At 50.0% G+C, this 121,896-nt stretch overlaps 1 long non-coding RNA gene across 3 annotated transcripts; it reads right to left on the reverse strand.

Annotated features, from left to right (window-relative positions):
• Nucleotides 1-58,939: 58,939 nt before the first annotated feature.
• On the reverse strand, nt 58,940-108,888 carry LOC114111245 (uncharacterized). Of its 3 annotated transcripts, XR_009598853.1 has the most exons (8): nt 108,262-108,538; nt 102,243-103,485; nt 84,054-84,680; nt 83,659-83,755; nt 63,084-73,605; nt 62,513-62,704; nt 60,376-61,618; nt 58,940-59,631 (listed from the first exon to the last, which is right to left on the reverse strand). It is a non-coding gene; the product is annotated as an uncharacterized LOC114111245 (long non-coding RNA). The 3 variants fall into 3 exon arrangements; XR_009598852.1 differs by lacking the exons at nt 58,940-59,631; nt 60,376-61,618; nt 62,513-62,704; ... (2 more) ...; nt 84,054-84,680; nt 108,262-108,538 and adding exons at nt 95,821-101,477; nt 108,556-108,888 and having other exon boundaries at nt 102,243-102,392; nt 103,351-104,306; XR_003587324.3 differs by lacking the exons at nt 58,940-59,631; nt 60,376-61,618; nt 62,513-62,704; ... (1 more) ...; nt 83,659-83,755; nt 84,054-84,680 and adding an exon at nt 95,821-101,477 and having other exon boundaries at nt 102,243-102,392; nt 103,351-103,485; nt 108,262-108,888.
• Between the last annotated feature and the right edge of the window lie 13,008 nt (nt 108,889-121,896).

Here is a 121,896-nt window from a genome sequence, read left to right on the forward strand (position 1 = left end):
CAAAGTGCTGCCATCTTGATCCTGGACCTCACAAAGTGTAAGAAAATAAATTTCTGCTGTTTAAGCCACCTGGTGTGTGGCATATTGTTCCAGCAGCCCAAGCAGACTAAGACAAGAAGTAAGGAAAAGACAGAAATGGTCAGGGATAGGCAGTACCTGGCGCATCGAGGAATTCCTAGCCTTTATTCCCTGAGCTGCTTAAGATCCTTTTTGAGGTAGTTTTCATCAGATGGCATCCAGAGGCCTGCACCATCCCCACCCCTGCCTAACCAGTTCTCCCCCAACCTCCATTTCTCTTTTGTCTTTGCATGACTCTCCTCCCTGGAAATGCTTATATAAAACTGTGGCCTCTCTGGAACGATTTGCGAAGTCCTGAAATAGCCCTCCCTCCTTTCCACTGGCCATAAATAGCCTGAAAGTCTAAAGTCGGTGCTTCATTCCTTTGGTTAATCTATTATTTCCTATGAAAGTGCAAATTAAATGGCAAATGATGTAGCTCTGGTCCACCCAGAGTGGGTTGTGATGGGGAGGTCACGGGGCAGGGCCAGAGATGATGGCTGGGCAGGGGCTACCAAAGAGCCAGAGGCCAGAACCAGAGCACAGGAGGCCCAGGTAGGGATGCTACCAGCAGAAAGGTCCCTGAACACTGCTGGGCTCATCCTTCTTTGCTAAAAGGGGATGTGGAAAGGGGTTGGGGTCAGGATCCAATGTTTTCCCACGGAAGATGCAGTACTTCATCCACGCCATCTCAGCCTCTGATGAAACCACCTTCAGAGGTCGCTTTCCTGCACATCCACTCACTCACTTTCCCTCCCCCGCCGGTCAAGCTTTTTCACAGGAAGTGAACTGGTGGTTGAATTGGGATGTTCTACCTCCCCAACCCCACGCCTGCATGCCGTGATACTGGTTCCCTCACCGGGGATGCTACAGACATGGGGTCTCTGTCTCAGTCTTTGCTGTGTCCGACAGTTCTGTCTTCTCTCTTCCATCGGTTCACTGTACTGGTCTGATGGAGAACACCTGGAATAATTCATTCAGAAACTTCCCAAGTCCTTTTGTATCTGAAAACATCCTTCATTGGGACTTCCCTGGTGGTCCAGGGGTTAAGAATCTGCCTACCAATGCAAGAGAACTGGGTTTGATCCCCGGTCCGGGAAGATCCCACATGCTATGGAATGACTAAGCCTGTGCACCACAACTGCTGAGCCCAAGTTCTAGAGCCGGAGAGCCACAGCTACTGAGCCCGGGAGCCACAACTGCTGAGCCCACTCGCCTCAACTGCCGAAGCCCATGCACCCTAGAGTTCACGCTCCGCAACAAGAGAAGCCACCACAGTGAGAAGCTCATGAGCCACAACTAGAGAGTAGCCCCCTCCCTCTGCAGGTAGAGAAAAGCAATGAAGACCCAGCAGAGCCAAAAATAAATAAAGAATCCGCCTGCCAATGCAGGGGACACGGGTTCGATCCCTGCTCCGAGAAGATTCCACATGCTTCAGGGCAACTAAGCCCTTGCACCACAACTACTGAAGCCCAGGTGCTCTAGAACCCCTGCTCTGCAACAAGAGAAGCCACCTCAATGAGAAGCATGCAATGAAGATCAGCCCCCACTGGCCGCAATTAGAGAAAGACCAAGCAGCCGCGAAGACCCAGCACAGTCAAAAGAAAAAATCCTTCGTTTGCCACCCCTCCCCCACTCTAATACTTACTTGTCTCAGCCCTAAACCCGCCCTTTTAAATTTAGCTCCATACTCCTGGAGCTGGGAGCCTGCAAACAACATTTCCCAGCTGCCTTTCTGCTAGGTTCTGCCAATAGGAGGCACTGGCACGAGGTGAGAAGGCAGGAGAAAGGAAGGAACTTGACATTTCTGTCTCCAACAGGACGCAGCCCCTGGTTTCCCTTTCCCTGGTTGGACCCTGACTGATACAAGCATGGAATTCAAATCTCAAAATAATCTTCCCTCAGAACTTTGAAGACAATGCACCATTGTCTTCTAGGTTTCCAGCTGAGGTGTTTCACACTAGGGTACTATTTTTTATCTTTCTGGAAATTTTGGATTTCTTTTGTAATTACCCTTGGAGTTCACAATCGTGATGCCTTTAGGGACAGGTCTTTTATAAATCTTCCTGTTGGGTACTTGGTCGGCTCTCTCAAGATTGAAGTTTTTCTTCCGCCCAGGGAAAGTGTTTATTCTATTATTACTTTGATAATTTCTTCTCCCACAAGCTCTCTGTTCTTTGCTTCTGAAAATTCCTATTCGATCGATATGTGAATTTCAGGTCATGATCCATGTCTCTTAATTTTTCTCTGGTAGTTTTTTCTTTTTTAATCTGCTTGCCTTTTTATATTTGTTGAGGGAATCTTTCGGCCCAGGCATCAGCTCAGCCTCTGGCCATGGCTGGTCAGCCACTCCCTTCAATGAGCCTCTGATGTCAGCAACTGAGTTTTTTTCTTTCCAGAACTCTGATATATTCTTCTGACAGCAATCCGCTCTGTATTTATGGATAGCACTTTTACTTAATTGAAATCTCTCTCCATATCCTGGGAGAATTCTGTGGGGATTAGTTCTCTTGTTTGTTTAGTTTGGTGCCTCTCTTTCACAATGTTGGTTTTCCTCGAATACATTTGATAATTCTGTACTGTCTGTTCCTATTAGAGAAAAGTGAAAAATGCCCGCCCTCAGGACTGTGAAAGCCAGTCTGGTTAGGGAAGCCGGGACTCTCAGGACTGTTTTGGTGACAAAGGCCTTGGATCAAGCCACCTTTCCTTGTTAACATTTGCTGGCATGTTCTCCAAGCATGAGGATTCCCTTCCCTCCTGCCCACCACCTGAGGTGGTGTGCAGTTTCTCCAGCTACTGGGGTGTGGAGGGGGTTCCTGGGTGACAGGAGAATTGTCCTCGTGGCTTTAGCCTCGAGGCAAACATCTGGAGCCAGCTCTCTGACAACTGGGGTTGGGGACAGAGACTTTAACTCACCAATAACTCACCAGTAGTCCCACAGTTCCGCCTCCCCCCCTCCAGCCCTTACTGCCTCGGTCTTGGGATTCTTCCAGAGTTTTCCAGAAAACTCACCACTAACGGGGAGAGCCTCTTTCTCCTATGTAGAATTCTGGGATCTTCAGCACCACTGTGAGGATCCTATGTCCTTTACATCTTTCCCAAATTTCTGAACAACTAATAACACCTTTCCAGCTTACCCAGGTAGGCTTCATACATTTCATGGAAAACTTCATGTATGCACAAAAATGGATAAAAATATCTAGTGAACGTTATGCTAAGTGAAATCAGCCAGTTATAGAAGGACAAATACTGTAAGGTTCCACTTATATGAGATGCTTAGTAATCAAAATCATAGAGACAGAAGGTGGAAAGAAGGTGGTTGCCAGGGGCTTGGCAGGTGGGAAGAATGGGGTAGGGGTGGTGTTTAATGGGAAGAGAATTGAGAGTGAAAAGTTTTCAAGTTTTGCAAGGTGAATAGAGGTTCTGGGGGTTGGTTGTACAATAATATGACTATATACTGCTGAACTTGACACTTAAAAATGGTTAAAATTCTACATATACACAGTGGAACATTATTCGGCTATTAAAAAGAATGCATTTGAATCAGTTCTAATGAGGTGGATGAAACTGGAACCTATTATACAGAATGAAGTCAGAAAGAAAAACACCAATACAGTATATTAATGCATATATATGGAATTTAGAAAGATGGCAATGATGACTATATGCAAGATAGCAAAAGAGACATAGATGTAAAGAACTGACTTTTGCACTCTGTGGGAGAAGGCAAGGGTGGGATGATTTGAGAGAATAGCAGTGAAACATGTATATTACCATATGTGAAATAAATCGCCAGTCCAGGTTCGATGCATGAGACAGGGTGCTCAGGGCCAGTGCGCTGGGATGATCCTGCGGGATGGGGAGGAAGGTGGGAGGGGGGGTTCAAGATGGGGGACACATGTACACCCATGGCTGATTCATGTCAATTGCTACAATATTGTAAAGTAATTAGCCTCCAATTAAAATAAATAAAATTGTAAAAAAGAAAAAAATGATTAAGATGTTAATTTTATTTTTTGTGAATCTTACTACAATTAAATATTTTTAGTATTGTAATGAATCCCAGTGGACCCACCACCCAGCTTTAATGACTACAGATGGTGCATCAGTAGTCATACTTCCCCTCAGGACTTCCCAACATTTTTTTTTTTAATTTTTACTTTTCAATCATTTTGATGGAGTTTGAAGAAGGAAGACAAATGATAAAGTGGCAATCTTGAAACACAAGCTCATTTCTTCGTAACTACTGGAGGAAGGACTGCCCTGGTGGTCCAGTGGTTAAGACCCTGCGCTTCCACTGCAGGGGGCACAGGTTTGATCCCTGGTTGGGGAACTATGATCCCACATGCCGTGCAGCGAGGTCAGAAAAAAAAGTGCTGGAGGAGTTATTTAAGCTGGGTCATGGATACATGGAGGTTCGTTACATTCTTCTCTCTACTCTTGAGCATGTTTAAGAAACTCCATAATTAAAAGCTTCTGAAGAAAGTAAAAAAGTCAGTGTTTGAATCATAAATGCTAGTGAATAAAGTGTTTTCTCTAAGCTGTTCCTGAGGCAGTCTTCTAGCCCACTGAATCTCAGACAGCCGGACAGGGAGAGAGGCACCTTCCTTTCCCCTGTTTAAAAGAGTCACTGACAATCACGGTACTGCCTGAGACAATTTATGGGGCGAAGTGTTTTGTCCAGGTGAAGACAGCCGAAGCAGGGATGCGGGGTTGAAGAGCTGGCACTTCCCTCCAAGCCAGCCTTCAGCGGCTGCTGTGAACCCCAAGACACACTCCTTACTTGATAGAAAATTCAGTGCCTACTTACGGCATGTACACACATATATATATTTTTTTTAACTTAAAAATCATAATCACATAAGAGAAGCAAGTGGATAGGGCAAGACTGGCCATGAGTTGATGGTTGTTGGGGCTCATTATTCTCTTTAATCTACTTTCAGGTGTATTTTAAATTCTTCATTATAGAATAACTTTTTAAAAAATCACCTTATTTTTCTAAATACGTATTTTCCCCCATGGGATGAGGAAGGATTGAGATTGTTGTTTTTAATTGGAAGATAGGGAGGAAAGATCCTAATTCAATGCCCCCTACTTCTTTCTAGTCCAATGCAGGTAGTAGGTTTCCTAGCTATGTGCACTTCTTGGCTTAAAGAGTCCTCGAGACTTGCCTCGTTTCTTCTCTCATCTGCCCTCCACAGCCCCATGAAACAGGCCTCTATACTCAGGGATAATTGTTTTCACAAGGAGAAAGCTGTCCAGAGCTTCCATTAGCCACTACACATTTTTATTGATTTATGTCTGCCCTGTTCCAAAGATGTGTTTAAGGTTTGCAAAGATGCATACAATAGAACAGCATAAAATAAATTACAAGTAAATAAGAAACAAATAAGAACAGAGATAAAGGGAAAGCAAGGATAGAAAAGTAAGATGGAGCCAAGAGTGAGGTGACTATACAAAAATACTTGCCACAAAACTCACTGTACTCACTATAGAAGTAGAGGCTGAGTTCCCTAGCAACCCACGCAAAGAAGGAAGCCAAGTCACACTGTGGTTTACAGAACTAGTGATGTACAAACAAAGTCAACAGTCAGGAGGAGCACAGCTATTCCTAACATGCAGATCAAGGAGGCAAGTTTCCACCATGGACTATCATAAATACAATACCATGAATAAGAGTCTCATGTTACAGACAGCAACAGAACATAAGGCTTCCTACTCACATGTGCTCTGCTATACAACAGTGAAGGCGATCGAGGTACACCTCTACACAGCCATAGGGACTTTCTCAAAACTCCCTTTGAAATCAGCTGATGGAGAACTTCTGGATGCCATTCAAGGAAAAGCTTTCTATGAGGACCAAAAGGGGCCTTCACACTGGGGTGGCTTCCCATGGGACAGACTTCAGAAAACTCAAGGCAAAGATTCGTAGCCTAGAAGCCACACACCAGGATTCAGGGGGTTCAGGACTCCTTGGCACTATCAGCAAAAGGATGTGCATTTTTTTCCCAGGGAATGGGTCCATAGCTTTCATTAAATTCACAAAGGTGTCTGTCAGTGAATTTGAAGAAAGTGAAGAACACCCCCCCAAAAGAGGCAGCACTGGTTTCAAAACTTCTCTGTCAAGGATGTGGAGAAAAGAGAACCCTTCTACACGTTGGTGAGAATGTAAGGTATAGCCGCTTTGGAAAACAGTCTGGCGGTTCCTTAAAAAAACTGAAAATAGAATTACCATGTGATCCAGCTGCCGACTGAAAAAAAAATGCACAATGGGAGAGTTGTGAGTTAAGTTTTATTTGGGGTAAAATGAGGACAATAACCCAGGAGACAGTATTTCAGAGAGTTCTGAGAAACTGCTCCAAAGAGCAGGGGAGAAGGTCACTATTAATATTATGTATGATTTTAGTGAAGGGGTACGTGCAGTGTAGCACAGATTTTGGCAGAGGCTTGCTGCTACTCACAAGGAGCAGATGTCACCGTTAATGATTTCAGTGCTTTTCTAGATACAAAGAGATGCAAGAATTGGGCTCATAAAATCATCTTCTGAAAATATCTAACTATCTGAAGAGCTGTCCTGCCAGCTTTTCCCCTGAGCACAGAGTGCCTCATTTCTGCTCTCCACCCTGAACTCCTTTCAGGGGGTGTTGAAAGTCAGCAGCTACAACAGCTCATGATTTTAATCTTTGTAGAGGTAGACGGCAAGTGCCAATTTGTAGTTGGCACAGCAATCCTACTCCTGGGCATATATCTGGACAAATATTCGAAAAGATAACATGAACCCCAATGTTCGTGGAAGCACTATTTATAATAGTCAAGACATGGAAACAACCTCAATGTCCATTGACAGATGGATGGATAAAGAAGACAGCGGTACATATATACAATGGAATATTAATCAGTCATAAAAAAGAACAAAAGAATGCTCTTTCCAGCAACATAGATGAGCCTAGAGATTACCATACTGAGTGAAGCATATCAGGCAGAGAAAGACCAATATCACATGACATCTGTCCTATGTGGACTCTAAAATATGATACAAATGAATTTACAAAACAGAAACAGGACTTCCCTGGCAGTCCAGTGGTTAAGATTCCACGCTGCCACTGCTGGGGGCAAGGTTCAATCCCTGGTCAGGGAACTAAGATTCTATGTGCCTTGTGGTGCAGCAAAAAAAAAAATCAATAAATAAATGATAAATAAATAAAAGTACTTGATTCCTAAGGATTATTTTAAAAATTAAAAAAAAACACACAACAGACTAACAGACATAGAAGACAAACAAGGTTACCAAAGGGGAAGGACGGAGGATAAATCACAAGTTTAGGACTAGCAGATACAAACTAATATATATATAATTAGCAACAAAGCCCTACTGTATAGCACAAGGAACTATATTTAATATCTGGTAATAAACTATAATGAAAAGAACATGAGAAAATATACATATATGTATATGTATAATATGTACATGCATAATATATGTATATTTTCTCATATTCTTTCCATTATGGTTTATTACCAGATATTGAATATAGTTCCTTGTGCTCTAATGGAATATTTTGCTGTACACCAGAAACTACCACAACATTGTAAATCAACTATATTTTAATTTAAAAAAAAAAAAACAACTTCTTCATCAATGATTTCCTCAGGCTCCAGGCACGTAACTTCTCTGGTTGCTGGCGAGGGGTGGAAGTGTAGCTTTAACACTGAATGGTACTGTAGATAGAACTGGGATCCTCCTGTGAGACTGAGCTGATGAGAACCATTTCCAGCTAGAAGACCCCACCCACCCTTGCTCAGAGACTTGTGGGGGGATCCCCCAGGGGCAGGGTAACTTTGAGAGGACAGAGTAACCAAGGTGCCAGCATGCTTCCAGACCATCAAGCAGGGCTACAATGATCTCTACCAGGAGAACTTTTTTCTAATTTGAGACAATTATAACTGAACAACCACCTAAATCTTTTTTTTAAAGTCATTAATCTTTGCTGGTGTGACTTCCTAATGAATCCTCCAAGCTCAAATAGTGCCAAATGTGCTCCAACGTGACCTGGTGATGAGTGCCCCAGGTTATAAACCAAACACCAGGAACAAGCTGGAAAATCTCTGCCACAAAAAATGGCTTCAGATTCAGGACAATTAAACTAGAGCTGTTTCTGCCAATAATTAGATAGAAGTTTTCTATGAAAATCACTGCTGGATGGCGTTACTCACAACAACAATAGATAACATTTATTAAGCATGTGGGCTTCCCAGGTAGCTCAGTGGTAAAGAATCTGCCTGCCAATGCAGGAGACACAAGTTCCATCCCTGGGTCGGGAAGATCCCCTGAGGAGGAAATGCAACCCACTCCAGTATTCTTGCCTGGAGAATCCCATGCACAGAGGAGCTGGCAGGCTACAGTCCACGGGGTCGCAAAGAGTCAGACATGACTGAGGGAGCTCATTAAGCATTTATCATATGCCAGGCACTGTATGTTCTCATGCAAGCCTCACAATCTCACTCTAATTGGGTGGGGCCAGTCCATAATTTCCATTTTACAGATGGGTAAGCCAAGGCTGGAAGAGGTGCAGCAATTTGTAGAAAATCAAATAGAAGCCAAGATTTGTCTGACTGATCTGCCTTTGCCCTCAACCACTATGCTGTGACGTTTGTGACTGTGGGAAGTTCAGCTCACCCACAGTGGTATGGAATGGTTAAGGAGTGAGTTTCAAAGGTGGGGAGGGGGTGGTGGTAGGGGGAAGAAATCCCTGCTTGTTCCCCTGAAAATAATTGTCATGTCCATGAAGAGAACATTCTCCCTGTCTCAATGATCTCTTATTGTATCACAAACTACCCACAATGTGATGACATAAACCAAACAGTAATGATTGCAATCAGATGCTCCCCGGAGGTGGAGTCCTCTGGAGGCTCAACTGGGCCAGACATCCAAGGTGGCACACGCACAGGGCTAGCAGTGGATGCTGACTGTCATCTGGGAGGTCAACTGTCAACCAGAGTGCCTATATGTGGACTTGGGCTATGACATTTGAATATCAGTCATTTGTTCAATTAATTATTTGATTGTTCAATTGTTTAATGAATCAGTTTGTAATATATGTATATCCCATATCTGGGTCGGGAAGATCCCCTGGAGGAGGCCATGGCAACCCATTCCAGTATTCTTGCCTGGAGAATCCCACAGACAGAGGAGCCTGGGGGGCTGCAGTCCATAGGGTCGCAAAGAGTCAGACATGACTGAAGCGAGTGAGCACAGTGTGGCCCAGGACATACTGACACTAAAAAAGAGTAATTATTTCTCTGAAATTCAAAAAGAATATGTATTTATGCTTAAAAATATATTGGGAGTCTTATAATGACCTATAATGGAAAAGAATTTGAAAAAGAGTATATATAGATATATATTCAGTATATATATATTCAGTCTAACTGAATCACTGCTGTACAACTTAAACTAGCACAACATTGTAAATCAACTATACTTCAGCAAATATATATATATGTGTGTATATATATGCGTGCACTGGTACTCAGTCACGTCCGACTCTTTGCAACCCCATGGACTGTAGCCCACCAGGCTCCTCTGTCCATGGATTTTCCCAGGCAAGAGTACTGGAGTGGGTTACCATTTCCTACTCCTGTATATATATACACATATGTAATTTACCTGAAGTTCAAATTGACTGACAATCTTGTATTTGTATTTACCTGGCAACCCTACCCAGGAGACCACTCTACCTCCATTTTCGGCCACGTGTCTGGCATGGAGTCGGCTTTAACCCTGTTATTAGTCCTCTTTTGCTGCATCACGAAGTATTACAAACTTAGCAGCTGCAAATGCCACCTCTTTATTAGCTCACAGCTTCCATGGGTCAGAAATCCCAGCCCAAAGTGGTTCAGCCGGATTCTCTGCTTAGAAGGTCACAAGGCTGAAACCAAGATGTCGGCGAGACTTCGTTCCTTTCCGGAAACTCTGGGAAAGCATCCACTCCTAGCTCCTTCAGGTTGTTGACCGAACCTCGCTCCTCCTCAGATTTTCCACCCGGACCCCTCCATCTTCAGACCAGCCACGGCACGTCAAGTTCTTCTCCTATTTTCAATCTCTAGGATTTTTCCTTCTTTGGCTTCTGGCACCAGTCAGAGACAGTTCTCGGCTTTTGAGGGCTCATGTGATTAGATTAGGTCCATGGAATCATCTCCCTTTTCCAAGGTCAACCGGGCCACATCATGTAACAAAATCATGAGTGAAACCTCATTATACTTACAGCTTCTGAGCAGGCATGGGATCTTAAAGGGCCATTCTTAGAAATTCAATTCCCCACATGCCCAGACCCCGGGGGTAAGCCCTGAGAGTTTTGGGCCAGTGAATGTTTCTGATACCCAGCTTGAAATGCTTGCCCAGGATTTGGGGAAAGAACTTTTCCCTTCTACAGGATTGAGCACTATCTGAGTAGAGGTGTAGAGGTACCACCATGGAAAGCCACAAGGGGTGGGCTGGAAGCCAGCAAGGGCAATCACAGTGAGCTAGAGATGGAGCCTGCCCAAGGGAGGAAAGCCAAGAACTGGGGTGGTGGTAGCATCACAGCCCTGAATCAAGTCCTTTTGAAACCCCACTCTCCTTGTTAACTTTTACTCATGGGGGCCCAAGAAGTTTGGGTAGCTTTTTCCCATCAATTTCAATTGAAACCTTCTCTGATGCAGGAGACAACGTCACTAAGCTAGCTGGAGTAGTCTTAGCTGCTAGTAAACTGTGTTGAACCAGCTCCAGATGAGTCTTTCATTTACAAAAACAGGGCCCCAAACCCGTGCTTGACTACCAGCAATCCAGTGACAGGAAATACTCTCAATGTAGGGAGAGGATGAAGTAACTCTCAGAGAGCAGCGGGGCTCCTATAGATGCCAGAAGCCTGCTCCCCTAACTTGCCCAGTCCCTTCAGGGTGCAGTCAGGCTGACCCAAGGGTTATCATGCAGAAGAAAAGCAGCGTGCTTGGCTTGGCTCCCTGTCATTGGTCCTTTCTAGAACTTCCCCTGGTGTGTTACTCTGTGAGAAAGTTTAATGTCACTGGTCTTTGCTGTCAAGAAATATACAATCTACTAAGGAAGATGATTTGTGTGCCCAAAAGGAGTTGGAATTTGGAAAGTGTCTTTTTCAAGTGAGAAGGGAGTCTGAGGCATATGTGAGAAACTGAGGACAGAGCATTCTAACAGGGCAGGAGGCAAAAGGGATGGCAAGAGCAGAACCCAGAGGCAGGGGGATGATAGAGTTCACAGCGGGGAATAGATGATACAGAGAATGGGGTGCTAATCTCATCATTGGAAGGCTACTACAAGCCTGATGCGTGTGACTTGTAATCCTGAATGAAGGAAGGAACCCAGCCAGTGAAATTAGAGCTTCATCCCAGATGGGGGACCGTCTCCATGGCCCTGGCAGATGAAGTTTCCTCATTCTCCATTTTGTTCTCAAATGTTCACAAGATGGCACCACTTGAAAGTGGAGGACTCCCAAGTGACAGAGCCCATGAGGAGGCCAGTGAAAGTGAAAGTGAAGTTGCTCAATCGTGTCCGACTCTTTGCGACCCCATGGACTGTAACCCACCAGGCTCCTCAGTCCATGGAATTTTCCAGGCAAGAGTACTGGAGTGGGTTGCCATTTCCTTCTCCAGGGGATCTTCCCAACCCAGGGATCAAACCCAGGTCTCCTGCACTGCAGGCAGATGCTTTACCATCTGAGCCACCAGGGAAACCCATGAGGAGGCCATTTGCTGGCCAATTTGAAGAAGGGGCAATCTTCTGGGCTCTTTTTGGGCGGGGGGCGGGGGGGTACTTTTGTTATATTGCATTGATAAAAAAATTCTTCAGTTTGACCACTGTGAAGTATTGACCCAAAGAAGATCAATTTTGAAGGGAACTTCCTTCCAAAAGGAGCATGAAAGGCACTGGGAGAGAGAAAAAAAATGACAGTAGAAAAATTAGATTTTAATTCAAGTTGTACCCGTGACTAGAGGGAAAGGAGAAGGTGGTTTTATTTTATAGTTGAAAACACAAACCCAGGACTTCCTGAATGGTCTAATGGCTAAGATTCCACACTCCCAATGCAGGCAGCCTGAGTTCGATCCTTGGTCAGGGAACTAGATCCCACATGTTGCAGTTAAAGAGTTCGAATGCTGCAACAAAGGATCCTGCAAGCCGCAACAAAGACCCAGCACAGCCAAAGAAATAAATTAATGTTTAAAACAAACAAACAAACAAAAAAACCCTTTTGTGGCTGGAAACAAGAGTTAACACAAGACGAGAAGGATCCTGGCTGGGGCCTCCCGGACTGGTAAGAGGCCTCCTGCCTGAGTTCTAATTGGCTTAGGCCACAGTAGTGTGGGAACACAAATGGGAGTGGGGGAGGGTGCCATATATAAAAAGTTACGGGACAGTTCATCTACCTCAAGTGTCTTAGAGCGCACACCTCTTGAATTTTAACGACCAGAGTTACGACTGGGCAATTAACCCCATGTGCAGTAGCCCTCCACCCAAGACAGCTTGAGACAAAAGGCAGAGATGGGGGCCATTCAGTCAACAGGCCGGCCTCCACCCTCCTCCTCCTGGACAGAAGTGAATGGCTTTTCTTTTCACACCAGGATCTCCAAAAAAAAAGTAAGCACACAAGCAGGGGAAGTACTGTAGAACCTATTGTCTAAAAAAAAAAAATATATTGTTTCTTTCAAACGTACTATAATTCGAAATGTTTAGAGGACAAGTGGTAAAAATCCCTTTAAAAATACGAAAGGCCTGAAGCAGGTTTGAAGCTGTTGACTACTTAAAGATCATAATTAACTATTCAATGCAAAAAATCACTTTTCTCTCCAGGCTGGCACAACAGTGGGGGATGTGTGACTGAAAGAAGTTATGAACAGAGTTTCCAAGGAAATCCTTCTGCTTGCTCTGCAAGGCTGACTTCTGGAGGGTTTACGCGACATCGTGGGAAAGGGTAGCATTTTGCCAATTGTGCTTCACTGGTCCCAGCCCCACCCTCTTCTGACCAAGGCAGAAAAAATGGAGTGCGGACTGCCTGAAGCTGACAAAGCTGCTCTTTTAAAACATGGGTGCCCAGGGTGGGATGGAACTGAAGATGGTCTCATTTCAAATGGACTGGCTCCCCCAATACCCAAGCTGCCATGGAAGCAGTTCCAGAGACGGAAAGGTTAGGACCAATATGATCCCAGTGCTCTAGGGAGAAAAAATAAAAACAGATTTATTAAGTCATGACCTCAACTCCCATCAAGTCATGGACCACACGCTCTGGAGTCTTTATTCAAGGCCCTCCCTGATCTTGTCCCTCTTGGTTATACACTACCAGAGACTGCTATGGGGGGGTTCGTTAAATAATTTATGTGATTGTTTTAATGAAAAGTTCACTCTCTATAGGAAAATCAATAATGGCTACATCATGTCCTACTTTGGTCCAAGCGTGAGCTGAATCTATTCTCTTGGACTCCCACTGCCCAGGGGCAGTGTCCAACTGGCTGAGCTGCACTCTGACTTGGAGGCCAAATACTGAGGAGATATAGGTAACCCCTTTAAAAGCAAGTCTTGCCAAACTAAGCCTTTTGAGCAATAGTCATATCATCAGGCAGGGCAGGCTCCATTCCAGGTTGCAGAGGGCCCTGGGCTCATCCTGTGCTGGCGTTTAGTGCTCTGTGGTGGCCATCTTGAAATGCTGAACAGTTTCATCTTTGGATTTTTGTTTGCTAAATGAAGTCTAATAGGACAATAAAGCACGAATTGAGGACTTAGAACTTCAGCCCATGAGAGTCTCCCCCACTCTTTGCCCATCTACCCAGCAACCACTGTGGCTCTCCACCCCTAGTGGGAGGGCTCGCCCAGAACAGTAGGGAGGGGCATGGTGGAGGCCACGCCCACCTCAGACTGGTGGCACCACCACCACCACCACCATCCAAGTACTGAGCACATCCCAGCAGGGAGGCAGCTTAGGAAATTCCTGTGCGAAAAGAGGACACTGATTCCCCTACCCAAAGACCATGTAGGTCTGGCTGTAGAAGGGGGGAACCCGGCAGCCAGTGGGCCAAGGGTGCAAAACCATGAGTAGGGACCCCCAGGCCCCTGTGATGCTATACAGAGGTATCCCTGTATAGTCCCATATGTACAGGGGTATGCCCCAGGAGTATCCCCGTACCCAAGGAGACTCAACATTAAGTAGCAAATAAAAAACCTATCTGATTGAAAGAGACACCACAAAAGAAAGGAAAATGTTCATATATTAGTGCCTTTCACAGCACCTTTTTCCCTGCTTTTTGAATAAGGGGTCTTGAATTTTCATTTTATACCAGGTCCCCCAAATTATGTAGCTAGCCCTGTCCCCATGTTTTACCCATATTTTGGGTAATCTGAGTGCTGACACAGATTCTAGATTGCCCCTCACTGATTTCAATCAGTATTGGGTCCTCTGATCTGGGCCCTGACCCTCCCCTTTAGCAGCCATGCCTGGGTTCTCCAGTCAAGGTACCAGCCCAGTGGTGACCTGGGCCCAGCGGTGACCTGCTGATGATTAGCAAAGATTCTCCAGGAGTGATATCCCTGATTTGTAGCATGTGCCCACTTTGGTGACGTTAACACTCCCACCACAGGCAATTTAGAGAAGAGAAGCCCAGTGTCTGTTGTGCGTGCAGGTGGGCACTGCCTCCAGACTGCTGCTCACCCTCTGAATCCTCAAGGCATTAAACCAGGGCCCCAGGAAGCTCAGGGAGATAACAGAACAAAAGACCTTTCTTCTAGATGCAAAGTTTTCCATTTGGTCACACATCGGAATCACCCAGGGAGCTTTAAAAATGCATAGACCCAGATTACATCCCAGACCAATTACATCAGCATCCCTGGAAGTGGACCAGGCTGCCGTATTTTTTAAATCCCCAGGTGATTCCAGTGTGGTGCGAAGGTTGTAAACCGGGGTTGGTCAGTGGTTCTCAATCAGAATCCCCTGGAGGGCTTGTCAAAACATCCATTCCTGGGCTCCCGCCTGGTGCTTCTGATTCTGAGGCCTGGGGGTAGGGCCCAGGAATTGGCATTTCTAAGCAGTCCTAAGCACCATCTAAGTAATGCTGAGGCTACTGGTCCAGCGAGCACACTTTGAGATTCAGCGTTTTAGAAAAACCTGCCTGGCGTCAACCACCTGGGGTTCACCCTGATTAAGAAGGTGCAAGGCATAAAGCTTTTACTTAATTGAAGGCCCTGGAGTTGGGGTTTACAGAAAGCCTCCCTCCTGTGAAGAAGCTATTTGTTAGGAAGGAGAGGCCAGAGCCTGGTAGTGAAAGGCAACTGAGCTGTGACATGACACCTGCTTAATTAAAAATGCATTCATGGAGAGGGAGGCCAGGTTGATCAGCCCTAGGCAATCACCTTGAGGGATTTGCCACCAGGTGGGCAAGTGAGCAGAGGCTTCTCAACTCCCTTCGGAAGTTCTTTCCTGCGTGTGTCTATCTCAAATTCATCCTCATCTGCTTCTGCACTGCAGCCCCTTTCTAGGACTGAAATAGGGAACTGTGCTTGGCAAACAAACTCTGGTTATTAATAATCATATCAAATTTTTTTAAAGCTTCCGGACTGGAATTCTGTTGCCTTGTGTCTGGAAAATCGTCAGGTGTGACTGGGGAGGCATGTATGAGAAAACCCCTGGTTTATGAGCAGCTGTCCCACCTACCGCACTCATTCTTCATAGAATCCATCTTTTAAAAAGGTTAATTGGACTGGGGTGGGGGCAGGGACCTTCCCTGCTGGCTCAGTGGTAAAGAATCTGCCTGCCAATGCAGGAGATACAGGTTCGATCCCTGGGCCGGGAAGACCCTACATGCTGAAGAGCAACTAAGCCCATGCACCACAACTATTGAGCCTGTGTTTTAGAGCCTGGGAACAGCAATTACTGAGCCCGAGTGCCCTAGAGCCCATGCTCTGCAACGAGAGAAGCCACCACAATGAGAAGCCCACGAACCATAGGTAGGGAAAAGCCGTTGCAGCAATGAAGAACTGCTGCTGCTGCTAAGTCACTTCAGTCATGTCCGACTCTGTGCGACCCCATAGATGGCAGCCCATCAGGCTCCCCCGTCCCTGGGTTTCTCTAGGCAAGAACACTGGAGTGGGTTGCCATTTCCTTCTCCAATGCATGAAAGTGAAAACTGAAAGTGAAGTTGCTCAATCGTGTCTGACTCTTTGCAACCCAATGGACTGCAGCCTACCAGGCTCCTCCACCCATGGGATTTTCCAGGCAAGAGGACTGGAGTGGGGTGCCATTGCCTTCTCCAGTGAAGAACTAGCACAGCCTAAATAAATAAATTTTTATTTTTTAAAAAAAGGTAACTGGGGACTTCCCTGGCGGTCCACTGGTTAAGATGCTACACTTCAGTTCCTGGTCAGGGAACTAAGACCCCACGTGCCTCACAGCATGACCAAAAAAATACTAACTGGAACTAAAAGGAAATACACACAAATATTCTGACCCAGGAATTTCACTCCTAGGAGTACCCAAGACAAAGGAGTACACATACCCACACAAAGTCATGGATACGAACATGTATGGCAACTTTCTTCATAAGAACTAGAAAATGGAAACAATCCAAATTGCCATCAACAGGAGAATGGAGGGTATAAATTGTAGTATATTCATACAATGGAATACCACCTAGCAATGCGGGAGAAAGAGCACGGAACACAGGTAACAACATAGATGACTCTTATAGCCATTCGGACTGGAAAAAGCCACGCGTGGAAAAGTACCTACACTCTGATTCCATTTACATGAAGTTCTGGATCAGACAAAATTAATCAATGATGATAGAATTCCAGATGGTGGTTTAAAAGGTGGGGTAGCACCTGAGACTGAGAAGGGGCAAGAAGGAACTTTCTGGAATGCTGAAAATGTTCTGTATCTTGATCTGGGTGGTGACGACATGGATCCAGATATATGTAAAAATGTATTGAGTTGTACACTGAAGATTAGCACGCTTTATGATATATAAGTTAAAGTTTCCATTTAAAAAGATATTTTAGGCCTATGTGACCTCAGATGATAGTTTTTGATACCTGGGAACTCAGGGTTGAAAAAGCTTAACAAATTAGCAAAGATTTTTTTTTTCTTCTTCTTCTTGAATCAGCCAAGTTAACAAAATGGTTCTCGCCAACCCAAGACGCCACTGGCCAAGCACGCTGGTGTTTGGCCACTACTGCTAGTGTGTATTGAATGCTTACCCTGAACCAAGCCTCCACCAACACTACATGTGTGTGCTAGCCTTGTAACAGCCTGGAAATGTGGGGACAATTATTATCCTATTTCATGGACATGGAAGATGAGGTTCAGAGAACTAGAGAAACTGCGGAGAAGGAAACCCAGCCCTCCGGCCACCAAGGCTGAGCACTAAGCGTCACATCAGACTGACTCTACAGCAGGTGTCATGTGTGTTTTACAGACAGTGGTCCTTAAGAAGTGGCCAGACTCTCTTACAGAATGGACCTCTGAGGCATCCACGAGCTGGCGAAGCCTATGGACCCCTTTTCTGTATAATGCTTTAAACATATTCAATAAAACACCATGGATTGCAAAGCCAGCCAATTATACTGAAATAGGCATCCCAATGTTTTGTGATACAACCATATATGTGCTTATTTAACGCATTAAGTAGCAAGGCCAAATAACTGCTAGAATTTCAAAATACTGATGAGCGTAAATGATATTTGGAACTATCTGCAATAACTGTAATGTGATATGAAAATATCTGTGATTTCTGTTGGTGACACAATTACAGTGACTGCCAATCTCATCGTGGTCTCTCTCCTGCGCCCATTAAAGGCAGCGCGAGATTTCGGTTAGAGGTTAGTAAAAATAAAGATGTAAATTTTTTCCCCCATCCAAGTTCACGGCCCTTCTGGCGTCCATCAGTTTAATAATCCTGCCTTCCAGGAAGCAGCCGGCGGCCCTGGAAGGAGAAAGGGCAGCTGGGCTGGATTCAGGACCTGGCTCCATCGGGAGCTCACTGGGTGGCCTCTAGAACACACTTCCTCCCTCTGGCTCTGATCCCCTCCTTTGGGAAACAAAGGAGGGCGCACTTAGGCACTCTTCGCAGCCTCTGGGTGTGTGCTTGTCCCCAGAAGCGCCATGGCTGCCTCTGGGGCTGTCTTCAACCTATCAACACATGTTTAATAGGGGCTCACCCAGTGCTAGGAAGCTGGAAGTCCCAAAGGGGTGCCCCTCTGCTTCCTAAATGCAATCAGGTCTCCCCTTCTGAACCCAGGAGTCAGTGAGAAGCCCCAAATGCACGACTTCCTTCCTGGCCAGCTCTCTCCTCCAGGAGTTTGGCGTGACTCCCAAAACCCTTATTGCCTTCCAGTGGAATGATCCATGGGGGGCTCTCGAGGCCCCCAGACCACCTGGGAGGACCAGGACAGTTCTCCTCATTTCGTAACGCCCTTCATTCCCAAGCAGACCCATTTGCGGTTCAAAATCCTTCGTTGCATTGATTCTTCACCCAACGGAAACAGGGGGTTAAGTGAGCGGAGGGAGTATGCAACCCGGCTTCAAGTCAAAGCAGTAAACACCAGGGAATATAAATAATAGTGCAGGGTCAGATCAGGTCCAGGAGGGAGTGATTAATTACCCCACACCCATTTCCAAAAGCAAGCACATGGCGAGAGGTGGGAACAGACCCTGTATCCAGCAGCCTTCGCAAACGGAAGGGCCAGAGACGGGCCTTGAAAGCTGGCCAGATGTGAACTGGCCAAGGACAGTAGGTGCAGATCCAAGGCACCAGCTACATCCCTCCACACAGGTGCCCTCCCTGGGCCTCAGACCTGGTCACCCAGAAGGATCACCTAGGGTTTTTGTTTTGTTTCATTGTGTCTTTTTTAACCAGTGCTGCCTGAGTCCCATCCTCACAGTTTCGGATTTAATTTGAGTATGGTCCAGGCGCAGGGATTTTTTTTTAATGCTCCCCTCCCAGATGATTGGAAAACGGGGCCAAGGCTTTGGCCCCCGGCTGGCAGTGATGCCCCGAAGCAGTAGACTGGAAAATCAATTTTCCTCTTCCACCTGTGGGTGTAGGAGGGGCGCTACAAGGGCAGAAGAAGAAACCTGCAAGGAGGCAAGGGTCGGGCAAGGAAGATGAGAAGCAAATTTTAGGAATTCTTTGAAATCAGACTGCCCATCCCGCTTTGACCGGTATGGGCCAGTGTAGACATCTGCTGTTTTCTTTTCCCCTTTTACGCAACAAGAACAGAGCTAAAGTGTCTGTAAAGGCCCAAGCAGCTGGTCTAGGGCTTGCTGCTGCTGCTGCTGCTCCTGCTGCTCAGTCACTTCCGTCGTGTCTGACTCATGGGACCCCATAGATGGCCTCCCACCAGGTTCCCCCGTCCCTGGGATTCTCCTGGCAAGAACACTGGAGTGGGTTGCCATTTCCTTCTCCAATGCATGAAACTGAAAAGTGAAAGTGAAGTCGCCCAGTCGAGTCCGACTCTTAGCGACATATAAAAGGATCCACATGCATCTAACCTTACCTGCCAGCTTGCGTAAAGAAGCAGCCTTAGCAGCAACAGCAAAATGCCGTCGAGTCATTCCTCCACCCCACCTTTCAGCTGTGCCAGCCAAAGTTCCCCCGGGTATTTCCTGAAAGCCCCAGAGGGCCTTCCAGGAGCCCAGCATTGAGCTGTCTGCTTTACTGGGGTGGGGGGAGTGGGGGCTCCAGCCATGGTGGCAAGAGGGGTGGCCTTCATGACACCACTGCATACAGGATCCTCAGGGCACCTCATGGTAGCCAGGCAATGCCTTGTCGGTCAATGACATAGGGGTTGGCAACCTGGGTGTGGGGAGAGAATAGTCCTTTCGCCCCATCCAGCCCTACTTTATTACCCATGAGTCATTACAGTACTTGCCCCAAGCCCCACACATTCACATACTCAACAAAAATTTTGAACCTACTGTGTGCCAGGCACTGGATTAGATGCTGAAAATACAACGAGAGACAACAAAACAGCTTTTTTTATTTAAAAAATTCTTGTCCTCACGGAGGCTGGCTTTTTGGTGAGAATAAGGCCAGATAAGATAACCGAGGAAACAAAATAACCAAGTAAACTATATTGTGGTTCAGATGGTAATAAATGCCAAGGGGTCCAAGAAACAGGGAGGAGGGACACTATTAGGGTGGGGGCATGGGCGACAGCCAAGAAAATCCTCCCTGAGAAGCTGACATCTGCATCAAAACCTGAAGGGAGGGAGGGATCAACCAGCATCAGTGGGGAGAAGCTTCTGGGCAGAGGGAAGAGGAAGTGCAAAGGCCCTGAGGCAGGAGCCAGCCAGAGCAGCCTGCTTTGTTCCAGGCAGGGCAAAGTGGCCAGAGTAGAAACATCAAAGAAGAGGGCTAGCAAGATGAGGTCAGACGGTGGCGGCCTGGGTCGTGTAAGCCTTATGGACACCACCAAGGAACAATAGAATTGCCCTCAGCACTGCTCTCACCCTGAGTGAGATGGAAAACTTTGAACGGCTTTGAGCAGAGGAATGACATGACCTGACAGGGGCCCGCTGCTTCTTCATTGAAACTCGGCTGCAGGGGGCAGGAGTGAAGCTGAGAGGCCAGCGAGGCGACACAGCAGAGCAAGGATCAGGGCTCAGCCCAGACTGGTGCAGGCACCCATAAAAACAGGCTGGGGTGTTTGGGAAGTGAGGCCCACGGGGTTTACTAGGCAAGCAGATGTGGAATAGAAAAGAAAGCGAGGCAGGGGGACTCAAAGGGTTTGGGCCTTTGATGTCAGAGGAAGGGGTAGCTGTTTACTAAGATGGAGGGAAAGGTGCTAGGGAGGGGGGGTACCAGGACACGCTGGAGGGCCTTTCTGACATCTCCTTAGTGATGTCAGGGAAATTGGTGCCTGACTGGGCTTCCAGGCCCTGTTTCTGAGCTTTGGAACCTGAAATCACCTCCCATCCTGCGTTGGGGCATAGACAGCCCACATTCCTCCAGCCTCTGAAGCCTTTGCCCTCTCCCTCCACCAAAGAACAACAGAGCCCCCAGGCTCATCGGCTCCTGGAAATACTGGAGACCTTTGTCACCAGAAGACAGCCAACATGAGGCAAATTCACTTACTGTGAAACCACTTCACATAGAGATCAGTGTTAGCAAGGCCGTATGGGAAAATGTTTCAACTGGGACTTGATCTGGAAAATGACACTTGAGTCATAAAAATAAGTTATTTTATCTTTGATTTAATAAAATGGAGCTTCTAAGTACAACTGTGCACTATTTCTTAGCAGTAGCAAAGTGCTAACAAGTTTGGTTGGGAGTTCAAAGCTTTTCTCTTCCTCCCCCCTACCCACAGCCACCACCCCCGACACTGACTCCTACCAAAACATCTAGTGGCACAATGGCCTCCAATTCACCCTTGAATTTCACATGCCATCATAAAGAGGGCTGTTTGGCAAAAAGGTTCAAGGCCTCCATTAGTTAGTCCAAGTCTCTCTTGAGTCCTTTCTTCAAAGGGTCCTCTTTTGGAAATTCCCATCATGCTCTCTGTTTGTGAATAGTCTCTCCAGTTGAGAATCCAGCCAACTCGACCAGACCCCAATTAGTGGCTTCTTGTGTGATGAGAGCAATTCTCTAGCATGGTTTCCGTTGACTTCAGGAAATCCAGCAGCTATATTGACTTCACTTTACTATTCAGTGCACTGTATGGGGCTGAAGCCCACATCCTGGGGATTCAGGGATTTGGGAGGGACTTGACTGGTAAGCTTGAGTACAAACTGATTTCACATAGACAGTTCATTACTGACTATTTCTCTAATATGACAGTTTGTGCTTTCCTGTCCAATCACACAGCTGCAGTGATCCAGAAAGCAAACGCTTGGAGAATGAGGAGCCCGCGCATGTGGCCGAGGCCCTTCTACATACTGTACCTGCATGTGGGGACTTCCCCTGCGGTTCAGTGGTTAGGACTCAGCACTTCCACTGCATGGGTGGAACTAAGATCCCAACTGCTGCGTGGCATGGCCAAGAAGAAAAAAAAAAATTAACAGACCAGCATTTGTACCCCCATTCCAACTGCACTAAGGCACCTCCAACAGTTAACCATCTCGGACACAGAAAAACGCACGGAAGTTTCCCATCCGGCAGCTACAGAGTTTGCAACCCCAGAGTCTTTTGAAACCACAAGGCTGCATTTTCTCCTTTGTTTTGCTGTGTTTTTCTTCGCAACTCAAGAGGCAGGGTATTACCCGTGCAGCGCTCAGCGCCCACAAAGCCACGTTTATGTAATCATTCCAAAACTCACAACTCCTAAAAACTTTGAGGAATGTTATTAGGCCCCGTAGGCCAGAAGGGCCGTTTCCAGGGTAACAGCAGCTCCGCACTAAGGAAGCGAGGCCTTTCCTGTCCTGCTCGGAGTCCAGGCCGCTGTGGAGAAACACAGACCTGGAGCCCGAGGGACACTTCTCCCAGCCCTTGCGCCATGATGAGGACACATCGCCGGTCTGGGCGTGCTAGAAGCCACACCTCCGGCTCCCCATGCCTCTTCCTGTTGTCTTGCCATAAATCCACCCGTTCTTGTCCGTCAGCACGTCCCCATTTGTGGTCTGGAAAAGTCAGCAGAGATGTGAGAGGGACTCCGGTTCAGAGTTTGTTTTTCCACCGCGGCGCTCGAGGCCAGCCGCCTGGCTTTTGTTTGGAGCAAGGTGGAAATGAAAACCATGTCTCCAAGGGGAAAGAATGCTCTTTCCAGGTGCTTGAGCGACTCCAGGCCCAGAGAGTTCAACTGCACCCCTTTGACCTCGGCGCGAAGATAAAACGTCAGTGTCCTTCTTGCCTGAGCAAGACACATTTTCCCCCATCTGATAAGGAAACTTGGAAATGAAGAGGCAGGCCCACGGGCAAGCTCTGTGAATTGCTATCCATGTCAGGTTTTCTCCCCTATGGTTATCGGCTTTCTTTGCTGCCTAATCCAGCCCAGGTCTGGCCGGACAGCTGAAAGGGGGTGCGTTCAACAGGGTGATAGACACTCCCCCACCCCCATCACTCCCCCAACCCTCCCCGCCCCGTACGCCTCATGACCTCTCGCTAAGTCCAAGAACAGGGTGATAAAGCTCGTGGAGCCAAGGCAGGTCATGGTCGCTGGCTGTTCTACCCTTTCCGCCTTCCCGTCTTACTGCATCCTACCTTCCCTGCCCCCGTGGACACCAAACTTGGCTTTGGCCTTGCCTTGGCTTACAAGTTTCTTACTCAGGAGAAGTCTGAGCTATGGCTGGAAAAACAGATGTTTCTGCCGATGACACCAAACTTCCCTGATTCACAGGGAGTCAGACCTTCTGGTTCCTCGAAGGTGTAGAAGAGGTAACTAACAGGAAACCCTTGGGATTGGATTGTGGGCCGTCACCCCTGGGAATGGGCAAAGCTGAGTGGCTCCATTTAAATTCAATAACAATTCCAGAGCTTTCAGGTTAGGGCCGCTTGAGGGGGAGCCCCAGGCAGAGGTGGGAGTGCCCTTGGCCTGTGTGAGCAGAGAGATCAACCCACAGAAAAACGAGATTTGCTTCCTCCATTTAGAGGATTTTCTGATACAGACAGGAGCCACTCAACATTTACCAGGCATCTAATGAGTTTGAGAAAGCTCCGGGAGTTGGTGATGGACAGAGAAGCCTGGTGTGCTGCAGTCCACGGGGTCACAAAGAGTTGGACACGACTGAGCGACTGAACAACTATAATGTGACTGCCAGGCATCATGTTGGGACTTTCAGGGGATCCGAGGCTGGTTCAACAAGATCAGGACAGGGCAAACAAGGACCAAGGACCGGAACAAAGTGACATGTCATCTGAGTTTGGGTCCCCTGGTAGCTGCCACTGAAACAAAGACAAGTGGTTTATCTGGTAGGAGGCAAGGAATTGAAGGCAGCCAGAGAGCAGGTTATCCTGCTCAGCCCCAGTGGGGAAGCACAGGACAGTCACTCCAGAATGTTCCACCACAGGGGGGGGGAGCTGGAGGGTTTCGCCCAGACGTCATTGGTTGAGGGCTGCTCCCAGGGAGCATTGATCCCCTGGCACTTTCTGTCTAGAGACAGCCCCCAGGTGTGGGGACACAGTGCTGGCAGCTGAGAACAGAAACGGTGAGCACGGGGACTTCCCTGGGCTTCCCTGGTGGCTCAGCTGGTAAAGAATCCGACGGCAATGTGAGGGACCTGGGTTTGATCCCTGGCTTGGGAAGATCCTCCCTGGAAGAGGGCATGGCAACCCACTCCAGGATTCTTGCCTAGTGGTCCAGTGGTTAAGACTCCAAGCTTCCAATGCAGGGGGCATGGGTTAGATCCCTGATTGGGGAACTAAGATCCCACATCCCACATGCAGCATGCTGCGGCCAAAAAAAAAAAAACAAAAGAAATGGTGAGCACGAGGGGATGCTGCTGAGGTAAGCATAACATCTGCTGCACATGTGGTTGATATGGGGGGAAAACGACATGGACTTGTAGCCTCAGTAGAGACACCAGGACAGAAGTGGATTCCCAAAACAGTCCTCAAAAAGACCGTCCAGTGTCCAATGTGTGGATCGAGGTGGGTGGGGAAAAGCTGTATCATTTCACATAGATGGATCAGCATGAACAATGATAGGCAAGCAAGGCTCATGTCTGAGGGAGATGGAAAGGGACAACTTGGCTGAAGCCCAGAGGCTGGGAAGGTCAGAGGGGAGAACTGGGTCACTCCATGGAGAAGGCAAGGCCTTTGTGCCAGGCAACAGCTTTCTTCCTCATTCATAAGCAATGGGGAGTCACTCAAGGTGTTGGAGCAGGGGTGGCATTGAGCTGTGTTTGGGGAACATTAACCTGGCCAAAAAGCATGGGGATAACTCGGAGGTGGGACAACAAGGTAAAAAGTCCCCAAATGAACCATTTGTTAGCCACAGCGGCAATTATGTTGCCGGGGAGAGAGATGAAGGGGGCTCCCTGGGGCTCTAGCCCCAAAAGAAAGGCCCTGAGAAGAACCGTGTGGGAGTTGCTAAAAGGGAGACCAGCCCCTCAGCTGCCCAGCCTGATTGTTCCTTCTGGCAGAGATGTGGGCCCACTCATTTCTCTCCTATTTTCTTTCCTCCCCAAAATGCTTTTGGCCTCTGGTTGGCGAAAGCTTTGCTCCGTGAGTTTAAACAGCATCGCACAGCATGGCCGAGCAATAACAAATGGCGCCTGGTGGCTCGCCTGCTGCTGGCTTAAAAAACAATTGATGACTTTTAATCAGCTGAATGAGCATGGGACAAATGACAGCATGGCCTGAATGCGGCCCAGACGTCATCGGCTGACATCAGTGGGGAGGAGGGAGGTGTCCTTCTGGCGAGCTCGGGAACAAACAGGAGCAGATCCTGGCCCAGGGCCTGGCTCCAAGGGGAGCCCAGCCCACGCCCCAAAGCTGCAGCTTCTTTCACAGCTTTTGGGGAGACCGGGAGAACCAGCTTTGGGAAGGGTAAGCCTCCAGGAATTACAGAAACCTGTGCATGGTGTCGCAAGACCTGATGTGCAAAAGGCTGGGGCCCTGGAAGCCCCAGGCTCAGAGCCTCCAGCTGTCCTTTGTAACCTGCCCAAGTCAATTTCCCTCCAGACCTCAGTCTTCCCCTCTGGAAAATGCAGGCGATAAAGACAAGCTGGCTTCCACTGTCAGGTTGCCCCGTCGCTGTCAGGATGGCTTTGGAAGATGGCTGGATCTCTAAAGGACTTATTTAGGGGTCTGTGATTTCTGCCCCTCTCCCTCCTACTAATATTTCTGGACACACACCAACCCACACACCAAACATTTCTGATAAAGGGGTACAAAGTAAAGCAGATGAATCCAAAATGGCAGAACTGAAAATGAAGGTAACTATCGCGTTGTTTACCATATGGCAAGCCTCACGCTAAGCGTTTACAAGACATCTCCATTTTGCAGGAAACAGACTCTGTAGGGTTAAAGGTGTTTGCCCCTAGTTCCACAATATCTGCCATGCTGTAGCGTGAGGTATCCACACCTACCTACTTTCTAAGCCTCCCTTTCTCAGCTCACACCAGGCACAGCAGCCACCTAAGACAGAGGTCAAGGGACACGGGGCTCATTGTAGGAACATATAAACTATACCAAGAAGAGCCCAGAGTCTAACTAGGCAGCTAAAAGTAACACTTATGGGCCACACCTCTGTCAGAAGCACAGGAATGCAAGACCTTTATGCCATGAATCCTCAATGACCACCAAAAATTAAGGATCAAGAATCTGCTTCCCAGGATTGTCTTTTTTTCCCCTCTAACTGCACTGAAGACTTTCCTGCTCACTTCTGTGCCCACAGGCCCTTCCTAATCTTCCTTATGCCCATCCAAACACTCCCTCCCTCCTCTGAGCTTCCCGGGACCTACTGTCAATCTCTGTCACCAGCCCATCACAGACCCCGTCCCCATGCACTGGAGGAAATCCGGGTAAGGCGTTGCAGGGCAGAGAACTTGACCTACTGTGCAATGGCAACAAAGGCCTCAGCCGACCTCATGGAAAGTTCTGGTGCTGGGATGGCCCTTCAGAGATGTCTCGAATTAAGGCAAGGGGGTGAGCCCTTGTACCCCACTACCCAAATAGAAGTTAAATACAAATTGGCCCCCAGGGGAGGGGGGCCTTACATTGGGTAAGGCAGCTCAGCACCCATCAGCTAAGGGCAATTTTGAGTGGGCAGCGGTGCCCTCAAAACCCCCAAAGAGGGGATCTGAGGAGTACACCACCACATCCACTACCCCATCTTCACCAAATTCCGCACATCCTTCCATTAGCCGCCTGCCCCATCCTTGCCAGACTTGAGCTACTCTCTGGGTTCAGCCCTGCCTCAGAAAAGTCAGATAACTCCTTATTCTCTGTGTCTACAGAGTGAGAGGCAGGGATCACCTTTACTTTCTAAGGAGCCCCCTGAGCCTGGAGCATGGTTCTTGGCACACAGATGTCCCTCTCTAAGTTCTGAGTAGATGGTTATGGCATGGGAGATGCCGGCAGGTCCATGGGAATGTTCCAGCTTCCACGATTTCCACTCTGTCACTGCCTCAAAGTATCGACGTGGCTTCTGCCCATGATAGGCAGGCACAGAGAAAACTTGTTCCCACAGCCAACCTGGCAACCTTTCTTGGGCTCAGGCCAAGAGAGTCCTGTCCTTCTTTCCTTCCCTGTCCGGCATGTTTGCTGTGAGTCCACCTCCTAGCTAAGAAGACCCAGTGCATTTAGAGACCTCCGTGCCAGGGAAAGCCCAGTACCATTGCCAACTGCGCTACATTGCCGTTCTTCTGAAGGAAATTACTATTGATCCCACAGCTCTCCTCCCCATGCTGTTTGCCGGGGACAGCCAAGGATCCCTGTGCCAGCTGGGCTCCCACACGGTTCCACTGTTTCTGCACCAGATGGCCAGACCAACACCCTCTGGCTGCCGCACGCCCCCGGGAGACGAGGCTCTGACGTCTATCTGCCTGGCTTTTCATGCACAGAGGGCAGCAGGGTCAGAGATGACAGGGCCAACCACATTACAAGAAAAAAATCTCTGCAAAAGGAAAAGATTTCCAAATCCCAGCCGCTATCAATGGAATCAATGAACCAACTTTTTCTGTAGCCCTGACTTTCACGACTCTCTCAACAGATCCCAGTCGAAGGCTTACTCAGCCAGAGGCATGCCGTGACCAATAAGACAGCTCCTACCCTCAAGGAAGTTACAGTCCAGCAGCATATAGGGAGGGAGACTACACCATTTACTGTTCAAGCCAGGACACTTTGGAGACTATAAAAGGTGTGCGATTGATCATTAAACAAAGGTTGGTGGCTTAAGGCAGGACTTGAGCCAGGCAAACCAGGTCGCCCCAGATAGAGATCCAACATGACCAAAGTGGGGGAGTTCCGACAGTGGGGGTGTGGTAGTGTTAGGTTGTGCCACAAGGTGGCGCAATTGAAGTACTCGTAGGTAGCTTTTCTTTGTTTTTGTTTTCCATCGATGAAAATTAATTTTTCTCCCATTGCCACGGAGCAAATAGAAGCCTTCCATGGCGTGCTGGAGCTGGATAGTACCGGTTTGTGAGAGCTGATCATTAAATTTTCAGGAGTTTTGTAAGCCAATCATTAAACACAACCCCCAATACAAATGAAATTAAAATCACTAAAATTAAATTACAATTAAAATAATTAAAAACTGAGCATTGAATAAACCATATTAAACACAAAGGTGATAAATACTCAACACTCATGCCTTCCTGATGACTTTGCTGCCGTTTCTATTTTGTGTTTCAGAGATTAGCTAATCTGTAGTATCTGTGTGGGGGAAATGCTACTTAATGGTGTGCTATTGCACATAGCTCCCCAACTCCACAGTCAGAGTCGGCGCCTGAGTAGCTTGAGACCCGCTGGGGTTGGAGTATTTACATCATGGAAATCAACAGATGCTACAGATCAGGAAGGGAGGTGGGTAGGGCAGACAGTTGTTAAGCATTTACCGACACACTGCTGGAACTAGCATTTAAGTTCATAATTTATGTGGCTAATTTTCATGTACTTTGGACAGTTTTATCACATTCCCCCAAAATGATGATGGCGTCCCCCTCCCTCGAAAAAACAAACAGAGTGTTGGGAGAGGAAGGGCTCGTGTTCCTCCCATAACCTCATCTAGACACACAGGAATGGAGACCCCGCACAGATAGGCCAGTTCAGTGCTAAAAGCCATAACAGGGGTGACTCAGTGAGTGAGTGACAGTCGCTTAGTCATGTCCGACTCTTTGCGACTCCTGGACTGTAGCCCACCAGGCTCCACTGTCCATGGAATTCTCCAGGCAAGGATACTGGAGTGGGTTGTGATTTCAGGTAGTCCAAAATCAGGCTCTAGACTGCTATGAAAAGTTTACCCCCCAAGTAATTGACACGAAGCATTTGCGTATTCAAACTGACCAAAGGTACTCAAGCTATCTTGTCTGTGATTGGTGAGATGACTTTGAGACCGCCCACAGCACACGTCAGTCAGGGCCCCAGCAGGACCCCATGGCACACTCTACCAGACAGTTAACTGGAAAGTGTTTATCATCGAATGGGGCTATTTACAGAGGTGTGGGCAGATTACAGAAACCACAAGGGATAGGAAAGTGCCCTGGGACTAGCAACAGTGGGAAGCTGCTACCAGGCCCTGGGCTAAGGGGCTAGGTGTGAGGGCTGTTAGTAGAACAGCAGAGAGCAATGGGTGAAGGCTGCTGTGGGCATAGCACACCCCAAACTGCAGCCCAGCGACAGAAATAAATACTCCCACCTCTTGAGTCTTCCTGCCAGCCAGGAAGATGCATCTCATCGGCCAAACCTTAACCCAACTGGGGGTCAGTGGCCAAGGCCACCCAACTGATCTGGTCCATGGGGAGCAGCCTCCTGGGGTCCATGGACAGCAGATCTGGAAGGAAGAAATGGATCCACCCAACAATATGGCACTGCCCTCACCAGGATGTGGGCCCCCAAAAGACGTGCCAGAGACCACTCACCTGCATGAGGCCTGGCCCAGCAGAACAAACAGCAGGCTGGCCATGGCCAGGCAGAGCTATACTGAAGAGCCAAAGCAGCTCTGTCCAAGAACATGCACCTGGCCTACACGTAACAAATGAACATGTCTCCGCTACACGTATGCCTATAATTAAGCCTCTGCACGGGTGTGGACTTTACCTTGATGCTAATAAAACTTAATCGTCAGGCCACAAGACGGGGATTCTATTCCCACCACCCCCATCTGGAAGAGAAAGAGAGCTGGACCATAAAGAAGGCTGAGCACCCAAGAATTGATGCTCTCAAACTGTGATGCTGGAGAAGACTCTTGAGAGTCCCTTGGACTGCAAGGAAATCAAACCAGTCCATCCTAAAGGAAGTCAACCATGAATACTCATTGGAAGGAAGGACTGATGCTGAAACTGAAGCTCCAATACTGTGGCCACCTGCTGCGAAGAGCCGACTCATTAGAAAAGACCCTGATGCTGGGAAAAATTGAAGGCAGGAGGAGAAGGGGACAATAGATGATGAGATGGTTGGATGGCATCACCGACTCAATGGACATGAGTTTGGGCAGACTCCGGGAGATTGTGAAGGACAGAGAAACCTGGCCCGCTGCAGTCCATGGGGTCACTAAAGTGTCAGACATGACTGAGCAACTGAACAACAACCACCTAAGAAGTGGGCTCTAGGAGAGAAGGCCACAGCCCTCTGCAGCCGCAGCTGCTCTCAGAGGACCCTTTCCCAAACTCTCCCTTCTCACCCGGTTCAGGGAGAGGGTTAATAGATACAAGGGGGTAGGCGGAGGCCTTTTGTGGCCAAACACTCTGGAAAAGATTGGCAGTTTACCCCGCCCCGAAGATTCACAATGTACATTAGCATAGTAAAGGCGCCAGATAAAGACAACGTTTGGCTTTGTTTACCGTGGGGGTTGCCGGTACTTCTGGAGCTTAAGCTGAAAGCGAAAGGAAGGGTAGGAGTTAGATAAGAGTGTTTGAGGCTGAGGGCACGGCCCAAGTGAAGGCCCCGACAAGTCTGCAGAAGTGGATGAAGTTGAGTGCGGCTAGAGGAGCGGGCCTTTGACCTAGAGGGCCCTGGGCGACGATGCGCTCAGAGCTAACGCGCCGCAATCCGAGGCAGCTTGCCCAGCTCTCCGCAGGTTTGGCTGGCTGCCCCCTTGCATCCTTCCATCTGTAACCGACGTCTGGGGGACTGGCAGGAGTGGATGCAGACCACAGGATTAGCACGCCCTCTTGGAGTTTCTCCCCCATGGCCTCTGGGTCTCTTCACCCCACAACCAGGGAAAGCCACAGTGCCCGGGGGTCCCCTGACAGGGTTTGGAGATATCCCTTGACACCCAAACACCACCGCCCCTCTATGACCAAAGGTGCTGTCCCCAAGCCTTTGGCCATGGGGCTGCAGCCTGGCACCACCATGTACAGTCTGACTCCGGGAGAAAAACAAAACAAATAGCCTGCCTGCAGTGGGTGGCACTAGCTGTCTCCGAAGCTTTACAACCCAGGTCCCTGGGTGCCGGCCTTGGTTCCGCAAGACTTCAGAGCCGCCTGTGACAGCAGAAGTGAGAGTTCACAGGTGTATCCTCTTTAGAAAGGTGGAGGGATGGACAGAGGTGCTGGGGAAAGCTGGCAGGACAGGAGACTGTCCTTTCTTCTTGGGTAATAGCATCTGTGGACTGCCTCACCCAGACCAGAGAGTGCTTCCCGGCCTCAAATTTACCACCCTCCTTATGTCAAATATAACACATTCTCTGAGCTAATGACCTCTGACCCCGCCTTAAAAAAAAAAAAAAACAGCCCTCCACTTCATCTGTCTTTGGGCTGCTGACTGCCATTCTTGGAGCAGGCAGAGAGTCTAGCAGTTCTTTTGTTTTCCAATGATACTTTTTCTCCTGATTCCCTTCCTTTCAATCTGATTTTGCTCCATGTGTCTAAAGAACAAGGCTGCCCAGACTCCTGCTCACCCTGACATCAGGCGAAAGCCAGTTAGGTGAGCCTCTGATTTGATGTACAAATGTGCAGGGTTGGCATTTGACTATCGGATTCATGCTCAAAGTGGCCATTCAAAAAGAGTCCTGGGCCTCACTCAGAGTTCAGTCTGGCCTGAGGACTGACTTTCCAAGAGCTGCGAGCTGATGGGTAGAGCCAGCCTTTTTGGCAGTAGGGGCCCTGGGCAGAGATGAGTCCGACTGTACCCAGGAGCCTGGGAAGAATGAGTACAAGTCACAGGCAGCATGATCGCCCAAGTGTGGCAGCGTGCCACCTGGCCTTAGAGACGCGCGCGAGAGCTCTGATGCCTACAACAGTCTGCAACAGGGGCAAAGGTGTGACAGAGCTCTCAGCTCCACCCTTGACTCTCTGTGACCCTATGCACACAAGGGTTCCATCTGAAATGCTGGAGGGCACAAGAGTCTGAGTGCTCATCCCTGTGGCAGTTAGGGTCCTCTAGGTAGCAGATACCAAGATGGAATCAAGTTCAGGATATGTATTGGGAGTGATGTGCCAGAAGGGTCAGGAGGAGGGAGCAGGAGTAGGTGGGAGAGACTTCAGGCCAAGACGCAGGTCTGATCCCTGAGAAACCAGGGGAAAGGAAGGAAGATGGGATGAGAAGAACCTCAAACACAGTGCAGCTCTGAGAAAATCTCCATCAGGCTAATGGGGAGCCCCAGAGCAAAGACTGCCCATAAGAGACATCCCACGTCTGGCCCAGCTCTGGTGGCCCTCTCTGCTGTCCCCGGGTGGGGTCTGTGGCCCCCTCAGCTGCCGTGAATGCTGAAGGTGCCGCAGTTGGGGGCTGTCAGCTAACAGCACCCCTTCCAGAACCTTCTCCACCGAAGGGAAGCCTGGGTAGTGCCCTCCCATGGCTGCCAGAGTGCTTCTGTGCCAAGTCAAGAGGATATGTCAAGGATGGTACAGGGTTACAGCCCTGGCTCTAAGCCTGGTCTCCTGACCACAGACAAACTTTCCCCCCTTTTCATCTCAGTGTATGGACGAAGAGAATCAACCGTTATCTGTCCTGTCTCAAGTCTGAACACCCTTAGATTCTGGTTGTTTTCATCTTTGAGCTCCTCGAAGATAGACACGGAGTCAGAAAGGACTCGGCGACTGAGGGGCCTCTACCCCCGAGATAAATACATTCAAGTTGGAAAAGGTCCCAGTCGTATTTGCAAGTCCAGAAGGGAGGTGGGGTGAGCTGAGACCACGCAGCTACCCATTGATTTGATTATTCCTCAAAGGTGTACTAAGTACCTGCTCTGAGCAAGTAAGGACTATGTGCCCAAGAGAGGCTGCGAGTCTCCTGAGGACCAGAGAGGCTGCAGCAGGAAGATCTAGCCACCCATCCCCTACCCCCCAAGGTACCGAGATGAGGGGTTCAGAAGTTCTCTAAAATAGAGTGTAATCCAAACGACCCTCCACACACACACACTCCCCCTGCACTGCCAATTCACAAATATATGCGCACACACACACGCACAAAACACACACACACACAGAGCCATCTTTGGCATCATGAATAATTTATCTTTGTAGAACCCTGTACAGTTTACAAATATTAAAGCATTATCTCATCGTTTTAATCACAACCACCACTGTGGAGCAGCCTCATTCTTCCTGATAATGAAGTTGGGCTCAGATAAGATCTGAGCAAGGTGAAATGGCTCAGTAGGTGGTTCTTAACCTTTGGGGCAATCTCAGCTCCCTTTAACAACCCTCTTCTCAGAAAAAAAAAAATATATATATATATATATATATATGCTTACCACCTCAAAATTTCACCCAGGCTTTCACGGCATCACAGTTCCCTCCTCCAAACCCTCCAAAACGGGGGTGAACACCCCACCCACCCCTAGTGGTAGGAGACCAGGCTACAGTTTTGCGCGGCTGGAGCTGAGGTCCACCAGGCAGCCCCTGGATGGGCGAGGAATCTCCGTGCCATTACAGCAGGATAAGGGAATCTCCCACCCGAGATGGGCAGGGAAGGGTTAAAGGGAGGGGGGTAAGGGTTTTGTTTTTCACCTCGGAGGACTCTGTTCTGGGTCATTAAGAACACACAAGGCCGAGTGAGCATTCCATTCCCCGGGCCTGCCTCCAGCGCACAGCTCTGCTTTCCAACAAGATAAGTCCTGTGCGGAAGACCAGCCTGCTTCCCAGAGAGCCAGATGGGAACTCGCCCCAGATAAGGGCCGTCCAGTGCCAGTCACACGGGGCCTTACCGCTGCAAGAATGGCCAACCCCGAGGCTGCAGTTCTTGTAGGCTAAGGAGGGGGAAGCGTTTGTGTTGCTGTTCAGTCGCCAAGTGTGTCGACTCCTTGCGACCTCCTGGGCTGCGGCGGCCAGGCTCCTCTGTCCCTCACCGTCTGAGCGTTTCTGAGGGGCTCACTAACACAGTGCCGGCCTAGGCTGCTCTAGAGGAGGAACCCTCCCCCAGGCCCTGTTTGGTACCGGGCCAAAGCGGGGCTGCCCCGGGTTGTGGACAGTGGGGCCTCGGCATCTGTGCGCCCGCAATTTGGGGGCTGGGTGTGTTCCAGCGACGCCTCAACCACCTCCTGCTGAGCTCACAGACGGCTTAGCCATCCCACTCGGCTTAGCCATCCTACCCCAGCCTTGGAGCAATCCTATCCCCATCCACCACCCAGGTGGTACCTGGCCCCAGCGCAGGTAAGGAGAAAGGCCTGTGGAAAACACCATTACAGATAAGTAACAGCCGCTTTCAGGTTTAATGACACGTTGCATCCATCCTAAAGCTCTCAAAAAAAAAAAAAAAAAAAAAGGCCCTCTCGGGGGACAGCGCCTCGCGCCTGTAAGTAGGAGCGACAGGCCGGGGCGCGCGCGGGGGGAGGGCCCACGGCGCGGCTCGGGTGTGTAAATTAACTGGGGGCAGCAGAGTAAATACATTACACACGGCATTTATTATGCGTCCGGACCTCGGAGGGGTTCTCTGGCTCCCGGACGTGGCAAATCTTGTCCTGAGCGCCGCAGGCCGCGTGGCCGAGGGCGATGGTCGGGGCCCGGGGGTGGCAGAGGGAGCGGGGTGCGGGGGGAGGCTTTTGGTTCTGTGCCCAAGAGCCCCCGGGGAGCCCCCTCCCCACGGCTGAAGGTGGGGGTAAGGGCAGGGGCGGAGGAGACGTGGCCCCGGGCGCCTATCGGGCGAGGGGCCGGGCGGGGAGGGCGAAGGGGTGGGAACGGGCGGCGCGCCCAGCCCCTTAGCATTCCGCCGGCGCGCCCGCCATCGCCGCGTGCGCCCCCGCGCCCCGCTGTAATTACCCCGATTACCAAATGAATCTCGCGCTTTTGTGCTCGCCGGGCGGTGGGTGCGGGGAGGCAGTTCTAATAGTTGTCATTAGGGCCGGGGGAGGCGGGGCGCCGGGAGCTGGGGGTGGGGAGCTCGGGGGTGGGGGGAGGCCCGCCGTTCCCTCGCTCGCTCGCTCGCAGGCGGTCCCGGGCGGCGCACAGGCCGCTGCTGGCTGCTGAGTAATGATTTTTTTTCTAATTGGAGGCGAACAGCGGCCCTAATGGATGGAGCAGCTCTCGGCGCGCTCGCTGCACCCGCCCCTCGATCAATACTTCTCGCTGCGACCGCCTGGCCGAGCTCCCCCGCCCTTTGTGGTCCGAGATGCCGCGGGGGCCCCCAATCTCCCCCCGTCGCCGCGCCCCCCAAGAAGCCTCTGCGCGCCGCCCCGGGGGCTGCCCCCACCTCCCCGGACACCCTCCCGCCCCTCCCGGACTCTCCATCCCCTCCTAGCCTCACATCACCTGCAGCCTAGTCCCCGTGGCTTTCCAGCCAGGGCAGCTTGTCGGGCAGGCGCAAAGATGTAGGGGGAGGACAGACTCTGGATTGCCCCCTCCACCCTTCCTCCGAGACCATGCTTCCTCCGAGCTCCCCAGGCCCGGGGGAGAGCCAGGCACGGGCAGAGCCACCTCTGAGGGTTTGCACCCGCTGGTCCGGAAAGGGTTCGCTGAGTCAAATTAAACCCCGCGTTTTCTCCCTGAGCCCTTTCCAGCTCAAACCCGCTCCTCCTCGGCCCTTTCAGCTTCTTGTACTAAGAGAACCATGGCGGCTAGACACACCCCGGGGTTCCGTTCTCCAAGAAGCCCGGGGTCTGGACAGGGCGAAGAGTTCCCTGCGGTGTGCGGGATCAGACACGCCCCCAGTTTTGCCCGCCTGGTTCCTGCACTATTTCTAACTAGCTGGTGACCTTGGGTGAAGACTCAACACCTGGGGGCCCTTTTGTTACACCCTGCGGAAGTTTATCCGGCCCGGCCAGCTGGGTGACTGGGCTGTGTGTGTGCTCAGTCGTATCCCACTCTGAGACCCCATGGACTAACCCCCGCCAGATTTCTCTGCCCATGGGATTCTCCAGGCAAGAATACTGGAGTGCATTGCCATGCCTTCCTCTTGGGGCTTTTCCCCACCCGGGATCCAACCTGTGTCTCTTGTGTCTCCAGCATTGGCAGGTGAATTCTTCACCACTAGCCACCTGGGAAGCCAGACTGGGATACAGCATTCAAAGGAATGGCTAGAAACTATTGCTCCTCCCTGTAGTCTGCAGACCCTCCACCCTCTGGGGAAAATCTGAAAATCCAGGCTCCAACCTCTATCCTCCTTCCATTCTGCATTTTCCATTGCTGACCATCATTCATGCTTAGCATTGCCTGATATAGTAGGCTCCTGTTTGTTTATTATCAGTCTTCCCCACTACCATGTAATCTCCATAAGGACTGGAATTTTTGTCCATCTTGTATCCCCAGCATCTGAAACTGAGCCTGGAGTGAAGGAGGTGCTCAATAAATATTAGTTATATGAATGAATTGAAGGAATTTGAACTCGGTCCAACTTTTTCATCTCTCCCGGAAGCAGTGGCTTCTTACTCCTTGGGTTCTGTGGCATATCGTATTTTCCAAAAAATGGCAACAGCAATATTTCTGGTCTCACATGCCCTCCTAAAACCTTACCACTAGCTGCTTTTAAGGGTAGGAGTCTTCTTCCACTTGAACCAAGTCTAGCCTTTGTGACTACACCTCCATGAATAGAATGTGGCCCAAGTGATACTGCAGGCTTCCTAGTCTAGGTCATAGAAGGTGATATGACATCCATCTGACTCTGTTTCTCTCCTGGGATGGTCATCCTTGGAATCCAGCCACCATGTTGTAAGGAAGCCCAGGCCACATGAAGAGGCCAAGGTAGTATTCCAGCCAACAGTCTGATGTTCCAGCTAATGTCCCAGCTGACAGCCAGCACCAGCCACCAGTTACGTGAAAGAGTGAGCCTTCAAATGATTCCTTTGATCCACCCTAGTCCATGCCAAGTGGCATGACCCTTTAAGCTACCCAGCTGACACTGAGTGGAGCAGACAAGCTGTCCCTGCCAAGCACTGCCTAAGTAGCAGATTCATGAGCAAACTAAATGTTGATGTTGTAAGTCATTAAGTTTGGGGAGAGTTTGCTACCGAGTAGTAGTGAATAGATAGCTGGAGCTATAGATAATAGATAGTGGGCGCACTCAAGTGACTTCTCTTCAGCCCCCTATCTCCTGGGCACACCATGGAGCTGCTTGCCACAGTACACAGAATCACCCCCTCGGGGCTCCATCCGCTCAGCCCACCACTATTTTTGAGGGTCCTCAGTTCCTGTAGCCCATTGCCACAACTGCTTAGATACACATCAGCCCACTATGAGTCCAAGCTGGCCATTCTCTGGGCCAAGTCCCAAGACATGGCCCAGCTCAATGGGGAAAAAATCGCTCTGCTTTGCTGGTCTGCACCACCACACCTGCTAATCCTGTCGCATCTTCCTAACCAGCTCGCTCTCACCCTCCACACACCTACCCCTCTTTCCACTCAGCTCCAACTTCACGGAGACCTCGGGAGTCACAAATAAGAGCCCAGCCCCCACCCCAGCATCTCACCACTATATGTCTGTCTACACCACCCTGTCCATCTGCATTCCAGTGCCAAGGAAAGAGCGTCCTCTGGCTCATCTCATGGCTAATCCTGTCCTTGAACTCTGAGTCCCAGAGGCTCCAACTCTAGGGCAGAGATCTATGGTAGATCTTTTTCGCAGTGATGGAATTGTGCTATGCTTTCCTAGCCACTAGCCACATATGGCTCTTCAGCACTTAAAATGTGGCTAGTGTGACCAAAGAACTGGATAGTTTTATTTTAATTAATTGAGATAATTGAGCGTGGCTAGTAGCTACCGTATTGTACAGTGCAACTCTAGAGATTAATCCCCAGCCTAACCCTCCCCATCGGCAATTAACGTGTCCTCTTCTCCAACTCACATCTCAGGCCGTGGCCACCCAGCACCCACTCTGGCACCCCTCCATGCCCCAGGTCTGCACACACTGTCAACTCTGAGAATGCTGATTCTTTTTGAAGTCTCCACTGAAAAGTCTGGATGAAAGACAAGGCTTCCTTCCAGGAAGCCTTGCCTGACACCCCCATCCCCGAATAGGTTGGGGGTCCCTGCTGTATGCTGCCATGGTTCCCAGTTCCCTGGGATTGCATGAGTAATATTCCCTACAGACCGATTGGCTTACGGGGGTAGAGGCCAAGCTCCCTCACTCGACGTCACACCCCTGTGCCTGGACCAAGCCCATAACGGAGACTCGGGACATATGTGTGGAAGAAGTGCCTTGGGAAGAGGGGGACAAAAAGTCCCAGCCTGATGGGGGAGACTGATGGTCTGGCTCAGCATTCGTTCTTATATTTGCCTTCTAGAATTCAGGCCTTACATGGCTGGGTGCTCACTACATGCATAATTCAGAAGCATTTGCATGATTTGGTCCAGGCGTTTCTCAGGGAAGGCTGTGCACGGGCTTGGCCACTCTGGGCCATCGGGAGGTCGGGCAGGGGGGCTGCTGGTTAGACCCCTGGGGCTGGGAGAATTGGTCAGGGTCGAGTTGAGTTCCATGAGCAGCTCCTAAAGCAAAACTGGCAACAGGGCTCCCTGTCTACAGAGAGACGGCTCGGAGTAGGCCTGAGGCCATTGGAAGCTAAAGGCCACTGCCCGACTCACTTGCCCTCAGAGCATCTCCTCCAACTCCCATCCCCTCCTTGCCACTGCCTGAGTGACCCGAGACCCCCTTTTCTTTTTTTCTTCCTTCTTTTTGTGCACAAAGGGGAGGACAAGTCCTGCTCAGACCTGCTCCTCTCCAGGAATTGCTGGGAATTAGATGCAGTGACACCTGCCTGCGGCAGAGGACAGGGCTGGTTCCCGAAGCCCCGCGTGGGCACCTCTGATAACCACCACGGTGGCTGTTCTTCATGCCGCCGGCTCATTAGGCTTTCTGGGGCCAGGCCAAGAAATTGCCAAGGACAAGACAGGCGGCGTCTGCCGGCAAACTCTGCGGAGCCCACTCCCCTCCGAGGCCCTTCCTTCAGTGTGAGCGAGGGGGTGAGTTCCGCTGAGCTAGAACCGCGCCTGACAAGTGACACTTTGACGAGCGACGTGATGACGAGTCCCTGGGGAGGCTGTGGAGTCTGGTTCCTGCAGACACTGTCTCCCCTGAGGCAGTCTCCGTGCTTGAGTGCTGAGTCTGTGTGTGTGTGTATGTGTGTGTACGCACATCCTGCTTCTCTGAGGAAGATTCTCCAGATTCCACAGCCGACTTGACAGAGGCCCTCCTGAACACTCGTGGGGCCCACAGACGCAGAGAACAGATGTGACAAACCAGCCACTGGCTGCTGAATTGAGGTGATCCCTCCCAGAGTTGCCCCGTCCTCACCCCCTTGTTCCAAGCCGGTCCCCTCAGAACTGCAGCTCCTGCCCGGATGTGGTGAGTAAGTGCAGATTCAGCCTCCAGGCGTGTGATCTGCTTGCTAACTCCAAACCCCTGGATCAAGCCCAAGCCATCAGTCCTGTGCTAGGACAGAGGAGCCTGGTCGGCTACAGTCCACGGGGCCACAAACAGCTGGACATGACTGAGCACACCCCTGGAGAAGGAAATGGCAACCCACTCCAGTATTCTTCCTGGAATAGCCTATGGACAGAGGAGGCTGGTGGGCTACAGTTCATGAGGTTGTAAAGAGTTGGACACTGGGTGGATGCAGAAATAAATGAAACAGGATCCCTTTCTTAAGAGAACTTGCCTTCCAGATACTGTAGCTGGTAAAGGTCATAGATTCCAAAGAAGCCAAGGTCACATGAAAAGCTTTCAGAAAGAGGTGGCGTTTGAATTTGAAAAGCACCTAGGTGAAGGAAAGCCCCCGGAAATGGGATAGGGAGGAGGGCTGGCTCTGCCTTCCAGCAGGGACTTGTGATGGGGTGGCAAGAGTTCCCTGTGGGGGAAGCAGATGGAACGAATGTAAAGGAGAGCAAGGAACTGAAGAAGCTTCGCTCAGGACAGTGTGCCAGTTGTCTGGTCCCTGGGGTCCCCTTCCAGATGCCAACAAGCAAGCCTAGGCTTTCCCCTTGTGCCCTGTAGGGAATGCGCCAAGGTCTCACGTGGTCTAATTAGACAGTTCTCAGTGACTCAGAGTCCCCACCTCTATTGGGCCAAAAGGGGCTGCTCCCTTGCTGTGCTCCCAGGGGGCCTGCAAGGGACAATCTCACTCCCCTGCCACCAACAGCCCTTCAAATACACTTGGCCCCTGAATGACATGGGGGTTAAGAGTGCGGCACCCACACAGTCAAAAATCCACATGTACCTTGACCAGCAGCTCCCCGTTTCCACAGCTCTGCATCCGCAGATTCCACCAACCGTGGATTTTGTGGTATCGTAGCACGTGTTTACTGGAAAAACATCTGCATGTAAGTGGACACAGGTTCACAGTTCAAACTGCTATTGTCGGAGGGTCAGCTGTATTTGAAATAGCAGCATTTGAGTTATCTACTGCTGCCTGAGAAGCACCTGAAAACTCCGTGGCATAAAACAACTGACTTTTTCTCACAATTGATGGGTTGGTTTGGCTCAGTGGGCGGTTCTTCTGTTCCACATCGGTTGGAGTCATTCATGCAAGCACACTCAGCTGGGAGTTTGGCTGGGTCTGGGACATCATTCATGTCTTTGGCAGTCAGTGCCAGCTGTCGGCTGAGGTGGCTCTCTTCTCCACTCTGCCTGTCTTACCAACAGGGTAGCCCAAGCTCTTAACCTGGCAGTTCGGTTTGAGGGAACCAACACAGACGCTACCAGACTTCTTAAGGCCCTAGCTCAGAAGTCATATAACAGTGCTCCTGCTGAATTCTGTTGGCCCCAGCAGGTCACAATGCCAACCTAGATTCAAGGGGAGGAGATAACAGACTCACTGTTTCTTCTTTTGGATGGGAGGAACAGCGGGCACTCACAGGGCTGGGAGAAATCAGTGGTGGCCAATTTTGTTGAGTCTGCCATTATAGCCCCTGTATCGGAGCTCCTCAAGGCTACATATCCCATATCCCTTTCAAAGCTCCTGATAGGCCCCAGGTTCTTTCTTCAAAGCCATCTCTCCCCCTCTGAACCCACTCTGGGTTGGGTACATCCTTTATAGACCTGCCCTAGAACCTCCTCCAGTGGGTGGTGTACAGCGGGGTGAACAGCAGAATATTGAGGGCTTTCAGAGGAGATCTGGGGAGATGGCCAAAGCCAGAGCAGGCTCTCACTTCTGGGGCAGTCCCCAGATTGACTAGGGCCAGAGGATGGGGTGAGGGAGAGGGGCCTCTTGATGGAGAATGATTTAGAGCCCCCCGCTGCAGTCCATGGGGTTGCAAAGAGTCGGACACGACTGAACTGAACTGAACTGAACTTGTCCTAGAGACCCTTAGGAAAGAAAGCTTCCTGGCTGGTAAAGACTCTGAGAAACCTGTCACATAGCAGAACAAAGCGTTCTTTAAAAACCTTAAAGGCTCTCCCTATCCCAGCTGGTCACTTGGAGCAAACACTGCTGGTTAGGAAACTGACTTGGCAATTAATCACTTAAAGCCCTATGACGTCCTACATATTGTCTTGGGTTGTTATTTAACTCTGGCTGTGTTTATGCTGCCAGGGCTGGGTGGAGTCTCTTAGGACAGACTGCAGAGTGGCCCGGGGAACTTCTTCCTGGGAAGAAAATCTCTTCTCAATTTGTCTCTCTCAATGATAATTTTTATTTTCTTTTTTTATAGTCTTCTGTATTTTCCAAAGGTTTTCTATACCAAGTATATTGTACTTTCAAAACAAGAAATGTTAGCAAATTCAAGGAGCCCCTGACAAAGATGTTCATTGCAGTATTATTTATATTAACAAAAACTGAGAACAGCATCCATGTCTAGCAACAAGAAAATTGCTAATTAAGATGAATCCATGGGGTGCAAAAAAGCTATTTAAAATGATGCTCCAAACAGATTTGTGGTTGCCAAGGGTGGCGGTGGGGGCAGTGAAGAAGGGATGGATTGGGAGTTCTGGATTAGCCAATATAAGCTATTACAGATGGAATGGATAAACAACTAAGCCCTATTGTATAGCACAGGGAACTATATTCAACCTCCTGTGATAAACCATCATGGAGAAAAATGTATATGTATGTGTGTGTGTGTGTGTGTGTGTGTATAACTGAGTCATTCTGCTGTACAACAGAAATTAACATTGTAAATCAACTATGCTTCAATAAAATAAAGATAACAGTAAAAAACAAAATGATGCTCTTGAAGAGTTTTTGATGATACAGGAAAATGCTTATAGTAAAACATTCAGTGGTAGCAGTCAACGTTTTTTAAGGATTTGATCTAAATTGTGATATATGGAAATTGGCTGATAAGATGTAGCATTTATTGAGCACTTACTGTGTGCCAGCACTTACGGAATCATCTCATTCCATCCTTGCAACATCCCTCTAAGGTAAGTACTATTCATATCCCCATTTTAAAGATGAGAAAGCTGAGGCACAGAGAAGTTAAATACCTTATGCCAAAATGACACAGCTAATGTCACAGGGCACACATTTGAACCCAAAGAGCAAGATTCCTCTCCCATACTCTCAACCATTATGCTGTGTGTACATGTATAACAGGCTAGAAGGAGATCTGTTAAATGTTCACAGCCGTGATGTCTTGCTAGGGATTATAGGTGTTTTTTTGCGTCTTTGTTACACTTCTCCATAGGTTCCAAATTTTCCACAATAGGGCATGATTTATTTGATCACTGGGAAGAAATAATAATTATTTTAAAATAAGAATCAAAACAAATGAAACCAGCCGTCCTGGCTCCCACTGGTTCCCACTCTTGGCTCTCCCCCTTGGGAAGCACAGGGATACGGCCCCCTCCTGTTCTTGGCAGCTCTTCATCAGTATTTGACTGGACCTCGCAGGTCCTAAATGACTACGGAGAGGCAGCTGCTTCCCTTACACTAAGCCACTCCCCGATCCTTTCCACCACCCCATCACCCGCACACCCCCCTGGTTTCACAGCCCCAGCATCTGGCAGACACGTGTGTCTTATCCCCACTGCTCCCGGCGCAGACCGTGCCTTGCACATATCCTGCCGTCACCCGCAGCAGCTGACGTCTTGACATAGATAACCGCCTCCGAAAACACATCTCCCCGCTGGCTGCCCGACACTGACACCGGAAGCCCAGAAACACTTGGGCAGTGCAGACAGCTCGGAAGTTTATGGTGGGTGGGAGCACCGTGCCAGCCCCAGACATTCTCCCCAGGTGGGGGGAATCAAGGGCAAAGTATGTGTCTTGGACCAGACGTACCAGAACCACCAGATGGGCCAATTTGAGATAGAAAAAAAAAAGCAAGAAGGATCATCAGAAACTCCATTCCTGCCATAGCGCCTGGAGTGGCGGGGGGGGGGGGGGGGGGGGGGGGGGGGGGGGGGGGGGGGGGGGGGTGGGGGGGGGGGGGGGGGGGGGGGGGGTCTCTTGCCTGTACTCACAGCAAGGAGATCATTGTCAGACTCACTGACATTCAAGCCAAGCCCCAGTGGGATTTGCTTTGTCCCCCTGAATGTCAGCCTGTATTTATCAGTCAGTCAACAAATATTTATTGAGCCCAAAGCAGCAAGTAACAAGGTACTTGGGTTAGGGCAGGGGTTCATAGGAGGTGGACAGAGGGCCCCTCATCTTCCCTACTCACTCCCCACCACACACACACACACACACACACACACACACACACATTTTGGAACCACTAACATAGGAATTTGGGAGGTTGTTTCGGGTAGATTTCATGTAGTTTTAATGGCTGGTTTACAGGTTGCTGAAAAGAGCGGTCGATGGATCATTGTTCCCCCACTCCTCTCCCCTCCCTGCATTAACCCAAGTCACTTGACATGTGATTTTGCAGTTTTTCTCACTGTGCTTAGTCGCTCAGTCGTGCCTGACTTTGTGACCTCATGCACTGTAGCCCACCAGGCTCCTCTGTCCATGGGATTCTCCAGGCAAGAATACTGGAATGGGTTGCCATTTCCTACTCCAGGTTTCTCACTGAAAGTGGAGTCTATTTCCCCACTCCTTGACTTTGGCTTGGACCTGTGACTTGCTTTGGGCAGTGGGGTGCCTGAAACATTCCTACCCACACTCACCACCATAACACTCACTCGCTTCTGAGACCAGAGTCACCTGAGCTTCAGCCCAGGGCTGCCAGAAGCAACCTGTGGGACTGAGCATGCCCCTGGCCCCGTGACAGAGGTCCTGGCTGCCCTGGGGACTGGCCTCCCGGTGGGCCTCACTGCCCTCCCCGCCTCCCACACATGCACACAAACACACACTGGAACTGGAAACTTCAGTTCAGTTCAACTTAGTTGATCACTCGTGTCCAACTCCGTGGACTGCAGCACACCAGGCATCCCTGTCCATCACCAACTCCCAGAGCTTACTCAAACTCATGTCCATCGAGTTGGTGATGCCATCCAATCATCTCATCCTCTGTCATTCCCTTCTCCTCCTGCCCTCAATCTTTCCCAGCATCAGGATCTTTTCAAATGAATCAGCTCTTTGCATCAGGGGGCCAAAGGATTGGAGTTTCAGCTTCAACATCAGTCCTTCCAATGAATATTCAGGACTGATCTCCTTTAGAATGGACTGGTTGGATCTCATTGCAGTCCAAGGGACTCTCAAGAGGCTTCTCCAACACCACAGTTCAAAAGCATCAATTCTTCAACACTCACCTTTCTTTATGGTCCAACTCTCACATCCATACGTGACTACTGGAAAAACCATAGCTTTGACTAGACAGACCTTTGTTGGCAAAGTAATGTCTCTGCTTTTTAATATGCTTGTCTAGGTTGGTCATAGCTTTTCTTTACCTCAGGCAAAAAATAAAATCACCACCTTTCCACCTCCATCAGGGACAGGGCCTGAGGGTTTGGAGATAAGGGCCTAAGGATAAGGTCTTATCTCCAAACCCCGAGGCCCAACACACAAGTCTCCAACTAAGCCTGAGAGCACAAGTACAGTGTGTTGGTTTAAAGGAGGAGATCTTTTCCAGTCCATAGCCCCGGAAGGACAGGGCAGGAAGGTGGAAGTCCTGTCCACCACTTAGAAAAGGAGACTTTGAGTTGAACACTAATTCACACCGAGTCTGGAAGATGGCTAAACAGTCCTTCACTCTTTTTAAAGTTTCTTAAAAGTCCACACAGAGCAGGTCTCTGTGATTAATACATGGGTTAGTTCTGAGTAACGAAGGTCAAAAATAAGAGTGTCTTGAGATGGGAGGGAGGTTTAAGAGGGAGGGGACATATGTACACATAAGGCTGATTCATGTTGATGTTTGACAGAAAAGAACAAAATTCTGTAAAGCAGTTATCCTTCAATTAAAAAATAAGTACGATTTTTAAAAAAGAAAAAAAAAAGGTGTCTTAAGGAGTCAAAGTATATTTTTCAGTCAAATTCCAAGCTAGGCGGTTGGGGCTGGTATGGTGGCTTTCTCCTTGAAACTAAGGGAACTACGCAGGTGGTATTTTCCAGAAGTGACCACCACCATATCTCTCATCCCTCGTGCTCTTGTATGATGTGATCCTGACCCTCTTCCTATCAAGATGGGAAGTCTAATTCCCCTCCCCTTGACCCTGAGCAGACGTGACTGTTTTTGGCCAATAGAGTTGGCAGAACTAATGTTGAGAGATTTGGGGGAGTGGGTCATAAAACACCATGCAGTGTCCTCCTTGTTCACTGGAGTATTCCTGCTTGGGGCTCATGGAGGACACCCAACTACCCTGAGGATGCCAAGCCACACAGAGACGCCATGTGTAGATTCTCTGGTTGGCAGTCCTAGTCTTAGTCACCCATTTTGGGGCCCAGACATGCAAATGAAGCTGTGTTGGATCTTCCAGACTAGTCCGTCAACCCACTGAGTACCACTGAGTGACCTTAGTCAATACCACCAAGAGTGAAAGAATTTCCCAGACAAGCCCTGCCCACATTCCTGGCCCACATAATCTATGAGCACAGTAAAATGGCTCTTTTAAGCAGGAAGTCTGAGGTGTTACACACCAAAAGCAATGGGAGTTGGGGGCTCAGGTTCCATCCAGTTCATGGCTCTGCCATACCTGGGTGGGTGGCTGGGGGACGGCCTTGTCCTCATTGTTCAAAATGGTGTCTAGAGCTCCAACCATCACATCTGCATTCCAGACAGTAGGATGTTGAGAGTAATGAAGAAGAGCAAAGGGCATGATCCTATTAAGGAAGTAAATGAAGGGTGTTTCAGGACATGACACATCCTATTGGCTAATATTTAGTCATGTAGCCATACCTAGTAGTAAGAGAGGGTGGAAAACATCATTTTTTATTCTAGATGACTATGCAAAACTAAGAATCCAGAATTCTTAGAAATTGCCCAGCGGTCCAGTGGCTAAAACTCTGCACTTCCACTGCAGGGGGTATGGGTTTGATCCCTGGTTGGGGAACTGAGATCCCACGTGCCACACAGTGGGGCCAAGAAACAAACAAACAATCAGGAATTCTATTATTGAAGAAAATGAAGATTACAGGTCTGGCCCATAGCCAAAAGTTTTTTGCCCTCCTCCCTTTCCCCTCCCCCCACATTTATTTCTATACTCTCAGCCACCTGAACATCAAGGCTGAAAAAACTATAGATCTTCAGCCCGAACATCCAAAAGACAAATGAGTGCTTCTCCAGCCAGTACTGAAGGCGCCTCTCAAGGCATAATTTCTGATGCTGACAAAGTCCCTATCTCTCTTCTTTCTAAAGACCCATTTCCACAAAGGATGAGGAAAGATGGTAAGTTGGGGTGGGGGTGGAGGACCTGGCCTGCCACATATATTAACTGAGCACCTGCTAACACGTCCATCTAATCCTCACCCCGAGATACGGCACTGCCATTATTTTCACTTAACAGGTGAAAAAACTGAGGTTGGGAAAATGTAAGTGACTCAGAGTCACACAGCTCATCCCCTGAGCACAAGGTCAGGCGCTAAGCTGGGGGCGGTGACTCTGTAAACACCAGTCCCAGGGTGGCCCTCCCTGAGGTCATCAGAGGGCCTGCCTGTGTTTTGCAAGATCCTTCCACTATGAAGATGCCAAAGGTCTTTCTTCCTGCTTCTTCAGGATCCTCAATGAATGTGCCTGAGGCCTAGAGGTCAGTGTTGCTCTTAATCACCTACCACCTCTGCCGTTGACTCGTGTGAAGCAGGCAGGCTCCACAGTGGGGCTGTCCGAAGTCTTGAGCGGGCTGAGGATGGGGGTGGGGGTTGGCCAGAGCTGAAACACTAGGAGCCCCTTTTATTTCAACTCAGGCTGGGTCACGGTCCAGACCCCCATGCCCCAGCCTGAGCCTCCTGTCTGTCTCCCCTCAGAGGCGGACTCATTTCTGCAAGACAGTCAGGGAGGTGGGGGCAACCCCCACAGCATATAAATCAGTGAGCTTTTCTACGTAAAGAGCCATCACAAATGATGGGGACGGTGGCACAACGTGAAGGTATTTAATGCCACTCAACAATACACTTAAAAATGGTTCAAGTGGAGACTTCCCTGGCAGTCTGGTGGTTAAGACACCATGCTCGCACTGCAGGGGGCACAGGTTTGATCTCTGGTGGGGGAACTAAGAAACCACATGCCATGCAGTGAGGCCAAAAAAAAAAAGGTTCAAATGGCCAATTTTATGTAACATATATTTTACCCCAATAAAAGAAAATCCCTAAACTTAGTGGCTTAAAACAGCAACACTTTATCAGTTCATGAGCCTGTGAGTGTATAGCTTGGGCTGGGCAAAGCTGGGAAGTTCTACTGGACACACCCAGGTTCACTCATGTAGTCATAACCAGCCAGCAGGTTGCCTGGCACCGGCTGGCAGAGAGGGCTTCACTCCCGTCTGGTGGTTGGTGCTGGTTGTCGGCAGTCTGGGCCACATGCCTCCAGCTGCCTAATCCAGGCACGGGTTGCCATCACCAAGGTGTATTCACAGCTTAGCAGTTGTCGGGGGTCCCGAGAACACCAAGAGAGGGTAAGCCCCAGTGCACATTTTGCAAACCTCTGCTACTCGTGTCTGACAGTACCCTTTTGGCCAAAGCAAGTCACACTGCCAAGTCCAGAGTCGGTATGAGAGAAGACACCAGGGGATAAATATGAGGCAATGCGAGCACACTGAGGGCCACCAGCGCCACACGGCTTGTTCATGAATTACTGTTGTAACTACTACAACACACGTGTGTGATCACCCAGGCACATTTCAAACCAGAGAAGAGAGCTGGTTGCCCAAACCAGTAGCTACTTGAGTCATTAAAGGCACAAGATGCCTCCAGGCAGGAGTGTGGTTTCTAAAAACGCAGACCAGAGAGAGCAAGCATTCTGGCATGAAGTCTCCCCACGGAGATCGAGCACAGAGCCCACATCCTCAGCTCTTAGGGTTTTCTGCAAGTCTAGGGGAGCAAGCCAGGTGCCCCCAGCTCTTCCCCAGACAGTTTTGTGGCTGTGCCATCCTCTCCAACCCATTCGATCCTTACAGGCAAATGATGATTCCCAGGCTGTGTCCCCCATCAATACTGACATGCTAAAAATCAGGATTGGAAAGTAGTGAGAAGGCAGCAGAAAATGAGTCTTTCCACAGTTTTCCTTTCTGCCCTGCCCTGGGAAAGAGGAGCCAGAGAATGCCTGACTGTGCCCTTTCATAGGTGACCCCCTGTCCATCTGGGTGGAAGGGGGAGGGGGTTATCCTGCCCCAGTCACCTGTGGAAGGCCAGCCGCCACAGCTAAATGGGTGGTGAGAGAGGTGGCCGCACCCACAGTGCGAGTCTGCACAGGGGTGTGGAGGACCTGTGTCAGCCGCACCAACCACTGCTGACTGACCTTGGGCAAGTTAAGTTACTTAGTCTCATCCAATTGGTTTCCTCACCGACTCAATGGATATGAGTTTGAGCAAACTCTGGGAGATGGTGAAGGACAGGGAAGCACTGCGTGCTGCAGTCCATAGAATCACAAAGAGTCAGACACGACTAAGTAACTGAACAACAAGAATAAGCCCTCCTGTGGGGCCATCCGGAAGATTCTATGCCTGAACCCTTGCATGAAACAGACAATCCAGAGCACAAAGAAGATGTTTAACAACCACGGCTTGTCTTTCAAAATGGCTGTCTCCCCCAAGCCACCAGACAAGAAAGCTCCTGGGTAACAGAGCACAGATGTTGTGTTAAACTTTTGTTTCCGCAGCACATCTAGTTTGCCCTCAGCATGATTCCAGACAGCTCCCCTCCTCTGCCAGGACCCACCCCAAAAGTCTAAGGATATTCCAACAGTCCCTTGAAAGCCTATTTCTCATTCACGGTGGCAGGGATAGGGGAGACATCTGACGGGAAGGAGGTATCACCATGGTGATGATGGGGTTGGTGGGGGGGGGGGTCACAGGCCACTGTCATTGGGCACCCCAGCAGGTTCCAGAGATCAGGTCAACTCATGGCCCCATACACCACCTCTCCAAAGTCCAGAAGCTGTGTTATTGAAAGAATTTTATTTTTTTCCCTTCCGTAGACCTTCCCCTGTGCATGCGTGCTAAGTCGATTCAGTCATGTCCGACTCTTTGCGACCCCATGGACTATAACCCACCAGGCTCCTCTGTCCATGGGATTCTCCAGGCAAGAATACTGGAGTGGGTTTGCCATGCCCTCCTCCCGGGATCTTCCCGACCCAGGAATGGAATCTCTTATGTCTCCTGCATCGGTAGGCAGATTCTTTACCACTAGAGCCATCTGGGAAGCCCAGACCTTCCCCTCCACCCCACCAAATGCCAATCTCTGGGGTGGGGGCGTAGGGACGAGAGGGCATTCTTAATGACCTTATGTGATAGCAATGTCCTCCAGGATGGAGCATCCTTTGGGCGAAAAACAAATTAGTATTCTCATCAGCTGGAGAAATAATCTGACGCCAGGAAATGGTGTTCGGTGTTCTCTCATCCTATTCCGTGAGGCAGATAGCCTACCACCACGACCAAAGAGCCACCCCCTGCACACACACACAATTCACATCCCCTTGGCTCACCAGATTTACCACTGAGCATGTTCAGTCATCCAGAGCTGATCGTCAATGCACCCTAGATTACCCAGGTGCTGAAAACCAGGCTCCTTTTGCATGTTGAGTCATTAAACACTGCCCCCACCCGTTCAGTTGGTTTATTGCAAGTTTATTGGTCTCCCCACCCCCACTTAACTCTATCATACTCCATTATCTGTTTTAATTATTTCTCTATATCAGAAAACAATGTCTCCCTGCTCTTTCATGAGATAACCAAAAACGTCTCTACCTCCCAATTTTGAGTTAGAGCTGGAGGGAGGGAGACAAGTGATGTCAGCCTGGCACTGGGGGAGATGTGGAAGCCTCCTACGGTGGGCTGTCCCACAGAGGTGGAGAAGGATGAACTGCCATCTTTTCCTTAAGGTTCAGGCTAGCAAGGCTGCAGTCCTCCTGCTGTCCCCTGTGAGCTCCTGATCTCCTCATGCCTAGGGGCATCCGGCCATTGTTATATTGGGGAGGGGGCACCTAGGTACATATGGGGGGGGGGGGGCCGTGGAGGACACTGATCAATCCATCCTGCCTTTGAAGCTCTAAATAGGAGCTACCCCCTAGTCCTCCTTTCTCCAGGTTCAGAAACCTGGACAAATAACTCCCAGCCTCCCAGGGCCGATGCCCAGATCCGGATGGAGGGGGAGGAGAGAGTGGGCTGCAGGAGGGAGGGGCGGGAGTGCCGCACCGCCGCCGCCGCCGCCGCCGCCTCCCCCTGTGTATAAAACTCCCTTTGTATGCAGGTCGCCGGCTGCTCCCCATGCCAGGTGCAGCTGCCAGGATTCTCAATGCGGTTTGAACACAATTTGCCAGTGTTGGTTCAGCTCCGCTGGCTTCCAGTTGGGGGGCCATATGCTGCCTTTAATCTGCCTGTGCGATTCTCACCGATGTCAATAGGCGCGGGCGGGTGGGTGGCTCAAATGGCCCGAGAGCTGGGGCTGGGGTGGCGCTCCCACTGCTGCCAGGCGGGCCCGGCTCTCCACGCCGCTGAGGACCACCAGCGGGTCCTCGCGGGAGGTCGTGGCACTGGGCAGCGGGGACAAGCAGGACCGGCCGCTGGCAGCTGCCCCTATGTTTGGCTGTGGCGCGTGGGAGCCTCTCTGGTCGGCCATCCCCATAGCCATCATTGGCCTTCCCCTCCGCAGAGATTCCTGCCAAGGAAGTCGGCCAGAGAGGTGCCAGCACTCAGTCCAGACTTCACATTTCCCTCATTCTTTCTTTAATTGGATTTTTGGTCCTGCTGGGCAAAATAAGCTTTCCACTGGCACAGCACTCTTGCCTCTTCTGAACACACGATGGTGCCCGGCAGCTCTAGGGTGCTCTAGGCAGAGCGTCACCTTCCTCCCCCGCCAAAGCATTCATGGCTTCTCTCCAGGGACTCCAGAGCATGGTGTGCACACACGTGAATGCACACACACATATACTACGTGCACATACACCACAGGCACACATATAGCCCTTACCAAATGCACACACACATACCACAGGCACAACCTACATGCACACACATACCACATGCACTCTACCAGTGACAAACTCAGTCCCTCTCCAAGACCTTGATTCTGAGGCCTTCTTTGAAAACAGATTCTCACTAACCAGGTGAAGATCCCTGCTCCGAACGGCCTCGGCGGAACTGGGCACCGGTACTCTGAGCTGGGACCCAGAAGCCAGCAGCACCTTTTCAGCGGCTGCTCGGCCTCCTCTCTGCTAGTTTGACCCTCGCTCCCTGAAACCCCTCAAGTCCCAGCCACAGATCAAAGTGCCAAGAAAGCCACCTCCCATCCTTGCAGGGCTTAGCTGCAAGGGGCTGAGGAAGAAGAAAGCGGGCAGGCTGGAGTCTGAAGGAGAAGTGGCATTTCCCCAGCAACCCACGACAGAAGACGGTGGGTACTCTGAGACTTGGACTGAGCCTTAGGGAAGAGAGGGAGAGGAGAACGGTGGGGAGAAAAGGAAAGGGAGGAGAGAGAGGAAGAAGAGGGGAGGAAAATGTCACTCCCCACCCAACCCCATCCGTCTTTAAAGGAGGTTCAGGTTTAAATGCAGGCAGCTCCAGGGGCAGGACGTGCTAACCACCCCCCATCCACCTCCCCCCACACCCCCCCACTGCACCCCCCCTCCCCCCGCCGCCTGAGTTTAGCATATTAAGGAAATGCAGCCTATGGGATCCTCACTCCCGTGGCCTCCCAGAGCCCCTCATCTCCCTGCTGCCGGCCCTTCAAGACCAGCAAGGACACCGTTAAGCAGCCCTCGCCCCCCGGGGTGTGAAGGCGCCTATTAAAATACACTGTGCTCAGCCCCAACCACGGCCCCCCGCCCCAGGAAAGCTGCTGACCGTCAAATACATCACAATATTTCAGAGTCCCAGTTAACAAGCGCCCATTAAGATCTGACAACTAGGTAGTAGCGCAGAAAGCGCTCATTTTGAAAAAACTTGAGCGCTTTCTGCTGGTTCAGCAAGACAAAGCCGGTTTACCTGTCCCTGGCATTTTAAGCCCGGAGGAGCACGGAGGCCTTAGCTCCTGGGTGCTGCCTGGTTAATGGAATGCGGGGTGTTTATTTGCCAGGCCACATCTGAACCGGCTTGCTAATGAGCCTGCGGTGGTAAGCTCGCTGTCAGTCAGTCTGCCTTTTTTAATCAAAAGATGAAACAGTCTGTTATCAAGGATTAATGACTCTTACAGCATCCATATGAGGCTCATATTTATCTTTTAAAAGAAAACGGAAGGAAGAAAAATGATGAGATTTTGTTTCAGTAAGCAGTTTAAATCTGCTCTGGTAAGTTGAATTCATTCATTCATTAATTCAGTCATGTGTCTGGGAGAAGCCAGCGGGAGCCCCTTCCATCATAAGAACTTCTGACTGTGAAATAAACCCCGAGTAACCAGATTAACTATGAAGTATGTCTCCGTCAGGTTTTAGGCATTAGTTCAAGTGTCGTTTCTGGGCGTTTCAGCTTATTGTAGTAACTTGCCGATTCTGGGGTTCCAGGCAGCACTTCTGGAGGAGAAAGAGTCTCTGTTCCTCATCTCTGGCTTCAAAATAGAGTTCCTGTATGCAGTGACATGACTGCAATGCTGACTTCACTGGGAAAGAATATCAGTATTTTAAATAGATTCCCATATGATTCGTATATGCCTGCATACCATAAGAAGTGTAAATAGCTCTCCATGTCTGAACACACGGAGGCATATGTGCACACACAGGCACACACATGGGCACACATACACACACCTATATCACACATACATGCTTGTGACCATGCAGAGAAGATGGTTACCAAAATACTCCTTCGAACTGTTAGTGGGCTTTGTTTACAACAAATAGTAGGATACTAGGATCTCTTATTTAGTAACCCAAGACATATAACCCAACCCAAAGAGAAAGCTCTTGGCTTTGTTCTCATCCGGAGTGGGCCCGGCCATTTTCTAAGTTGGCTGTCTCGCTATCGGCCTCTTTCTTTGTATTCGCAGTCTTCTCTCTGAGTACCTATGTGCTCTGGGGGATGAAAGCAATAACTCACATGAGGATACTTGAAATCACAGCCAGAAATGTCAAGGTGCTCCTTCCCACATCATCAACAATGAGACACACTCAGGTTACAATGCCGACCATTTTGGAAATTAAATGATGTTTACGGCCCTGCCGCCCAGCATTCGATGGCTTCAAAGAAAGGTAAATACCGATTCTGGAGTTGGCTGGGGAATCACAGATAAATTCAGAAACCTCAATGAGGTCTGTCTACCGTGGTTTAATCTCACTGGGTCTCTGGCTCCTCTGTAATATGGTGATATTAACACCTGATCTACCAGCCAAGCTGGGGAGCCAGGAGAATTAGAGAAGAGAAGAGAAATTAAAGGAAGTGCCTAACGGGGATTATTTGAGGGTGGGGTAACTAATAGTTCAGTTCCCGTGGGAAAGGTGTCACCTGGTAGACCTGGAACTGACTGTTCTGCAGATTGATGTTCTGACCTCTGGTTTAGGAAAAGAGGTTGTTAGAGGGGGAGTGTACAGACAGTCCCGCAGACTTCCCTTAACCAAATGATGACTTCAACAAACCCCTCCCCCCCACACACACACAAAGCACTGAGAAGGACACAGCTCTGCTTCCGCCATCTTCTTGCCAGACATGCAGAACCTGAATGGAATCAGACGAACCCACGTCAAAGGACATTTTGCAAAATAGCTAGCCTGTCTGCTTTAAAAAGGTCAAGGTCAAGAAACTCAACGAAAGGCTGTGGACCTGTTCCAGATTAAAGGGAGACGAAAGAGACATGACAATGAAATGCAATATGCAACTCTGAATTGGATCTTGGAACAGAAATTTTTTTTCTTTGGCTGTACAGAAGAGTAGTGGGACAATTGAAGAAATATGAATGTCCGTAGATTAGATAACAGTATTATACCAATGTTAATTTCCTGATTTTCATCATTGCATTGTGGGAATGTAAGAGAATATCCTTGTTTCTCAAGAAAGCTATGCCTAAGTATCATAGGTAAAGGGTGATCATGTCTGTAGTTTATTCTCAAATAGTTCATAGATTTCTGTATCTACAGCTATCTATTTACCTACCTATATGCCTATCTATATCTGTCCAGAGAGAGACAAAGGGAGAGGATAAAGGAAATTGGTAAAACGCTTACTTTTGAAGAATCTGGGTGAAGAGTATATCAGAATTCTTTGTACTGTTTCTGCAACTTTTCGGTGAGCCTGAAATTTTCTTCAGCTATGGATTAATAAATATATAAAGGACTTTGGGTTTCTCTTTGAAGATGCAAGCAAAGAGGAAGTGAGGGAGGGGGCTGGAGCTCAACTTGGTGAGCACGAGGGTGGCCATGACCCAGCAGAGAAGAAACAAGACAGGGCACAGCACTAGCACTGACCTGAGCCAAGAGCTGCCTCTGGAACTTTCTGCCGCACGTACAGTGAAGCCAGCTGGGAAAGTGTTCTGTATGGCTCAGTACCTAGCATGGGGCTCACCGCTTAGTAGGTGATCACTCCAGTTCTGTTGCTAAATGAATGGACGAATGAATAAATATACTCCTCCCTAGGCATCACAGGACTGCGGGCTCTACAGGTCTGACCAGGGCGTTAAAGGAAGCCTGCTATTGCATTTAGTGGCCCCAGTTGGGTGAGATGTCTTGAGTGGCAGTGGGAGTCGGGACTCCCTGCATTCATCCGAATGCTTATTTGAGATTCATTATTTAAGCAACAGTACATCCCCCAAATAAACACGTGCGTCTTTGCAGCCTGCAGCCCAGGAGCACTATTAAACACACAGCGGCAAGAGGCCCAGGCCCTCGCTGCTGCGTGCAATTTCCAGCCGGCTCGCTATTCTTTTGTCACCGCCTTTTTATTGGTTTTCTCAAAGTGGTTACAATGCTGTTATTGTAAAACCCTCACACCAGAAGAGAGAGAGAGAGAGGGGAAGCAGTGACGGGGAATGGAGCGATTTCTGCCAGGAGAGCCTGCAGACCCCCGGTGAGGAAAGCTACCTATCAAAAGGGGTGGGGGTGGGGGAAATGGAGCCCTTTCTTTGCTCCGGTCCACTTGACCTGCTCGTAAATCCACTGGGAGCCAGGGCAGCCCTTGAATTCCCTGGAGGGTAAATGGCCTTGGCGCTTTCTGCCCCTAGGGAGGCCCCTGTAAAGAACCTCAGCCGCCCCTCCCCCTTCACAGTCTACCCCTGCTACTGGATGCTCCACGAGGCCTCACCCCAGATCGGTGGGAGGAGGGAAGCTGGAGGACTGAAGCCATGCTCTTGGGGACTGTGACTTCCCTACCATCGCCACTCCTCACCTGCAGGAAAGACTTAGTCTCATCCTACCCCATTATAAATATTGAGGTATAATTTACACACCATGAAATGTGCACATTTGGGGTCTGGACAACTCAGCGACTTTTCTACATCGCCTAGTTCAAGAAATAGAGCAGCGCTGTCCAACACAATGTCGTACAAAGTTGAAAATGTTCTGTATGTGTTACATGTGGCTACTGAGCCTTTGAACTGTCACTGTTGTGACTAAAAAGACAACTTTGCAATTGCATTTCATTTTAATGTACACAGCTGCATGTGGCTAAGGGCTACTACGTTAGCATGGATAGAGAACATTCCCATCAGCCCAGAAAGTTCCCTCGGGCCCTTTCCAGTCAGCACACCCCAAGAGGTAACAACTTTTCTGACATCTATCACCCAATACCGGGGCTACTGCACCTCAGATAGACATTTGGAGCCAGATAAATGTGGGACTGAGCTGGGCCCTGTAGAATGTTTAACAGATCCTTGACCTTGACTCATTAGGTACCAACAGCACTCACTCCCAGTCGTGACAGCCAAAAATGTCTCCAGATATAGCTAAATGTCCCCCACTGGGGGTGCTGCTGGGGGATGGAAGGGTGGAGATTGACTCCTGGTCCATAAACACTGTCCTGAATTAGTTTTGCTTGTTCTTGAACTTTAAATTGGGCTTCCCCGGTGGCTCAGTGCTAAGAATCCGCTTGACAATGCAGAAGATGCGGGTTCAGTCCCTGGATCGGGAAGATCCCCTGGAGGAGGAAATGGCAACCCACTCCAGTACTCTTGCCTAAGAAATCCCATTGGACAGAAAGAAGAGCCTGGCGGGCTACTGTCCATGGGGTCGCAAAGACTCGGACATGACTGAGCGACTGAGCACAAACTTTAAAGAAATGGAATCATACAGTGCATACTATGTGCCCCTGCTTCTTTTGTGAAAAAAAAAAAAAAAAAGGCAGCAGAAATGTGTTGTTCACAGTTCTGGAGGCTGGAAGTTGGAGATCAGGGTACCAGCCTGGTAGGGTGAGGGCCCCTTCCAGGTCTCAGACGTCTGTCACTTCACAGAAAGCCGATTCTTTTACTCGACGTAATGTCTGGGAGTCTCATCCAGGTTGTTGTGTGTGTCGGTGGTAACACATTCCTTTGTCTGGCTGAGTAGTCGTCCATTGCATGGCTATATGACGATTTGTTTATTGACAAACATCTAGGCTGTTCCCACTTTGGGGCTATTATGCACAAAGTGCTGTGAACATTTATATAGGGAATTTTGTGCAGATAGAGGCTGTCATTTCTTTCAGGTAAATGCCCAAGAGTGGAACTGCTCGTCACAGCTAGGTGTGTGTTTAACTTCATTGGGTGCTCTTTCCCGCAGCGGCTGTGCCATTCTACGCTCCCACCAGCAACCTACAAGGGTCCCGCTTGCTCCCTGCACCCTTGCCTTATGGCCTCACCCATCTTTCTCATTTTAGCCATTCTAGTGGGTGAGAGGGTGGCTTCCTAACAGCCACAAAGCTTGCCACAGGAGTCAAATGAAAACTGCCACCACAGCAACGACAGCATAAGAATTGGGAGGGGTCTCAGAGATCCCTGGCCTTAGTGAGCTCAGCGTCCAGGGTACCTGGTACAACAACCCCCCCCCCCAGTGGGGGTGTGACCAGTTGCTTCCCCACAGTGCTCTTTCTGCTCCTCAGCTTATAGGAGGGGAGAGGCCATGGCGGGGAGAGATGCCCTGGGACAGAGAAGACACAGACAAGGACGATAATTCCTGGGAAACAGTTTGCATCACAAATGAGAAGACCACATGAAATGTGATCAAGCCCTCCCTCCCTCAGGCCCACCCCATTTCCAACACATATGGGTGCACACACCCCTCCACTAGAGACACAGGACAGCTATTTGTTCTTTGAAGAGAGGAGGGGTGATGTTGAGGGTGGCGCTCGTGGTAAAGAACGCACCTCCCAGTGCAGGAGACAAAAGAGTCTCTAGTTCAATTCCTGGGTCAGGGAGATCCCCCAGAGAAGGGCATGGCAACACACTCCAGTATTCTTGCCTGGAGAGTCCCGTGGGCAGAGAGGAGCCTGGCGTGCCGCAGTCCACGGGGTCACAAAGAGTGGCACACGACTAAAGGGACTGAGCGTGCATGCACACACAGGGTGACGTTGATGAAGGGGAGCTAAGATGGGTGGCTTGGCTGCTACTTGGCGGTTCAAAATGTTGGGCCAAGGACATGCCTACTTTGGGAATATTATAAATTAGACACTAGAGAGTGAGAAATGCGTCCAAGAAATCAACCTTGATCCTCACCTCGGTGCAGCTTCTGGTCTAATTTTCGACGGAAAAGAAACAATGGAGATCATATAATGCCACCAGGACCTGGACACAGAACCCTGCCCCCATCAGGACTGACAAAGTGTGATAGGTGAAGCCAGAGGGTCTACCACCGTAAGTCGGGAATCTGAAGAGGAGCAGCTGGAATTAACCATAGGACAGAGGAAGCACCCTGACATCTGAACCAGAATCTGTGTCTCAGCACATTCTTTCATTTGGTGCTATTTCTGAGGGACTCATCAATTGCAATGCTCCCCTCAATTGTTATCTCAGGGAAATGCTATTCCCTGCCCACCCCCCTGCCAAAAATCCCAATAATCTCTTTAGAACCTTAAGTAAACTCCTGGTAATGAAGCAACCGACACCTTCTACTACAGAAAGTGTCAGTCTCTTGTGGGCCATCAAGAAAGGTCTCTGACAATATTATCTTTTAGAAGTCAAGGTGTGTGTATGTGGGGGGGGGGGGCAGGGGGGGTCACCTGGAGGTGGGATGGGAGGGGGGTCACCTGGAGACAGCCTCACCTGTTCTATCAGAGGCTCAGAAAAAAATTTGGCTGAAACTGGGAAGCAGCCCTTCTGACATTTGGAAGGTAGACCTTGGTCGACCTAGAGAGGGGACTCAGTCTGGTGTTTCGGGGCTGGAACATTCCTAAAGGCACCCTGCCATAGTAGGGCTCCAAGCTGACATCTGATCAGGGAGAGATGTTAGCCAGCCAAGAAATCCTAGGGTGAAGACATCAAGCTAAAGATGGTAAGTCAGATGCTCCAGGTTCGTGTTTGTATATTTTCTCTGTGCCTGCCTCCAAAATATTTATGAAAATATTAAAAATATTTTCATATTTAAAAATTAACTTTAATATTAGATGATATGTTCCGAGGGCATCATCTGTTTTGTTCACAGCCACATGAACAAGTATATATGTGCCCAGCACCTCGATCACTGATTATATGTGTTGAGCTGCTGAAGAGCAGATCCCTGATTCAATGCGGAGGCCTTGATTTAGCCAAGCAACTCAATCTGAGAAGGTTCAGTATTCGGGAGCAGAGAAGGCCCACTCAAGGCGCGGCAGAGAAACACGAAGCGCCTTGACAGCAGCATGACAGTCTCAGGGGTGACCAGCACCAGGATCCCAAGGGGAAGGTGATGTCTCTGAGGTTTCATTGTCCGGCTGTGTTCTCAGTCCCTTGGCGGTGGTTAAGCTTCCATTGCCAGTCTCCAGGGACAGTAGTTTTTATTTTACTCATCACTGCCCTTATGTGGCCTCTTTTCTTACACAGGCCCCTGAATCTTCAAGGTGTGAACACAAGCAAGTTTCTAGAAAGGAAAAGCTCCCGACAGACAGGGGTGGCTGGACTCTCAAACTTCCCTCCCAGAACAATTCTTCCTCTTGGGGTTTGCGCCTAGCAGCCGTGAGTAGGCTCCAGGAAAACTGACAGCACCCTGAAGGACAGAGTCCTTTTCTCTGTTTCACCTCACCGGAGCCGAGACCAGCAGACATTCTTAAAATGAGCTTTGCTAAACACTGAATGAAAAACAGAAGCATAAGTCATAAAAAATCACAGTGCTTTCCCAAGTCTAGACTCCAGGAGATAGGCATGCCTGGACACAGAGTGCACTCTGGGATCCACGCCTGCACTCTGGAACTAGATAAGGGAGCTGGAGTGACGTCAGCGGGTCTGGTTTTACCTAAGTCTCCCTGCTCCCAGCTTAGAAGAAGCCAAGGCCACATTCCTCCAAGAGGCAGACATAATCTCTGTCCCAGGACCCGTGAGGAGAAGTTTCCTAGTATTTCTGCCTCGGGGATGGCACCTCCCAACTCCCCTTCAGCTCTCCCCCATGGTGTGAGGGCACAGCTAGCCTGTGGATGATTTGCAGGACAGCCGAGCTTGGCAGCCAGCAAATAATAAAGCTCTCTGGGTCTCTGTTATCTAATCCACCTACCTCTGGAGCTTCCCTTGGCAATTCACTCAGGAAGCGCCCCTCCCCCCACACCATCTGGAAGTGGTTTTTGAAAAATCGACTCATTATTGTTAACGTAGGCTTTTGCAAGATACAGTTGCAAGTGCAGCCCCTAAACTGTAAGTTCCTGGAAGGTAAGGGATTTTAATTTGTGCTCCACTGTAGCATTATCACCACCACATAGTAGGAGCTTAATAAGCAATGGTGGAATGAATGAGGAATTAATAAACTTATGAAAGTGTGATCCAGTTATTTCTGCATAACAAATTATTGCAAAGTGTAGGAGCTTAACGACTATTTCACATACTTGCGGTTTCCACGGGTTGGGATTTTGGATCTAGTAGAGCAGTGATGCCTTGTCTCTGTGCCCCCACGATGCCTGAGGTCTCAGTTGAACAGAGGTGAAGGTTTGGGGGCTGGAGTCACCTGGAGAGTCCTTCGGGCATACATCTGGCACTTGGGCTGAAATAACTCAAAATCTGGACTCAGCTGGGACAGTCATTGTGAGCATGTGGCCTCTGTGTAGACTGTGCTTCCTCTCGGCATGGCCAACACAGGGCGATCAGAGTGCTTATGTGATAGTCACTCAGGGCTCCAAGGTGGAAGCTGCCTGGCCTTTCATGTCTCAAGCCCTGTCATACTCTTAGTTGAGGCCGTCATCAGATTCAAGGAAAGGAGAAACAGACCCCACTTCCCATTAGAAAAAGCGTCAAAAAATATTGGGGTTATGTTTTTAAACCACCACAAAGGCTAAAAGATTAAAAAGCCCCATCTCCTAATGATGTTGAATTCATTCCCTGCACAGAATTTACCTCGTATGTCTACTACATGTCAAGCCCCTGGGTTGGGTGATGCATAAAGATTTAAGGGAACAAACAAAATAGACATTGTCTCTGCCTTCATGTAGCCTGCATTCCACGAAAGAAGACAGACATTAAACAAAGAAACATGCAAACAAATGCATAGTTACAGATCATGATGAACACTATTAAGCCAGTGGAGGGAGGGGGGTGATCTGAGAAGGAAGAGGGAGACTTAATTTAGCTGGGAAGGGCTTCCCTGATGACTCAGTAGTAAAGAATCTGCCTGTCTTGCCAGTACAGGAGATAAGGGTTCGATCCCTGGTCTGAGAAGATCCCACATGCCTTGGAGCAGCTAAGCCTGTGCAACTATCAAGCCATTGCTCTAGAGCCCAGGAACCCCAACAAGAGAAGCCACCACAACAAGAAGCCCACCCATTGAAACTAGAGAGTAACCCCCATTCTCTGCAACTAGAGAGAAGCCCGTGCAGCAACAAAGACCCAGCGCAGTCAAAAATAAATGATTTTTTTAATTAAAAAAAAAAAACGTTTAATGGAAAATATTTTGCTCCTCTAGAAGCAAAATCTGATGCAAGGTTTTGACTGTAAGGAGTTTCTTTCAAGGCGATTCTTGGAAGTACCATAGGGCAATGGGGCATGAGAGAGAGCCGATAATCATAAGTAGGGTACCACGTGGGCAAATGCGTCACTGCCCGTTGACAGTGTAGAACACGCCTCAGACTATCCCACCTGAAGGACAAGAAACTGGGGCAGTGTTAGTAGCTCAGTCATGTCTGATGATTTGTGACCCCAGGGACTGTAGCTCATCAGGCTCCTCTGTCCATGGAATTATCCAGGAAGAATCATGGAGTAGCCATTCCCTTCTCCAGGGGATCTTCCCTACCCAGGTCTCCTGCATTGCAGGCAGATTCTTTACCATCTGAGCTACTAGGGAAGCCCTCTAGAAACTGGGGCATCTCCCCACCAAATCCCAGTAGTCATAGTTGGGGGCAATAGTGCAGGCTACCCTCCTGTGGGCACTGCCCATCCAGGCATCCAGTTAGAGCCCCAGGCAAAGGGCCCCACAAGTGCTGGCGGAAGGAGCTCTCACTTGACTCTGGAGCCAAGGGTCAAAGTGGTCCTCCCTGAGCAAGTGCTGTCTCAGAGAAGAAGTTCAAGCCTCAGGAACACAGGATTTGTAGACACTGTGGATTGTTTCTGTGTGTTGTTTGTGGATTTTCACTAAACAAGACCCCGGTGTCAGCACTTAGGACGTAGCCTTCCATAGCAATGCATTCAGGGTGTTCTTCCCAATGACTATGGGTTTGCAATGACTGGCCACACTGCCCACCCTAGCCCCCACCCACCCCTCCTCCTTTATGACTAATGGAAAAACATCGGCAAAATTGCCCACAGGCAGGCAAGGTGGAGCTGTTTGTGCCCAGGAGAGTTTTCCCTTTGTGTGAGGTTAACTGCCAGAAGTTGTGGGCACCACACCCTGTGACTGTGACCTCAGCTGAGCTTGCAACAGGGAGGCTGGCCCACCTGAAGTCACCACCTAGCAATTCACAGGGCTCATTCAAACCTAGTCAGTTCCCCCCAGGAGGGGAGGATGTGCATATGGTGAAATCTGGGAAGCCCCACCTTTGTTCAAGGGTGGTCACAGCAGAAGACCATGCTCTTGACACGTGCCCGATTCACAGTTGAGGCTAGCAGGTAGTTCTCCGGCTCTGGAGCCCTTGGTGAGTTTCCAAGAGAACACATGCAGTTCCTCCGAAAACCTTTGCCAGGCTCGGCTCCACCAAATCACAGGGCTGCCGCGGACCGGGCATGATGCTACAAAAACAGCATTTAATAAACTAGAGTAACAGAAGGAGAAAATAAGTGAGTAGCTGAAAAGAAAGGTATTTTTACTAAGACAGTGTAATACCCTTTTATTTTCAAATAGCTAAGTAGAATTTCTATAAAATTTTCAAAGCGTTTCTCTTAATGACCCTTTTAAAGCATCCTTTTCCAATTCCACTGCTACAGAATCTCAAATATACGCTATGCCCTGGGTTAAGCAATTTTTTTTAAGTTAAAAATTATAAAAATAACTGCTGAGGTAGTGAAGGCGCTTGGCAGGGTGGGTGAGTGAAGTCAGGAATGGAGCTCTTGCCACTTGTCAACACGTTTCCCTGCTGTGTGAGCACTACAGTCGTCACCTGCTGCTTACCTGAGAGGTGGCTTGCTTGGGGGCTCTTGAGTGCGTTCCCAGGCAGCGGTTCATCCCTGTATCTTGCCTGGGTCACTGCCATCCTAAGGACAGCCAAGCCAGGAAGGGGTGCAGGGAGAGGAAGAAGGAAGGAAAGGGAGTGAAGAGGGAGGAGGGAAAAAGGAAGCCAAGGTAAGGGAGAGGAGAGGAGGTGATGGGAGAGCAGACGAGGGGAGAGAATTCTACCCGGCTTGGAAAAGCCAGGAAGTCAAATTCCTAAGCCTGTGATAAATAGAATCCCAGCTGTACCAAGAACAGACCAGTGGTAAAATCATTCACACTTGGAATTCCTGACAGTGGAAAATAAACTCATCATTGCTGGCAAATGGAAACTTAGGTAGGGATGATGATGTCCGGGACTCCAGATCCCACATCCCAGGTCCTTTGGGCACAGACACTTTAGTGGGTTAAGAAAGCAGACTGGGGGCCTGCCTGATGTAGCTCCCCTGGAGGTCTTCAGGCCAAGTTGCCCGAAGTCCAGAAAGGCAGAGAAAAGAAGCCGGAAGGAGGCAGGGAAGAAGTTGGGAGTCCGAAGATGGGAAAGAAAGCAGGCTGGTCTGGAACAGGGAGGGGTAAGAAGCTGAAGCCGGAATGCAAGAAGCCGGGGCTGGGAGCGGGGCAGGCGTGACCTGAAGGAGAGGTCCAGGATGAGGAGTGAAAGGAAGGAAGAAGGCTGCTGGGCTGCGGGGAAACCCCAGGCCGCAGCAGCAACGATCAGAAGCCTCGCCTGTGGGGTGGACAAGACTTAGTCACTGGCATCCTGAGTCTGCCCACCCCCATGCCCAGTGGCAGGGTGTCCCCGAAGGTTGGGCTTGGTCAGAAGCTCCTTAGGCTTTGGCCTCCTCTGCATCCGGCAACCCTTCCATCTGACATGTGGGGCGAGGCCTGGGCAGTGCCTCGCCTCCTGACTCCAACCATCTTCCCAGTCCCTGACATCGGTCTCATCCATGGAGGGTGGCTGGCCTCTGGGTCCGTTTTTGAATATAAGCGCCCTCCCCTCCACCTCTGACAGCCTGCACCTGGGACTTCTCTGCAGGCCGCCCTCAGCTCCTGACACAGCTCATCCAGTTTGTAACCTCACTCCCAGGGCCGCCCTGAGCAGCTGACAATGCCACGTGAGGGAGTGTGACAGCTCACTTCTCTTGCCTGGAGTCAGGACAGACTGTGAGGTGTGACTTACCCTCCAGAGCCCCCCCACCCAAGGAATCACTTCCCCACAAATCTTGTCTCAGGGTGTGCTTCTGGGAAGTTCTAGGGCCCATGTGCAGGACCTGAACAACAGTTACCGTGAGTAGACACGATACCAATGGTGCTTCATTCAGTCCTCAGAACCGACGGCCCCGCTCGTACTAAGCACGCCACCCCAAAGAGGAAGCGGAAACTCCGTGATCAGAAAGGGACTCTCCCAGGGTGGCACAGCTGGTGAGCAGAGCAGCCGAGATTAAAGCCAGCTGCTGCCAGCTCTGAAGCCAGTATTTAGTCCTTGATATCCCACTGAAATGATGTGGGGGCTGCTGGCTCTCCTGAGCACAGCCTGGCTGCTTCAGAAGGGAGCTAACATCTCTGAGGCCAGCCAGGTGCTTAGGACAGGTGACCAAGGAGAGAGCAAAAGCTCCATTCAAGCCCTTAGTGTAGCGATCGACGTGTCTGCCTTTACCGGTTCACCTGGACCCAGGTCCTCAAATTCCTGCTGGATTTGCCTGTGCACCCAGAGGTCTTCGGCTAGGGGCCAGCTGGCTCATCAACCCTCCCCCATTCTCCATGAGTGTGGCTTTTTTTTCTTCAAGACAAACCCCCCAAAGCCAGCACTTATTAGGAAGAGGGCAAAAGCTGCCCCAAACGCCCCATGAATAAATGTTCAGGGTTCCATCCACAGTGGCTGATGAGTCATTAGATGACCAGCTGTCAGCACAGAGTGTTATATATAGAAGGAGAAAGCCAGCGGGGTGTCTAGGACCTAAAGCAAAGAAGAGGAACAGGCACCTAGGAGGTGAAGCCCCAGCTAGGGGGTGAGTCTATAGGGCACCTGGAAACTGTGCCCCCCAGCTCCCCCAGATAAAGGAATCCAGATCAGCGGTGCCCCAGCACAGCATGCTGCTTGATCAGGAAAGAGACAGGGCCGGACGCGGGCGATGCCAGCAAGCTGACGATGATTACTGCTAATGATGCTAATGGTAGAATAATCGCTCGGAGAACTTCCCGCTCATCACCTAGTGTTCTTCCCATCAAACGCACAGACGGAGGATGTACTAACAGCGCTGCCACTTAGGCAGCCCAAATTGAGTTTCCGAACCCCAGGCTTGGTTAGGCTAGGCCTGCGCTATCCAATACAATGGCCACGAGCCACGTGTGGCTATGGAACACTTGAAATGTGGTCAGTCCAAAGAGTGGAATGCCGTAAGCATAAAAACACACCGGATTTTGAAGGTTTAGTCCCCCCAAAACAATGTAAATGATCTCATTAATTTTTTTTTTCTTGACGACATGTTGAAATGATAATATTTTGGATACAGTGGGTTAGATGGGATATGTTATTCAAATTAGTTTCACCTGTTTCTTTCTACCTTTTTCATGTGGCCACTAGAACATTCCAAAAGGGGTATGCGGCTCACATTTGTGGCTTGCATTATATTTCTATTGGACAGCACTGGGTTATAGGCTAGAGGCCAGAACCTTCAGGAAATCCTGGCTATGCCCTCTCCTGACAAATAAAGCCTGCTTCCTGGTTCAAGGCTGAGGGAGGCCAAGGCTGCTCTCCAGACAATGCCAGTGGCCAGCAGCAGCTCCACACCCTGGCTACAGCTGGCCCAGGTGGCACCCAAAAGCCCCTAGGTATCTTGCCCTTCACATCTTCAGAAAATTCCCAGCCTTCTTGGGAAGGCTGATGAATCCATTCTGGCTCTGTCTTCCCCCCGCCCCCACTTCACCCCCAAGAAAGTTCAACTTGAGGCTGTGTGATTACAAAGAAGAGACTCATAAAATGAGGCCACTTCATAAATGAAGTACCCTTTCCCTCGCATATGCAAACAGCAGAGTCAATCAAAGGAAAGAAGGGAAATGAGAAACAGAAAGAGGAATGCAGATGAGAGTTATCACAGTTCTCACCCAGAGGGAGAAACTGTATCCCTGCACAAATGTCACACCCTCTGCTCACAGAGACCTGGGGGGAAGGGGAACACGTGCATGCCAGCGTGTATGTGTGGGTACACCATGCATATGTTTCCTGAGCACAAGAGAGCACCAGAGAACGGTTTGAGAACGAGGCAGACAGACAGAAACCAAACAAGGAAGAGAAACACAGGAGGAGGCAAAGCCAAACAGAGGCTCAGTGTGAGTGTGTGTGTGTGTGTGTATGTGTCTCTCTGTGTGGTAGGGGGAGAGTTGACAGCATCCCCTTTGTGGCAAGGGCCGCCCTTCCTTTCTGTGTCAGTTTAAATTATTCACGTCAGGACAATGGAAAGAATATAGCAAAATAAAAAATGCATCGGGGCCAGGCGGGCCCTGGATTGCTGAGTGGTGGAAACATCCCGGGGGAGGAAGGCTGCCCGCCTTGCACCCAGGAGTGGGCTGGGCTTCAGGTGGATTCAGTGGGTGGGGGGTGCCCTTCTGCTGGTTCCCATACCTCCGGTGTTGGCAGTGCCAGGGCTGCATGTGCTGCCCCAGGGGCCAAGCTGGAGGGTCCCTGCAGACCCCAACCCCTCGTGCTGCCTGCCGTCTCCTTCCCACAACTGGCTGATGCTTTGTACCAGCCTCCTGCCTGCCCTCAGCTGACCCCTCACTGGTGAGTCCAGAGACCCTAGATGGCTACCAGTTAATCCAATCAAAGCAGCTTTATGCTTTTTACTCCAGGGCCCCCACTCCTCTCAGGTAATACATCCAGGGATAGGCCTTCTGGGAACCTGTACCCGCCTTGGCCACCTCGCTGGAAGAGGGCTTTTCTAAAGGAGGATACAGGAAGAACATGTTCTTCTGTTCAGGCTGCCATAACAAATTATTAGATATTTAAGACCAGGGTGGCTTAAACAACAGAAAGTTATTTGTCACAGTTCTGGAGGCTGAAAGTCCAAGATCAAGGTGTCAGCAGGGTTGGTTTTTCCTAAGGCCTCTCTCCTTGGCTTACAGACAACCGCCTTCTTGCTATGTCCTCACGTGATCTTTCCTCTGTGCAAGCAGGTCCTTGGTGTCTCTTCCTCCTCTTATAAAGATACACAGTCTCACTGGATTAGGGCTGCACCCTTGTAACCACATTTAATCTTAATTACCTCCTTAAAGGGGGCTTCCCCACTGGCTCAGTGGTAAAGAATCTGCCTGGAATGCAGGAGATGCAGGAGACTCAGACTTAACCCCTGGGTCGTGAAGATCCCCTGAAGGAGGGCAGGGCAACCCACCCCAGAATTCTTGTCTGGAAAATCCCAGGGACAGAGGAGCCTGGCAGACTGTGACCCATAGGGTCACAAAGAATCGGAGACTGAAGTGATTTAGCACGCATGCACACACCTCCCTAAAGGCCCTATTTCCAAACACAGTCACATTGCATGGTACGGGGAGTTGGGATTTCACCATATGACTTTGGGGAGACACGATTCAGCCTGTAACAACAAAGAACAGAGAAGGATAAGGCCAAGCCAGCACAAGGACAGGGGCAGAAAGTGGGCACAGTTCAGGGTGAACCACTCCCTCTACCTGCCTTTTTAGGGCCGTCTCCATGTTTGATTTCTGGGTGGGGAAGATCCCTGGAGAAGGCAATGGCACCCCACTCCAGTATTCTTGCCTGGAAAATCCCATGGACAGAGGAGCCTGTCGGGCTACAGTCCATGGGTTCTCAAGAGTTGGACACGACTGAGCGACTAAACCACCACTACTAATGTACATTTGAAAAAACTGAAGAAGATAATTCTCTGGTGTAGGTGTTTGGGGGAATTTTCTCCTTGCAGCTGATAGTTGCTGTTTTCTCCTGGGACCAGGAATTTTGTATCCCCAATTCCACCTCAGTGTCTGGCTCCTAGCAGGGAAGCTATGATGGGGACAGAACAGAGGCTATTGAGCAAGTCTCTGGGTCCCTAGTCATTTAGCATCTTTTTATTTATTTACTTATCAACGTAACTTATTTATTCACTTTCGGTTGTGCTGGGCCTTCGTTGCTGCACACTCTTTCCTCCAGTTGCAGCAAGCGGGAGCTACTCTCTAGTCACAGTGTGCGGGCTTCTCATTGTGGTGGCTTCTGTTGTTGCAGGTCCCAGGCTCCCACAGGCTCAACAGTTGTGGTGCACAGGCTTAGTTGCTCCACAGCATGTGGGGTCTTCCTGGACCAGGGATAGAACCCGTGTCTCCTATGTTGGGAGGTGGATTCTTCGCCACTGAGCCACCAAGGAAGCCCTCATTTAGCATTTGGTCACTAATGGAAGGGACTCCAAAATGAATCTCGACTTCATTCACAGAGGCTCTTACAAGGTTCTTTTAAAAATTAAAGAGAAAAAGTATAATGGCAGATTGCATTTTCCAAGATGGCCACAACAAGATTTCCCATGCCACAAGCCCATTTTACAATCTCATGTCATTCTTCCCATCAGGAGCTGGGGTCTATGGCCCCTCCCCTTGACTCTGTCCGGATTTGTGACAGTGGTAGAAGTGTCACTATGTGACCTCTAAGGCCTCCACTCTCAGGATACTTGCTCTTCCAGACTAGCCGCTATGCTGTGGGGAAGTCCAGACTATACAGAGAGGCCTCATGGCGATGTTCCAGCTGAGATCCCTGCTAACCGCCAGCATCAGTGACCAGATATGTGAGCGAGGAAGGAAGCCTTCCTTAGGACCTCAGCCCCAGGCGTTGTCTGATGCAGTGGCACCAGACAGACACAGAGACAGAGAGAGAACTGTCTAGCTGAGGACAGACAACTCCCAGAACAGCAGGAGATAATAATGAAATGATAGTTGTTTTATTTTTTTTTAAGTCACTAAGTTTTAGTGTGATTCATTATATAGCAATAGATAACTGGAATACAGGCCCAAAATACACACACACACACACACACGTGCAGAAAAACCCCACTTCACAGAACCTGTTTAGGGTCCCTGGGTGCTCGCTGCATAGGTCCTGTGGACAGGATGCCAGGATCAAGTCACTTTTCCAGCGCTTCTGGTCTACTACCTTGGACAAGCGAATTCACACACCTCGGCCTCAGTTTCCTCATTTCCGAACAGAACAGGATGGATATGACGGCAAAATCTGATAACCCACATCAAGTGCTCAGATCGGTGCCAGGCATGCAGTAAGCACTCAATAACTGCTTGCAGTGATGATCTTAGTCAACATCGCTCTTTCCGCTTCCTAACAGGTGGGCTGAGAAACATGCCATTTCTGGCAGATGCTCTGCTGACTGTCTTTTTCCGTCACACTGAGGTCACTAGCTCTGCCCCACACTTATTTGTTTTGTAAAAATGTCAGCAGCTGGGCCCGTCCCTTCCCCCAGCCCTTGTGGGAAGTCAGCTCCCCTCCCCCTGCGGTATTTGAGCTCTGCTCCCTGCCACTGTCATCTGTCTCCTTTGCCTTGCAAACCATTGATTGGCAGAAGACAAAACACTAGCTAACAGCCGACCTGAGACCTTTTTACAGTCCCTGGGCCCAGCCCAGCAACCGAACTGTGGGACTCGGTATGGGCCGGCGGTGGATGACGACAGGACAACGGTTGGCTAGACAGGCCTCACCCTCTTGTCTCCCCTTTTGTGGAGTGACTTAACATTACAGCCTGGGGATGCCCACTTCCTCTACACGCTGCTGGCAGGGGGACCCACCTCCCGGGGGGTGGCTCCCGGAGCCTGCAGGGGACCAGGCCAGTAGAGGTTAGTTCCTGCTGGGGGGATGGTGGGAATCCTCGGGGTAACCACAGAGGCAGAGGCCCTGCCCCTTAAGAACTGGAGAAGCTGAGAGCAGAGCAGGAGGAAGTCAGCAGCAGGGGCCCTTTTCTGTCCAGCTGAGGCAAGGGCCCCGTCTACCTTTTTCTGAGGCAACCCCTTGATTCTGCCCCACCTGAAATCCCTTGTCTGGGGCACACCCCTGCCTCCTCTGACTTTGGAGCGAGGAGGGGGCCCACCCTCACAGTGAACTACTCACACAGTCTTCCTTCTCACTCTCCGTTGGCGTTGGCGGTAACTGGCTTCCCTAAATAGCACCAGCCCCTCCCCCCACACCTCTCCCCCTAGACCTCCTGCCACATGCCTCCAAGTGGCCAGTGGGTCCTCAGGCCTCTCCCAGGCCTCCTTTCTTTGCAGCTACCAGCTCCGTCAATGGGACAATCCTCCCCAGGGCAAGATGTTAAGTGTCCTTGTCCCCCCTCCCTGGTCCCTAAATGTCAGTAGCAGCCCCTAGTCATTGCGACAACTAAAAATGTGCCCCTGTTTCCAAATCAACCCCCTAGAGTAGGGAGATGGTTCCTGAACAGGGAAGCACTGTTCATCTCTGGATAAAATTATTTTGACTCTGCAACCATCACGGAGCTGCACCTGCCCGCAGGATCGGTTATGCATTGGCCCTCCTTCCGCTGCTCCCACTCTCGCCTGTGCACCCTGAAAGCTGGGGCTCTGAGCCCCCTAGCTCGATTCCCCTTTACTAAGGCTTAAGTTTGGGTTGCCCCTGATAGATGAGTCTCGGCCTAGTATTCACTGCGACATCCTTGGTAGAATTTCGCACCTCCCCTTCCATCACTGGCATCACTTTAAAAACTAAATAAATAAATAAAAGCCACCATTGTGGGAAGTATTCCCTGGGAGTTGTTTGTTCTTCAAGGTCTATTGAGTCAAAATTCCCAGTTTAACTTTGAATGCTCGGCTCCGCTGTCTCTACTGTGAGGTTGGCGTCCGTACCTTAAAAAGAGAAGGGAAATCTAGTCATCTAAAGAAAGAGAAAAGGGGATAAAACAATTCCCCCTCAACAGTGTCTACTGGATGCATCCACTTTTCAATATAACGTGGGGATGCTGGCCCCTTTCATCTGTTTCCTTTGAGCTACATTTTTACCAAAACCCATAGCCGGCTTGGCATAAAGTATCCATACTTGGATCGACCAGGAGGGAAAGCATCTATTTTCAGAGGGACATAGCTTTGACCCTCCTGCTGACAGTGAAGCAGGTCTGTGGGTCTAGCTGAAGTAGGTCCAGACACCTTGGGCAGTTTTCCTTCTTGGAAAAACTGCTCCTAACGCCAGTGGGTTCTTGCTGATGTCTTAGATTCCCAATCTTATAGTCACGGCCTAGGCCTCACAGTGATAGGGGTTTTGTCTTTGGGGGTCCACTTTAACCTACAGCCTCTCTTCCCAGAACAGGTCATGTATGTGTACATGTGGGCTGTGCCCATCCCCGGTCCCACAGAACTTTTGCACACAAGCACAAAGCTCCCGGAAGCTTGTCCAAAGGCGGTGGATTGAGAATGAAGCCTTCTTTTATTCCAACAGGAAGTCTGATGTCAAAACAGCTCTGGTGACACAGAGAGATAGGATATGCTTCCAGCAAGTAAGGAGATCGACTTGGTAGTGATTCTTCCTGAAACGAGCTGAGAGCCTCATAAAGATGAGAGCACCACTGGTTTGCAAATACAGCCAGAGACAGAGAAAGCTTCTTGAACCTACTGTTGCTCCTAAGCACACCAAATATATGTGGATTACTAAGGAGGGAGGCCATAAAACAAAATAACCTTGAAAAACTCAAAACCCATTGCCCCCAAAATGAAACAGTTCATCCTGATGGCAGTTCCTGGAGCTAATGATACTGCATTGCTTCCACTTGGATGAGACTTTGCACAGTCCGTGTTGCTTTCACGGGCGTTACTCCATCAATCTCTCAACCATTCCGTGAGGAAGCCAGGACCAATATTCTCACCCCCATTAACAGGTTATGACAAAAAGGAAGGTTCAAAGAGCTGCAGCGGTGCCTGAAAGGACATGTTGATGGGTAGTGGTAAGGCTGGAAGCTGACCCCCAAGTTCAACAGTCATAGGAACCAGAGGGGGTATTACACCATCATGGAGTAATCAGCTGATAATAAATATAATAACCACAATTCGCTCTTGTAAGCCAGGTCCCTAATCTTCTACCCCCAGTGCTTTAGCAGCCCCATTGGGTTGTGAAAAGGAATAACTCTAAATGTTCTTTTCTGAAATTTAAACTCCTGCCTCTGTTTCCAAAGATTTTCCTGTCCCTTCCTTCTTTCAACCTGGACTCAGAGGATGCTGGAGTTGAAACAGCCAGGAAAAAGCAAAAAGAAAGGAAGGAAAGACAAAGGAAAACTCAATGAAAGATAAAAGAGTCACACTGATGCTAGTAACGAAACGATGGGATCTGTAAGCAGAAAGTGGGGCTGGGCGCACTGGGCAGCAGGAAGCTACGTGGATGGGGAAGGCCACAGTGGCAATGCTGTGCGCCCCTTCCACCTCCCACCCCGCCCCCGGCCAGCAAGACTCAGTCCCAGCTTTAGCAAATGTTTAGCCACTGCCAAACGTGTGTCACTATCTTTCTGTTCTCTTTGCCATCTGCCACCCAACCCTTAGCCAAGACCTCATATTTTAGAGCTTTTGTTATAGCTGAATCCCACTTCTGGTACCAACTTCTATATAGGCTAGGTTATCCTGCAGTAACAATCAGCGCCCAAAATCGCATTCCTTAGTCCCCTCAAATCTTTTTTTTTTTTTTTTTTGGCAGCACTGCACCTACCAGGGCTCAAACCCATGCCCCTTGTGGGGTGAGTGCAGAGCCGTAACCACTGAACTGCCAGGGAAGCCCCACTTTTTAAAATTTTTTTCTTTTTTTACCCCCAGCCCCTCAAACCTGAACCATTCTCTCTGTAGTCTTCTCATCTCAAGGAGGCTAGACCAAGGCTTCTTCATATGGTGAAGGCAACAGGTCAAGCAGACAGGCCTCAGAGCCCAAGCACTTGTATCATGCTTCTTCATGTCCCATTGGCCAAAATAAGTCATGTGGCTAAACCTAGGGTCAATATGAGAGAGGCCTACCTACGGATGTGGATACTGGCAGGTATGATCCATTGGGGGCCATATTTATAACAATCCCCCACTCACATGAGCAAAATATCTCCCCACCCACATGGTGCCTGAAATGTCATCATTTAAGTTTTAGCCTTTCAGTCTAAGCATTGCCGTCTTTTGGCTTACTCTAAAAATCAAGCATGGTTTCATTGCATATCCTATGACCCAGCAATTTCATTTTAAGGCCTATATCCAAGAGAAACAAGTGCTTATGTTCGCCTAGCCCTACAAATGCACAGAGCAGTTTTATTCAGCACAGCCTCAAATTGGAAATTATCCAAATGCCCATCAACAGGAGAATAGATAAACTGACCATGATGTAATCATGCAAAGGGACGTGACACAGCACTGGAAAAAGAACAAATGATTGCTCCCTGCGATCACATGGACGGATGGACGGATGGACGGATGGATGGATGTCCTGGGCGATGTTGAGTGGATGGAGCCAGACCTGTATGAATATATATTGCATGATTCTAGTTAATGGGAGTTCTCAAACAAGTCTGTATTGTTAGAAGACAAAATAGGTACCTTTCGGGCATGTCAAAATGTCAGCTGCCAGGGGCATAAGGAACTTCTGGGCGAGTATTGATAATGTCCTGTATCTTTATGTATTGCAGTATAGTTGAGTCACAATGTTATATTAGTTTCAGGTATATAGTAAAGTGAGTCTGTTATATATACAATATATACCGTTTTTCAGATTATTTTCCATTATAGGTTATTACAAGATATTAAGTTCCCTGTGCTATACAGTAGGATCTTGTTGTTTATCTGTTTTGTATATAGAAGTGTGTATCTATAAATCCCAAAGTCCTAGCTTACCCCTCACCCCCATCTATGTCCTGTGCTTTGATCTGGGTGATCATGAATCTATACTTATATAAAAAGCCATAGACCTGTACATTTAAGATTGGTGGACTTTACCGAATATGTTTTAAATCTTAATTGTTTTCAAAGTACAAGAGTAGAAGTAAGAATAGGTTTCTTAGCTTGGTGGCTCTGAATGTGGGGGGTGGGGAGAAGGCAGAGCCTGAGGAGTTGGGAGTGGGAGCACCTGACCCAGTTCTGCTCCACCTTTGAAACCAGCAGGGGAGAGACCTTGCTGGGAGGCGCAGAAGTGTTCCCCATCTCCAGCCCTGGGTGGGGGTACTTGGGGCTGGGGCCCAGTGCTGGTGGCTCTGTGGGCCCCTGTGGGGAGGGAAATGCTTTGATGAGCCTTTGTTCCGGGAATTGATCTAGGAAACGAGCTGGTAATGAACAGCAGAAATAACAATAATTAATAATGGGTAGAATAAAAATGGATTTCAAATCCTGCAGCTAATTTGCCAGGAGACTTATTTCTGTGGCAGTTAGCCGCTCTCCCCTCCTCAGACTGCTGTAAACCAGGAAGTGGCAGGACCAGGGCAGCCAGTTCTTGTGTGTGGGGGGGGCGGATTGGAGAGAGAATAAGGGAGGTGGGGAGGAGGGTCAAGGCAGCGCAGTAACTGTAGGGAGCCTGGACTCTGGGTCCTGAGCCGGGGCATGGGCTCTGCACTCTGCTAGAAAGGGTAGGGGACCTCAACTTTCAAGGATATGTCTCAGAGGCCAAGCAGCCCTTCCTGCCCCCACGATGGCTGCCAAGCCCAGGGAACCACCCCTTGAACCCTTGACATATACCCCCCCACCACCAGTTCTATCCCCTCCCAGGAGCCAAGGTTGAAGGGGGAGGGGAGCAAGACCACACAACAATGGAAGGAAACCCTTTGTCAGAGAAGAAAGATTCTAACTGGAGCCCTAAATGCTCCAGAAAGATTATCTTTCCGGTTCCCATTGCACAGAGAGCAACTAACAGTCACCCTGCCTGCTAACCCTCACCGTCCTTTTCCACCCCCCTACCCCCACAAACAGGCTGACTTGTATAGCTTTAAATCACCCCAATAAAAAGTAAGTCCTCAGAGATCCTTCCAGCTTCTCCCCAGGATGGGCAAAACGCAGGCCAGGCCTGTTTTGTTGGTTTTTAGTGCCAGATCTTTGGAGGGAGATGGTCAGTGCTTGCAAGGGTGACCATCTATTGGGTTGAGTCTAAGACCTGTTTGCACCAAGCTGCACTTAGGTACTCTTTCCACTAGGGCCCAGGCTGTTGCCCATAGCATCTACCCTTCTAAGCCCTGTCCCCCGCTTTTTTCCAGGACCAGCTTATCAGGTGCAGGGGGAAGCCCAAATCTATGGGTGCAGCGCTGTCTTTGACCAGAGTCCTTGGAAGTAGAATGTCTTAATCCCAAGACCGGTGGATGAACTGCTTGAGCGGCTGCCTACATTGACAAACGGGTCTCTCCCATTTCAACTTCAGCAAAGTGGATTCTTCTTGCTAAAGGCTAAGTACTCGCTGAGTTGCAAGTTTTAGAAAATGAGGCCATTGTGGGGCTATTTCTGAGGGAAAGAAAGGCCAGCGGTGCCAGCGCCAGCCCCATCCACCTCCCACAAGAATTGGGCACCATTATTTCTACATCGGGGAAAATTCCATCTCCCGTTTCAGAAAACAGCTGAATCTGGCTTCATCTTCTGCAAAAATACGCATGGCAGGGACAGGGCGAGCATTTAACATTAAGGACAGTTCAGAGCAGGTGACCAAAAGGAAGCTCAGAATAACCGTGACTAGGAAGGCTTGACTGGCAAAGCCCCTGCAGCGAGGGTGTCAGCTGTGGAGTGAAGGGAGTCGGAGAAAGACCCCAGGAGGGCAGAGAGCTGACAGCAAGGCTCCAGGCAAAGAAGCCAGGCCCCCAGGAAGGAGCCAGGAGAGGTGGGGCTCCCCATAGTATTTGAAACCAGTGATATTAGTTGGCTCAGGCTGTCGTAACGAAGAACCACAGGCTGGGTGGTTTCAACAACCGAGTTTTACTGTCTCACAGCTGTAGAGGCTGGAAGTCAGAGATTAACGTATCAGCAGGGTTGGTTTCATTCTGAGTCCTCTCTCCTTGGCTTGGAGACGGCTGTCTTCTCCCTGTGTCTTCATACCATCTTCCCTCTGTGTGGGTCTGGGTCCTAATCTCTTCTTACAAGGACACCCATCACATTGGATTAGGGCCCACCCACGTGACCACCTTTTAACTTAATTACCTTTCAAAAGACCCTATTTTCAAATACAGTCACATTCTAAGATACACTGGGAGGAAGGGCTTCAACATATGAATTTTAGGGGAGACGCAATTTACCCATGACACCAGGATAGAATTTCTCTCTTGCTTCCATAATCATGACCTGTTCCCACTCCAATCAACGTAGTTGCTGGGTTGGAAGGAGGTGCAGGGCTGTGGACCCTACCTACACAAGGGGGTCCTTATCTGCCCACTCCCCAGGCTCCTTCCTATGCAAATTCTCCTCAGCAGCCAAGTCCTGCCTCTTTCAAGAAGCCCTCCCTGACTGCCAAGCTCACATGGAGGTTTCCTTTTGCCAAACATCACCGCACTGTGGGAAGGGTCATTAGGGTTCAGCTCTGTGACCTGAGTATAAATCTGCTTTCTTAAGTAAGACCTTTGAGGATACCCTGATGCTGGGAAAGACTGAGGGCAGGAGGAAAAGGGCACGACAGAGGAAGAGATGGATGGATGGCATCACCGACTCCATGGCCATGAGTTTGAGCAAACTCCAGGAGATACTGAAGGAGAGGAAAGCCTGGCATGCTGCAGTCCGTGGGGTCACAAAGAGTGGGACCTGACTGAGAGACTGAACAACCCCAAAGCCCTCCCTCCCCTGCAACACACACACTGCCAGTATCTTTTTCCTCCCTTTCCCAGCCAGACAGTTAGACGAGTTGGGGCTGTCTACCCCCAGCTCCAGGGATCAGCCTGATTGGTTTAATTAGAGGACATACATGACCGCATTGGTCCAATCAGAGTGAACATCAGGACTTGGGCTGGGAATGCTGGGTCTCTCTCCTAGGCTGGGTTTGGTTAAGGGAGAATGCCAGGCTTAGAATACACAGCTGCAACAAAGGTGGGGGAGATGGGGTGTGGCAGGGTGCTAGATGATCCAGGGATTTGGGTGGGACAGGGCAGGGCACAAACACTATATGCAGCCACTGAAGCTTATCCAGAGGAAACAAAGCAAATAATGGGTGCTAGAGTGATATCTAAGCCCTAGATCAAGCCATACCTGAAGCAGGGTACCCCTGGATCATTCAGTAACATAAAGCCATACATTTGTCCTTTCACTAACATTGGTTTGAGCTGAGTTTATAATGGAAAGATCACTAACTGATACAATTTCCTCAGATCCTCCAAAGAGCTTAACCCCATGATAACAAAGACACGCAATAAATATTGAGTTGGCCAAAAAGTTCATTCAGGTTTTTTTGTAAGATGGTATGGGAAACCCAGAATGAACTTTTTGGGCAACCCAGTACTGCATGCATGCTAAATCACTTCAGCCATGTTCGACTCTTTGCGACCCCATGGACTGTAGCCCATCAGGCTCCTCTGCCCATGGGATTCTCCAGGCAAGAAGACTGGAGTGGGTTGCCATGCCCTCCTCCAGTGGATCTTCCTGACCCAGGGATCGAACCCACGTCTCTTAAGTCTCCTGCATTGGCAGATGGGTTCTCGACCACTAGAGAGAAGCCACCTGGGAAGCCCCAACCCAATACTACAGAATCGCAACATGTGAAGACTCTGTAGATGAGGAAACTGGGACCAGAATTAAAGGGATTTGCTGAGTCTAGTGGCAAGTGAGTGGCAGAGCCTGGATGAGAGCCTAGGCCTCAGCCAAGGGCCTCTCCCACTGCAGGGACAAAGGCCACTGTTTCTCCTGCCCTGCCCCCCAAACCTTGTCCCTGGGGGGAGAGGGAGGGGCTGGAGAAAGCCAGTGCGAAGCCGCAGCACCCTCAGCACCCCAAACAGGAAGACTCGGTTGCAAGCCAGGAGGCCAGAGGTGAGGTGAGGCAGGAAATTGAGTGGCTCTGTATCAACCACATGTGCCACGCCACCTGGAGACTGTGAGCAAGAAGCCGGTGCAGAGATGGGGAGCAGCTGCCAATGTGGGCAGCAGGCAGGTCCATGTCTCCAGGACCTCGGGGGGCCCCATCCCATGCTTCAAAGAGCTCTCTGCCCTCAGGAAGGCTGTCCTCAAGTGGAACGGTGGGGCTGGGAAAGCTCCAATAGGGGCAGAAATATATGGTCCCTGGAACAGAACAGTCAGACATTTGTGACAGACAAGTGCTTATGGCCATCTGCATAGCAATCGGATGCCTTGGATTTTCAGACCAGTTGGCATTTCAGTCAACGAATGTTAAGCTCCAGAAGCCACCTTGGGCCATGAAGTGACTTTAGGAGAAAGAGCTGAACCAGTTGTTTACTGCTATGTAACAAATCACCCCAAAGCCTAGTGGCTTAAAAGAACATCATATGATGGTCTTGTTTTGTTTTCTCATGGTCCGGGGGTTGACTGGCCTCAGCTCAGTGGTTCCTGCTCTTTTATGTGTTTGTGGGCACGTGGTGGCTGGGGTTAAATCAACTCCTTGCAATGCAGGAGACCAGGGTTCGATCCCTGGGTCAGGAAAATCCCCTGGAGGAGGGCACAGCAACCTACTCCAGTACTCTTGCCTGGAGAATCCCATGGACAGAGGAGCCTGGAAGGCTACAGTCCATGGGGTCACAAAGAGTCAGACATGACTGAGCGCTCAAACACACACACACACACACACACACACACACACCCCTCATGCATCTGTCTCCAATTAGGATTTTCCCTCATAGTCTAGTAGCTAAGATTCTGTGCTCTCAATGCAGGGACTCCAGGTTCGATCCCTGGTCAGGGAACTAGATCCCCACATATTGCAACTAAGACCTAGTGCAGCCAAATTATATATGTGTGTGTGTGTGTGTGTGTGTGTGTGTGTGTGTGTGTGTATTTTAAAGAAGAGTCTGGCCCATATACAAAGAGAGAGGACTTAAACTCCGCCCAGTTGGAAGGACCACTGAAGGATGTTCGGACATGGTTTTCAACCACCATAGAAGCCATACTTGGCAAAGCAACAAGGTCAAGGGGCCTGGGTCTCAGCAATGCTGGAGCTGCCTGGATTGCCTAAACCTGAACTTCTTAAACCAGAGAGAGAAATCGAACTCTGTTCTGAACATGCCGCTGTCAAGTGGGGTTTTTCGGTGACCCTCAGCCCAACTTGACCCTAATGAACAGAGAGTAAAAACTGCCATGTCGGGTTCTTGGCACGGAGCAAGCTCTCAAAGGGAGGGAAGTCAGGGGGTGTGTGGCAGGGACAAGCAGGCCATCAGAGCTCGAATATTCCCCTGTCCCCTAAGTTCATGTCCACTATGTCCCCATATTGATTTGTTAAAATGAGAAAACACACAAAGGAAAGCTAAGGAAGTAGAGTGCAAACAGTAAGTGCCTATCAACGGAATCAATGAATGAATAAGTACAGAGGCTTAATGGACAAGGGAAGGTCTCCAAAGCAAAGGCTCTCACATGTGGCTGAGGGGCCCAGGGTGGCTGAAGATCACGTTATGAAAAAGTCCTTTGTCTCAGGATTTGTCTCTGTTCCTCTCCTCCTCCTTCTCTTTCTTCTTTCCCTTCATTTTCTCCTCCGCTTCTCGCCCTCTCCCTCTCCCTCCCTTTCAGGTTCTCCTCCTCCTCCTTCTCCCCCCAGTGGCTTCGGTCTCTCTTCCCACACCCACCTAGCTCCTATTCTTCCCAAGGAAACCAGGAATGTTCTGATGCCCTGGACAGAGGAAAGAGAAAAATCAATCCCTTCATTGATCCCATCTCTTTGGCAGGCCTGGCGGATGTGGTCCCAGCCTCCATCCACCCTCTCCTCCCCTTCCCTCACCACTTCCACCCACGCGCTCCAGTCACCTCACCACATTCCTCCCCGCTTCGTGCCTTTGCGCAAGCTGTCCTCTCTGCAGAGATGTCTGCCTCATCTCCCCTTTCTGTTCCAGCAACACCTACTTGTCAATCACCACCCAGCTCAGATGTCACCTTCAGTGGGAAAGGCCCCAATCTGAGCCCTGGGGGAAGGCTCCTGTCCCTTGTGTGCCCAGAAGCTGGTGCTTGCGTGGTCGGAACACTTGTTCCACTGGGTTGGTGCAGTTTGTCTTGGTCTTGCATTGCAGACCCTCTGAGAGTACACTTTCCAGAACATTTGCAATGCCAGCTCTAATGACTTCCTGGATCACAGCAAAGACTAACCCAGAAGAGGGTGTCTCCTGTGTTCCGACACCTGGAATGAACGTCTTCTTGGCATCTCTCAGATCAAGGCAGGGGGCAGCCCTTATATTGTGTCTGGACCCTGGGTGTTCCTTGGACTGGCTCCCTGAAATCTGAGTTTTTAACATGTTTGAGTGATGTCTTACCCACTTACTCCCTGGACACTTCTGTTATGATCAACTGTATTTTTCAAATACATCACAGCAATATTTCCAGTCCCATAGGTTCTTCCAGAATCTTGCCACTCCCATCAAGAGGTGGTGTCTTTTTGAACCTGGGTGGGTGTAAGTGATGCTGTGTGACTCCATGCTAGGTCATAAAATGCAAACAGCTTCACCTGTCTCTCTCTCTTTTGGGACCCCCACTCTTGGAACTCAGTTGCCATGCTGTGAGGAAGCCCAAGCCACCTGGAGAGGTCACGTGTAGATTTTTGGCCAACAGTCCCAACTCAGCTGACAGCCAGAATCAATTGCCAGACATGTGAGCAAGCCAGCCTCCTTCCTGGATGAGCACGCTTGCCTGGCAAGCAGGCTCCCCCAGTATCTGCAGCAACAGAGAAGCCCCTGGCAGAAAACACAAGGCACAGATGCGAGGTTCGCACTTTGGGTGAGAGGCTGTCAGGGTGAGTTGAGTGGAAGCCCTCATGGAACTGTCAGCCGCAGCCACAGCTGGAAATGGAGGTCAGGCTGCCGGGAAGTGAGTCTGGGCACCAGAGACAAAAAAAAAATAAAAAATCCTAGCAACTTCTTTAACCCCTCGGTCTCAGTTTCCTCATATGCAAACTGGCAATCCTCACAGAGCAGTGTGAGGATTACACTAGGTGACCCATGCAAAGCGAGGGCCATGTCGGAAGGGCTCAATGAATCTTAGTCTGCTGGGAAGGAAAAGCTTCAGGGTCTCAGGAAGACTTTCGTAAATCTGTAGCAGATCAGCTGCTCTCGAGAGCCATGAATTCCCGATGCAAGCATCCAGGGCTCGGGACAAAAGTGAATGTTCTGTAATTCTGAAAACCTACCTTCTTAGATGCCTGGGATTTAATGTTCATTCTATACCATAACATGGAGAACAGGGAGGCATGAGAGCAGCTTTCCTGCCACAGGGAAAGGGAATAAAGGTTCCACCAGTTTGAGAGGTTGGTTAACTGGTAGAAAGGTCTCCAGGTCAAGTGAAGCCTGGGACAGGCCTGAGGCTCTTACAATACACAGACAGGAGAGGCACGGAAAGCCCAGAGAGATTGATCAGCGTGGAGAGGAGAGAGGGGCCTGGGCCTTGCTCTGCAGCAGCCCGTCGAGACAACTGCACACCCTAGAGAATCCCATGGACACAGGAGCCTGGTGGGCTACAGTCCATGGGGTCACAAAGGGTCAGACAGGACTGAGTGAGCACACACACACGCAGAGGTAAAGGGGCCGTGAGTGCGTGAGGGGCCTTGGCAGTGGTCCCGAGGTTGGCGCAGGCCCTGCGCACTCCAGCACAGTGGGGGGAACAGCCAAGAGCACCCACGTACCCACAGTCCGCCTAAGGGTTAACTGAAACCTCCCCCACCCACCCCGGGGCATGTAAGGAAACAGCATGCCAGGCCCCTGGACCCAAGGCTGCCAAGGACATCAGGCTCTGTGTTCTGGCCTAGGAAGGACAAACGCAACTCATCCAAGGTCAGCGAGCCCAGGGGAGGGAGGGGGAGCAGGGTAGCACGAGGACCACAAAGAACTCCCTCCCTCCCTCCCCAACCCAGCCTTCCCCAACCCAACCCTGAAACTCAGACCAGGGCAGAAAGGGCAAGGAGACTCAGCCCCAAAGTGACCATGATCTCAACCCAAATGAGTTGTGCCTGGACTTGCCAAGTTCAAGCTGCCCGCCACCAGCAGAAACAGGGTATCAAGAGCCCCGCTAAGCCTTCAGTTTGGGAAAAATAGGGGAAAGCACACCTAAGGGTCAGAACTCTAGAACTTCACCCCCTGCATGTCTTCTCTCAAGGCTTGGAAACCACAGCAGGGAATGAAGTCAGAAGGTAGAATCTGCTTGACAAGCTGGGACGTGCTCTCTGGGGGTCCATGCCCCCATGGGGGCACAGCCACCAGGTGGGAGCAGGCAGAGGGGGAGGGGCAAGATATCAGGAGTCTTTCAGACAAAAAACGTGTGAGTCTCCTTTTTGGATCCTGCTGGCTCTCTCAACAACTCTTAATTACCAGCAATCAGCTCTTAATTACCTACAACAAGAGAGACCGGGAAAACACAGATAAATGAAATCCATAGATAATCCCCAAACCCCAATTTGGTCGATAATATCATCTAGCTTCCCCAAGCAACCTCTCACCAGGACTGGTGATCTTCCGACAGGTCGTGGTGTGGAATGACCCCCAGTTCCCCAGCTGGCCTGACCTTTACCCCTGGTACAGGGGGAGAAGCCCGCGGGCCCCAAATAATGCCCACCTCCCTACTATGCTCTTTCCTGCCAGCCCAGGGTGGAGGTGGGGGGCGGCTACCAGGCTGCAAGCCTCCGGCACTGGACTGTTTTCACTGTGTGTTTGCCCAGCAAACAGGAATGCTGGCTGCAAAGTCACACCGCCTTGGAGGGTAGGAAGGAAGACAACAGGCCCCAGGGCAAGGGCCGCTGGGACCACAATGGTCCAAGGGCTCCTGGGGGCCACCGCGTATCCCACAGACCCAGAGGTGTCTTTGTCTACACCCCCCGGCGTAGGATGGCCACCCAGAGCAGGGGACCCAACTAAGGCAGGTGAGAGCCTTGAGAAAGAGCAGGAATGGGAGCAAGATGGTGCATCCCAGGGGTTCCCAGTTTCCTGACTTTCCACACTCAAGGATTCTCAAGTGTTCCCTCCTCTTGAGTGGGCAGGCGGGGCAGACACCTCATGCCCCATGTCAGGGCCAGCAGAACCCTGGGAAAGCTGTCTGTACTGCAGAAAAAGAATGTCTTGTGGTCATCACTTGGCCAAAAAATGTCCACTTGTGACCCAAGAGCACCAAAAATGGTGCCCAGCATTAATTCAAATGGTGTAGGAACTGGCAACCCACTCCAGCATTCTGGCCTGGAGAATCCCATGGACAGAGGAGCCTGGCAGGCTAGGGTCCCTGGGGTCACAAAGAGTCGGACACGACTAAAGTGACTTAGCACACATGCATTAATTCGAAAGAAAAAAATAGAAGACAGGGGGATGCAGAGAATGAGCAACAGACCCCTCAACCCCCGCCAGCCCCTTTCTTCCCCCTGCACCCCACACCCCCAGTGGCAGCCAAGGCAGAGGTCAGCAGGAGTCCAGAGGAATAGTGAAAGTTGAACACAAACCCGAATGCTGCTGTTTTCTGACTTTTCCTTTTTTCCTCCAGTCCAGTTAACACAGTGGACAAGCCAATCCTCATTCCCGCCGGCCTCGTTAATAAACCTGCAGTAGCAAATGTGCCTTGTTATTGCTCGGAGCCTGGAAGCAGCACGCTCCCCACCGATGTGCAGATACCACACAGAAGGGCCCCCCTCCCTTCCCCCGTCCCTGGCTGGGCCCCCACCTCTCCAGGAGCTGTTCTGGAGGCTTAATGCCGGCAGCTGGGTCCCCTGAGCACCACTCCCCACCACCCCCATCCCACCCATGGCCCTTACCCATCCCCCCTCCCAGATTTCTCCCAAAATCTGGAAATCTGACAAGGGGGTGGCACACAGGGAGCCCCAGGGAGGAGGCTACCCACCTGAGGAAGGACAGGACGCAAAGCTAGCACTTCGCCCACGCTCAGACCTGCTCCCCCGCCTGCAAATGTGCAAATCAGGGCCAGACAGTGCATTGAAAGGGGACCACTGGGCCCAGGTTGCAAAGGAGACTAAGGGATGCTAAGAGCTATGAAGCCACAGTTGGGGGGGCATCCCCCCACCCTCCCAGCCCGGCCCTGACCCGGTCGCGGTCCCTTCCGCACTCTAAGTGGGCATTAATGTGGCCAGCGCTAACTCGATTTCATCACAGGGAGACAGGGATCATTTGTCTCCCGTCCTCTGCTTCTGCTCCGTCTCCCTCCTCTGATGGGGACACTTGGCTCTACCTCATGAGGTCAGATTTGCAGGGGTTTTGGCCTTTTCTTGCTCGCATAATAACAACCTGGGTAAAGGAGAGGCCAAGAGAGAGAGATGGAGAAAAACACAGGCTCCGGGCACAGAGGACTTGCCTGCAATCCAAAGCCGACATGTTTCTGGGGGGTCGTTCTGCGTCTCTCCCTCACCTGGTGACCCGGGACGCCCGGGGGCCACGTGGCACAGCAGGCGAGATATGCCAAGAGCCCGTCTCGCCAAATGGATGGGAAATCAAACAATGCAGGGAAGTGTTTCTAGAAGGGAAAAGAAGGAAGACAACATTTGATTTCCCCCCGCTGAGGAGGCTGACATCACTCTCTGCCAAGCAGAAAGTGCTGCCTTTCTCCAAGCCAGCATTCTGGAGCTGTTTTCTGATTATTTCAATCAGCCTAATAACATGTACATTTGAGACAGCTGCCTTGGCGATTTGGAGAGTTTGGCTCTTCTGCTGGCTCCTGCAGAAGCATAATTTTTGCTCCCCGAAGTTCACATGCAGCTAGGGAAAAAGGGTTTGGATGGATTTCCTGACCCCCAAAATAGAGCCTTCCTGGAGTTAGATTCTAGGTCCAGAAGTCTTTGCACGTTGACTGGTCAACTTAGAGACTCCACCACCAAATCCCCATTGGAGCATTTATTAATACATTCTCAGCTGCTTTCCTTCCCCCACAGTAGGAACTAGGTAGTCTGGGGTTCCGTTTCATTCCTGTTTGCAATCCACCGGCCTCAGAGCCCCATGGGAGTGTGCTGGGGATGATGGTTCCCCTCGTGGCTTGTTACTTCATGCCAGGCACATGTAGAGCCATCCGCCACGTGCAAAGGAGCCCAGAGAAATGGATGCAACTCATTGGACTGCGCTTAACTCAAGGTGGCTCTCTGGGCAAGCAAGGTTAGACTCAGGCTCCTCTTGGGCGGAAACAAAAACATTCAGAATGGCATCAGAGAAAGTTAACCAAGGTATTCTATAGAACTCCATCTATTAGAATAACAACACTCACATTTTGAGCGCCTGCTCTGAGCCTTGCATACGTTACCTTATTATAATCCTCAGGACAGGGAAGGCAGATATTACAATCACCATTTTCATTTCCAAAATCTGGAAAACCTTCCTGGGAGTTCATTTTTCTTCTGCAACTACAAAAGCTCCCTTCTCTGGGCCTATGTGTTTCCTAAACAGACACAATCCGAAATCAACCTTAAAAGATCATGGTGTTCAGAAAACAATGCAAGAAGTGGTCTCCTGATGGGAGGGGGAGATGGAAGGGCACCCGTCTCCTTGCTGTTCAGGGGAAGTCTGCTCTTTTATCCTTTTTCTTTTTTTCTTTTTCTGGCTACTCTGTCCCTGATTGGAACTTGCTTTCTGACACCACTGCACACATGCACAAGTCGGTTCATATCTTTCCTCTTGGTTGCAAAGTGTGAACAGCAGCCTAACTGTCCTAAATATTTCCTGATGCCCATCATCCTGCAGGTTTTCAGAACATGAGGAGGAAGTTGTCACAGACCCTGGAAAAGCTGATGTCCACTGCCCAGTGCAGGGGGAGAACCTCAGTCAAACAAGGTGTTCATGGAACAAATCTGCCCTGGGCTCCCCCAGAACTCACAAAAGCCCCCACCTGAGCAGGAAACCGTCCTGCCATCCCTGAGCAAAGCAGAGCCTTCTCAGGAGAAGTCACTAACAGGGAAGTGTGAGAGATCCAGAAAACTAACGAGCGCCCTAAAGGGTACCCCAGCGCACAGACACCCGAAGGTGTCTCCCTCACCACTGACACCTGACGAGGCCGCAGGTTTACTTTGATCAAGCAGTCATCACTCACAACCTCGAGAAACTCCACTTTTAGAATCACTGCCAGAGGTAGTTGCCAGACCACATGAAAAATTTCGTTACATTGCATTAAGCTTAGCCTCGTACTGGCCCCCTCCCCAAAAGTATTATTTCCCACACATACGGGTAATCTCTTTGGGAGGTGATCCCAGAAAATACAATGGAGAGGGTGGTGAGATAAGAAAGAGGGGAAAGGCAAAAAGGGGATGTTAGAGACTTCCCTGGTGGTCCAGTGGTCAAGAGTCCGGCTTGCCATGCAGAGGACTTGCATAGCAGGTTTGATCCCTGGTCAAGGAACTAAGATGCCACAAGCCTCGGAGCAACTAAACCCACCCACTGCAACTACTGAGCCTGCGTGCTCTGGAGCCTGTGTGCCGCAGCTAGAGTCCTTCATCAGGCTCCGAACGATGCAATGAAGATCCCATGTGCCGTCATTAAGATCCGATGCAACCAAATCAATTCTTTTAAAAGGGTGCGTTAATAAGTAGATTCGCCCTGTGGTGGGACCCTCCGGGAGACCGTAGACTTGTCCCATGGTACAGTGATGAAACAGAGATATTGATGCATTACCTCCTCTGCCTCACTGGTTAATAGTCGCTCCAAGGGTGTTCATTCCCCAATGCTTGCAGAGCCATTATCCCGCCCATAAGCCACTTGGAAGGGCCGTCACTCCTTCCAAGGCAAGACAGAACCTTCTGGCAGCGACATGCAGGACACCATCTGCAGGTACGAGAATGGTCAGCAGGGGCCTCTGGGCTGGGCAGAGGGCACACCAGTGCCAACAGCACCTGCTACAGATCTTGATAACTTCCAAACCATCAGCAAGAAATCCAATCCACCTTCACAAGGTAAAGATTGCTATCAGCAGAGATGTTTATGGGAGTAATAATAATAGCTGGAGTTTATTGAGTGCTTATTGCGTGCCAGCTGCTGTTGTAAGCACTTTATATGCACTAAGTCTTTTAGTTCTCACACATCTGTATAAAAGAGGCACCATTATTATAGCCTGTTGACAGATAAGGACATGGATGTACCACAAACTCCATAGGCAGTTAGTTTCACAGACCACTTGGAGCAGTGAACCTATCATTGGAATGAACTGTCATGCAAGGGATAGTTTTAAAGAAGGAGATAAGTAGATTTGTGTGTGTGTATAATAAATATATGCATATGCAAATGAATTTAGGTATGTTTGTGAAAAGCAAAAATAGTCTTATTCTTTATACATGAACCAATGAATAACCAATTGAATTTTGACCACCTTTCAGGAAACAGGAAGTACCTATGCTGGGAATATCAAGAAAATCTTTATAGGAATGATAGGCCTAGACCTGTGGTTAAAAGGTGAGAAATTAGCACGAAGTAAGTCCTAGAAGCCGGATGGAAGAGAGCATGGAGGGACTAGCTTATCTAGAATATTAGTCAAGATGGCAACCTACTGTTCACCAGATATTTCCGACTCTCTGCTTCCCTGGCATATAGTAGAATGACATTGTCTTGCCCTTCTTTGAAGTTCAATGTGGCCATTTGCTTGATTTGGCCAATGAAATGTTAGGGGAACTTACTTGTGAAACTTACTTAGAGTGAAAGTTTAAAGAGCCAGAGCACTATTCGCCATGTTTCTCCCCCCTCGGGGGTAATCACAGAGCACCCTCCTGGCTACCTGAGTGACTGTGACAGGAAGAGCCTCTTCTCCTGCTGACCTACACAAAACACGTAGCGTGAGCAGGAAGTAAAGCTTTGTTGTTGTCTTGTAAGCCAATGAGATTTGGAGTTGTTGCTACAGCATAACTCCACCTATTTGACCAACACGTTTGACTCGTGCTATCATAACAAACAACTCCCAGATCTCAGTGGCTCAACCAATGGACTTCATGCCCTTGCAAGGTTCACTGCAAGGCAATGGATGAAAGGGGAAAGGTGTTCTGTTCCATACAGATCACTCGGGGACCTAGGCTAATGAGGGCTCCACCCTCGGGAACACGTCCACTACTCCCCCAGCAAGACTAGGAAGAAGTTGGAGAGTCCTACAGGGTCTTCCCATTGCCTCAATATAATGTATCATACATCACATCCATATGTATTAATATTTCATTGACCAGAACTGGGCACTGCCTCTACCTAACTGCAAAGGGACTGTAAGAGTCATCGACCCATGCTGGAGACAGGCTATTGGTGAACACTAATAACATCCACCACACCCGGCTCCAGAGTACCGGGAAGTAGTGGGTAGTTGGAGAGCGTGGGCTCAGGTGAAGAAGGCTTTTGAAAGCTGGAACATGACCCATGAGGCATCAGGGAGCCACTGTAAGTGTGTAAGCAGGACAGGGACATGAGAAAGGCTGATTTCAGTATCACTGGACTAGTCTAATGTTGGATAGATGGGTATTCAGGGGGCCAATGGAGGTGGCATGGGGCCTGTATGCCTATGTTCAAGGAGGTTTGTTAGGAGGTTGTTGTATTATCAACATCTATAGTGATGAGGCGGAGAAGGCAATGACACCCTACTCCAATGTTCTTGCCTGGAGAATCCCAGGGACGGGGGAGCCTGGTAGGTCTATGGGGTCGCACAGAGTCAGACACAACTGAAGCGACTTAGCAGCAGCAGCAGCAGCATAGTGATGAGGGCTTGGTAGCCACTGTTGTCAGAGGAAGAGATGAGGAGTGAATCCTGTGATAACTTAAGGACAGACGAAGTATGGTGTATTGAGAGCCCAGGCTTCAACATCAGACAAACCAGGATTCAAATTCTACCTCTAACACCTACTAGCTTTTTGATCTTGGACAAAATACAGTAACTTCTCAAAACCTCAGTGTTCTTCCCTGCAAAATGTGAATAATAATATTACTTACCTTGTGCAGCTACTGTGAGGATTGAAAGACTAGTGATTATGTTTGTAAATTGGCAGTAAAAAGGCGGAAAAGGTGCTGGTGGTGGTGACGACGATGATGGTGGTGGTCGTTAGTGATGGTAATGGAGACAGATGGTGGTGGAGATGGTGGGAATGGTAGCGGTGCTAGTGAATCATAAAAGGGCTAAGATTGAAGCTTAGGGGGATAAAGTATCTAGAATTATGGGCAAGGCGAGGAAGAGGCTCCCACTATGCAAAACATAGAAGTCATAGTCAGAATACAGAAAGTGAACCATGAAATCTAGGATCCTAGAAACCAAAGGGGAAAAGAGTTTCATTAAGAAGGCTTAAGGACACTTTAGGACACAGAAGATAGGAACAACAGCCATTAGATTTTATTACAATAAAATGACCATGACCTGGTGAAGGGGTAAATTGGTGGCAAGGGATAAAGAGGGACTAGGGATCTGAAAGTGGGTGCCCAGAGGGTGGAGACCTACCTCATAAGGAGCTTCCAGTGGAAGGAAGAACCATAAAAGGATCGATATCAGTCAGAAATGTTTTGGATGCAAGTAGCAGTACTTTTGATTAAAAAAGAAGTCCGTGGAAAGAAAAAGAGGAGAAATATTTGTTTAAATGCTTTGCTTTCACAGAGTTGAAAAGATAAGCCCTAGCTAGAGAAGGGAAAAAATATCAATAGCTAAAATTTAAAGTGGGGCTTCCCAGGTGGCACGGTGATAAAGAATCTGCCTGCCAATGCAGGAGACAAGAGACACTGATTTGATCCCTGGGTCAGGAAGATCCCTGGAGGAGGAAACGGCAAGCCACTCTAGTATCCTTGCTTGGAAAATCCCATGGACAGAGGAGACTGGCGGGCTACAGTCCATAGGGTCGCCAAGAGTCAGACCGGACTGAGCATGCAAACACACAAAATTTGAAGTAAGGCTCTATTTAATCTATAGCTCCTTTCTTATCTTAACAGATATCTATAGAGCATTCTCATTGAAGAATCCCAATATTTGGATGACATTGAGCCATTTTTAAAAAATATTTCTTTATTTTGGCTGTGCCAGGTCTTAGTTGCAGCATGTGGGATCTAGTTCCCTGACCAGGAGTTGAACCCAGGCCCCCTGCATTGGGAGTTCTGAGTCTTAGCCACTGAAGCACCAGGGAAATCTGAGCCATTTTTCATAGTCTTTGAACTTGTCCCTCAACATCTCCTCTCTCCTAGTTCCCTAGGAGAAAGACTCCATTTCCCGGCTAGGTGTGGTCACGTGACTAAGTTCTGGCCAATGTCCCATAAGTGGATGCATGATCTATAAGCTTCCAGGAATCTTCCTGAAAAGACAGCAGGGCCTTTCCATCCCCTTCTTCTCTCTCCTGTTGCCTTAACACATGAGTGTCATAGTTACCATCTTGGACCACAGGACTAAAAGTCCCATTCTGAGGGCAGAGCATTGAGCTTGGGGATCCTAGATCTGTGAAAACTTCATGGTACAGAGGAGTCATTCCGGCTTTGGACTCAAGCCAAAGCCCATCCTCCCAGACACACTCCTCAGGGAGGGGACAAATGGCCTGGATACCTACTGGGGTGGCCTCTGAGATTCACCCAGGGAGACCAGCCCTCTCTCTAGGGGTAGCAGTCTCACAGACGGCTGCCCCTGTTTCCTAGGTACCACTTTGTAGGAAGGAGCAGTAACATCCACACTGTCCTCTGCCTCCTCCTCAGGCTGGAGAAATCTTAGAAGGAAGGTGCCCGAACAGCCCTTCAGCGCAGCTTGTGAGGCCCTGGGCCTCGGCGCTGGCTGGCTGGCTGGCTGGCTGGCAGGAGGACAGATTCTGATTTCAGTTGTGCATTGCTAACAAGCGGTGACTTCACATTGGCGAAGAGAGCCGATTTGAGTGCTTTCAAGGACAAAATGTGTCCTGCTATCTGGAGGTGAAAATCAGAACCCCGTCTCACCACCTTGCTATTTCTAGAGGCAAAGGAAAAGCTTTTAGAGGCTGATCCCACCCCTGCTCTGAAATGAAGGCCGCCCCTCAGTCACGCCAGCCCCTAGCCCCATAGAGTTTCTGCGTCATTTCCCCTTATGATTCACCCAGTACATCCCACCGACTGCTTGGTTCTGTGGTCATCTCTTGGGCAGGGTCATCTCTCCCATGACCTCGTTATGAACTCCAGGGGAACAAGGAAGGTGATTTATTCGTTTTTGTAACCTCATGACATAGCACTGTGCCTGGCACGCAGCAAATGCTCGAAAAAGATTTCTGATTAATCATTCCTGCATTTCATTTGGGGATCTTTGCCTGCAAATGAGAGGCAACTCATCTGTGCTGATCCCCTGACGCCAGGCCAGCCAAATAAAGCCACATCTAGCCCATGCTGAAAACCTACCTCTCGGAACCCCTGAAGTTTCAGAGAGAACAGTCACCAGCCCACCTTGGTAAAAGGTAGTGATAGTGGTTTTCTGGTGACTAGCCTAAATGTCTCCTGTCGCAGTTAAGAACCACTCCATCTGCTCTGCACGTCAGTGTGACAGCCCAGCTGCTCACTGCCACCTACAACCTGGGCTGACATTCAGCTGCAATGCACAGCTACGACAGCTGGACAGGTTGTTAAAATATTGAAATGCTTCTGTACCGTATAGTAAATAGCCCCTGTCCTCAGCTCCTGAGTGTCCTCATCTGCCACCCTAGCCAACCTCAGCTACTCCCCTGTGATCCCCAGATTCCACTCCAGAGCACAGAAGACCTCCAGAAATGGTGATCGGTGCCCACCGGATCTCGCCCAGCTGTAGCAACTCACCCTTCTCCTCCCGAACTGAGTCCGGCAGCCCATCCCCTCCCCTTGGGCATCACCATCCTATGACAGCAGCCCCTGGCAGACATGTAGGCAGATGTGCCAGTCGCAGTCTGGGAAGGGATACTGTCAGCTATCTACAACGGAAGGAGAGGTGAAGTCACTCACCAGAGACAGGTGGGGATCGAATGCCCAGAGGGAGGACAGAGGGGTCAAAGCCTGGTCTATGAAGCCATCAAAAGCCACAGTGAGGCTGGGCTTGATTCAGTGGGAGTTAGACCTGAGCAGGATGCCTGGCAGACACCGGGTTCTGGGACAAGGGTAAGGTCAAGACCAGCCAGACAAGAGACAGGCTTATCTAAGCCACGTGCTCCCTCTCCCAACCCTGGAAATGCCCATGAAATGAGAAGGTACCCTGTATTCCAGAAGGCAGCCAAGACCCAGTGAGAAACTCTAGGAGAGCCTTGAAGTGGTATCTGTCAGGATGGTGGGTGGCCAGCGCAGAAACGAAGGAACACGTAAAGAAGAAGCTTTTGAACTTTGGCTTTTGCATCATCTCATCTGCCCAAGACTTTGGAACTGTTATTTCCTGCCCTCAACCCATGGCAGAAATTGGTGGCACCAGCTCATAGCCGCCAATGGCAGGATCGTGGGGGTACAATCAGGTGACACAAGCCCACTGGATGAAGAACTGATGGAAAAAGGCGCTGGGCGGAGCAGTAGCCCCCAAGACCGATAGGCTAGAATCCAGCAAGGCTGCTCCCAACTCTGCTGTGGACATTGGAGAGTTGAAAGGAAAACCACCATCTGGAAGATATACCTGGTGACGTGGCTGTACACTCGGGTGACCGACACTGGTTCTGTGGTGCCTGGCTTTCAGCCCTACCTCATGGCACGTGACCCCGCAGAGCAAAGCCACGAGGCCCCTGAGGAGAACGCCCAGCACACCAGAAAGCCCTGGAACTGGACGTCAGGGCCAGCAGCAGCAGGCAGGCATGACTGGCACTGAAGGCCCAAGCGTTTAAAATAAGCACGAGGAGGGACTTTCCTGGCGGTCCAGTGGTTAAGATCCTAGGTGCTGCCAATGCAGGGGGCGCAGGTTCTATCCCTGGTTGGAAAACTAAAATCCCACATGCTGCAGTGAAAAGATAAAAAAAAGAAATTAAAATCAGGACGAGGACTCTCTTGAAAGAGGTAACAGGAGATAAGAGCAACTTCAGAGAAGAACACAGGATCGTTGAAACAGCGAATGGAAATCAACAGAAAGAAGAGATGAAATTGAGACCATGCTGGTTGGGATAACTACCAGCACGGAGATAATTAAGAGACCAAATTGGAGAGTCCATTCTTTGTAAGTCACCCATGTCCCATGCGTATCCCTCAGGTCCCTTTCACATTTCTGTGCATGCCCAGAAGCCAGAGCCAGTGTCCCTTGGCCAGAGGACCCTCCTCAGGCTGCCGGACTCGCTTGATGTGAATTCAGCCCTGAACCACTCATCGGAGGGAGAGTTAGTAAAATTCTGGCCCCTCATCCCAGACCAGGGCCAACTTTGAGGTGTGACCTGCCCCGTCTCCCAGTTCTCTGTGAGACTGAGTCCAAGTGACCTCCATGGGACTCTGCATGGCAGCATACTCTGGCCTGGCCCCCTCCCCTCCCCATCCCAGTTCCCCACTCCCCAGTTTGTTTTCCCCAAAAGCAGGTTCTAACAAATCACTTTCACATACTGCCCTGGCTTGGGGGCTTGCTTCTGGGGTACCCACCCTAAGACACAGAGCAGTCTTTCTCAGTGAATACCACTGCCGTCTCTCCAACTGCCCAAGCCCCAAACCATGGAAGCAACTTGCACCCCATCCTTTCACCCCCACATCCGATCCACCAGATATCCTTGGCTCTAGCCCCTCAGTGACTCTAGAATCTTCTCTCTCTCATAGTCACGTCCTGCATGGACTACTAAAACAGCTCCTAACAGCCCATCTCTTCCTGTCTTGGCCCCTCCGATCCTTCCTCCAGGAGGTGGGCCCCAAAGGGGCTCTCTGTGACCCTCAAGCTAACACCCAGTCTTACTCATGCTTGCAGGGGCTCTGCTGCCCCGGCCCCTTGCCCTCATTCAGCCTCGTCTCTCACCACCCACCACCTCCCAGCCTCACTAAATGCATCACCTCCGGGTCTCACACAGGCTGTTCCTTCTGCCTCCAACAGCTATCTCCCCGGCAGCCTGCTCTCTCAGCTTGCCCTATTTCAGCTTTCCATCTAAACACCCCTGTCTTTGAACACCTGCCCCCCGACCCCCAGCCTGGGCCAATGTCCCTACCATTCTGGAATGGACACTTCATGTATTATCTGCCCCTTTTCCACAAGTGGCCGCCTTCCCATTCACTCGGTTTCCATGGACAGAATCGTACTAATCGCTCATAGCCCTGTCCCTTCACAGAAGTGATTGGTTTAGAGCTGGGCACCTGACCAAGCAGAGCCAGTGAAAACCTGCCCCAGAAATCTTGGACCTGGAATGGAGAAAGGCGAATAAATCTGACTGGGTGGCTAAAGCTTCCCGGAGATAATACTCCAAAGCATCAGACATATTCTCTGTCACGTGAAGAAAATCAGTCTTTGTGAGAGAGAAGAGAGCCACTAAAGAGCAGCAAGGAGATGGAAAGAAGAGGTTCCTGGGTTCCTAGTGTCCTGAGCCCAGACACATTATGGCCTTGAGTTCTCTGAGATGCCCGTTTCCCTGGAAATCATGGCGGAACTTGAACTCCATTTTCCTTGAAGCTAGTGTGAATTGAGTTTTGTCCCTTGCAACAAACAAGATGTAACTATTAAGCTAATGTCAGACTTTACTGTAAGCATCTGTTTAGTTGGCTCTCTTCTAGTCGGCAAGCTTCTGTCCCCATCTTCTTCCCTATAGAATCAGAGGACCAAGTGCCGTGCTTGGGTCACGGTAGGTGCTCGGCGTGCGTGAGGTGGCAGCGAGTGTGGCAGCTGCTCATGGCTGCAGAACAGGTGCAGGCACAGACTGGTCATCTCATCTCTCCAAAGGCTGCCCAATCTGGCAGCTCCTGCATCCCTTCTTGTGCCCTGCGGGCGGGCAGCAGGGGAGGAAGAGGCATGCGCACTGTGACTCAGTCTAATTCTGAGCTTTAGGAGTTTGAAAAGGGCTACCGAGGGGAACAGCAACCCACTTCAGTCTTCTTGCCTGGAGAATTCCATGGACAGAGGAGCCTGGCAGGCTGCAGTCCATGGGGTCGCAAAGAGTCAGACACGGCTGAGCGACTAACACACATACACACATACACACACATTGACAGCTTGAGCGACGCTTCTAAGTAGCTTCGGTCCTGGTGCAGGTTGAGTTATGCCCCTGCAGGCGTCTGGCTGACCTCGACCACAGGCTCAGGAGTGAATCTGCTGTTATTGCCAGACCCTGATGAGGAGGACGACATAACCACACGGAAACCCATTACCACATGGCTCCAGACACGTTCAGAGAAATGGGATCCTATTCTCACAGACCAGCACATTGACATTCAAAGAGCCAAGGAACACATCCCAGCTCAAAGTCAGCCCCAAACGTGTCTGGAAAATGCCTGTGGCATCCTTTAGAAATGTCAGTGCCTGGTCATAAGCGAGGGTGGGGAATGTTCTGTCAGTCCTCAGGGACAGCACACCCCAGAAGCGGAAACACCTGCCCTTTCACCTTTAGAGAGAGGGTGTTTCCCAAAACAGATTCACAAAGGGCAAAGCAGGTTAGGTACCAAGGTTTAAATTGGGAATAATTACTCAGCCTCCCCATTGCAGGCTTGTCTTTTTTTTTTTAGATCTATGAAGACTTCTAAAAGCCAAGCAAGCCTGTGACTTTCCCTTTCTTTGCTCCCCACACTATTCATTTCTTATTTCTCTTTCCAGAGTTAATTTATACAAATACAAGCAAACACAAATACATATATTCTTATTTCTCTCCTCTATTTACATAAAAGGTAGCATACTATCCATACCACCCCGCACATGGCTTTTTTCACTTCAGCTACCTTCAGGATTTTTCCATTCGTGCACAGGGGGATTCTTCATCCTTTCTTCAGCTGCAAATGATGCCAGCTCGTGGATGCCATAGTTTATTTAGTCCGTCTTCTACTGATGGCCATTTTGGTTGATTCTATCACAAGCAATGCTATAGTGAGTAACCATGCACAAATGTCATCGCACACACGTGGAGGACTGAACACATATGTCGTTGCATTGATGATCCCAAGCCTTTAGCTCTTCCTGTGTCCCTGCCCTTTGACCCTTGACTTTGCTGCTTCTCTCACTAAAAAGGCACAGTGCCTTTCCTTGACCCCTTAAATCTGGACTTTACCATGTAACTTGTTCAGCAGACTTGATGTAAACAGAAACTTTAAAACATACTTGAGGTTTTAATTTCTTCTTTCATTTCTCTGAAATTGCCATGCAACATGCCCAGGCCAGCCGAGAACAAGCTCAGGCTAGCATGCTGGAGTATGAGAGCATGTAGGGTATAGGGCCCGGTGGCCCAGCTGAGGCTGTCCTAGACAAGCCAGCTCTTAGCCAATCTGCCAGCTGACCACAGATACAGAAGTGAACTTAGCCAAGATTAGCTGCTGCTGCTGCTGCTGCTAGGTCACATCAGTTGTGTCCGACTCTGTGTGACCCCATAGACGGCGGCCCACCAGGCTCCCGTCCCTGGGATTCTCCAGGCAAGAATAATGGAGTGAGTCTACCTTAAATCAGCAGAAACACCCCCCAACAACCACGTAGTGAGAAATAATTGAGTTGTGGTTTTAACATACTAAAATGTAGGGTGGTTTGTTATGCAGCAATGACTAACTGATACATCATACAATATAAAGGCAAGTAAGATAAAGTCCCATAAGTGGAATTGCCAGATCAAAGGATATGACATTTGAAATTTTGATAGATATTGCCAATGTCTCTGCATAAAGACTGGACTAGTTTACACTCCCACAACAAGGCATAAGAGCACTTGTTTGTAAACAGTATGTTATCCGTTTTTTGTCAGTCTGGTAGATGAAAAAGAATACCTCTGTGTAGTTTTGTTTGCATTTTCTTATCATAAGCATGAATACTTCATATGTTTACAAACCATTTCGACCTCCTTTTCAGTAAACTGTGTGTTCGTCTTTGTGACCCATTTTTCCTACTGGATCACTATTTTTCTTACTGATTTCTAAGAACTCTTTATATATTAGAAAGATAGCCCTTTGCCTATGATCACCATTCCATGAAAACATACACTCCAGATGAGAAGCTTAATGGTAGGCAAAGGGGGTAAACAAAGCAGAGCTCTAGCAGAAGGTAACTTTTCCTCAATCAGCAACTATGTCTTGAGTACCTCTTTTGGTTCAGGGTTCTGGGTTAAGCATCCCAGCATACTCAGAAAAAAATTGACATGGTACATAAGGAATGGCTATGGTTAAATCCCCACATATATCTACCCATAGTCCCTGCCTAAAGAGTGGGCAAGGGGAACATATACATTCCTCATGGCTCAACTTCCCTGGCCACTGCTGATTGATCACAGCAATATGCTTGATCAAGGGCAAAACCAATTCGATTCTCTTTTGAGACTTTGAACTCAGAGACATAAAATCAATCCGAGAATGGTGGGCCCTGAAGGTATCAGATCACTTTGCAGAGGTGGTGCTACCATTTGGTGCAGCCCCACAGAGCCATGCACAAGCAGGCAGATGAACTGAGGAAGAGCCAGGGTGCAGACAGAACGCAGCAGTCACTCAGACACCGGCAGGGAGGAGCAGACACAGGCCCCAGGCTGAGGGAGAGACAGACAGACTGCCCCCTCATTTCCAGCTCTTCCAGACTCAGCTCCTGCCCCCTTGCCCCCCCGACCAGCAGTTTCTTTCTAGCTGAGTTCTGTAAGAGCCCTTTGAATCCTATTACTAAACCTCCTTGTACTAATTTAAGGAGTGTTCTTATTCTTGGTATCAAGAGTGTCTTAAGACAAGGAATTTTCATATCAGCTGAAAAAAAGAATAGAGCCTTTTCATCTCGTATGGCATAGTTTTGATTTTAAAAGTTTCCTAGTTGCTATCACTTCTCATTTTATAGTGGGAGAACCTGGGGGATTAGCCAAGGTCACTTTGACCACAAATGGCAGAGCTCAGCCATGAGGGGAGGGGTTTGTTGCCAAATGGCCTTTCCCCTCAACCCCACTTTGCTGCCTCCAGGCCAAAGCATTGTATAAGTGCAGTGCTTAATCATGAGACTAAGACTCTAGGTGCTGAACAGCTCCCAGGAGAGGGTGATCAATATAGACTAGCATCGCCAGGGCATCTATCTACCCACAGTCTGTGGGAGGTAGGGAGGCTGTGGCCAGGCCCTGAGGACCTCTCAGGTTCCCACTACACCCCCCACCCCAGGACACTCAGGGACACTTCCCACGCTCACCAGTGCTTATTTATGTGTATGGCACCCTGCCTGGGAGGAGGGCTGGTTCTCTAAAAGAAAATCCCCCAAAGAGATATGCTGGCTGTTTAATGGCCCATACCTCCCACTCCACCCCCACCCCGCCCCCATCCCACCCTGGAAGGAACTTGCAGACCCCCTTCTGTGGGGGCAAAGAGGTCCCCTGAAAGGAGTCCTCATTGTCCCATTGTCGACAGACACATCAGAGAAAAGAGTGAGTTCACCCAGTCTTTCCTAAGCACCCACTGCATACAAGACATCCGGCAGGGCACTGGCATTGCTTCTGGAACCTTCTGGGTGCATTCTCTAAGTGGGGGAGGGGACAGGGCTGGGGCCCAGGGGAAGGGGGAGCAGGAAATTAACCTCCTGCCAAGTAGAACGGAAATTGAATTTCTTCCCCTCCCCCTTCTTCTGCCTCTCTCACCACCCCTCCCCGACAACTTACTTTTTATCTCTCTCCAATTACAGTTTTAAACATTTAGGGTGCTGCTGTTTTAGTTTTAAAATTTGTTAGGCTCAATTTATGCCACTTAGTAAAACCTCTTTTCCAAATGAAGCCAAATTAGAACTAAAACACTGCAAGCCATAAAATGTGGGCATTTCATTTGGGCTGGGTTGGCTTTTTGATTGTTTGTGTAAATGAAGCAGAGAGGAGCATTCAGGAGTCTGTCTCAGGTCTGAGTGAGGGGAGATCCCCCTGGTTCCCCCGGAGGTCTGCCGGTGGCCTGGGCCAGCCTGTCCCCTGGCCCTCAGTTTGACCCTCTCGTGCCCCTGGGTGACTAGCAAGCCTTGAAACAGGTCACTCCATACTTTGGCAATGCCCTCCCATCCCTAAGTTCTGTAACAATGGGGATCACTTCCTGGGAGCCAATGACACCCACTGCCACCAAACAGTGTACAATAAATCCATGGCAAATTCAATCCAACTGGCTTTGACTGGGGGTGGGAGCTGGGGGCGCAGTCTGGAAATATCTCCTCTCACACCTTTGCAGTGCAATGTCTAAAAAAAACCCCCAGTCTCAGTGACCTTCGACTGGAGGGAAAGGTGAGCCCCATCCCTCTCCTGGTGGAAGAAAGGAGCCGGGAAAGGCGAGAGGCGAAGGGGGGCGAGGGAGGACATCCTGAGCCACTAATTAGGCTTCTGGTGTTGGCTGCCAAGAAGGTCAGAGAAGTTGCTGGCTGATGAGCTGCGCCTCCCAGGGGCCCTCAAGAGGTGACATCTGGGGTTCCCAGGCTGGCCCTGTCTGTGCCAGGGGAAGCGGGCAGCAAACACCACCAGGACTGAGAGCCCAGGAGGGGAGACAGAGGCAGCAGCGATGGCCACAGTGATGAGACGGTGACTAAGGGCCGGTGTGGACCTTGCCAAGTGATTTGGCTTGTCCCCATGCCAACAATAAAGGCCCAGTGTCTGGCAGAGGACGGGGTTTTGTGTGCCGAGGGACACCTTATGACTGACCCTGGCAGAAAGCCACAACCATCAGGAACCAGCCCAAGAAGAGAGCAGACAGGAGTGGGCAGAGGAGTTCTTTATGGGAGCAGGGGCTGGACTCGGGTTGCGGGCAGGGTGTCTGAGGAGGAAGGGCAGAGGGCAGGGTGAGAGGGAGTGAAAAAACATTCATGCTGAGGACCCGTGGGGGAGTTGCCCTAACGAAGGAGACGATTGTGTTTGGAATAATCTGTGAAAGCAAGTGGAGATAAAACCCAGTCAGCGGAGGAAACTTTGGAAACCGTTTAAAGGAAACGGGACAAAGCCCCCAGAATAAAATGCCATCTGGAGTCCTACTGGTCCCTAGGATGGAATCCATGATCCAACGTGTAGGTGACCCTCTGTCACAGGCTGGGTTCCCCGGAAGCAGATGCTGAGATGGAGCTGGGGGGCAGAGGCGTGTTTGGGAGGAATCAATCCCTCTGAAAGGAAGGGGGTGGAGGGGAGCAGGACTGGGCAGAGCGGGGAGTCTAGTTGAAAAGCAAGCCTGACAGACTCAGCCGACCTGGAGGAGAGAGCTGGGGCGTGAGGTGTGTCCAGGACAGTGTCCTGCCTGGAGCCAAAATGGCCAGGTCTTTATAAAGGCTTTCCTGGTGGCTCAGAGGGTTAAAAAAAGAAAAATCTGCCTGTAATGCAGGAGACCTGGGTTCAATCCCTGGGTAGGAAAGATTCCCTGGAGAAGGAAATGGCAAACCACTCCAGGATTTTTGCCTGGAAAATTCCATGGACAGAGGAGCCTGGCGGGCTACAGTCCGGGGGTGAGGGGGTGGGGTCTCAAAGAGTTGGACACAACTGACCAACTAACACTTTATAATGGCCCCACCCCACACCAGCTCAACCACCAGATGGGGGTCTCCCAGGAGAGGGGCCTCTGGGTAAGGTGTTCTCAGCTGCTGAGGCTGAGCCTGAATGGGCAGCAAATCCTTCCTAGAGGGGGGCTCTGCTCCTCCATGTCTGTCACATCCTCCCCCTCCCTTAAGGAGCTTAAATCCCTCTTTTCCTCTGGGCCTGGTTGCCCCCTCCCTGTTCTTCAGGCTGCTGGATGTGTGTCTGGAACCTGGTCTGACCCTAGCCCAGCCCAGTGTTTTCGATTTGCTCCATTCTCCCAGGCCTGCGGAGGAGAATTCTGGTCTTTTTCTCCATCATGATTTCCTCCTCCACTCAGGCCCTGCGTCCTGGTAACCAGCAGCCATCACAGCTGTCGACTTGCAGGGGGCCTAACGCTCATGGCTTGTTTGGGGCTCAGCCTCGGTCCTGCAGTGCTAGTCATTAAGCTTCATTGTGCTGCCCGCCAGGGCACTGGCCGGCCCAGGATAAGCCTCAGATGAACTCAGCCTCGCTTATTAACTAGGACAAACCAAGCCGGACCACAAAACATCCACTGCTTGAGCCATCAGCTGCGGCAGACGTGGTCCTCTGCAGCCTCCAGCTCAGCCCCCTTCTGTCTGTGGCTTGCCAGCAACCAGCTGTTACTCAGCCCCATAGCTTCACGTCCACAGAATCCAGAGCACCAGTTCCACTTTAGAGCCTCGTTAGTGGAATCACTGGCACGTTCTCCAGATATAAGCCCGTTTCCTGATTTGCCCAGGCTGTTCAGAAGCGCATTTTCTCTCTCTGGACTCATGGGGAGGATCCTGCAGAGAGAGGGGGACAAGTCTGGGGATGCGTAGGAAAGGAGCTAAACATTCAGGCCTGTTTTCTCTTCCTGACTTCTGTTCTAACCTCTGCAGCCCCTGAAGCCCATCCAGGATGACACAAGTTATAGCACAAAATGATCACTGTTGGAGGGCTAAGTGAAGGCAGAGGCAGCTGCCGGCTTCCTTCCGTGGTGGTGGGAAAGGAAGGCCAGGAGCCCTAACCTCTGATGAACTGGGGGAGCCACCAGGGGGAGGGCACGGCACACCCAGCATACATGTGCACAGAGACGGAACCAGTTAAGCCCAGCTCTACCAGTCTGCCGGCTTTGCCGGGCCCACCCCATGGCCCCAGGCCCCTGCCAGGAGGGAAGTCTTGCTTGGAGGTGCCCAGCCCACTCTCACTTGTAACTCGGGTCAGCAAGAAGCTGTGGGCTTCTGAGGGTGGGATCCTGCAAGAGGCCTCCTACAGGCCTACTTAACCCCCATTACATTCGTTCCCTAATATACTTTTCACCTTCAGCAAATAGTGCAAATTTGAATTTTTACTCACTGATCAAATATTTACCCTGTGAGCTGCCAATCTGGCTGAGCTCGGTTTCTCCAATTCTCCACGTTTGTATTAGATGAATTAGCATTTTATTGTTGGTCCACTGGTTTGGGACTCAAAGGTAAGACAGGGAAAACCAGAGGAAGCCACTCAAGAGATTCTCCACGAAGAATGGGTTCAGTTTAGCCTTGTGTCAGGGCTCCCAAACAACTTACCAGATACGCAAAAACAGTTATTTTGGAAGCAACAGGCAATCGTGGCTTCTGAAGAACAACTACTTTCTGTACTTCTTATCTGCACGACATACATCTTTGAAATCTGTTATCCAGGAAGGTGGGTTCAAGGTTCATCTCATGGTTTATTTGCTGTAGAAAAGCAGACAAATCAGGTCATCTCTCAGTCTTGGTTGCCTTATCAGCATAGTGGGTACAATAACATTACCCCAGTCGGAAGGTTGTTGCAAAAGTCAAAAGAAATATTGGAGGTGACAACACCATAAAATGGAAGGCACTAAATGGAGAGTTGTATAAGTTAGGAAACTGAAGCTGTTTCAAAATATAGCCCCCCAATTCTCTGACACTCCTCACGCCAAGAATTGTGGGGTCTGTGCCCCTCCCATTGAATTGGAGTGGGCTTCTGACTCCTCCAGTGGCTAGGGTATGGAACGTGTAACATTGTGTGACTATCCAGGCTGGATCAGAAAAAACCATGTAGCTCCCCACGTGAGTCTCTTTCGACTGTTACCGTGGAGGAAGCCAGTAGCCATATAGGAAGTTAATCACCCCAAAACTGCCCTGCTGGGGGGCAGATGTAGATACTCCAGGCAACAGACATAGGAGAGAAGCATCTAGACCCATCACTGGGCAGCCTGAGTAGATGCTACAAGGAGCAAAAGAACCACTCAGTTGAGCCCTGTCTGAATTCTGACCCCCAGATCTGTGAGCATAATACAGTGTTTGTTATGTCGCTAAATCTGGAGTTGTTTGTTACACAGCAGTAGTAACTGGAACCCAAACAATTCATCTACGAATTTCCTAAATCGGCTAAGAGATCAAAACCCCTCATCGCTTGTTTTCTCTCCTTGTCCCTATTTGACTCTAAGCATCAGGGTGAGGTAGGATTTCTTATGACCCAGCTTTGTGGATACAGGACCACAACATGTCCAAGAGTCCACGGAATCATGGAAGGCTTGAACCCAGGGGTCCTGCTTCTTGGACGCTGGCCTCTTCCACAGAGGACAGAACAGCAGAAACCTCAAAAGGAAAGGCTATCCTCATGGGTTGTGACCTCATGAAAAAGAAAAATGAAGAAATTCCCAATTACCAAACAGTAAAACAATAGGGTACCACAGAACGCCCTCAACAGCCCATCATCCACAGTTAATTTCTTCTGGACTTGGGAATGCTGGGGAGGTTGTCGTTGAAGCAGATTGTCTTCCCACTTATGTTTGGGCTCCTTCTAAAATGCAAGGGGAAAAAAAAAAAAAAAAGGAAAGAGAGAGAGAAAAAAAAAAAAAAAAAGGCTGGCCTTCCCAGAACCTCCTCTACACTGCCTGGAAGGAGCTTGGTGTGGCCCAGCAGGGCGTGATAAGCGTGCCGGCAGTGGCCTGCCAGGGATCTTAAAAATACCCTGCCTCAGACAATCCGGAAAGTGAGCAACCCACACCTGGAAAGCAGGTTGCTGGCTACACAGAGGTTTCCAAGTATGGATTCCGTTTACACTTGCCGGAGCGCAGCCTTCTAATTCCAGCCGCTCATGAAAAGGCACGTAGGTCCTCCTTGACGTCAAATCGCTCTTTCCACTGAGCATAATTTCTTTCAATGATGGGCTTGGAGGGGTTTCAGCGACGGTGGGTCTTTTTTTTTTTTTTTTTAATGAATCATAGACATGCAGATCAGATTTAGTGTTATGACTGTGGTGCACAGAGCGTCACTGTTAATTCTTGCTAAGCGCTGACAGCAGGATCAACCCCCAAACAGCACAGGCAAATACACCACCCCAGCCCCGGGGGCTTAGAGACTGCATAATTACAGACGACTGCACGGTACTCATTACCGCCACCGGAACATCTCAGCCCAGGCACAGCAACCCCCCACCCGGATCCAGAGAGCCCCCTGGCGCGCCTGCCAGCTCGGGTCCTCTGAGCTCACTCCCCTTCTCCAGACAGGAACGTGGTCACCAAAAACGAGCTGGGCTGAGCTACAGCAACCCTTTCTCCTGTCCTGAAGGTTGTGGTCCACGGTGGTTGAAGCTTGCTCTGAAATGCCTCTGAGTTTGAGCTGGAAGGGAAGGGGTGCAAGGCTTGCTAAATGCTGAACAGCTGAACAAGTCCCCAGGGCTGAGGAAAGAGCGTTCTCCTTCCTTGTGAGCCAGTCGCTGGCTCTCCGTGTTTCTCATCAAAGGACAGGGATGGGGGAGGTGGAGGGAGGCAGAAGTCAGAGCGCTCGCCTGGGGCCCTGTCACTGTGAGCTGTCCCGGGATGGCCCGGGGTCGGGGTGGGGTGGGGTGGGGGGGTGCAGTGGGAGTCACCAGTCCTCGGCTGTGTTCACACCGCTCAATCAGGGCATTAAAAAAAAAATCCGCATCTGGAGTTTTTGCTCCATCTTTCCTCCAAAAGGTTTAAAGGGAAAACCAAACTCCTGGGGTCTGTTGAACTCGGCAGGGTTCTCCCTGCTCCTTGTCTGTCGACCTGCAAATATTTAATGAGCCTCAACCACGTGCAAGTGATGGAGTTGGGCTAAGAAGGCTGAAAAGAAAATAGGCAGCCACCAGACCTGGAGGATGGGGAAGTGATTTGATATCTTTCAGTTCAATGTTTTCTGGCGCAGGAAGGCCAGCAATCATGCTTTAGCACCTGCTCTGTGTTCTTAGCTTCATGGACCCCGGCTCACTTGGCCCCCACAAACTCACTGGAACATGGGTATCACCACCATCCACTCATCAGATAGGGAAACTGAGACTCCACTTCCACTGTCTACTTAAAAGGCACACAGCACATGAGGCTCTGAGTTTGAATGGAATTCTGTTCCAGGTCAGACCCTGGAGATAGGTGGTCCTGACTCGAGGGTCTCACACTAGAGTCCTTAGAGAGATTTCAAAAACCCCCCATGCCCAGGCCATGCTCCAGACCAACTGAGTCTGAATTCTGGGGGCTGACATGCAGACATCAGTACTTTTTAAAGCCTCTTGCGTGCGTGCTAAATCACTTCAGTCGTGTTTAACTCTGTGACCCCATGGACTATAGCCCGCCAGACTCCTCTGTCCATGGAATTCTCCAGGCAAGAATACTGGAGTGGGCTGCCATTTCCTCTTCCAGGGGATCCTCCTGACCCAGGGATCGAACCCAGGTTTCCTGCTTTGGAGGCAGATTCTTTACCATCTGAGCCACCTGGGAAGCTCCATTGAGTGCTTGCTGGGCACTAGATGCTCAATAAATGAGCTCCCTTCCTTGAAAGCAGTGGTTCTTCAGCACACGTGTCTTCATGTCCCACAAACAATCCCTAAGAGTGATGAGGGATGACCAGACATGAGTGGGCTTGCTAGAGTGGCCTGAGTAGAGGCAGAAAACGGGGTGCAGACTCAGGACCCTCAAGGGCCCTGATCAGTGGTCCTCTGGCTCTGCTCAGAGACTCCAGGAAGGAGATAAGGGGGGGGGGGGGGGGATATGGCGTTGCTCACTCCAAGCTTGGAAATTTTATTCCTCAAGTGGCTTCCGTCTCCCCAGGAGGAGAGAGAGGCACACCAATGGAGGCCTAAACTCAGCCTCAGGCCAACAGGGCCCCTATAACCAAAGGGGAGCCCTTGGGCTACCTCCACTGCACCCATCCAGCCTCTGTGGTGAGCTCTGCTGGACCAAAGGCTCCCCTTCCCCATTGTCAGGGACAAAGGAGTGAGGAGCACCCTCCTTCCTATTGTATTACTAGCCCTCCTGGAAGCCAGGAAACAGTGCTGCAATCAATTGTTTTCAAACTAAAGGGTGCTCTGATGGGCATGCTTCTCGAATTCTGCGTTCAAAGAAATGCCAGGCTTCCTATGTCAAGTGAGGTAAAGTGAGTTTTCTTGGGCAGCCAGCAGAAATTTTTTCATCTTTCAGAAATAACATGTAGGGAAAACACTAACCCCCTCGCTTAACCAGCATCAGGGAACAATGAGCTGTTTTCAAGAAATGAATCTGCAGGCAAAGCAAAGCTCCCCCTCTGGAAACACTAAAACTTCAAAACAAAAGTGCATGTATTTTTAAATAAACCATGTCCAGGGGGAGGGATGAATTAGGATTATCAGATACACACAACTATATATAAAATAGATAATCAACAAGGGCCTACTCTATGGCACAAGAAACTCTAGTCAATATTTTGAAAGAACATATAAGGGAAAAGAATCTAGAAAAAAAACATATATGTAACTGAATGACTGTGATGTACGTCTGAAACTAATACAACATTATAAATCAACTATGCTTCAATTAAAAAAATAATAAAAATTTAAAAAGTAAACGGCACTACACGTTGCCTCTTTCCTTTGATGGCACAGACACAGCTGAAGTGGTCTTGGTGGCTCATGCACTGGGTACATGGACAATCATGCCACGCTCACAGATGAGGCCACCTTCTGTGACCATGTGCCCCATCACTAGTTGGCTCCACCCTTGCCCTCCTCCTTGATGTCTTGTTTCTGCTTTCTTCCTGTCTCCTTCTGCTCAGATGTGCATAATAACACCTTCCTGTGGCTGTCAGTATCCCAGCCACATCACCCTTCCCTCCTATCTGCTCCTCCTCCTCTTGTACTCCTGACCCTGGTCAACAGCACCCGTGTTCACCCAACCGTCGCCAGTAAAACAAAAACCAAAATGGAAGCAGGAGTTGGAGGGAACTTCAGGGTCATCTGATGTGTTAGAATAGTTTGTGAAGTAAGAGTCAAGAGACGCTGATGAAAAGAGATCCCAACATGTCTGTGGTAAACAGTCAATGAACTTCAGCACAGGGAATTCTCCAGCTATTTTGGCTCTTTTGGATGGTTCCCGATAGTTGAGGTTGCTAAGGCCAGTAACTTCTGGATAATCAAGGTGTCATGGTTCATAGGTTTTTGCTTGTTTCCTTTGGTTTAAAGGATTGATTTTGTATTATTCCAGAAACAGGCTACACAATTCAGGGACTTGATGAGAGCTTTTGACTTCTCACTTTCCCTATCACTATCCCCCAAAGGGCCAAGACTCCCAAACTGGAAAGGGCAGCTGTCAGACCAGGATGAGTGTGAAATGAGGGCAAGACCTCCTTCATCATCCCTTCTCTCTTTCTTGTCCGTCTTTTCCCCACTCACAGCTCTACCTGTCTCGTACAGCAGTGAGAAACCAAGGCAGGAGGCGGCACTGCCCCGGAAGAAGGGCAAATAAGGCTCTTGATATTCCAGAGGGGAACGAGCTCTCAGAACAAGGGGCAGGGCTGGGCACCCAGCAGACCACCACATTCCAGAGCTGACTCAGAAATAGGATTTGGTCAGTGCACCTGGAGCAGAGGAGGGGCGGCTGGGCCTGACTCACCATCGCCACGCTGAAGAGACTGATGCAAAAGTCAGATGCCAACACAGCCATTGGCCACAGAGCCTATTCCTTTCCCCGGGCAGGAAAACCCATGCTCGCCTCCCAACCATCCTCTTTGAGGCTCCTGGGACACTGAGTCAGTGTGTGATGCAAAAGAGAGGCCGAAGTGGAGGTCAGTGTCTGCGTAAATCCTGCTGTTGGGTGGTCACTTTGGACCTCCTGGCTCTGTGCTGACCCACTCCCTGCCTTTGACACCATCTACCAAACTGATCCCGAAAAGACACACTAGGCAAGAGTTCTCCCTGACGTTCCAAGATGGTAGGCCTATGTTGTCGGTGGGCTAGACTGTCCCAGCCGCCCCCAGGCCCAGCCCCAGATGAGTGCAAAGGAGAGAGGGTTTGGTAGAGAGAGGAGAGTGGAGTAACCTACGGACAGCTACTCATTTTCCCAAACTTTGCAGGTCCTCACAGAAGGCCCCTATAAACCGACTCCAAGTGCCCCTGGTAAGATAAGTCCCCCCAGCCTTCCCCATCAGCTTCCAGGCACCTGAAGGCTAATCACTAAGATTGTGGATTCTCAGAGAAAGCCTGCAAGGAACTAGGAGCAGAGACAGCATGGGGGGCTCCCTACCATGACCCCCACCACAGTTCTCCTGAGCACCAGGTCGGTTCCCCCTGCCCTGAGCCATCACTCACCAGGGGAGCCTTTCTTGACCTCGTGGAAGTCGCCTGCCTGCCTGGGAGGCCAGCCTAGCAGAATAGCTCTCCCACAGCCTGCTGCCCACCTCCCGGGGCAGTTTTTCCCCGAGCTGTCTCTCTGGCTAACACAGCAGCTTTGGAATAAGACAGGGAGAGAAAGACGTGAGGGGTGGGGTGGCGGCCCTTTCTCCGAGCTTATTAAAAATCTTTTGTGTGCCATAGAATAAGTCCAGCCTTCTCATCCTGCTTCACCGCCCGCCTCCCCACCCCCCACCCCGCCCCGCACTTAACTTTTTCAGGCCTGAGGAGCATAAACGCTTCAGTTATTCCATGTAAACCAAAGATCCTTCTGGCCTTCTGGGTCTCCTCTACGTGGCCTTTCACCATCAAGCAGCCGCCCAACCCCGTGGGCAGAGGTGCCGGCTCCGCCTCTCTACGGCCCCGTCTGTGTCTGAGGACCCACGCGTTGTGCCAGGCTGGAAGAACAGTCTGGAAGGAAAGCCCGTTGTCAAACAAATCATCGTTCTGGGAACACAAAGCCGCGGGGACCCTCCGGGTGAGGCTGACACTCGGGCCGGCAGCATCAGAGAGTCGCGTCTCCTGTGTGGCGCTAAAGCCCCAAGTGGGAGACAGAAAGCTGGCTGGCGGCCAAGAGCAGCGGCCGCGGACACCTTATCTAAATAAAGGAGAGCTCGCAGCGCGCAATGTTATCACAGGCGCACAACAGGCTCCGGGAGGGGAAGGGGTGGGTGGACGCTGCGTGGGTGGTTTCGTGTTGCGATTTTTCTTTTTTTCCTTTTGTGGCTGTTGTTTTCTTTTTTATCGATTCAGTTTTGGAGTATTCAACAGCCGGGGAGCTTGGCAAAGCCTGGCAGCGATACCCACACGGCCCTTTCCAGTCCAAACGGCTCCTGTCAACTTTTACAACCCTGCGCTAAAACTCCAGGCACACCTCCCATTGCCGGCACCGGGTTATTTATTTGCCCGGCCTGTCTGGCCTCACATTTTTTCACGTGTGTGTTACCCCCACGGTGGCTACAGCTTCCCTCCGGCTCTTAAAATGCCAGTAACTGCCCAGTCCCAGGGAGAGCTGGGAAGTATTTCAGCCGTTCATGGTTTCAGGATCCGGCACTGCTTCGTGTCATTTTCCTCTCCGCTCAGCGTTTTTGTGACCTGAAGGAAGAGGAAGACTTCTCCATTGTGAAAATTGCTCTTTTTCGCTGGGAAACCATTGTTACTAATAATAACCTCACCAGGCGCAGCTGTCAAAGGGCCCGCCGGCTGTCCCCTCCCGGCAGGGGTCGAACACACACACAACTCAGAGGGGACACGGCTGGCCCAGGTCAGCGGGTGAGGGCCCCAGCCTCCGCCACTCCCGCCGCGCCCCCACCCCCGCCCCATCCGTGATCTGGAACCCTGCTCATGTTCTCGAGCTGGGCTTTTCATTCTTTTTTAATCCTTTACACAAACAGTGTGTGTGTGTGTGTGTGTGTGTGGCTTTGAAATCATCCCCCCCCCCCAAAAAAAAAGAAATAATAAAAAGGGTTTTCATGGTTGAGTCTGACCCGGTGCAATGCAGAATATATTATTTCTTTCAGAGCATGGATAGCAGATCTGCACGTGAAACCCAGATCAAACACGGCCCACAGAAACAATGAGAGGAAGCATAACCAGAGTGAATCAATTCCTTGATCCTGCTGTACCAAAAAATTAAAGAGGAGCACTCCTGGGGTTTTTAACCCAGATACGTCTTCAGCCACAGCTGTGTTTCCCATGTTCTGAGATCTCTTGCTCTGGCTCCCTTTTCATGTGTGTAATATGTGGAATACAGTAAGCAGTGTCAAGTTCTGTTTTTTTTTAATTCAATACCTCCATCCAATCACCCTTAATACACACATACACACTCTCACATGCACGCACTTGTTTTACCTTTTCCCCAGAACTCAACACCACACAGGACAATCTCTGCCAGTTCCCTCATCAGGACAACAAGAAACCAGAGAAGTGCCTGGCAGGCATCAAGAGGGAAAAAAATCCTTATAGCGAAGAAGGTTCTATTCCCCAGCCTGAGGCCCATCCTCTCTCTCCATCCCCAAGTGATAACATGCTCCCTTTGCTCTCAAAGGTCTGTTTTAAGATGTAGGTGGTCTTGCTCAAGTCCGCTGGTTTTTATGTCGGCATTGACCCTGGGCTGACCCCAGCCCTGAAGATCCAAGATTGCCCAGCTTGGCTGAGTGCTGAAGGGTGGAGCTCGCAGCCCGCCCCCAGCCTTCTGATGGGCCACCAAGGCCACCCTGTCGGGCTGGTCAGCTGCAGCCAGCGTCCTCTCCTGACCTCTGCTCTAATCCTGAGGACGCCCTTTATTTAGACACCACAGTCCAGCCCTCAAGTCCCAGATTTGTTCACTGGAGACAGGCCGGCAGTGGCCACCGGCTAACTCCAGACGGCTCCTCAAAAGAGGTCTCAGAAGAGTAGGCCGGGCTCAGGCAGGTGCTGCCTGCTATGGAACAGAGATCGTAAGTTTGAGTCTCCAAGGATTCAACTTCCAGCTCTCTCACTGTCTGTGACCTTGGGCTACTGTGTAAACTCCCGGCTCCTGGTATCTGCATTCATAAAATAGAAGAGGAGAAGGTCACAAAAGGACGCAGCAGAGAGAGATAGGCAGATGCTGGCCTGGAAGTCTGGAGTGATGCAGCCACAGGCCAAGGAAGGCCGGTGGCTATGGGAAGCTGGCAGAGGCAAGGGACCAATTCTTCCCTAAATTCTGCAGAGGACACACAGCTGACACCTTGATTTCCACCCCAGTGAAACCAGTTTCAGACTTCTGGTCTCCAGAATTGCGAGGGAATAAATTGCTGTTTTTTTAAGACCTTGAGTTTTCCAGCATTTGTTACCACAGCAGTGCTAGACCAATACTGGCTTCCATGAGATGGGCTATGACCTGCCTGTCTGATCTGAATGGGTCTCACAAAGAGCCTATAAAATCTCTAAACAGTAATCCCTTTACTGATTAAAAATTGGAGATGCCCCAAAATTATATGTCTCACTCAAGGTCACATGTGATTTGGTGGCAGGGCCGGGACTAGACTGATCATTCAGAACCTGGTTCCTCTCCACCACTCACCATGCCCTATACCCACCCTCTCCCCTCTGGACAATTCTAAGCAGGTGGGAAAGAAGGCTCACCCCCTAGTGGGAGCTGGGCAAGGCCTCAGAGGGCCTGGAGGATGCAGAAACCACTTTCCCAGCCCTTTCCTGGCCCCAGTGTTTGCTTTCGGAGGGTGCACTATAGGGTGGATGCCACCACCCCACCCCACCCCGCCCCACAGAGTTGCATCTCTCTTCCTGGAGGAGAGGGAATCCAGGGACATGAATTCTCTTTCAGTGACTCACTTCTGAGCCCTGTCAGGTCTCCCAGGCCTCAGATTCCTCCGGGGTGACATGGAAATATTAACAGGGCTGCCCCCCCTTCAAGGGGCCATGGGATGAGAGAAGGCACGCCTGTACAGAAATGCCTGAAGTCAGTGGGTTAGCAGGCCCTACTCTCCCCACCCGGACTCCTCAGGAACAGGAGGGCCACAGGGAAGCTCCAGACTGTGGGGAGGCCTTGCTCAGCCTGCACCCACGTGGGCCCCAGCCATGTCTCCTGGAGCTACCCAGAGAGGCTTCCTCTTTCTCCTTCCCCAGCTGTCTTATTCTCTCATGGCCTCTGCTGCCAAGGATGCCCCAGAACTCCCCTTCGGGACCTGACTGAGGCCAGACTTCTCATGAAATGGCATCTTTGCCTAACCTCCTCTTCTCCCTCTTCTGCTTCCCTCACTCCCTCACTGGTTTCTCCTGAGAACACACTGTCCATAAATCACATGCATGTCGCATGAAAAGGGGCTCAATGTCGCTCATTATCAGAGAAATGCAAATCCTAACTATAATGAGATATCACCTCACACTGGTCAGAATGGCCATCATTAAAAAATCTACACATAACAAATGCTGCAGAGGGTGTGGAGAAAAGGGAACCCTCCTACACTGTTAGTGGGAGTATAAATTGGTGCAGCCACTATGGAAAATAGTACGGAGGTTCCTCAGAAAACTAAAAATAGAGCCACCATATGATCCAGCAATGCCACTCCTGGGCACATATCCAGAGAAAACCCTAATTTGAAAAAAAACTTGCACCCCAGTGTTCATAGGAACATTATTTACAACAGTCAAGCCATGGAAACACTCTACATGTCCACTGATAGGTGAATGGATAAAGAAGACATGGTACCTATATACAACAGAATATTACTCAGCCATGAAAAAGGATGAAATTATGCCATTTGCAGCAAATGGATGGACCTAGAGATTATCACACTAAGTGAAGTAAGTTGGATAGAAAAAGATAATTATCATATGATATCACTTATACATAGAATCTAAAATACGATACAAATGAACTTATTTACAAAACAGAAACAGACTCACAGAGATAGAAAACAAACTCACCAAAGGGGAAAGGGGTTGGCAAGGAGGGCTAAATTAGCAGCTTGATATTAGCAGATATACACTATCTTATATAAAAATAGAAAAACAACAAGGTCCTACTGTATAGCCCAGGAAACTATATTCAGTATCTTGTAATAACCTATAATGGAAAAGAATATGAAAAAGAATGTATACATATATTGTTGTTGTTTAGTCACTAAGTTTTGTCTGACCCTTTTGCAACCCTGTGGACTGCGGCCCACCAGGCTCCTCTGTCCATGGGGTTTTTCAGGCAAGAATACTGGAGTGGGTTGCCATTGCCTTGTCTAGGGGATCTTCCCAACCCAGGGGTTGAACCTGTGTCTCCCTTGTCTTCTGTATTGCAGGTGGATTGTTTACCACTGAGCCACTGGGGAAGCCTATATGTGTGTGTGTGTGTGTGTGTGTGCATGTGCGTATGGAATGTATATATATAATGACTATGTATATACGTAAAATGGAATATATATATATAGAATGGAGTCATTTTCCCATATATCAGAAACTAACACAACATTGTAAATCAATAATACTTTAAAAAGTAATAAAATTTAAAATACCATGTGCACATGATTGCCTGTCTCAGGATCTTCATCCAGAGAATTCTCATCTGAGATACCACCAGGGAATCAAAAGGTTCCAGGGAAACAAAACCAGTAAAGACATGCCCTGGCCCTTCAGGAGTTTCTAGCCTGCTGGGAGAAATCGCATGATGAAGAATACAGAGCAATCTCCTGTGTTCTAGATGCAATGATGGGGGTCTGCTCAGCCCACCATAGAGCAGGTGATCTGTCAAGAGTATGGAGGGGTAAAGCAGGGAAGGCTTCATAAAGGAGGAGGCCCAGATTAATGAAGGGGCAGGGGAGGGAAGGGAGATGAAAAGAGAGGAGATAGGGCTACAGCCTAGCCCAGGAGGGAGCTGCTGTGTGGGGCTGGAACACGGAGGGTGACCAGGGTGGGTGGCACACGATGAGCCTGGAAAAGTCACAGGGCCTCATACAGCAGGCCTCCGGGGGCTCTGCTAAGGAGCTCCAACGTATTCCTGAGGGTGGTAGGGAGCCATTGAAGGTTTTAGAGAGATCCAGGTTTGTTCCTGAGAACTTAATCTGAGAACAGAAAGATTTGAGCAAGGCAACTGGAGGCAGGGGTTTGAACAAGATGGCCTCTCTGATGCCTTTCAACCTGAAAGTTCTAGAAGTCCCCAGGGAAGATGGGGAGAAGTGTAGGACATGGAGAATAAAGAAGGGCAAGATCTGGCCAGTTAGCTCCCCTGGACAGCGGCTCTCAGGAGAGACGGCAAACAGAGTAAGGAGCAGGCAGACGGCCTGTCCAAGTGCTGGATTGGCCACATACTGCCAGCAGCCTCCTGGCTCAGAGACATTCCTGTTGGGGTCCATCATGTAGCCAGGACCTGGAGTGCCCGAGGCTGGCAACAGGGGCCAACAGAGCGATGATGGACTGGGGAGATGCCCAGTGAGGCCCTGGGATGGAGCCAGGTGGGCTCCAGACCCCTTTATTCCTCTGAGGGCCCTTCTCCAGCCCTGAGCACCGCAAGCCAGCATCCCTCCCCTTCCCCCGGGGGGCAGCTGCGAGGAAAGGTGTTCAGGCCACCTCCAGTGTCCCAAGAAGACAAGCCTGTGGCCTTTCTGCAAGTCTGATGATGAGCAGAGCCCAGAAAGCAGACAGAGCCCTGAGAGCCCGCTGACTCGTTAGAATGCAAAGCACTTCCGTCCATCCAAAAGCCTCTCCCTAGAGCCCTGGCCACTCTTGCCAAGAGCTGTGTGCAGAGCTGTGGGGAACAGGGCAGGACAAGGCGCCCAGAACCAGGAGTCCCAGGAAGACAAGGAGATGCTTATTGGGGTTCTGGGAACCAGGGGCGGCCTCAAGGCCCAGCGCAGGGAGTCAGCACCCCACCCACTGTCCTTTTGGCCTGACTCTCTCTTCCCTGGCTTTCTAAGACCCCAGAGCTGAAGGAGACAGCTCTAATTCCTTTCTGTATCATTCTGCAAACAGAGATCTCCTTCTAAATGGGCCTGAGTTGGAGGGTGGGGGCAGGTTGTGGTGGGCGAGAGAGGTGGGCTGGGAGTTGGGGGGTCTCTACCATGCAGCTCTAAGTTATTTTCACCCCTGCCCTCCAGAAGTTCCAGTCTAATGGGGGAGATAGATACAGTCACGACCACGCACGGTGCAATCAGATACAGAGAATAAATGATATCTATACTTAGTAACATGGGAAGAGGGCTGCTCTCAGAGGCTGACGTGCATGAACATATTTCCTTCTCATTTTACAGGTGAGGCAGCTGAGGCCCAGAGACGCTGAGCAACTTGCCCAAGGTCACACAGGGAGAGTGGGATGTGTCCCGAATGGCCTGGTTCCCTGAGTTTGTGCTCTCAACCATCAGCCCAGACAAAGGAATAGTGACAGCACTGGCGCAAGACAGAGAGCTTGGGGCCTTGAGTCCGGTAGACCCTTGTGTCACCCGCAGTGGTCTTAGGCAAACCCCCTGCTGCTTTGAAGCCTCAGTTTTCCTCATCAGCAAGATGGGGATAGCAACCTTCTCGAGAGGCTGCCCAGAAGAGTATAGGAGAGCAGAGGGGTGCAGGCTCTCAGCACAGTTGAATTTGCAGGGCTCAGTCCCTGGGTGGGGAAGATGCCCTGGAGAAGGGCATGGCAACCCACTCCAGTATACTTGCCTGGAGAATCCCCTGGACAGAGGAGCCTGGCAGGCTATAGTCCATGGGATCGCACAGAGTCAGACACAACTGAAGCAACTTAGCACACTAAGAGCCTCAAGGTGTTTGTACTTGACCTTGATAGAGGAGGAGCCAGGTGGGGACTGTGGCAGCCTGGCATCAGGGCCCCTGGAGGGATGAGGGCTTCAGGAATGGCTTGTGGAGGGGGCCAGTGTTTGCTTCTCCCCTGAGAAATAGCCAGGTCCCCAGAGCGTCTCCCAGAAGCCACCTACTCTGGCTTCACCTCAAACCCACAAACTCCTGAGCCATCACACAACGGCACTGCTCACCCCTTCCATGGCAGGGAAGCCAAGACTCAGCAGCTCCCAGCACTTAAGAACGAGAGGCCTCCAGTCAGCTGCCGTTCAGAGGACAGACTTGAATCTGAGGATAAGGTAGAGAGACGACAAGCTCCAGCCGGGGAGGGAAGGGGGAATGGGAGGGGAGACCCACCTCCCTCCAGCACCCCTCACTGAGGAGCTGCAGAGCCAGCCTGGGATTAGCTTGCCACCGCACCCCCACTCCGCCCAACAGGAAAGCTGCCCTCAGGCCACCACCCCCTGAATGGGGATTTGCAGATGGCTCCCTGATGCGATCTAGGGCCCCCTCTGGCTGGCATCCACCAGCCACGGATGCAATTAGGGGAAAATCATGTGTAAACAAGAGCTGGAACCTTGCTGCTGTGGGCAGGCGCCAGCGGCTCCCCGCAACCTCTAGTTCCAACTTTGTTTGGGTGGCCACCCACCTCTGTGACCCTGAAGCTCTGTGACCTGGCAGTTCTACGACCTCGAAGCTCTGTGACTTTCCACTGGCTCTTCCTTTGCTGAAAACCACCCCATTTTGTCTGCCCAGAAATGTCCATTTCCAGCCCCATCTCCTCCATGGCAGTGCATCTGATGAAACCTCTGCATCTCACAAACACAGGCACACACCCAAGCTAAAGTCTCCCTTTCCTAACGCCCAGATCGTGGCACCTATACACCTTGGTTGAAGAGAGTACCTCACAGTGTTACATTGTTTGCTCCAAGCTGTCTATCCCTCGATTCCAGTTATCTATTCCTTCCTAACAAATTACCCACAACTTAATGGTTTAAAACAGTGCCATTTATTTTGCTCACCAATCTGCGATTTCAGCAGGTGCAGTGAAAACAGCTCATCTCTGCTCCACTCAGCGCCAGCTGGGGCGGTCCCTCTCATATCTGGGGGCTCACACTAGCCATTGGCTGGGATCTCAGCTGGGACAGGAGCTGTAGCCCCTACACATGGCTGTACACGTGGTCTCTGGGCTCCCTTTCAGCATGGCAGCAGGTTCTGAGAGGGAACGCCCCAAGACCAGGCAGAGGCTCTAGTCCCCTTCCTGGCCTCACCTTGGATGCCATACAGCATCACTTCTGCCATAATCACAGGCCTTTTGTTTCCCAGGGATGGAAGGCAGACCCCCCCATTTTAGTAGGAGAATGTCAATGGCTAGTTGGAAGATGAACATGTGGGATGGCATGTGTTTTTTTTTTAATTTTAATTTATTGTTTATTCAAGTATCATTGAATTACAATGTTGTGTTAATTACTGCTGTACAGCAAAGTGATTCCATTAAATATATATATCTTCTTTTTCATGTTCTTTTCCATTGTGGTTTATCACAGGATATTGAATATAGTTCCCTGAGCTGTACCGTAGGACCTTGTTGTTTATCCATTCCATATATAATAGTTTGCATCTGCTAATGGAATGTCACGTGTTGATGCAGCTATCTTTAGGAAGGACAACCTGCCATATTCCCCTACTAGACTATGATTCAGGAGGACCAGCAGCGTTCAATGGTACTAAAAAAACAATGCTTGCAGAAAGGAGGCAAGGACTGAGGAAGGGAGAGAGAGAAAATGGAGGGAGGGATTTTATAACAGAAGACTTTAAAACTGGAAGCTACTGAGGAGATTACCTAGTCTTCTGCTCCCATTTTACAGATGAGATAACTGAGGTTCAGAGGTGAACACACCCTGCCCAAGGGCTCTAAGCCAGTTCAGTAAGATCTAATCTCTGAGCCCCTCTTCTCTTGATGGTGGAGAAGGGGAGAGCCACTGGACACTGATCTTTGCCACACCCACGCCCCTGTCCCTGCCTGCCTCCCCATGGGTGGGCTGGACTGGGACCAGGGCCCAGGGCCCAATTCCACCTGCCCTGGGCCTGCCTCAGGGCTGGAGTCTCTCCCGTCCTCCAACCAGCTGCCAGCCTTCCTGGAGCTCCACATGTCAGCCCATCCCAGGCTGCCTGACAGTCAGAAACCCCACTCCCTTCCTCCCAACCCTGCCCCAGACAGTGTGGGGTCAGGGTGAGAGCATTGGCTAAGGAGGCTGACAGACATCAGTCTAAACACAGGCTCAGGTTGGTGTGACCCAGGCCACGAAGCCTCCCAGCAGTTGAACAGAGGGGATTAAATGGACTCTCATCCCTGAAGGACTCACCAGCTCATTGGAGGTGCCCAGAAATGGTAGTTCTTCCCTGCTTTTCCCTCATCATCAGGAGAGCAGCGGCACCCAGCCCACGGCTTTCCTTAATTCTGTAAATGGAGCTTGGGCAGGAAGAGGAAGTCTCGCCTCTCAGCCCCGGCCAGGGAAGGCAGCAGAATCCGGCCTGCTCAGCCACTGTCCCCTGTGGAGGGGAGAGTGACCTGCCAGCCCAGCTCTCCACTCCTGGTGAGAACATCCTTCAATATCATCCAACTCCCACCTCACCATTTCTACAGTCACCACATAGTTCAGTCATCTCTTGCTGGGTAACAAATGACCCCAAAACTTAGTGGCTTAAAACAACTGTTTTATTATTTCTCATGATGCTGGGGTCAAGAATTTAGGCAGAGCACAGCAGGGCAATTCTTCAGCAGCACCTGGCATTGACTGGGGTCACTGGGTGGCATTCCGCTACTGGCTGTGCTGTCTGGAGCATCCCTCCCTGGAAAGGGGGTATCATCAGCTCTCCAAAGGCGTCTCTCCAACAGTGTGGTTCAACTTCTGACATGGAGGCTCAGTGCCCCCAGAGAAGCTGCTGGTCCTCTTAAATGCTAAGCCTAACACTGGCACAGCATCACTTCTGTCATCCTCATTAATCAAAGCTGCCAGGGCCCTGGTCAGACTCAAGGAAGAGATGGCAGGCCCCGCCTCTCAGTGGAGAAGCAGCAAAGTACCCACGGTCCTCTTAGATCTGCTGGAACCAAATGACCTTCAGAATCAAGGCCTGAGCTCCTACGTAGGTCTGTCTGCCCACCAGGCAGCTCTGTGCCTGGGATCAGTCCAATGACTCACATCCGACGAACTTGTTATGGGCCCAATTGTGTCCTCCACCTCCTCAAATTCATGTATTGAAGCCCTCACCTCCAGGAGCTCAGAATGAGACTGAATTTAGAAACATGGCCTTTAAAGAGGTAATTAAGTCAAAATGGGGTTGTGTCCTTACGAGAGGAGGAAATGCGAACACACAGAGGGGCAACAGGGATGTGAGCACAGAGGGGAAGCCATGTGAGGGCACTGTGAGAAGGTGGCCGTCCGCAAGCCGAGGGGAGAGACCTCTACAGAAACCAGCCCTCTGACATCTTGACCTTGGACTTCCAGCCGCCGGAACCATGAGAAAATAAATATTTGTTGTTCAAGTCACCCAGTCGGTGATATTTTGTTTGTCGGCCTAATATAAAGCTCCTCGAGGTAATTAACACATTGGCATTTTGGTATCTATCACTCTCTAGTGAATTTGGTGAAGAGTCTACTGCTTCACTGCTTTGAGACTGTGATTATCGTAAGTTCCCAGAATGGGCAGAGTGGTAGGGAACTCAGTTCTGATCGTGCAGTGATGAGGCTTGGGCCAGGCCCCTTGGGGAGCCCAACCAGGAGCAGGCAAGGTATGTGGCAGCCAGTCAGTGCCCGCCTGTCTGCACCTCATCCACACTCCTGCATCTGGGTGAGCAGTCAGCCTTAGCGGGGCCTTGGCCCAGATCCCATGAGCCTGTTGGAGAGACCCTGAAGGGACAGATAAAGAACGTGGGTCTGAAGCTGAACATCCTGAGAGTCTAGGCATTGGCAGGGATAACAGATGTTTGTCTGGGCCACAGTGGGCTCCTCTATGGTCTTTGGCACCTTCCACAGCCTCTCACCCAGCTCTGTGCCACACACTCCCCCCCCCCACCCATGTGTACTGCTCAACCCCAAGGGAAAGTGAAGGCAGTGTCCACAGAGAACTGGAGTTTCCAGGGTGTGGGAGGTGACCACCGGGGTGGCGAGGACTGTCACCATTGTCACTTCCGGCCCCTCTCAGAGAGATGCTCACCTGAGGCCCAGCTCATCCTCCCCACCCTCGGTCAGCTGACTTCCGGTCAGCTGACTCCCAGTCAGCCTGTCTCACTGTCAACCACTGGGCTTAAATCACCTGTTTCAGGTTTTTCTGCAGCCAGAAAAACAGGCAGAGCAAGAAGACAACAGCCCTACTGGGAGCCCCGCCCCCAAGCCGCCAGCTGAGGCCTTGGCCTTCTCCCAGAAGCCATCCACTCACTTACCCAGGGCGGCCTGGGGGAGGAGGGGCCACTGAGGGATGGGGTCACACAGGGCAATTGCTTCCTGTGACTGAAGTTGAGCAGGTGGACACCTAGCAGAAGAGGAGCTTTCAGGTCACCCTTTCCAGAAGCGTGACTGGCCTGCAGCGGATAGAAACAGAAGGACAACCATGAGAGAACAACCATGGCAGAGACCCACCGCCCCTGAGCAGGGAGCCCAGCCCTGGCCCGGGGCCCCACAGGCGGAACCGGCTTCCTCCTCACAGTAACTTCAATGGAGGATGCTTTGTTGTATAAGGTCAAACCGAGGCTCATCAGAGAGGGCAGGGGATAGGTTTGAGGTCACACAGCTGGTAAGAGGCAGAGGCCATATTCAAAACCAGACCGGTGCAGGAATTCCCTGCTGGTCTGGTGGTTAGGTCTCGGTGTTTACACTACCAGGGCCCAGGTTCAATCCCTGGTTGAGGAACTAAGATTAAAAAATAAACCAGACTGGTACAGTCTCCATGCCCTTAAATCCTACTCTATGCTGTGTGCCAGGCAGGGTAGTGAGGCACAGTTGGTGGCTGTGTATCTCTGTGCCTGCACACACACACACACACACACACACGTGTGTATGTGTCTGTGAGTTTGGAGTCATGGAAATAGATTTCAGCATGATATGAGAAACAAACAGCACTTCACTATTTTAAAAATTCATCAGCAGTTCCCGGCATTCAGGAATTTTTTCCCAGACCCCCAATTCATGGCCACATTAAAGGGCTTCTCTCCTTTGGTAATCTCTTTTCTTCTGCCCCTTTGTTTCTCCACTTGCAGAACACTCCCTGGAAAATTCTTCCTAATTTCTTCTGTTCAATTCAGTTCAGTCTCTCAGTCATGTCTGAGTCTTTGCGACCCCATGGACTGCAGCACGCCAGGCTTCCCTGTCCATCACCAACTCCCAGAGCTTGCTCAAACTCATGTCCATCGAGTTGGTGATGCCATCCAACCATCTCATCCTCTGTCATCCTCTTCTCTTTCTGCCTTCAATCTTTCTCATCATCGGGGTCTTTTCTAATTTCTTAGGCAGAGCGATTCTGTCTTCACTTAGGCTCCCCAGCCCACCCAGTCTCAAGAAGGCTCATCAAAATGCTGCGAAGGTTTGATGGCAGCCAGAGGAAAACACTCTGGTCCCTGCCCATCCCACCCTCTCCTGCCTTCCTTACTCTCCACATTTTGAGACACTTTCAGCTAGAAAAGGCCAGCATCTGCAATAGTAACCATCTCACTTTACAAATGAGGACACTGAGGCCCATTCCAGCGACATGGCTTGTCTAATGTCAGGAAACACATTGTTTCTGGAAATTCAGGGCTAGCCAAACTTTATAGCTTGAAAGAGCAAACATTTATCATTTTGCTCAGTTTCTGAGGGTCAGGAATCTGGGAGCCGCCTGGCTGAGTGGTTCTGGCTCAAGCTGCAGCCAGGTTACTGTCTGGAGCTGCAGATTCTCAAGACTTCACTGGGGCAGAAGTGTCTGATTCCAAGCTCTCTCACATGGCTGTTGGCAGGAGGCCTCACTTCCTTGCTACACGCGCCTCTTCGTAGAGCTACTCATGACATAGCTCCCCCAGAGCCAGTGATCCATGAGAGAGACAGAGAACCCAAGACATAGCAGCAGCCTGTGTATAACCAAATCTCAGAAGTCATACGCCATAACTTCTGCTATATGCTACTGGTCACACAAATCAACTCTGCAATAATGTGGGAGGAGACTGTACCAAAGTGGGAGTCCCAGGAGGCAGTATCATTGAGGACTATCTTAAAGGCTGCCTACTACAAAACACAAGAGAATCATGACTTAAGAGAAAAATGTATT

The sequence above is a fragment of the Ovis aries genome, chromosome X (assembly GCF_016772045.2).
Source record: "Ovis aries strain OAR_USU_Benz2616 breed Rambouillet chromosome X, ARS-UI_Ramb_v3.0, whole genome shotgun sequence".
Classification (NCBI taxonomy): Eukaryota; Metazoa; Chordata; class Mammalia; order Artiodactyla; family Bovidae; genus Ovis; species Ovis aries.